At 45.1% G+C, this 127,349-nt stretch overlaps 4 protein-coding genes and 1 pseudogene across 7 annotated transcripts; 2 read left to right on the forward strand and 3 right to left on the reverse strand.

The window, feature by feature from the left end:
* Positions 1-5,658: 5,658 nt before the first annotated feature.
* On the reverse strand, positions 5,659-51,173 carry Itgam (integrin subunit alpha M). 2 transcript variants are annotated; one of them, XM_027404501.2, is made up of 30 exons: positions 51,146-51,173; positions 48,788-48,893; positions 42,738-42,841; positions 40,272-40,342; positions 40,008-40,125; positions 31,477-31,607; positions 31,021-31,166; positions 29,724-29,877; positions 28,273-28,423; positions 27,500-27,573; positions 27,185-27,314; positions 26,767-26,909; positions 17,500-17,640; positions 17,209-17,418; positions 12,918-13,048; positions 12,664-12,824; positions 11,275-11,429; positions 11,050-11,181; positions 10,827-10,900; positions 10,480-10,621; positions 10,267-10,389; positions 9,678-9,757; positions 8,432-8,515; positions 8,104-8,179; positions 7,259-7,366; positions 7,026-7,109; positions 6,818-6,931; positions 6,631-6,732; positions 6,287-6,397; positions 5,659-5,848 (listed from the first exon to the last, which is right to left on the reverse strand). In XM_027404501.2, exons 1-30 carry the CDS (start codon positions 51,171-51,173, stop codon positions 5,777-5,779), a joined length of 3,456 nt encoding a protein of 1,151 aa, XP_027260302.1. In that variant the 3' UTR covers positions 5,659-5,776. The 2 variants fall into 2 exon arrangements, with proteins under 2 accessions (XP_027260302.1, XP_027260301.1); XM_027404500.2 differs by having other exon boundaries at positions 17,209-17,421.
* A 602-nt stretch (positions 51,174-51,775) lies between these two features.
* Positions 51,776-51,925, forward strand: LOC113834566 (annotated as a pseudogene).
* A 29,356-nt stretch (positions 51,926-81,281) lies between these two features.
* Positions 81,282-87,917, reverse strand: Trim72 (tripartite motif containing 72). Its single transcript, XM_035441294.1, has 6 exons — positions 87,206-87,917; positions 84,632-84,727; positions 84,316-84,546; positions 83,891-83,913; positions 83,088-83,206; positions 81,282-81,923 (listed from the first exon to the last, which is right to left on the reverse strand). Exons 1-6 carry the CDS (start codon positions 87,593-87,595, stop codon positions 81,349-81,351), a joined length of 1,434 nt encoding a protein of 477 aa, XP_035297185.1. The 5' UTR covers positions 87,596-87,917; the 3' UTR covers positions 81,282-81,348.
* A 12,946-nt stretch (positions 87,918-100,863) lies between these two features.
* On the forward strand, positions 100,864-102,252 carry LOC100757158 (apoptosis-associated speck-like protein containing a CARD). 2 transcript variants are annotated; one of them, XM_027404540.1, is made up of 3 exons: positions 100,984-101,251; positions 101,627-101,683; positions 101,906-102,252. In XM_027404540.1, the coding sequence occupies exons 1-3, from the start codon at positions 100,984-100,986 to the stop codon at positions 102,157-102,159; spliced, it is 579 nt and encodes a 192-aa protein (XP_027260341.1). In that variant the 3' UTR covers positions 102,160-102,252. The 2 variants fall into 2 exon arrangements, with proteins under 2 accessions (XP_027260342.1, XP_027260341.1); XM_027404541.2 differs by lacking the exon at positions 101,627-101,683 and having other exon boundaries at positions 100,864-101,251.
* A 9,269-nt stretch (positions 102,253-111,521) lies between these two features.
* On the reverse strand, positions 111,522-124,394 carry Fus (FUS RNA binding protein). 2 transcript variants are annotated; one of them, XM_035442180.1, is made up of 15 exons: positions 124,269-124,394; positions 122,326-122,350; positions 122,041-122,195; positions 119,782-119,923; positions 119,448-119,635; positions 119,022-119,235; positions 117,395-117,429; positions 115,887-115,919; positions 114,906-115,009; positions 113,971-114,100; positions 113,120-113,221; positions 112,868-112,991; positions 112,252-112,352; positions 111,991-112,135; positions 111,522-111,734 (listed from the first exon to the last, which is right to left on the reverse strand). In XM_035442180.1, the coding sequence occupies exons 1-15, from the start codon at positions 124,279-124,281 to the stop codon at positions 111,695-111,697; spliced, it is 1,551 nt and encodes a 516-aa protein (XP_035298071.1). In that variant the 5' UTR covers positions 124,282-124,394; the 3' UTR covers positions 111,522-111,694. The 2 variants fall into 2 exon arrangements, with proteins under 2 accessions (XP_035298071.1, XP_027260321.1); XM_027404520.2 differs by having other exon boundaries at positions 119,782-119,926; positions 124,269-124,393.
* Between the last annotated feature and the right edge of the window lie 2,955 nt (positions 124,395-127,349).

Genomic DNA, 127,349 nt, shown 5'->3' on the forward strand with positions numbered 1-127,349 from the left:
ATTTCCTAGTTTCAGTATCTTCTTTCAGCTTATATGTAGTGGCTAAAACCCTTATTAATTAATCAATAAGTGGCAAATTTTCTTATTTCTTAAATAATTTAATTCTCTTTTTTACTGAAAAAATTTATATATTTAGATCATGTTTTTCCCCTCCCTCAACCCCTCCCAGATTCTCCCCACCTCCCCACCCACCCAGCTCAATGCTGGGGATATTATTTTAAGGTGTGTTGCTTTTGTTTATGCTGTGTTTGTTTAACTCTATGAAGCTGTGATTCTTTGCCTGTCTAAAACTCCTGGTGGTCTAATAAAGAGCTGAATGGCCAATAGCGAGGCAGGAGCAAGGATAGGCAGGACTGGCAGGCAGAGAGAATAAATAGAAGGAGAAATGAGGAAGAGGAGGAGTAAATGGGACAAGGAGAGGAGAACGTGGGGCTAGCCACCCAGCTAAACTGAAAGCCACGGAGTAAGAGTGTAAATAAGGTACACAGAAGTGAAAAAGGAAAAAGCCCAGAGGCAAAAGGTAGTTGGGATAATATAAATTAAGAAAAGCTGGCCAGAAACAAGCCAATCTGAGGTTGGGCATTTATAACTAAGAATAAGCCTCCATGGGCTGGAGAGATGGCTCAGAGGTTAAGAGCTCCAACTGCTCTTCCAGAGGTCGTGAGTTCAATTCCCGGCAACCACATGGTGGCTCACAACCATCCGTTAAGAGATCTGGTGCCCTCTTCTGGTGTGCAGATATACATGGAAGCAGAATGTTGTATACATAATAAATAAATAAAATCTTAAAAAAAAAAAAAAAAGAATAAGCCTCCATGTATGGTTTATATGGGAACTGAGTGGTGAGCCCCCCAAAAAGCCAAAAGAGTAAAACATCACACAAGACTCCAAGCTCTTTCGTTCTCTTTAAAACAACACAACAACAAGAACAAATATCTAGAAACACACACACACAAACAAACCACAGCAGAAACCAAAATAGACAAACAAAAAACCAAAAAGACCAAAAAAAAAAAAAAAAAAAGCCCAACAAACCAACTTGAGACAAAGTGTCTACCAAAATATCACTGAGTTCATTCTGTGTTGCTTCCTGGGCTCGGCTTACCCTGAAGGTAGTTAGTATCTTTGGCAAGCAGGTATCTGCTGCAGACAGCTTGTTGGTGAGGGGTGGGAAGTCTACTTCCCTCTCTCAGCACTTGGGTCCCTTTTGACTTGAACTCTGTGCTGCCACAGTCTCTGTGAGTTCATGTGTATGTCAGTCCTTCTGTGTCTGAAGAACACAGTTTCCTTGAAGCCATCCATCCTCTCTGGCTCTTACACTCTTTCCACCTCCTCTTCTGCATGGTCCCCTCAATCCTGAAGGGACAGTTTGATGAAGACAGACATCCCATTTAGAGATGAGTGTAGGGGGAAATGCTGACTGTGTCCACTTGGGGGCTGGCACAGGTGACGCCCACACTCTGCATATTGTCTGTGTTACAGCCCTGAGGGGAAATCCCCAATGTACATGTCCGAGCTCTGAAGGGAAAGGCTTCCCCACAGAAGGGTTACAGCTCTGAGGGGAGAGGTTTCCTCTATATAAGTGTTACACCTCTGAAGGGAAGGGTATCCTGGCAGTCAGAAGCCAACAAATACCACAAGTCATATGCTGCGGAACATTTAACTATGCAAAGATATGTTGCATTTGTTTGTGTGGCAGAATGTTTAACTATGTAAAGATGTGTTGCTATTTTACTTTTGCCTGACTAAGGCACCTGATTGGTTTAATAAAAAGTTGAAAGACCAATGACTAGGCAGTAGAGGGGTAGGTGGGACTTTCAAGCAAGGAAGTAAGGAGGAGGAATCCAGGCTCAGAAGAAGAAAGAAAAGAGATGGCAGGGAGACACCAAGGGCCAGCCAGACTGACACAGATCGAGGAGGAAAGTAGGACTTACAAAATGAAAGGAATATAAAAAGCCCTGAGGCAAAACATAGATGAATAGAAACAGGTTAAATTAAAGAGCTAGTGGGACAAGCATAAGCTAAGACAGAGCATTCATAATTAGTAATGAGTCTCTGTGTCTTTATTTGGGAGCTGGTTGGTGGTTCAAAGAAAATTCCAACTACAGTCATACTGCACTACAAACCTCACACAAGAGATTTATTGGGAAAGACACAAGAGATCTAGGCATCTGGAGTTAGGATGTTTGAAGTTTTTCTTGGTGTAGATATTTGGTCTCATCTTTGTTGTTTGTGTCTTCTGTCCTTTGGTTGCTGTTGTCCAGTCTAAATCCTATGTAAGTGTGGTGGTGATGGGTTGGTGGATGACACAAAGGAGTGGGAATGAGCTGGGAGAAAAGGCTGAAAGTGACAGTGGTAGAGTCAGGGAGACCCTGGGTCCACTCCAAGAGGCAGCATCTCCAAAGGACGAAGGTGTGGTGGGAGGAAGGGCTTGTGTAAGCAGGCTGTAGCAGGACTAAGAGTGATGTGGAATAATTTTTTTTGTACAGTGTGAAGATGTGTCTCTGTCAAGGCACCTTCTGATTGGTTTAATAAAGAGCTGAATGGCCAATAGCTAGGCAAGAGAGGATAGGAGGGACTTCCAGGGGGAGAGGAACTCTGAGAAGAATCTGAGACACATGGGATTCACCAGATTGACACAGAGCAAGTCAGAAGTACAGTATGGAAGATAGGTAATGAGCCATGTGGCAGAATGTAGATTAATATAAATGGGTTAATTTAAGTTATAAGAATAAGTTAGGATCAAGCCTAAGCTGGGGCCAAGGTTTCATAATTAATAAGAAGTCTCTGTGTCATTATTTGGGAGCTAGCAGTCCAAAGGAAAGTCTAGTTACATAAGAATAAGTCTGGAGAGACAGTAATAAATGAGCTAGAAGACCTCAGTGTGTACCAAGAGAACTCTCCCTCTTTTTATAAAGCCATCAGGATTCCATTGTGACAACTCTACCCCGATGACATTATCTAACCCTAATCACCTCCCAAAGGCCCCATTTCAGGATGCCATAGCAAGATTGCTTCCATCTCTTAGAACCTGGGAAGTCAACTAAGGAAGACACACCCAAACTATACACCAACCACAACTTCCTTCATCTCCCCAGGAAGATGTAAGCCCCACCCTTCCTACCACATCTGGAACAGGTGGAACAGTGTACCCAGTCCATGACTTTCTTCTTGTATCTCAAGGAACATTATGAAAAGCTGGATTCGACAGTTTGAATCTACAGTTGCAACTCCTTGGGAGGATGAGGCAGGAGCTCAATTTCCCCATAAATGAAATTTAAATATTAATGAATAGGAAGTGGCAGCCACTTACTTAGCCAGACTAGTGGAAAATCAGAGAGGATGTTTTCAAGAGTAAGGATGAGGTCACCACATTCACAGATGGGAACTGGGGTTCCCCTGGAGGATGGAGAGTCATCTAGAAATAGCCATCCAACTGTCTTGTGTGTGTTCTTGCTAGCCAGGGCTGGCAATGTCTCAGCTGTATCCCCACAAGTCTTCCCAGGAGCTATGCTCTTCCATCAGGCTTCCAACTGGCAGCACCTCTGGCTCTGGCCACCAGACTCTACTCCACTCAGCCAGAAGAGTCAAGGGATTAACACTCTCCCCACAACAAAGAGTGTGTGTGTGTGTGTGTGTGTGTGTGTGTGTGTGTGTGTGTGTGTGTTATAAATCCTCAATTGATAACCATGTGGAAAATGGTACATGTGCAGCTCCTTCTGCCCCAGATGATACTCAGGTGTGTGTTATTCACTGTCTTCCAGGAGAATCAAGGTCCAGAGCTTCACCAGGCATTCTCCTTGGTTGACATTGCCTTACATTCCCCCAGATAACCCCCCTACCTGTAAATATTTTGTGGGCGCCTTTCTCACTTGACTACACTGGGGAGTGGTACCGAAGATCAAGTGTAGCACCTCCTGCATGCTAAGCAAGTGGTAGCCCTAGCCTTTGTTTATCCATTTATTTTGTTGGGAAAGGTATTGATAAGTTACTTGGGCTGGCCTTGAACTCATTCTGTAGCCCAGGCTGGCCTTGAGCTCACAATCTTGTTGCTTCTACCTCCTGAGTAGAAAGGATGCTAGTGCACCGCCAAGCTCATCTCCCTCTCTAATTGTTTTGTTTTGAGACAGGGTTTCTCTGTGTAACAGCCCTGACTGTCCTGTAACTTGCTCTGTAGACCAGGCTGGCCTCAAACTCACAGAGATTCGCCTGCCTCTGCCTCCTAAGTGCTGGGATTAAAGGCATGTGCCACCACCACCCAGATCCTCTAAAATTTTTATCTTGGGATCATTTTAAGTAAAAGGCAAATATCTAGAATTATATCAAAAAATTATTCTGGGGCTGGAGAGATGGCTCAGAGCACTCTTAAGAGCACTGACTGCTCTTCCAGAGGTCCTGAGTTCAATTCCCAGCAACCACATGGCGGCTCACAACCATCCGTTATGAGATCTGGTGCCCTCTTCTGGTGTGTAGATATACATGGAAGCAGAATGTTGTATACATATTAAATAAATAAAATCTTAAAAAAAAGATCTTGTGACAATGTTGTTATAAATAAACATGTATTGTTTAAAAAATTATTCTGATAGACATATAAAATTAGATATGTACAATTTATTAATTCAGTATTGTTTGTAATAGCAAAAGATTGGAAGTAATACATCCGAAGGAGACAGGTTAAATACATTATGATATAGTCACATAGGGGAGTGCTCTACAGCTACAGTATTTTATATCTTATTTGAGCATAATAAAAAGACAAGATGCATAATAGTAAAACATTATGTTACTATTTGTTTAAAACTGTGTGTGTGTGTGTGTGTGTGTGTGTGTGTGTGTGTGTACACAGATACCTATAATATTTCTGAAGTAGGTTCTAACCATATGGCCTTGAATACCCCTAAGGAGGGAGTCTTTTCATTATACACTATTTAAGTTGGTTTGTTTTACTTTGCCTTGGTTTTCAGTATTGCCAGCTGAGCCCGAGGCCTTATACCAGGTAAGTACTCTGCCACAAGCTACATCCCCATCACCATATAGTCTTGAGTGTCTTTTGATTTTTGTATTGTAAACAGGTTAATCAATTCAAATATTTAAATTAATATTAAAATAATAAATGACTAAGTAGTGGAAGATTTCTCAGATTTCCTGGAAATGGAGTTACAGATGGTTGTGAGCTGCTATATGGGTGTTGGGAATTGAGCCCAGGTCCTCTGCAAGAGCAAGTGCTCTCAACCACTGAGCTGTCTCTCCAATCCCTGGGAGATTTCTCATCTTCATTGGACATTTGTGTTGGGTCACCCATTCTCTATTCCGTGTCCAGCTTCTCTTGTAGTTTCTCAGTACCTTGACTCTTGAAAGTCTGCAGCTCATCCATGCAAGTAAATATTACTTCCTTCAAAGAGGGCAGCCACAGAATTTCACTATGCTTACTCACAAGGCTCCAGTCATCTTGCCCGGAGGAGGGTCCATTAGCTTCTGCCTTCACACAGTAGGAAACCCAAGAGATTCCTTTCCCTCCAAGAGTATTTATTCAAGGCATTACCCACATCCAAGAAATCTCTCTCTCTCCATCCCTCCCTCTCTCCCTCTCTCCCTCTCTCTCTCTCTCTCTCTCTCTCACACACACACACACACACACACACACACACACACACACACAAATCCCAAGCCATTCCTGTACAGGACACCACTGCAACAGTCTCCTAGAGGACATGTCAGCCCATCAGCCTCGGGACCTAGGTGTTGCAGAGGTCACTTCATGGAGAAAGGGCCATTACTGAGGTGGGGCTTCTTGGGGAGCAGCTTCACTCATCATGTCCTTGTATTGCCGCTTGAAGAAGCCAAGCTGTCAGGGTAAAGACAGAGGATAAGGCCACAGACTCCACGACTGCAGGTCAAGATCATACAGAACAGGAGTGAGACAGACGGCATGACTGAGCATGGCAAAGGGTGACAGGACAGAGGATAGAAAGGTCCTGGGGAAAGTCAGACAGGGAGAGAAGCAGCATCAGTTCTGGGGCAAGGAAAGAAATATAAACTATGAGAAGAAAACCTCATTTTGTCGTGGTCATTGTGGCCCAGGGGCCATCCGAGTTGTTCTACATGTATTAAGTTCATTTTCTGTGTAAAATGGGAGTTAATAATATTGTTTTACAACTGAAGAAATTGAGGTCTTGAGAGCCTTCGACTTGGCCAAAGTCAAATAGTTGGCAGCAGTACAGTAATGGAGCTGCTGCGGGGGCGGGGGGTGGCAGAGACATAAAGAAGATGAATTAAGGCACACCTTGTACAGGACAGCAATGATGACAGCCAGCAGCACCAGCCCCCCGATGGAGCTGCCCACAATGAGTGGTACAGGGTTGTGAGCTTTATATGGCTCCACTTTGGTCTCTGTCTAGGAGAGGAAGAAAAGAAAGGGGATACAGCAGGTAGGTACACCCCAAACTTCTGAAGAGCTCCATAAGCTCAAGGGTAAACTCCTCCCTATAATCCGCAATAGCGACCACAGGCCTCGGTTCTCTTCCCGCCCACTTCTCTCGACAACCTGGAGATGAGATCTGACATCCAGCATCCTCCTCCCTGCAACCGCCCACAGCCATTGCACCTCACCATGCCTGGGATGGATACCTGAGACTTCACAAACATGCCCTGCCCTGGAAGCAGGGCAAACACGGAGTCATTAAACACAATCTCAGCAGTGCTCACAAGCAGGAGGTGGTTATGAGAAGTCTGTGGGGAGAGCAGAATGGGAACCAGGCCTGGGCTCTGGACTGTTACGGCTATACCCATTGAGTCTCAAAACACAACAACGTACCTTGATATACCAGTCAAATGACAGTTTACCCTTGAGGGTGACATTGAACATTTCCTGACTGTTGAAGGACGGGAGATCACACTGGATTCTCTTACAGACTGCTATAGAACAGTTCTAGAAGAGAAGGCCAAAGAGACAGATGACTAAGACTGGGGCAGACCATGATGACTGTATGTGGCCTGGAAGCTGGAGGCCACCATGTCCTTACCAGTACTGGGGTCTTCTCAAGCTCATCCCGGAACTGAGAGTGAGAGGGGGGTTTCTGCTCAGTGTGGCAGGCATTTGACAGGTTCTGGGGAAAGACAGACACCAAGAAGAGAGAGAAATGAGGATTCTGGTCCCACCCAGCAGAGCCACAGCCTGGGCCCAAGGGAAGAGTCAGAAAAGGCAAGAAACACATCTTTGGAAAGACCTGAGCTTTGGGGACCCAGCTGGACTCACCTGAGAGAAGATGACTTGGAGATGATCCCATATGGTCACCTTGTTAAGCTGGACGGGGACCCAGAAGACCACACTGATGGGGGCGCTCCTCTGGCCCAGGTTGTTGAACTACATCAGAAAGGAGGGGTGTGGGCTCTAGCCTTGTAGCTCTCAGAATTGGCTCCTCACTACCTACAGCCCAGACCACTGAATAAGGTCTAAGAGTCCTGCTCTTCAGGGAGACAGAAACATGTAAACAAACCCCAAACATACACTTGAGCCAGACTGGCTCATCTTAAGTTCTAGCTCTGCCACTGGCTGGTTTGAGAATTTAGACATAGTTCATGTCTCTCTGAATTAGTTTCTCCATCTGTAAACAAGGGACAGCAAGGGTGTTCAGGGTCCTGATAGAGGGTGTGTGTGTGTCTGTGTGTCTGTGTGTCTGTATGTCTGTGTGTCTGTGTGTCTGTGTATGCCTCTCTGTGTGTGTGTGCATGCATGTGCATCTGTGTGTGCATGTATGCATGTATGTGAGTACATATGTGTTCACATGGATCTATATGTGAGTGCCTGTATGTGAGTGCAAATGTGTGCATGTATGTGTATGAATACATGAATGTGTGTGCGCGCGTGCTCATGCACATGCGTGCGTGCGTGCGTGTGCGCGTGTGTGTGAGTGTGTGTGTGTGTGTGTGTGTGTGTGTGTGTGTGTGTGTGTATGTTAGGGGAATGTATAGCAAACTTAGAACTGTGCCTGACATACAAGAAGCATGGAATTCACGCTTCCTACAACTGCTTTCTGCCTTCCCTTCACACTAGTTTCCCTCCCAGCATCCCTCAGGACCCAGGTTTCCCCTGCTCCTCACCTGGTACTGATGTTGGATGACCTGACTAGTCATCTCTGAAGCTGTGAAGTTGAAATATTTGGTAGAACTCTCATCACTAAAAGAAAAAAAGAATAGCCAACAGGTGACAAAACATGAAGGTGTCCTGCTTGGACTTAATGCACAGAAGTAGGGAGGTGACAAATCAGCCCTGGGGCAGACACACACACACACACACACACACACACACACACACACACACGGTTCCTCCATGAAGGCACATATCATACTCATAGCACAATGCAGCTCATGAACACAATCACGCAGCTGGCTGTGCAGCCTGACTGGGGAGAGTGGAACGGAGCAGCACCTGGTGACAACCATGTAGACAGCATACTTCACAGGCAGCTCCAACCGAAACTCCGTTTTGTGGGTCCTGGACATGTTGTTCTCACTGGAAGGAAAGCAGGTCCTCAGCCAGCTCTCGGAAGTGACAAGGCTCACCGCCCCTTCCCTCACTCTCAGCTGTCCCCACATCCCTGACCCCACAGTTCTCTCCACCTCTGCTTTGCCAGGCCCCACCTGCTCCAACAGCTACAGCAGCTTTCGGGATGCTCCCTCCCTAGCCCCCTCCTTAAGAGTGATCTGTCTAATATGCAAGTAAATATAACCATATTTCTCCTACAGTCTAAACCGAAAACTTCCTAACAGCTCCCCTTAGTCATCCAGTGCCACAGCCATATCTAACTCCCACCAGCTCTGAATCCTGCATCATGTGCTTAAGCTATTCTTTTATTAATTTCTTTTACGTCTATTAGTGTGTGTGTGTGTGTGTGTGTGTGTGTGTGTGTGTGTGTGTGTATTTGGGTATACACATGCCACAGCACACAATTGGAGGTCAGAAAACAGCTTATGAGAGTTGGCTTGCCCTTCCACCATGTGGGTTCCAGGGACTGGACCTGGGTTATGAGGCTTCGGCAGCCTTACCTGTTGAGCTAACTCAGCAGTCTCTATTATTTATTTTTATTAGTTGTGGCTGGTGGGAGGGTTCATGCACGCCCCAGCACATATGGTACAGGGTAAAGGACAACTTTGTGGAGTCAGTTCTCTCCTTCGGCTTTATATGGGTTGCAGGGACAGAACACAGGTCATTAGGCTTCACCCACAGAGCCGTCTCACAGGCCCTGCCTAAGCTGTTCCGATGCACGGAATACCTCAGATACCTCCAAGCTCCAGGTTTTGCCTGGTGCATGCTTCCTCCTGCCTTTATGCCTTTGCTTGGCTTATTCGAAACCCAAATACGTTTTATTCAGGAATCTTCTCAGAACACTGGGCAACCCTGCCACTAACATCACCTGATCATTTATTTTATACTATATTGTAATCACCTGGCCTATCTGTGCCACTGAACGTCTGCGAGGGCAGCAACCACAGCTGTGTCTTATCCACCAACACGCCCCCAACTTGACCCAATGCCTGGCATATGGGTGGGTACCCAAGCAGTGTTTGCTGAATGAATAATGCCATCAAAACAGAGAACCAGTAGAGAGAAGAAAATGATTCATCCTGACTGGGCCTCAAAGGAGAGGATGACCATAGAATATGGGAACAGGTACCTGGTCACATTGACCTTGAGGAGCAGTTTGTTCCCAAGGGAAGCATCAGAGTCCACATCAAATGTGACCGTAAGAGTGATCTAGAGTTGGAGAATGGAGACCGTGATTTAAAATAGTGAAGAAAAAATAGCACAATTGTCCACCAATCACTGAATGGGATACATTAAACATGATCTGCCCACCTGATAGAATATTTTTCAGAAATAAAAAGAGAAGAACTAACAGGAAGTGGCCCTTGAAAATACAATGCTTGTGGAAAGAAGACAATCACAGAGGACCATGTGGTTTGTGTCTATGGATGGGAGATATCCAGGAGAGGAGACATACAGGAAGGCCAATCAGGAGCCCCCAGGAGCAACTAGCAAGGGCTCAGATTGATCAGAATGATGGATGAAGAACTCTGAAAATACTTAAAAGCCACTGAATTGTACACAATGGGTGAGTTCATGGGATGTTTTTATGCCGAAATAAAGCCAGTTTGTAGAAAGGGGCCGCTTCTTTCTTAGGACAGGGAGGAGAAGTGAGGAGAAGAGGAGAATTCCATTAAGACGACAGCAGACAGAAGGACAGCAGGGGCTGGAGCTCTGACCTCAGAGTTAGCAGGAAAGATGGGGTGGTTTATGTTCCAGGTGGTACTCTTCAGAGCCCCAGGCTCTTCAGTGGAAGAGCTGGACTCAGACTGCACTCGCCAAGGCTTCTGGGTAAGCGGGTTCTGGAACCAAGGCAGGAAAATGTAGTGCTGTCAACTGCCAGCCATGGGGTAAGGAAAGCAGCGCCCAGAGACTGAAGAGGACTGAGCTACCTGGCTCACTGACACCTTCCGGTAAGACAAGCCAGATGGGTAGTATAAGGTAGCCTGGGTGTTGTAGGAGTCTTCACCATCATTTCTCACAGTCACCCTCACGTTGAAGTCCCGGGGGTCTCCCACCACCAAAGTGTCCAGGCTGTGAGGAAAAACAAGAGCGTGAGGGATCCAGAGCTTCCCTGCAGCATGTCTGGTTTGATGAAGAAAGGCAGGAACCTGAGCAGAGCAGGTACTAGGAACCCTGTGGCACACAAATATCTGTGAAGAACCCTGGGCTCCCTCAGCGACCAGGAACACATTGATTCAGGTTTGGGGGAAGGAAGCAATAACAGAAAGAAACTCACTCTGTAGAACTCATAGTGATGCTGAGGTCATCCTGGCAAACACTGTCATTACCACAATTCTTCTCAAAGGGAAACTGGAAAGGGAATATGATCAAAAGGAAAGGAATGAAAATGATTAAGTGGAGCAATTTTTTTAAAACATTTAAATGGAATTACATAAAATAAAGCAAGCTCTTTCTGTTCTGTTCTCCACTCCTGCAAGGCCCCCAACCGCAGGACTCACCATCGCTATGAAGGACCTCTGGGCATCTAATGCCAGAACCGGCCGGAGGTCCCTAGAGGCGCGCAGGGGCTCTCCCACCAGTGTATAGTTGAGGCGCAGGATGATGGGGCTCAGTGAATCTTCCTCACAGTCCTAAAAGAGAGTGGGGATTTGGGGAATCTGCCTTCTTCAGCTTCGCTCGGCCACTCCATCCTCAGCCAGGAGCTCTGCCATTTGCCTGCTCACCGGTAACAGTAGCTTCAGGGTTTCACATTTCTGTGCCAATCCAAAGACCTGGCTTTTCCTGCGTGTTCTGTTCTTTGTCTCATCAAAGATGGCACGGGCATGTATGCGGCCAGGGTCTAAAGCCAGGTCATAAGTGACAGTGCTCTGGATCTCTCCTGAAAGGAAAGGGAATAATGATGAGGAACCAGGCAGACAGAGGTCTGTGAGCACAAGTCCGCTCTCGGCTGTGTGATTATCCACATATTATCTGGCCTCTCTGTGTCTTAATTCATTACTTTCAAAGTAAGAATAGTAATAACGCCTCTCAAGTGGTTAAAAAGAAGAAGAAATGAGGTAGTGCCCACTAAGGAAATCCTCAAAAAGTGATGGCTAAGCTTGGGAATTGAGCTTAGTGGTAGAGCACACTTGCCTGGCAAATGCAAGGTCCTGGGTTTGGTCCTCAGCTCAAGGAGGAGGAGGAGAAGGAGGAGGAGGAGAAGGGAAAGGAGGAGGAGGAGAAGAGGAAGAGGAAGAGGAAGAGGAAGAAGAAGAAGAAGAAGAAGAAGAAGAAGAAGAAGAAGAAGAAGAAGAAGAAGAAGAAGAAGAAGAAAGAAGAAGAAGAAGAAGAAGAAGAAGAAGAAGAAGAAGAAGAAGAAGAAGAAGAAGAAGAAGAGAGGTAATACACTCCTATAGTCCCAGCATTTGGGAGGTAGAGGTCATCTCCCTGGGCACATAACTAAGGTCAGCTATGGCTGACTTTGCCTTGAAAAAAAAATAATGTATTACTTTATTACTGTGTTAAGTAAAAAAATAAATAAAGGAAGGAAGTTTCAGGTGAATGCATAGAGTATAAGAAACTATGTAGGGGGATGGAGAGATGGCTCAGAGGTTAAGAGCACTACTTGTTCTTCCAAAGGTCCTGAGTTCAATTCCCAGAAACCACATGGTGGCTCACAATCATCTGTAATGAGATCTGGTGCCCTCTTCTGGTGTGGAGATAAACATGGAAGCAGAATGTTATATACATAATAAATAAATAAAATCTTTTAAAAAAAAGAAACTATGTAAATTTTAAGCATACATAATAGATGGAGTGAAGATACAAAAGAATGACAGATATTCTCACATTTTTAAAAGAGAAAGAAAGAATAAAAGAAAGAGGGAGAGAAAGACATAAACAAAGAAAAGGAGCCTAGTTTGCTCACAGACATGGGGTCTTGGTTTTCTGGAAGTGCCAACTGGTCACTTCTCTGGTAAGGTTTGCTGGGCTTCCCCACTCATTCTAGCCAGGCATTCTAGACCGTCTAGAAGACGGTCAGCACCAGCCAGAACTTTCTTCTACTAGAAGACTGGGCAGACAGAGATAACACACTGTCATGGAAACCCAGAGGTTTACCCAGCACCTCTCACCTTGCAGCCGATCCTTGGTGTTCTTGCGGACATGGAGGCAGACTCTGACATTTCCAGCATCCTTGTTTCTTGATGCTTGATTTTGACACTCAAACACACTCCTTGCTAGACTCTTTGGAATGAATTCCATGGTTGCCTCAAGTCTTAGCACGGGCTGGGCTCTAGAAGGACATCAGAGAGACATCAGGATCCACCAGACGACAGAGGCGAGACATTGCAAAGGGAAAGAGCTGGTGCCATCAGCGGATTCTCACCTGAGCAGCAAGAGGTGCCCCTGGGCCCCCACAGCCAGGTCTGTCAGGCCATCCATTGTGAGGTCCTTGCCCCCACTCAGAGACTGACCGAAGTACTGGAGCTTGGGGGAGAAACTGGCACCTGTGATCCGCTGAGGGCAGGAAAGAAAAGGCAGGAAAGTGTGATTTGGTAGCCCAAGGCAGAGGCTCTCATCTTTACCACCCATGCTTTTCAAGACATTCAGGTGACTCAAAACGTATCCAAACAATATCCAAAGATTTCCTGGATTATGAAATTCCTGAAGAAAGCTAAAGGTTTTATGGGAAAGAAATAAAAAATATATACTGTTTCACCCATCCGGATCTTATTTATATGGTCAGAAAAATGCAAACATTGAATACTGATCTAAACAAAATTATCTATTTTATTACATTTATCTTCCTTGAGGGAGTACGCAGGTTAAAAGTCAGAGGACAGCTTTCAGGAATCAGTTCTCTCCTTCCATCGTGTGCCCCCCACCCTCGGCACCCCACCCTGGGAGCAAACTCAGGTCCCCGGGTTTGGCAGCAAGTGCCTTTACCAGCTGAGCCCCCTCACCAGTCCCAAAATTCTCATATGGATACAAGAAGTAGGGCAGTAGAGGAGAAAGAAGGAACCGGCAGTTAGCACAATCACACCCTCAACAGTGGGAAGCCAGTGCTAAGTAAAACTGAGCAGTGTGAGGCCAGCAAGGGTCTCAGCAGAGAGTGGGCACAATGGAAGGAGATAATCAGAACTGTGGTTAGGGTAGGAGGTAGGATAGGAATTGCCTGGGAAGGGAAGTTCTATATTGTTTGAGGGTCTTCTTTGAGGGGGCTGAGGTTTGGAGGGGCTGTAGCAAGATCTGGATATATGGCTCAAGCTGGCCTTGAACTTGCTAGATAGCCCAAGAGGGGCTTAAATGTGACCTTTCCCTAACTCTGCCTTCTGGGCTCCAGCATTGCTGGTGTGTTCCACCACAGCCAGCCACGTGTCTATATATCGAAAAGGCTATGAGTTACATTTGTCAAGACTCACTGAATAAATACTTATGTATTTCCTACTGTAAGTCCTAAAATATTTCTAGTTAAAAACCTACATGTCAACTATTGTGGAGGAAGGGAACCGATAATGCAACTTAATTTAAAATGCATCGAAAAGAGAGAAAGGGCTGGGTGTGGAAGGAAACACAGAACTGCAATTTTAGCATTCTGGGGATCAGGCAGGAGGACCATGAACTCCAGGCCAATCTGGAGTGAGACCCTGTCTCTGAATAAATAAGTAAATAATAAATGGAAAGGCATGAGAACAAAGCCAGGCTAGCCGAAATGCTGAGATCTAGGTCATCTGTGGTGATAAATGGAAGCAAAAACGATCCTGCTAAGCAAAGTAAGTCCAGCACAGAGAGACAAACTGCCTGTTTTCTCTCACATACAGAATCCAGGCTTTTAGGGCTGTCACGTGACCCAGAAATCCCACGTCTCTGTTTCATTCAAAAGAATCAGCATGAGAATATTGAGAGACTATTGGCACGCCCACACCATTCACAAAAGTCAAGTTCGGGAATAACCTGCATGCACTGTGGCTGACAACCAGTCATCCAGCAATGACATTCATCTGTAGTGGAATACACTTTATCCCTTATATGAAAGGAAAATCTGTCATTTGTGCCAATAGGAATGAACATAGAAGACAGTATTCTATGTAAAATAAAACAGACACAAAAGGCCAAATCATTCCATTACATGAGTTGTCTAAAAGAACCAAATCATACAAGCAACATGGAGGACTGCCAACCACTGCCTAGAAGCAGGTGGGAGCCAGACAAGTGCAGGAGGGTACATTTCAAGTCTGTTAAGAGGCAAGGCCAAGTATTTGAGCATTTTTACCACAATACACTTTTTTAAAGAAATAAAGGAAAATGTAAGACTGGAAAAGACTAGAGACCAGAGACCAAGAGACCACACTGCCTGAGCTCACTGGGAGAGAACACAGCATGGGTGAGGCAGGCCAAACTGCAAGGGAGTTCCCCACAAGCAGGGAATTCATGCAGCAGTGACAGTCACTGAGGAGGGAACCAGCTCTTCATCCAGGATTCAGGGTGACCCATCACCAATGTGAGATACTTAACTTTAAGACACAGAACAAGAGAAAGATGCTGGATTCAGTTATTCAAAGACTATCATTGGTCAAGCCTGGTGGCTCTCAACTGTCATCCCCACACCCACAGGCTTTGAGGCAGGAGAGTCCCCAGCCCAGGCTACATAGTGAGACACTTAATTTCTACTAAGAATTGCAGTACAGGACTTGGGAGACAGACAGCCCAGGGGCTAAAGTGCTTGCTGCACAAGTGTGAGGACCTGATTTCAGATCCAAGCACTCACACCAAGGCTCAACATGGTGCTACACATCTGTAAAGACAGTGCTGGGGATGGAGACAGATGGATTCTGGGACTGGACCAGCATCTCCAGGTTCAGTGAGAGTCCCTGAAGATGAGATGGGGGACCAGTGAGAAAGACAGAGGTCCTTGCTGACAAGCTGATGACCTGAGTTCAATCTCCAGGATCCACTCACTGTTCCTCAGCTTCCACATGCAATTTAAAAACGTAATTTATACCACCACAACCCACACACACACACACACACTAAGGCTCCAGAAATATTAGGGAATAGGGGTTGGAAAGAATATAAGCACAAGATAATAAAAAGAAAAACTATGAAATGCCATCTCTGGGTACAATTCAGCCATTCCAATAATGAACTCAATGCAAACGCACTGGCCCACACTGAGCCCAAACACAAATGGGCCTGTCAACAGCCAATCACCAATGGAGAAGGGGCTTGAGAGGGCCTGCCATGCCCCCTACTGAACAAGTAGGCACTGATGGAGTCTGGGAAATAAGGAGTTACAACCATCAGTTGAGCCTGGTGAGCCCAACCAGGCTCCATTGGAGGGCTCCAAACTGGTTAACCTTAGTGAGTCTCAAATAAAAAAAAAAAGTCAGTATGACTATGTAGGGAGGAAAGAGAGCTAGGGGGAGACAAGGAAAGATGGAGGTGGGAGTTCAGATGTATGTGTGCATGAAAAGGTCAAAGAATTTAATTTGGAGGCTCAGTACTTAATTGCACTTACTGCTCTTGCAGAGGACCTGGGGTTGATTCCTGGCACCCACATCAGGCAGCTCACAGCTGCTTGTGACTCCAGCTCCAGGGATCCACTGCCCTCTGACCCCTAGAGGCACCTGCAGGCATGTGGTGCCCATAAACTCAGGCAGCCATACACACACATAAGTAAAAATAATAAATCTTGAAAACAAAATTTAATTTTAAAAACATCAAAAATATAAAGAAAGGGGCTGGGCATGGATGGTAGTGCATGCTTTCAATCTCAGAACTTTGGAGGCAGAAGCAGGTGCACCTCTATGAGTTCAAGGCTAGCTTGCTTTGCATAATGCGTTCAGACCAGTCAAGCGAGACCCTGTCTCAAAAAAAAAAGGGGGAGGAGGGGCGTGAATAAGGTGGAGAAGTGGTTGAAAAGTGTTGTGGAATTTTCCTTTACACTGCTAGGCAGGGTTTGGGGGGCAGAGGAACACTGGGAAGAAGGGCAGAGTCAGGAGGAGACACACATGCTTGCAACACACACAAACTTACTATAGCAACAGCAGAATTTTAAGCCAAACTCGGGAGTCTTTTTTTTTTTTTTTTTTTTTTTTTTGGTTTTTTGAAAAAGGTTTTTTTTGTGTAGCTTTGGAGCCTTTCCTGGCACTCGCTCTAGAGACCAGGCTGGCCTTGAACTCACAGAGATCCATCTGCCTCTGCCTCCCGAGTGCTGGGATTAAAGTGTCCAACTGTATGGGTTTCCTATGACATAGGAACATATGGGGTAAAGATAACATAAAACTGGGACAGAATGGGAAAGAACAGAACTCTTGTTCCCTCAGCCAGAATGGGGATCCCAGAGGAAGGGACTAAACAAGGTACAGCATTGTCATACATCTCTCCATCTGGCCTAACTGCAGGTCCACAGCCAGTGCCAAACACTTGACATCCTCACGCATGTAGCTTGCCATCTACAGTCCCAGGCCTCAGCCATAAAGTCCAGTGTGGATACCCAAAGCACCACCTACCATTACAGAGAGTTCGTCTACACTGGAGATTCCCTGAGGCAGCTATGAAGAGTGTTATTGTCTTAAAGGTACTGGAAGGAGTGCAGGAAAACTGATCCATCAGTTAAATCGGAGGGTCCACATCACACAAGTCGGTGCTGTACACAGTCAGTGGTAGGGACTTACCTGGCTGTGAAGGGCGCTGATGCTGACTGCCGATGCCCCATGAAAAATGTAGACAGCACCCTGATTCTCCTGCTCGCCTGGGGCCCCGATGGCCACATCTGTCAGCTTGTCCCCATTCACATCTCCCAGCACTGTCAGAGCTGCCCCAAAGCGACCCCAGGGATGGCCCTGCTCACCGTGGAGAATGGCCTCACACCGCCACTGTGCCCTCTGCTAAACAGAAACAGTGACAGACCCAAAACCCTGGCAACCCTCCACCTCACACCCAGACCCACCCGGCCCAACACTCACCCCCCTAGGCAAGGGACACACTGACACCTGGCCTCCTCGAGTCTGGGCATAGTAATGAGGGGCTCCAATGAGGATCAAGTTGGTGTTGCCATCACCATTCATGTCCACGGAACAGAGGGAGGCCCCAAAGTAGGAGCCAATCTGAAAGAGATTGGGTAAAGATAACTTACCTCTTCCCACCTAAGAAGAATCCAGGAGTTTCCTGTCTGTGAAGAAGCCAGACATAGTGGTGCATACCAGAACCTAGAAGGCAGAAGCAGGAGGATCAGGAGTTCAAGGCTGCATAGGGAGAGGGCATAAAATTTGTCTGAAAGAAGAGAGAAGAAAATGAGACCACGATTACTGGGGAAAATTGTTTGTAGAACATACAATTTCCTATATGTTTGTGGTGATTTGAATAAGAATGATCCCCATAGGCTAGAATATTTGAATACATAGTCACCAGGGAATGGAACTCTCTGATAGGATTAGAAGGATTAGGAGAAATGGCCTTGTTTAGAGGAAGTGTGCCACTGGGGGTGGATTTTCCGGTTTTCTTTTCTTATTTTCTTTTTGGTTTTCTGTGTTGTTATTATTTTCAAGGAAGGGTTTCTCTATGTTAATAGCCCTGGCTGTCCTGGAACTTGCTTTGTAGACCAGGTTGGTCTTAAACTTACAGGGATTCGCCTACCTCCGCCTCCCCAGTGCTGGGATTAAAGGTGTGCACCACCACCTGGAGGGTTTTGAGGTTTTCTTTTTTTCTTTTTTTTTTTCTTTTCTTTTTTTTTTCTTTTGGTTTTTCGAGACAGGGTTTCTCTGGGTAGCTTTGGAGCTTATCCTGGCACTCGCTCTAAAGACCAGGCTGGCCTCCAACCTACAGAGATCTGCCTGCCTCTGCCCCCCCCCCCCAGTGCTGGGATTAAAGGCGTGCGCCACCAACTCCCGGCTTCTTTTTTTTCTTTTTTTTTTTTTCCTTTTCTTTTTAGATTTATTTATTATGAATGCAGTGTTCTGCCTGCAAGTATGCCTAAACACCAGAAGAGGGCACCAGTCTCATTATAGATGGTTGTGAGTCACCATGTTATTGCTGAGAATTGAACTCAGGACCTCTGGAAGAATAGCCAGTGCTCTGAAACTCTGGATCATCTCTCCAGTCCTGAGGTTTTCAAAAGCCCAGTGTTTCTTTCTTTCCCCCTTTCTCTCAGTCAATAGATCAGGATGAGGCTTTCAGCTACTGCTCCAGAGATGTGAGTGCCACCATGCCCACCATGATGATATGAACTAAACCTCTAAAATTGTAAGCAAGCTCCCAACTAAAGAGCTTGCCTTGGTCGTGGTGTCTCTTCACAGCAACAGAACAGTGACTAAAACATGATTCATGATACATTTTAAGAAAATGCAGGTGCGTGCAAGAGCATGCGAGAGAGATGAGGGGGGGATAGTAAGGATGAAATCCAGGAATTCAGACAAGCTATGCAACTGGTCTACCATTGAACTATACCCCCAGCCCGGTCAATTGAATATGCTGCTAGCTAGAGGAATTTATCATAAAGTCGGTGGACAGTAGATTCAGATTTATCCCAAATGGCATTTCAGGTAAATTACTAAGGCAGCAAAGGAGATGTTACATAGGAGAACACAATTATAGTATCTAGAAGAGCAGACACCACACCTTTTAGATTAGAATTCTTTGTAAGGGCAAAGGATAAAGTCTGATTTGGCCGTAATCGATCTGACTGTACTAAAATCGCGATTATTAGGCTGGAGGTATAGCCCAGTGGTAAACTACGTGGCCTGTATTCTTAAAGCACTGAGTAGTTCAGTCCCTAGAACTGAAAAACTTGCTACCCAGAAGGTTTTGTGTTAAGTAAAATGTCTTTTTAATATGCTCAAGGTAAACATGCACCATTTATCTGTAGAACTCAGCCACTTATTATCCACTTATTCATTCAACAAACACTTGTTCTCTGAGCACTAGACTGGGTAGCAGACACAGTGCCTTCAAGGACTCTCAGCATAGCAGTGTGGAGAGAAGAAGAGCAAAGGAACAGTTAAACGGGATATATTACAGGTTTCAAGCTAGAAGTCCCAGGCAGGAAAAGCACAGAGGACTCTCGACAACACGATTTCTGCCCCCCCCCACACACACACACACACACCATTGCAGGAGACTCACCGACCACCAAATAAAGTAACTGGAGCTTGGCCTGAAGTCAATGGCATTTTTTAGGTCAGGTTTACTGAGGCAAATTTTGTATAAAATAAAATTCAACTGTTTTAGTATATAGCTTTAGAGTTTTGACAAACATCCAGTCACATAATCATGGCCACCATCAGGATATGGAACTCACAGTTGGCTTCTTCCCTGTTAGCAATCCCCAGAAACCACTGAGGTGTTTTCTGTCCCTGTATGACAGTTGTTCTTTTCTAGATTGCCTTAAGAATGGCTTACATGGTGTATAGACTTTTTTAGACTTTGTCTTTCACCTGGAATAATTCACCTGAAATCTATCCATATCATTTGCATACATTAGTAACACACCGTTCTATTGCTGATGAGCACTCCGCTGCATGGGTGTGCCACAGTTTGCTATTCCATCCTCCGGCTCAGGGTGTCCAGATTGCCTCCAATTTGTCATTATTAGTAACAGAGCAATGGCAGGCATTTGCACATAGAATTCTATGTGAATATCTGTCTCCTTTTCTCCTCAGTGATGCTGAGTTGCACTGCTAGTGTGGTGAGTGGGTGTTAAATCTCACAAGAAGTTGCCTTTTCTTTGGATCTGGCTCACATGACATGAGATGAGACGGTTTGTTTTAGATTGTCAGCTCCACTGTCCCTGTTGGAAACCCTCTCCATTACATCTTTTGCACTTTTGTTGAATATTACTTCATCAATTACGACAATAACAACATAAAAAGTGGCGGAAGAAGCTGTTAATGAGCAGTTTATTTTAATGTGCATGAAACTGTTATTTGTTAAAAATAGGCAATTATAACTGTCAGATGCTTTATGTAAGCCTCCTATGCACAGAGAAAAATCTGAAGCAGAAACACAAAGAAGAAAGAAATCAAAATATATAACTATAAAAAAATTCATCAAGGCCAAACAAGACAATAAGAGACAGAATGGAGCAAAGAAACTACAAAGCAGAAAACTGAACAAACCCAGGAGTGTCCACCAACAATCGTGCTAAATACAAGTAAATTACCCTTTTCAACCAAAACATGGAATTCCCAATGGGCTTGGAGTTTTTTCGTTTTGTTTTGCTTTTTCAATTATTTGATTTTATGTATATGGGTGTTTTGTCTTCATGTGTCTGTGTACTATATGTGTGTCTGGTGCTTATGGAGGCCAGAAGAGAACATTAGGCCCCCCAGGAACTGGAGTCACAGATGGTTATGAGCCCGGTGTGGATGATGGGAGTCAAACCTAGGTCCTCTGCCAGAGCAATGAATATCCTCAACTGATAAATCAACTCAACAAGACTGATTGAATGGGTTTTTAAAATCCAATTACTGGCTACCTAAATTAGACCTTTAGGTGCAGATTTATGGACATAGCTTGAAAGTAAAGGAAGAAGAAAAAGAAAAGTTACTCCAAGCAAATGATGACCACGAAAGAGAAGGATGCCAAGACTCCTGTCAGACTAGATGGGCCTCACTCATGTCAGCCTGCCTTGGGACAGAAGCATGGTGACAGAGAAGACAGTTCATCAAGAGACTTCTGTGCAGCAGAACTGGAACAGTCTAAAACTCCGGAATAAGAGTGAATCAGTTAAAAAAAAAAAAAGAAAGAAAGAAAGAAAGAAAAAGAAAAAGACTTCCAACAAAGAGAAACCTGTGGCTCATTGCTCCACCCCACAAAGCTAAAGAGCATCAGTTGTTGGAGATGAAGGTAACAGGCTCCTAAAGCCCAGGCTGGCCTTGAACTCCTAAGCCTCTACCTCTAAATGACTGGGATTGCAAGTGTCTCAAGCTTGAAAGAGAGGGAAAAGTTCCAAAGTCATTTCATAAAGTCAGAATTACACTAATACTAAAGCCAGACAAGCACACAACAAAAAGAAAATACAGACAGACACCTCTTGTGAATATAGCTACAAAAAAAAAATTCTGAATAAAGTGTTAACAGAATGAACCCAACAGCACATTTTCAAATGATACCCTTAGTCTGGTGGCATAGATGAGAGGTAGTGTGTATTTGCCTAGCACTCATGAAGCTACCCAATACTGCAAAGGGGGGGGGGGATGAAGAATAAGGAGAAGAGGAGGGAAGGAAGAAGGCAAGGAGGTGGGAGAAACTATTACCAACAAAGCTGATATATCACATCAATAAACTAAACAGGAAAAGTTGTGTGATCATTTCAGGGCATGCAAGAAAACCATCTTATAAGATTCAACATTTCTTCATAATAAAAATCCTAAATAAATTCTAATAAATTAGTAAAAGAATGTACGTTGGCGGGCACCTTTAATCCTAGCACTTAGAAGACAGAGGCAGGTGGATCTTTGAGTTCAAGGCCAGCCTGGTCAACAGAGCTAGCACACACACACACACACACACACACACACACACACACACACACACACCCCAGAATCTATGACAAACCAAAAACAAGCACCATCCCAAATGATAAGAAATTGAAACTATTTCCTGTTAAGATCTGAACAACACTGTTGCTCAACACAGTATAAAAAGCCCTAGCCGGGTGTTGGTGGCGCATGCCTTTAATCCCAGCACTCGGGAGGTAGAGGCAGGCAGATATCTGTGAGTTTGAGACCAGCCTAGTCTACAAGAGCTAGTTCCAGGACAGCCTCCAAAGCCACAGAGAAATCCTGTCTCAAAAAACCAAAAAAAAAAAAAAAAGAAAGAAAGAAAAGAAGAAGAAGCCCTAGGCAAGGAAATTAAGCAAGAGACAGAAACGAGGGCAGCTAGACAGGACAGGAGGAAGCAAAACTCACAGACATCATTCTAGACTCTACCATAAATACTGTCAGAGCACATAATTTGTAAAGTTAAAGGACACAGAATCAACATACAAAAGCAGTAGCATTCTAGGTACCAATAGCGAACCATCTGAAAATGATTGTGAAGAAATTAATACCATTTACAACAGCTATCAAAAAGTGACAAAGGTCTGTTGCTCTTCTAGAGGACCTGAGTTCAGTTCCCATCACCCTTGCAGGACAGTTCACAACCACCTGTAACGCTAGCTCCAGAGTCTCTCCTAGAGTCCATGGTCTCCAAATGGCAACCTGAACACATTTATACAAACACACACATTTAATAAAAAATTAACAAAAGACCTGCAGATACAACTCAAAAGATAAAGTACTAGCTTAGCATGGAGAAAACCCAGTGTGACATAAGTGGGGTGTTGGTACATGCCTATAATCTCAGCACTTGAGAGACACAGAGGATGAGAAGTTTCAGGTCATTCTCAGCTACATAGAAAGCACAAAGCCAACCTGGGACTCTTGACGTTATCTCAAAAAGAAAAAAATTAAAAAAAAAAAAACTAAGAATGATTTTAACCACAAAATGGAGGCTCTTTAGAACGAAAAATGTAAAATATTGAGAAGAGAATGAAAGGAACATAAAAGTGAAAAAAAATTCCATGTTTATGAATTAGAAGAATTAGTCTATATTGAAATAAAATAGCAGTTTTAATAAAAACATTTTTTAAATCCTAAAATTCATAGGAAAGCAAAAGAAGGCCCAAATATCCAAACAATCTTGAGCTAAAAGAAGAAAGATGAAGGCACTACAATAGTATAGGTCTACCATACCTGGGAATGGGGGCACACACCTGTAATCACAGAGCTTGGGGGCTGAGACAAGAGGACCGTCGTCAAGGACAACTCAGGCTGAATAGCAAGATCCTGACGTGTGTGTGTGTGTGTGTGTGTGTGTGTGTGTGTGTGTGTGTGTGTGTGTGTGTGTGTGTGTGTGTGTTGTGTGTGTGTGTGTGTGTGATGTGTGTGTGTGTGTGTGTGTGTGTGTGTGTGTGTGTGTGTGTGTGTGTGTGTGTGTGTGTGTGTATGGTGTGGTGTGTGTGTGTGTGTGTGTGTGTGTACATACATGCATACATGCATGCTGCAAAATAATCCTTCTGTACACTGTGTGAATATATATGTCACTATGATTGCTTTAATAAGCAACCTGACTGGCCAATAGCTGAACAGGATAAAGTTAGGTGGAAAAGCCAAACTGAGAATGATGAGATGAAGAAGGAGTGAAAGAGTCACCAGCCAGATGGAGAACAAATTGAACACACAAAATAGGATAGAGGTAAGCACACAGATTAATAGAAATGAGCTAAGTTGTAAGAGCTAGCTAGTAACAAGCCTGAGCTATTGACCGAGCATTTATTTATAAGTAATATTAAGTTTCAGTGTGTTTATTTGGGAGTTGCTGGTGGGACAGAAACTTCTGCTTACATATATGAAAAAAAAAAAAAAAAAACTGCTGTAGTCAAAGCAGCAAGTCTTCAGAATATAAATAACAATAAGTCGGGGGGATGAATGCAGAACCAACCCCGAAATCTACATTCTCACAGGTAGCAGACTTTCAACAAAAACCCCAAGGAAATATATATATATATATATATATATATATATATATATATATATGTTCCATTTGTTAAATGTTATTGCTTGGGAAACTATCTATGTGCAGAAGAATGAAATAGACCTCTATCCGGTTGGCTCTAAGTGTACTGAAGACCTAAATGTAAAGCCTAAACTATGAAATCACTAGAAGAAAACATGAAGGAACATGTCAGGACCTTGACAGAAGCAGGGCTGCTTTTTATACTAGACCCTAAAATGCAGACAACAAAAACAAAAATAGATGTGATGGCTAACCTCAGGTGTCAACTTGACAGGATCGAAATTAAGTTGCAAGCCTCTGGGCACTGCTGTAAGGAATATGATTTTTTTTTTCTTTTTTGGTTTTTCGAGACAGGGTTTCTCTGTGGTTTCGGAGGCTGTCCTGGAACTAGCTCTTGTAGACCAGGCTGGCCTGGAACTCACAGAGATCCACCTGCTTCTGCCTCCCAAGTGCTGGGATTAAAGGCGTGCGCCACCAACGCTCGGCAAGGAATATGATTTTAATTCAATAAATAGCTCAACAACACACTTGTGTACTGAAAAAAAAGAGAAATAGTAAGAGTAGTAGACACCTTGTTTACAATTTTAAAATGAAAACATTCTCCTCCAACTTTTAAGCACAAGGCCAGCTGGAGACATTGTAAATGACCCTTTTCAAGTTGAGGACATGCCCTCTAGCCCCCAACTCACTGGGAGTTTTCAATTGTGAAAAGATGTCCAAGTCGGCCAGGTTCTATTTCTGTTTCTACTAAGGCGACTACATAGTTCTTATACCATCGTTACGATGAATTACATTGAATCTTTTCAAAATAGCCTTTTTAATGAGAATATTTATATAACAAATTCTTTTTTAAAGTACAAAAAACTCAGTAGTGTTTAGTATATTCATGTTTTGTAACCATTGGCTCTATATACCTGTAACACTGTCCCCAGAAAGAAACCTTGTATTGGTTGGTCATTCCCAGAACTACCCCACTTCATTCACTGGTGACTACTAACCAGCTTTTTATCTCTATCTACTTGTAAACTGGGGGCATGTAGCTAGTTTTGCTGTTGTTTTATTTTGCTTTTGAAACTGAGTCTCAAACAATATATTCCAGCTCAGTCTAGAATTCACTGTGTAGCCTGACCTGACCTCAAACTTGTAATCCTCCTGCCTCATCCTCTTGCATACTAAGATTTTCTGCATACACTACCATGCCCAGTCTTATAAATTTGGGATTGGGAAGTGGTCTCCTTCTTCAAGACTGTTTTGGTTATTCTGGGTCTCTTATATTTCCCATGAACTTTTGACATCAGTTTATCAATCTGAGGCATCATAGAGAAACAGCTATTTATCAACAGATATGGAATTTCTTCAGTATTTTAGTGTATATGTGTGTATGGGTGCCTGTGCATGTGTATGTGTGTATGAGTCCATTTCTGCATGCGTGCCTATGTGGGTATGCATTTGTGCAGGTGTGTGTGTGTGTGTGTGTGTGTGTGTGTGTGTGTGTGTGTGTAAGCCAGTGGTCAACCTCAGGGGTCAATTGCTGTGGAATGTTATTTTAACTAGGCAAAGATGTGTCATATTTGTTTATGCTGCAGAATATTACTTTAACTGTATAAAGGTGTGCTGTATTTATTTATGTTGCATTTGTTCAATGATATAAGAATTTGTTAAACATGTTTGTGCTGCATTTGTTTAATTATGAAAGAGATGAATGGCCAATAGCTAGGCAGAGAAAGGATAGGCAGGGCTGGCCGGAGGGGATTGGGGGGAATAAAGAGGAGGAGAAATCTAGGCTACAGAGGAGAAACGAGAAAAGGAAAAGATCAAGGGAGATACTTGGGGCCAGAAGTCAGGCAGCCACCAGACAGACAGACAGACAGGAGAAGCAGTGAAAGTAAGATACACAGAAAGAAGGAAAAGTAAAAAGCCCCAAGGCAAAAGGTTTCTTTTTATCTAAAAAGAAACAGGTTAATTTAAGTTAAAAGAGCTAGCCAGAAACGAGCTAAGCATTCAAAACTAATAAGAAGCCCTGTGTCAGGATTTGTAAGCTGGTTGGTAGCCCAAAAGAAAAAGCCTGGTACACTCATTCTTCAGCAACTGTCTACCTTGTTTAATGAGACAGAGTCTCTCATTGGCCTGGAGCTCACCAAGTAGGGTATGCTGGCTGGCCAGGGAACCCAGGAGATGCCCTGTTTCTACATCCCCAGCACTGGGATCACAAGCATGTCACCATGCCTAGCTGTTTATGTGGGCTCTGGGCATCAAATTCACATTTCAGTTATCTCCCTAACCCATCAACAGACATGCAATTATTTCAGTATTTTAATACCTAATGTAACTGTATTGGTTATGACCTGACTGGATGACAGCTAGAAAAACAGGTAGTCACAGAAAACTATGCAGGTCAAATATTACTAGTCATTGCTGGAAATGCTCAGGCTAGGACTGAAAATATAGCTCGGTAAAGCATTTGTCTGCCAAGCATGAGGCCCTGGGTTCAAATTCCAGCATCCCAACATAAGAAAGAAAAACCAAAGGTACGATATTCTCAAATGCAAAGCTGACCTGGAACTCTCTAACATAAAGGCTTCCAAAGACTGCCTCACGCACGTGGCATTGGTTGGCCCTAGACTCCTACTTCCAGGGTGCCTCTGCCTGCTTATGCTTCAACGCTCTACACTTACCTGGCTGCCTTTGATATCAGTGTGGGGCTCCCAAGCATCGAAATTCTGTCTGAACATCACCACCAGCCCGGTATGCTGGTATCGAGGTGCCCCTAGAACCAAGCTTTGGACCCGGCTCCTCAAGATGACTGCAGAAGCATAGCCTAAAAAGAATGCTTTTGATAGGCAAAGTGTTTTCCATTGCAGACCTGGCTCCCCTTCCCCCAATCCAGGCCCATTCTTAAGTGGGGCAATCAAGGCACCCCTGCTGCTATTATGGGATAGCTATTATGAACATAACCAAAATTAAATTTAGATTTTTTTTAAAATCTTTACAATTATCCCAAGGGCAAACAAAAGATCCAACAGCATCCACATCAGCAGAGTGACATCACATCCTGACCCCTTCCCAGAAACTACTCCTGCCCTCCTCACTCACCCAAGTAAGCATCGTTCATGTCTGAATCCACTCTTGTTGTGTTGATGAAGGTGATTTTATCCTTTGATGTGTACAGAAAGGCTCCCCCTGCCCAGTCAAAGCTCCCCACAGAACCCAGCAAGGGACCATTCTGGGGAAAGGAGCATAACAGGATTGAGAGAGGAAACAAAGGACCAGTGATGCCTGTCAAAACAAAATAAAACAAAACAAAGCCTCCCCAGGGGAACCTGCTATGGGGAAAAGCCCCCAAACCCTGGCACCTCTTCTTTCTTTTTGTGCCCTATCTTCACCCCCATTTAATACAGGACCACTCACAGACGTGATTGTGGCACTGAAGCCTTCTTGAGACATCTCATGCTCAAAAGAGCTGGTACTTCCTGTCTGAGTACCTACAAGGAAGAAAACATTCCACATTAAAGCAAGCAGAAAGATGTGGACCAACTAACCAAAACCTTAGAGGCTATCATTGCCAGACAAAGGGAATCTTCCCATGTTGAACATGTGCACCTCACATGGATGGCAGGCCTTCAGTGACTTTCCTTTTCTCAAGGAAGAATGAGGTTCTCGAGGTATTTAACCTCCCAACTTTCCACACTCAGATTAAATATGAGATGCCCTAATTTGGTCAGGTGATGGAGCAAATACATGTAATCCCAGCACTCAAGAGGCTGAGGTAAGAGGATTACCAAGAGATCAAGGCCATCATTGGCTACAAGGTGAGACTCTATCTCGAAAGCATATCCCTCAAAAAGAAAAAGAAAGAAAAGAATTCTCCAATTTGTAAATGTTTTGATAAATATTTACTAGAGACTTTCTACATACTGCACACTGTTCTAGGCAGAGGGGACAAGACAGTAAATCAGTGCTCGTGGCACATACAAATTTTTGGGAAACTATTGTATAGGATGTATATCCACCATGCTACAGATTAATCATTCTATAGCCTAGATTTGATAATTAGAGACGGAAATCTAGCTTTGCTTCTTTCAAGGAATGGAGCAAGTCAGCCCCACGGTGGGAAGAGGGGATGGCTGAGGATGAGTGGGGAAGCTAAGTGGGAGGGGCTGGTCTGAGCCAGAGTGGCTCACCCTCAATGGCAAAGATCTTTTCCTGAAGCTGGTCCTGAATGGTCTTCAGAGCTTCAAAGTTGTCCACTTGGAACACGTGATCATCAGCTGGCTTAGACGCAATGGTATCAAGCTCTTGGCGGGATTTTCTGTTGGCGAAGGCATTTCCCACCTGTCACCAAGGAACAGACATTGAATCTTCTCCAATGATAGCAGTATCATGTAGCAAAGAAAATCCTAGACGAAAGAATCTAAAACTTCTGTCAGATAAAAGCTTCACGGGAAGGCACTCAGAACAGGGCTGCCGGGGACAGTTAGGCAGGTTTGCACAACACAGGAAGCAATTTGGTATGTAGTTGTCACCCATTTTGTTCTGCCATTCCCCCTAGTAGGGACTGACCTCTCTCTCTCTCTCTCTCTCTCTCTCTCTCTCTCTCTCTCTCTCTCTCTCTCTGTGTGTGTGTGTGTGTGTGTGTGTGTGTGTGTGTGTGTCTGTGGTTCTGTGTGTCTGTGTGTCTGTGTGTCTGTGTCTGTGTGTCTGTGTGTCTGTGTGAGTCCATGTATACGAGTGCTAGAGGCCAGAGGTGTCAGACCCCTTGGAGCTGGAGGCACAAGCTGTTAGAAGCCCATGACCTGGGCGCTGGTACTCTAGAAATGCTCTTACAGAGCCATCCTTCCAGCCCCAAGAGAATCTCTTTACATATGAAGGTCCTTCTTACATGCCATACTATGAATTTTTGCCTTTTTCTATGTAATACAGGTAGCGTGCAAGTGTGACAACACTGGCAATCCTAACACTTCACCTCTTTCTGTACCCAAGTCTTTTTCCCAAATTTTGCCACACCCACCCACTCTTGGAGTATCCAGCCCTGCTCACTGTCTCTACTTCAGCCCATGATCACTACCACATGTGATGCTAACATAAGCTAGCAAAAAGTGCCTACAACATCTACTTCCTTTCTCCTCTGCCTTTATCCTAAGGGCATCTCCAGGTGAGGCCACTGGAGAATGAGACCCAGGGAACAGTAGAGCTAAATTGCCCATCTTGTTCCCAGCAAGGCCATCTGCCCAGCAGATAAGCACACCTGTCACCCGGAAGTGGAAAAAGCAAAGGCAAGGTCAGCAGACCTGCCCACCAGCCCACAGCTAATGGCAGACATAAGTGAGCCTTGCTGAGACCAGAAGAACAACCTGGCCAGATTACAAAATGACTTATATTAAGCCACTGAGGGCTGGAGAGATGGCCCGGCCATTAAAGGCTAAGCTCACAACCAAAAATATTAAGCCACTGAATTTGGGATCATTTGTTATATATACAGCATTATTGTGGCACAGATAAGTGGTAGCAGTGTGTATGGCCTGGCAATGACCTTTGGCTCCCTTTAATTTTACCAATATTTGCAAACTGAAGACAGGACACATTGGTAGGAAATCTTCCCAGAAGTACCAGGCCCAATATCTATATTTCCTACCCCAATGACATAGCGGATGACCCCTGCTCTGTCTGCCTCAGGGATGACATCCTCATAATTCAAGGGATCTCCATATTTTTCTCCATCTGTGATGACAACTAGGATCTTCACAGCATTCTCCCGGGCCCCATTAGCTTTCTGAAACAGTACTCTTCTGTGTAGAGAAGAGATGGCAAACAGAGACAGAGATGTTGTTAGCACCCGGCATGAAACAGCTGAAGAGTCACCATCACACACACAGCTGAGCTGTCTATCTAGGTGGGGCTGTCTCCCCCCAAGTTTGACCAGTTTTGTTTTTATGTTTTGAACACAGAGTCTGGCTGGGCCTCAAATTGGTGATGCCCCTGCCTCTGTCTCCTGAATTACAGTTATACACTACCACAAGCAGGCTCCTTGTTACTGACTGCTAAATATAGAAAAGACGTAAAGAAATAAGACCTCCTTAGTCTATCATTAAATCTTACCCAGAACACTATACAAGCTTTCTAGCTCATTTTCCTACACGTGTGTGTGTGTGTGTGTGTGTGTGTGTGTGTGTGTGTGTGTGTGTTGGGGAGAATGTGGAATGGAGACAGGATGTCACACCTCACACCTCAGCAGTCAGGATGTCTCACTGTCCTGGAGCTTATTTATTAGGGTGGGCTAGCCAGAAATTTCCAAGGATCCTCAGGTCTATGCCTCTCTCACTGGCATTAGGGTTACAAGTGAATTACCACCAAGTCCAGCTTTTATCCATGGATTCTAGAGATGGAACTGGGGTCTTCATGTTTGTATTGCAAGCCCTTCATGAACTGTCTATGTCTCCTGCCCCTCATCTTCTCACACTCTGCCAGCCCCACACCCCCTCTGTATACATACCAGAGGCAGAGCAATCTTAGAAACAAGAAAGATGCCTCCCTCCTGCTAAAAACTTTCAGTGGTTCCACACTGACTATATAAAAGTTGCATTTGGTGACAACTTGCATTCAACCTACTTTTGTTTTGTCTTTTTGTTGTTTGGGTTTGGTTTTCCTTTTTCTTATGGTGTTGAGGATCAATCCCAGGGCCTTCCATTGATTAGGCAAGCACTCTGCCCTGGGCCACACACCCAAAATAGATTCAACCCATCTTTCCAGCCATGATCTTGCTGCCTAATTTCAAGTGTTCATTTCAACTGCACTCTGTGTTTACATGAACAGTTTTGCCCTCTGGAAAAGACTTCACCCAGTCCCTGTCTGAGCAGCTTGTCTAATCCTCCAGAGGCCTGCTTAAAGTGTCATTGTCTCCTTCTACCAAAAACAAAGATGGAGAGACTCACACTACTTCCCGGATCCCTGAGGCGGTTTTTGTCTTTCCATTCAGCTGCCTTACGGTGTTCACATGTAACCTTGGGTTAGGGTTTTTCTTGAAAACATTGAAGGTGAAGTGAGTCCGGAACTCATCAGAGTACTGCATCAAAGAGAACTAGGAAAAGGGCACCTGGCATTACACCAGAGAAAAAGCCCATACCCATGTCCCCAACAAGGGATGTACACATCTTCTTGACAATTCTAGGGCTCAGCAAGAATGACATGTGGGTTTCCCCCTGTCGATTAATCAGGGCCACCTACTTGACAGGGGCCAAAAGAGTGCTAAAATTGCAACAAGCACAGGAGAGAAGAGCATGGTGAAGTAACTCAATCATCGATTTGCCAAATCCCACTTTTGTATCAATCGATCAGCCTAGTTGTCATGAATTTGTCAGCCTTATGTAGGGCTGCCCACCACCCCTCACCAAGGTTTTAGACTTTGTGAACTGCTCCATCACAGTTGAGACAAACTCCTTCATCTTCTGAAAGTCTCTGGGGTGGATGCTACCAGAGCCATCAATCAAGAAGACAATGTCACTCTCCTGCTGAGGACATTCTAGGCAAGAGAGAAAAAAGAAGACAAATTAGTTAATAATTGGAAATGTTATCTTTGAATATCAGCTCTCAGCTGGACAATGAGGGGGGCAAAGATAAAAAACAAAAATTCTGAATTTGCACCAAGGAAAATAAAATATGGACAGATTTCTTACACATCAGCAAGATGGCTGCCCAAAAGCCCTCTTGGCCACCACAACAAAAACCAACTGAATTTGTATGAAAGTACCTAGGGAGTATGCCAAAGTGCATCAAGGGAGTAGTGGTGACCCTAGAGAGCACAGAAACTGAGGCTGGCCACAAGGAGATAGATATACCTGGCCTCCAAAGCCAAGATCAGTACAGAACCAACAGAGACTTCTCCCTGTGAGAAAAGGAAGCTATGCAAGAGAATACCAACAGCTCTCATCACTCTAAGGGGATCTCTACAGTCCTCACCAGTGGGGATCTCTACAGTCCTCACAGGCACTAAGCCCAGCTGAGGGAGCTGCCTGGAATCACATGGCTAGGCTTCCCCCAAAAACCCAACACTGCATCTGCTCTCACAGCACCACGACGTCTTAGAACCACGGACAGTGCTAATGCATGTCCTATTCCAGGGATGGTGGCTATGGTACCTTCCTACCACTGGAGTTTAGTTGCTTCTCATCTAGCTACAAATGTGGGCTTTGGGGTCAAGCTACTGTGGAGTTGCCTTGGTTACTCTACCATTGCTGTGAGAGAACACCACAGCCAAGTCAGTTTTTAAAAGAAAGCACTTAAATCGAGTCCTTGCTTACAGTTTCAAAGGGTTAATCCATTACTATCATGGCGGGTGGGCAGGCAGGTTGGGCGCCACGTGTATTGATTAAAGTCTCTTTATATAAGAAGACACCAAGGCAAAACACAGGCCAGAGCTAGGTTATAGAACCCAGCAAGCACAGCCAGAACAAAAAGGGGCCAAGGTCCCCACGTGCAGCCCCTTAAGAAGCTCCCTTACGTCACCCCGGCTTTCCTTCACCATGCCCTTATGGGCGAGTCCCGGGTCCACCTGGTACCTGTCCCAGGACTATTGGGCGGGGCTAGGGTGTCTTCCCTACAGGCATGGGCTTTTGAAACCTCAAAGCCCACCCCCCAATGGCATACCCACTCTAGAAAGGCCACACCTAATCTTAAACAGTCCTCCAACTGGGAACCACACATTCAAACATTTGCGCCTACAGGCCCATTTTCACTCAAACCACCATAGGAGCCATATCATTGACCCTTCCCAGAATAAGCAAAGGCAACAGCCCCAGGAGACACTGGAATTCTTGTCTGCTGATGCTCAAGATCTAAAGACAGCCACACAGTCAGAAGCAAAAGTCATGCCAATAGCACCATCAAAATGTCTCTTAATGAGTGTTTTCCAACAAGCGAAAGAAAAACAACCAGTACCACTGCGTATTCCGGCTGTGATGCAGCAACAGTAGCAACCATCCAGTGCCAGAAATAGAAGACTGGCCTGGTAGGTAGAAAGCGGACCCTCTGCAGCGCACACATTCAACCAAAAGAGTTCAAGTAGTGCTTGGGCAGAGTAACTAAGGCACGGCTAAGCTGGATCATCAGAGCCCTGGTGAGGAGAGAGTGGAGATGAGACCTTATTGCGGAATATTATTTTAAGATGTGTTACATTTGTTTGTGCTATGGAACATTTGTTTAATGGTGCAGGGATGTGCTGCATTCTTTTATGTTGCGTTTGTTTAACTCTGCAAAGCTGTGTTACTTTGCCTGTCTAAAACACCTGATTGGTCTAAGGAAGAGCTGAACAGTTAGTAGCTAGGCAGGAGAAAGGCTGGGCGGGGCTGCCAGGAAGAGAGAAGAAATAGGAGAAGAATCGAGAGAAGAGCCAGGCGTTGGTGGCGCACTCCTTTAATCCCAGCACTTGGGAGCCAGAGGCAGGCGGATCTCTGTGAGTTCGAGACCAGCCTGGTCTACAAGAGCTAGTTCCAGGACAGACTCCAAAGCCACAGAGAAACCCTGTCTCGAAAAACCAAAAAAAAAAAAAAAAGAAAAAGAAAAAAAAAAAGAATCAAGAGAAGAGTGAGAAAAGGAGAAGGAAAGGAGGACACCAAGGTCCAGCCACCCAGCTACACAGCCAGATGCAGAGCAAAAAGCAAAGGAAGGTGCATAGAATAAAGAAAGATAAAAGCCTGGAAGCAAAAAGTAGACAGAATAAACTAAGCTAAGAAGAAAAGCTGGCTAGAAACAAGCCAAGCTAAGGCTGGGCATTTATAAGTAAGACTACTTATATACTTATAAGTATATAAGTATACTCCATATATTTATTTGGACCTGGGTGGTAAGCCCCCAAAGAGGGAAAAACCTGCTCGAGGAACTGTCCAACAAACTGAGTTCTGGGATGGAACAAAGTAGAAGCCCAGGGAAGAGGTGCTCAAAATACGATGCCCAGAGGCTGTGAATCCCCGGTTATGTGAAAAAAAAAAAAAAAAAAAAAAAAAAAAAAAAAACCTGCTCATAATCCCAAAAGGCTTTCCCAGAGTAGAAACCCAGGCTTAAGGATACAATGTTGCTATTGTTCGAAAATGGGCTTAAAAGAAGATATTTGAACTGAGGGCCTTGAATCCCAGCATTTGGGAATCAGAAGAAGTGCTTCGTTAGTTCCAAGCCAGCCAGGGGTACGCATAAGACCTTGTCTGAAAGAGGAGGATGAAAAGAAGTAAGAGGAAGAGAAAAAAAGAGAATGTAGTGATTGAGGAAAAAGGGGAGGGAGGGAAGGAAGGAGGGAGGGAAGAAAGGAGGGAAGGAGGGAAGGAGGGAGGAAGGGAGGGAGGGAGGGAGGGAGGGAGGGAGATATAAGGAAAGAGAGGGAAAGAAAGAGAAAGAGAAAGAAAGAAAGAAAGAAAGAAAGAAAGAAAGAAAGAAAGAAAGAAAGAAAGAGAGGGAGAGAAAGAAAGGAAGAAAGGAAGGAAGAGAGAGGGAGGAAGGAAGGAAGGAAGAGAGAGAGAAGAGAGAGAGAGAGAAAGAAAGAAAGAAAGAAAGAAAGAAAGAAAGAAAGAAAGAAAGAAAGAAAGAAAGGGAAAAGATAGAAAGGTGCTTGGGGTCTTGGTGGTTCTGGGAGAGGGGCCTACTTGGCGTTAGAGGTGTGAAGGATGCAAGAGTAAAGAGGTCGTGGATTCTGCGTCAGATGTTTAAGAGAGCTAGCTGCCAAGGCCAGCAGCAAGTGGGAGAGGAGTCCTTGCAGACAAGCCCTGAGAAGCCGTTTATAACATTAGTAGAGTAAAGCCAAGACTGCAGTGGAGTCCCCCAGGATGTTGAAATGCCCAAGCCTTAAGACATCTGCCAAGAAAAGCTGCATACAGGGAGTGGAACCAGGCTAAGACAGAAATTTATTCAGCAAGCAACAAAGCCTGAGGGGCAGATCTTCTAAACTCTTTGACATGGACATGAAGCTGCAGGATTTGGTGTTTGCCCTTGTGGAGTCCAGTCTTGCTTTGATCCAGTATTTGCTTACTATACCCTCATTCCTTCATTTTGGAAAGGTAATGTGTATTCAGAGACACTGAATGTTGGAAGTATGTAATTTTCTTTTTTTATCTTACAGGAATTCACAGTTAGGAGACCACACTGGGTCTCCGGAGACTTTTACCAGTGTTGAGCCTATGAAGACTATGGAGACTAAGTTGGACTAAGTGCATTTTCATGGTGATACAGCCGTGAGCCTGTGGTGTTCAGGGAGTGGGGAGAAGCAGAAGTACATTAAAATGGCTGAAAGGAGATGCTGAGAAAGCAACTATAATTGTTAGAGAGAAAACCACAATGAACCAGTGAGATAGCTCAGCAGGGGAAGTCGCTTTCTGCCAAGCACAATGACATGATTGATTTAGGTACCCGGAACTCACATGATAGGAGAGAACCAAATCCCATAAGTTGTCGTCCAATTTCCACATGTGTAACACACACACACTACACACATATATCACACACCAAAGACAGACAGACAGACAGACAGACACAGGTGGGTGCATAGTTCTTTAAAGAGATAAACACCAATAAAGCAAACCCTCTTGGTCTGCACTGGGACAATAGGAAGAGTGTCCAGAAGGCAAGACCCAACCCATCAAAGACGCCAACTTGTAAAATGAAAATTCAGTTGAAAGGCTGAACAGAGACTGCCACTGAAGGGATCCCCTGCTCATAAGCAACTGCCAGGACACCTCATGCATACTGGGTTCTGAAATCAGAAGCCACAAACACCCACCCCAGGTACCCAGCACCTCACTCTCCATATACACTGCAAACCCTGGGTCCTGAGGTCCAAAGCCCTGTGAATCCCCACCCTAAGGACTGGATCCATAGAGGGGATCTGTGCATCTGCTTTCTGAGGCCACAGACTGTGCAAAACCCTACACTCAGCATCCAGTGCCCACACACCATGGGAACTCCAACTCCTGAGGTCAGAGGTCATAGCAACTCTGCCTCCCCACTCCCTTGCACCTGCACACCCTGCAGGTTCTGACTGCTACCATCAATAACCCACACTCGGCACCCCGTGTCCATGTACCACATGGACCCGGGTCCCTCAGGTCAAAGGCCACATGAATCTCCAGTATAGCTGGCCTGCTGGCTAAAAAACACTGTATTCCACTCTTTGGCTGTCAAGCTTTTGAAAGGATAGGATCCCAAGAAATTAGAATCTCACTAGAAGAAATGGCTGAAGTCCTGGGGCAGCCAGAGGATTGTCTGCTTGAGGAGGAACTTAGCTCTGAACAGAAAAGATAAGGAGACAGTGGTGGGTAGGGACCACACCTTGGCCAGACTGCTTAGGTATACCCAGCTCAAGCTTTCTATTTAACCCTATCCTTATGTCATCAGCCCCCAAGACAGAGACTGGGGTGGGTGGGGTACTGAATCTCTTTGTCCCTCTTTCACAATGTGGCCACATTGAATAAATTTTCTTTCTCTACTTTACACTATTAATTTAACTGTTTTATTGGCTTATTGAGAACAGGTGGAGGAACCTGGCTTGTTGGGGCACAAGCTAAGTCTGGTAACACCAGTACTCTGAGGCCTGCAAACTCCTAAGGTCAGAGGGCACTGTTGCAGACTATTACTTTAACTATGTAAAGGTTTGTTACATTTGTTTATGCTGCATTTGTTTAAATACTAAAGACGTGTTGCTATTTCACCTTGCCTGCCTAAGGCACCTGATTGATCTACTAAAAAGCTGAACAGCCAATAACTAGGCAGTAGAGGGATAGGTGGGACTGGCAGGCAGAGAGAATAAGAGGAAAATCTAGGTTTGAGGAACGAGAGAGAAGGGAGAATGAGAGAGAAATGAGATGCCCGGGGCCAGCCAGTCAGACACGGAGGACACAGGAAAGTAAGACATACAGAAGGAAAGAAAGGTAAAAAGCCCAGAGACAAAAAATAAATGAAGAGAAATAGATTAAACAAGAGCTAAAGTAAGCCAAGTATTCATAACTAATAAGTCTCAGTGTCATGATTTTTGGGAGCTGGCTGGTGGCTCAAAAGAAAGCGTGCTATAGGGCACATGAAATCTTGCTCCTACCCATAATACCCTGTATGGTGATTTGAATAGGAATGGTCCCCATAGACTCATGTGTTGAATGCTTGGTCCATAGGGAGTGGCACTATTAGGAAGAGTGGCTTTGTTGGAGTAGGTGTGGCCTTGCTGGAGAAAGCATGTCACTGTGGGGGTGGGCTTTGAGGTCCCCTATGCTCAATCTACTGTCAGTGTGGCACACAGTTGCTTCTGCTGCCTGCAGATCCAGATGTAGAACTCTCAGCTGCTTCTCCAGCACCATGTCTGCCTGCACACTGCCATGTTTCTCACCAGGATGATAATGGACTAACCCTCTGAAACTGTAAACCAGCCCCAATTAAATGCTTTCCTTTATAAAAGTTTCTGTGGCCATGGTGTCTCTTCACTGTAAAAGAAACCCTAATTAAAACACCCTGACTGGCAGAAATATTGAGTTGGGGGAAGAATAGAAGAGAGAGAGCAGGATGAGAGATGCCATATCAGAGGGAGCCACTATAGGTCCGAGAAGAGATCTGGAACCAGGGAGATCTCCAGAGACCTACAAGGATGACACGATCTGACAATCCAAGCAATGGTGGAGAGGATAACCTAAAAGCCCTTCCCCTAAAATGAGATTGATGACTTCTCTTTATGCCATCCTAGACCTCATCCAGTGGCTGATGGAAGAGGAGACAGACATCCACAGATATACACTGAGCTGAAATCGGGAATTTAGTTGAAGAGAGGGAGGAATGAAGAGCGAAGGGGTCTGTACCAGGTTGGAGAAACCCACAGGAACAGTTGGCCTGAAACAAGGGAGCATCGACATGCCGGGGAGGAGTACAAGAGCACCCTGAACATGATGTCAATAAGGAGGCCTCACTCCAGGGAGCCTCTGGTGGTGGATTTGTATTTTTCCCTTGGCAAGAAGGGACTTGAGAGCCCATCCCTCAGTTACACACTGGGTGGACACATGGGGGAAGGGCCCAGGACCAGCCAGGAAGATTTGGTGGACTTTGAGAGCCCGTTTTGAGGGCTCCCTGCCTCTGGAGTAGGGGGTGGATGGGGGGGGGGGCTGGAGGGGGGGAAGGAGAGATGGGGGTGAGGGAGGGAGAGGGAGAAGGGACTTACATGTGAATAACAAATAAAACACCCTGACTGCACAAATCATGGCTCCCAAGGTCAAAAGCTGAAAGAAACCCTGCTCCTGCCATCTGTGATAACCTGGCACCTTCACACTGTGCAGACCCAGACTCCTGATCAGGGCCATGTGAAGCCATGGCACCCAGGACCCAGCTCACTAGCACACATGTATCCTAGGGTCAGAAACTGCATGAAATTTTGCCTCCTAAGCCAGCACCCATGCACTGTGTAGATCCTAGATCCTGGGGTCAGAAGCCAACCACACACACACACACACACACACACACACACACACACACACACACACCCCAAATAATAAAATCAAATCAAACAATAACTGGACACTTGTTTACTACTGAGTATTAGATATTTTTCATTTGGTCAATTTAAATCTCTTGCAAAGTAGGAAGTCATTCTCCCTATAGCCAAGAAAGAGTCACCTCAGCTAAACCACCCACAAATTAGTACTAAGTCTCACCATGACTAAACTTCAAGCTGTACCTAACTGAGCCAAGACCTGCTTGCTAACCAGAAGGAATGCTATAGTGTCTGCACCAGTCCAAATACTCAATCCATGTGTGCCAGCTTCAGTCAACGAAATGACTACTGAAGTGGAAGTCCAACACAAAGACACAATCAAGACATGAAAAACCAAGACAGCATGTCCGCACCAAAATTACCAACTAAATTATTGTGGAATATTAACTAGTAAAGATGTGTTGCGATGGGAATTGGTGGCACATGCCTTTAATCCCAGCACTTGGGAGGCAGAGGCAGGCAGATCTCTGTGAGTTCGAGGCCAGCCTGGTCTCCAGAGCGAGTGCCAGGATAGGCTCCAAAGCTACACAGAGAAACCCTGTCTCAAAAAAACAAAAAAGAAAAAGGATGTGTTGCATTTGTTTGTGCTGCATTTGTTTAATTATGAAAAGATGTATTGCTGTTCACCTTGCCTGCCTAAGGCACCTGATTGGTCTAATAAAAAGCTGAATGGCCAATAGGTAGGCAGTATGGGGATAGGTGGGGCTGGAGGGCAGAGGAAATTAAGTAGGAGGAGAAATCTAGGCTCAAGAGAGAAGGAGGAGGAGAGAACAAGAGAGAACCTGGGGCCAGAAGGCAGAGAGCTATCAGCTAGCCAAACATGAGAAGCAGTGAAAGTAAGATGTACAGAAGAAAAGAAAGATAAAAAGCCCTGAGGCAAAGCATAGATGAAGAGAAACAGGTTAAGAGCAAATGGAACAAGCATAAACAAGATAAGACTGAGCATTCGTAACTAATAAGAAGTCTTCATGTCAGTATTTGGGAATTGGTTGGTGGCACAAAAGAAAAGGCTTGCTACACTAAATGGTCTCCAGAGAGAGTGCCAGGATAGGCTCCAAAGCTACACAGAGAAACCCTGTCTTGGAAAAACAAAAAACAAAACAAGACAAAAAATAATAATAATTGCCTTGGTCACAATGTCTCTTCGCAGCAATAGAACACTGACTATTACAGCGCCCCTCCTCTTAAGTATGAGACCCACTGTTAGTTTTTGTTTTGTCATTTAAGACAGTCTCCCAAGTGTTAGGATTGCTTGCATAGGCCACTACACCCGGCTGAGCTGCAGTTTTCTTTTAAACTTACTTCCAAGGAATAGAAAACGGCAGAGGGATTGAGATGTTAATTCTGAAACACCCTGAAAACAATTCTCAGCCCTGCCTCCCTCCCCTCTTCAAGTATCTGCCCAAAATGACCTACCTCTGAGAGCCTCTGGGAACTGCTGGGGTGGCCTCATCAGGTTGGAGTCAAACAGGAAGCACAGTCCTTTCGCATACGTGTTCTCCTTGCAGTTTTGGTGCACAGTGGGGCCGCAGGCCTGAGGGGCAAAGTGCCAGTAAAGGGGCTGCCCCTGCCTCCTGTCCTACAATAGTGGGACCTCCACCCTCCACAATACCTCCACCCAGCATCCCCAGGTCTCCCACCTCTCCCCTCAAAACCTTCTTCTGATCCTGAGCAACTCACCAGCAGCTGGGTTGGGTTTGTAGTAGCAGCCAGGGAGAGACCCAAGGACATGTTCACAGCCTCTGGGGGTACTGAGAAGACAAGACTCATGCACAGTCATCCTCAGGGTTAAGAGGAGTTGTGAAATGTTGTGAGATATTTGTACACTGTGTAAAGATGGATTGTAATAGAAAACTGAATGGCCAATAGCTAGGCAGGAGGTATAGGCGGGACTTCTGGGCAGAGAGCACTCTGGGAAGAAGAAAGGTGGAGTTGCCAGAGAGACACTGAGAGGAAACAGGAAGTACAAGGTGGAAGAGAGTAAGGCCATGTGGCAGAACGTAGATTAATATACATGAGTTAATTTAAGTTATAAGAGCTAGTTAGGAACAAGCCTAAGCTATTGGCCAAGCTTTCACAAGTAATAATAAGTTTCCATGTCATTACTTGTGAGCTGGTGGCAGATGAAAACACTCTCTACAGTGAAACAGTGGGCAAGGACATGATGGATGCACATACCTGTGCTCACTGTCTTACTCGCAGTAGACAAGCCGAGAAGCCAGTCAATAGATGACTGGATAAAGAAAATGCAGTCTACACAATGGTGTCTTACCCAGTCACAAAGAAGAACACAATTACTTCATTTGCATAGAGGCCTATAGAATTAAGTAAAATAAGATTTAAACTGTGGGAAACTATTTGCAGCATATGCAGCAGGAAGAAGCAGGAAGATTAAAGAGGGCGAAAGGATGGAAATATATTATACACATGTATAAAAATGTCAGCCAGGCATGCTGAGGAACACCTTTAATCCCAGGAGCTGGGAAGCAGAGGCAGAACATTTGAGGCCAACCTGTCTACATAGCAAATTCCAGGCCAGCCATGGCTACACAGTGAGACTTGGTCTCAAAAATAAAAAATAAAGGATAGAAAAGAAACTGTCATAATGAAACCCAGTTTCGGGAACGGGATGTGACCCTGTTGGTAGAGTATGGCCTAGCATTCACAAATCATAAGGCCATGTGTGGTGATGCCAGCACTTGAAGGTGAAGCTGGAGGATCAGAAGTTTAAGGCCAATGACAACTACATAGCAAGTTTGAGGCCAACTTGGGTACAAGAGACCTTGCAGAGAGGTTGCTGGGGGAGGGGGGTAGAGGGAGAGAGGAACAGGGAAAGGGAGATAAAATCCTCTCATGTGATAGAACATATACCAATTATGTCTATCTGGTAACAGGAGAGATGGCTCAGTCAGTGAAGTCACTGTGACCTTTGAAAGATTTTAGTTTGCTGAGAGAAAAAGTTTTGAAAGATTTTAGTTCACAGAGAGAAAAAGTTTCCCACAGGCCTTGGCCCATTACAAGGGGGTTGGCCCCAACCCCGGGCACATCCTATGGTTTAGACGAGGGCAGCCACCAAGACAACCCTCTTTGGGTCACACCTGGCTGGCCAACAGACAATCAAGGACTTTTCAGGGTACGTTCTGTGGTTTTTCCTTTGTAGAAAAGCAGGTCACACCTGGGTGACCATTCTAACGTGAGATCATACTTTGTAATCAATCACTTTGTGCCCCTTGCCTGTATGCTGATCTGCGGTTTTTTTCCTATATAAGGAGCTTGCACCCCATGCTGGGGTGTGCAGCTTTCCCGATATTGCTGACACCCGAATGCGCATTCGTTCAATAAACCCTCTTGCTTTTGCAGCTCTTGGTCTGGTTTCTGAGTCTTGGGGGCTCCTCAAGATCCTGAGGCCCTTAGGGGTCTGGGGTTCTGTCACCTTGAAAGCTTGAGGCCCTGAGTTTGGCTCCCCAAAGGCCACATAATAACCCCAGTGCTAGAGGGGCAGAGGCAGAAGCAGCCTCAAAATTCATTGGCCAGATGGCTCAGCAGTTAAAGGCACTGTCTGCTCTTCTAGAAGCTGGGTTTGGTTCCCAGCACCTACATAGCAGCTCATATTGTCTGTAACTCTGTCTGACACTCCTTCGACCTCCCTGGGCACTAGACATACATATGGTACATATACATACATGGAGGCAAATACTCATGCACATAACATAAAATTGAGAGAGAGAGAGAGAGAGATTCATTGCCCAGACAACTTAGGCAAACCAATGAGTTCATGGCTCAAAATGAACAAGGTGGAGTGCAACCAAGAATGACACCTGGTGTTGATTATGGCCTCCGCAGGTGCCACACAGAGCACATGCTCCTGCAGGCACGTGTCCATGCAGCACACACACATACATAACATTTAAATATTAATTATTCTAGCAAAAGAGCTGCAAAGAGTCACTTCAGCCTGGAGACACGGGATAGACTATGAAAAAGGACCATAGTGGGGTCGCCTGAGGGATCCATGGACAAGGGGGAGGCTGGGAAGCCAAGTGCTCTCTGCCCCACCAGAAATGCACAGGATACAAGAAGGCCTGACGAAGCAGCTGTGTCCACAGGAAAACTCCCATCAGAGCCAGAGGGAGAGCTGAAACTCACCTTTCAGGGAAATGGGCTCACACCTGCTTGTGCTGTAGTCACACTGGTAGAGGCCACCTGTCTGGTTAACACCCTTTGCCTCCTGGGGGGCTGCAACAACCACTCTGTAGAAAGGGGGTGATAAAAAAAAAACACCCTGAATATATAGAAGCAGTCCTACCCTTCAGAGGTAAGTAAGCTTCCTGAACTCCCATAAACAGGAAGAAAAATTAGCAATGAAAAAAATTTAAACCCTAGAGCAGGAAGGCCCCTCCTAAGAATGACACAAAATGCTGTGAGAATTTTTTTAAATGGATTTAAAAAGAAAGAGCAAATGAAATTAGAATGGGAAGGGGTAGGGTGATAGGGGAGAATGAGAGGCAGGGGTGGAGAGGGAGGTTGGCTCAAAGCACATTACATACACATAAGAAATTCTCAAACAATAAAAAAGTGGATTTCAACCACATAACCATTTAAGTAAATGTACAAGTATGACAAGCAATTACAAGCAAATCAAAAGACAAATGAAACCTGGGAAAGGGAGACTGGTAGCTTACACCCCAGGTTGCCTTCCTGTGGTCTGTCAGTTTCTACAAACCAGGAAGGGGAAGAGTAGAAAAGGGGGAAGATAAAGAAAAAAAGCATCAACAGAAGAGGAAATTGCTGTGGAACAGGTGCTCTGGGCCCAGAACGGCCACGGCCATCTTGAGCTCCCAGCAGCTGTTATGATCCACAAGAGACCCAAAGGAGACTGACCCATCAGCGGTCCATCTTGAGGGGACGAGGCTGTCGATGGTTGGCTGGGAGAGAGATTCTTTTGTAAGTTGCTCCTGCTTCTGTGGGTAACCCTTATTTATCCATGCTATGGAAGCAACCCCAGGTAGAGTCATTGGCTCACAGAGCTAGACCTGGATGGAATCATTCTTTAGTCTGTTGTCGATGCCCCATCTGCTGTGAACGTGTATTTGCTCACATCTCTCCAGAAAAAGTCACACAGCAGAAATCCCTCTCTTCAAGGAGAAAACCAGGTGGTGAAACGGTTCCGGTGGGTAAAGGAGCTTGCCGCACAAGCATGATGACCTGAGTTCTATCCCTGGGATCCATGAAGGAGAGAACTGACTCTCAAAGGTTGTCCTCTGACTACCACGTATGTGTCATCACACACACACACACACACACACACACACACACACACACACACACACTGTACATGTATAGACTATTAGATCACAGGCATGTGTCTGATCAATCTAGGAGGCCAGATCTCACAGCCTCACAGCCTAAATAATTCAGGCCGCATTCCTGGTACAGAAGGAGAATGCCTGTGGTCTTACAACTAATTTACATCCTACCCAGTGCCTGGCACCCCATTCTGCTCATCACATATACAGCCCTCACTAAATCATGTAGTGCAGAACTTCCGAAAGTCTCCTGAAAAGATAGAAAAGTCAAGCATTTTTCTTTGGGTCCTGGGATTTCTCACAGCTCTCCTATGGGCCTCTGCCATCATCCCATCATCCTGTCATGACAGATATCTATCACTCTTTTACTTTAAGCTCTCTCTCTCTCTCTCTCTCTCTCTCTCTCTCTCTCTGTCTGTCTGTCTGTCTCTGGTAATTTTTTTTTTGAGACAGGGTCTCACTGTGTCACTCTGGCTGTCCTGGAACTCACGTAGACCAGACTGGCTTCAAACTCACACAGATCTCCCTGCCTCCGCATCCTAAGTACTGGGATTAAAGGTGTGCACCACCACACCAAGATTCAATTGTTTTTTTAATTATATGTGTGTTTGTATCTCTATGTGGGTTTGTATGCATATGAGTTTAGTGTTCTTGGAGGTTGGAGGCACCTGATCTCCCTGGCCATGGTAATAGTCATCTTTAAAAAAAAATAAGGGAGTAGAGAGATGGCTCAGGGGTTAAGAGCACTGCTGCTCTTCCATAGGACCTGGGTTCAATTCCCAGCACCCACATGGCAGAGGATAATGGATCAGGAAGGGCTAAGAAAGGAGTAAGTATGAGGAGGAATAACTAACAATAAAAAGCTTTAGAAAAAAAAAAACAAACAAAAAACACTGGTGGCGCATGCCTTTAACCCAGCTCTCAGGAGGCCAGCCTAGTCTACAGAGAGAGTTCTGGGACATTCCAGGCAATGCAGAGAAACCCTGTCTTGTAAAACAAAACAAAACAAGCATGGAAGTATGGAAACCAACTACTCTAGACACTTCCTAAAATATATATATTGTATGTATGTGTACACATAAACACACACATATATATTATATTTTTGTGTGTATGCAACTCACATGCATATACCCATACACAGAGATACACACACATTTAATTTTTTAAATTTAATTTGTAAATGAAATTTATAAGCAATTATCCTATAATGAGAGAGGCAATTCCTCTCCCAGACACCGAGTGCTATCAAAAAGCCCAGTTAGCATCTGTGACTCCAATTCCAGGTGATCTGCTGCCCTCTTCTGGCCTCGCAGAAACTCTTACAGTTAAATTTTCTTTTTTTAAAATCTTTTTTTGAGGAAAAATATTTTTTTTTAATGTTTATCATCCCTATCCATCAGGGAAATGCAAATTAAAACTACTTTGAGATTTCATCTTACCCTAGTCAGAATGACTAAGATTTTTTTAAAAATTACAACAACAAAGGCTGACATAAGGAAATCACCTTTGGTGGGGGTGTGAACTGGTACAGTCACTGTGGAAATTATTGTGGAGGCTCCTCAAAAACATGGAAATTGGCCTACCACAAGATCCAGCTATACCATGTCCGGGCATAGACTCACTCACACGGCTCGTCCATGCTCACTGCTGCTGTATTCACAACAGACAGGAAACACAAACAGCCAAGGTGTTCCTCACTAATGGATAATGAAAATGTGGCACACAGACATAACGTGCTGTGAAGAAAAATGACATTTTCAGGGATTGGATGGAGCTAGAAATAATCATTCTGAGTGATGTCACCCTGACCCAAAAAGACAAACGCCACATATCCTCGCTTATATGTGAGCACTGCCTTTGAATCTTTGTATATGTGTGTTAAACTGGAGTACCCATAGAAGTCAGGGAAATAATAGTGGATCACGGCGGTGGGGGGGCGGGATTTAAGGGAGAGGGCATAGAACAAAGCTGGTTTGAAGGGGAAAAGGAGGATAACAGAGCAGGAGGGCTAAGAGAGGAATCAACCAATAATAAAGCCCTTAAAAAAAAAAAACAGTATGGATTCATACAACAAGGACATCTGTTCAACCATGTTCATAGCAGCACTATCTGTAATAGCCAGAAACTGGAAGCAGCCTAGATGCCCCTCAACTGAAGAATGGATAGAGAAAATGTGATACATTTACACAATGGAGAACTACTCAGCAGAAAAAAAACAATGGAATCTTGAAATTTGCAGGAAAATGGATGGAACTCGAAGAAACCATTCTGAGCGAGGTAACCCAGTCACAAAAAGACAAACATGAAATGTACTCACTCATATGTGGATTTTAGACATAGAGTAAAGGATTACCAGCCTACATTCCACACTGCCAGAGAAGCCAGTAAACAAGGAGGACTCTAAGAGAGACATACATGGTCCCCTGGAGAAGGGGAAAGGGACAAGATCTCCTGAGCAAATTGAGAGCACGGAAAGAGGGGGGAGGGAGCTAGGAGAATGAGAAGGGGAGAAGAGGAGGGATGCAGAGAACATGAGGGAGCAGAAAGTTTGAGTCAGGGGAAGAATAGAAGAAAGGACATGTGATAGGTAGGGTTTTAGTTGGGGGGGTAGTAGGGGAGGACGGGAGGGAGAAGGGAACTGGGATTGTCATGTAAATCAATCTTGTTTCTAATTCAAATTAAAAAAATGATAAAAAAAAAAAAGAAGAACGTGGAGCAACAACAAAGGAAAAAAACAGTATGGAAAGCAACTACTATAGAAACTTCCTAAAATATGTACATCGCATATATGTGTGTATACACAAATGCACACACACACACACACAATTTATATGGCGTTAACTGTAATGAGGGGGGAACTTCCTCACCCAGAAACCATGAACTATCAAATAAAAGCCCAGATACAAAGTGCCTCTTCTCTGGTTGTTGGTCAGTGGGATCCCATAGACTTCCTCCCTAAACATTACAGGCTATTGCCACTGCTCCTGGTTACCCTCCAGAATTTGATGGCAATAACTTATTGCTTAAGACAACGCATACTTGAGTCATAGAATATGAAGAAATCAAGTGGTATCAAGCTGGAAACTTCATCCCTACTGGCTAGCCTCCATGGAGCTCTATGCATATTACCAGGGAAGAAAAGCAGTCAAAAGCTTTCCATGGCTGTGAACCTTTGGGACTGGCCTGGCAAGACAGCCAAGTGCAGCTAGCATGATGGTGGCATGAATATTATGGGAGTGTGCTTGTTACTTTTTGTCAACTTTTTCTCAACCCAGACCTATGTGGGAAAGGGTAATCTCAATTAAGGAGTCTCCCCCATAAAATTGTCCTATAAGGGCATTTTCTTGGCTAGAGGTTGGTGTGAGTCCTGTGAGAAGACACCCTTGGCAGGTGGCTCTGGGGTGCATAAGAAAGCAGGCTAAGCAAGCCAATAGCAGTGCTCCTCCAGGGCTTCAGTTCCCACCTCAAGTTCCTGTCTGCAGACTCCTGCCTCGGCATCCCTCAGTGGACTGTGACCTCGGGTTCGTAGCCAAATAAACCCTTTTGTCCCCAAGTTGCTTTCAGCCATGGTGTTTTATCAGAGCAATAGAAACCTAAGACAGAGAGCAACCACCGCTTTCTACTTGCATTAAAGGTCTGGTCCACAAGATGAAATTCATGTCTAGTCCTGTTAACTGGGTCAAGATTCCTGTAGCTAAGTAGGTCATGGGCCCAGGGGGAGAGCCTACTACCACTAGTCTACTAGAATTAAACTTCTTCCTATGTTCTGAACATTATACCCACAGACTAGTGCACCTCTGAATCCTCAGCTTCCTTTTAAGGAGATGGTGATTAAAACCAAGACTCACAACTGGTCCATACAGACAGCAAAAGAGACTGGGTGCTCAGCTTCAGAACATGAGACATCTACACTACGTACTTCCTCTCAAGGCTCAGGAATCATACAAAGCAGGAAATGGAAAGGTGTCAAGAGACAGAGGAAATGCAAAACTGTTTTCTGGACATGACAGCGCTGTTGCTCATATGAACTCACAGCCTCTGTAACAGCAAGCGCCAACACTTCTCACTTTCTGAAAATGTGAATCCCATAATGAATCCCAGTAAAAATTTCTTTTAAGGTAAATGTTTTAGGCTTTGTGGACTATATCTCCTTATCACTTCTCTTTATTCTGTGAGTAACAAGTGAACTGGATTGTGTTTGATAAGATTTATAGCCAAGAGATGGTTCAGTGTATAAAGTCACTTGCTGGGAATCCTATGAGCTACGGTTATCCCTAGGATCCACATGGAGAAACCAACCCCCACAAGCAATTCTAACTTTGGCACAAGCATGCTGTGTCATGTACACACACACACACACACACACACACACACACACACACACACATCTTAGATGCATTATTACCATATATGTTCAAGTAGGCCATAGCTTGAGCATAACTCATGCTACAGATTGAGGGTAGGAAAGTGGGCAGCAGTTAGGAGGTAGCTAGAGAGACAGACAAAAATCTCTCCTGAAGAACCACAAGGAGCCAATTGTCAGGATCCCTCCTAGGAAGGGAAGTACAGGGAGTAAAAGACTTTTTGCTCTCAACTTTCTTGGATCTTGTGAATTTGGAACCCTGAAACCTTACTATAGATCCAAAAAAGAAAAATCAGTCAAGAGAGCAAAGGGGTGTTGTAGCTCAGTGGTAGGGCATCAGCAAGCCTTGGATTCCATTCCTAGCAAAGGAGAGAGAGGGAGGGAGGGAGAGAGGGAGAGAGGAGGGAGGAGGGAGGGAGGAGGAGGGAGGGAGGAAGGGGAGGGAGGGAATCTCAATAAGGAAATTTGTTTTTCCTAGCTTTTAAAGAGGCACTAAGACAGGGGGCTTCCCCTGAGGCCTTTACCGGGATTCACCAAGCTGGACCACACTCTGCCCGAAGCCTCTTGCATTCTCTTGGAAGGTGATGGGATTTTCAGTGTCCAGATTGAATCCGTGACACAAGGCAAGAACTAGAAGGATAACAAGGAAGAGTCAAAACACAGGAATTAACATGGGTAGGAGAACGGCGCTCCTTCCCACAGTCGCCTTTCCTGACAACATCACTGAAACTCCGACAGTCGGGCAGGGGTCCAAGCATTGTAGAGCTTGTCTTTTCGGGTTTTGAGACAGTGTTGGACAGCACTACAGTGTCAGTTTAACTCTGGATGACAGACACCTCCCCATCCTCTTGCCTCTACTCTGCCTCCCAAATGCTGGGGTGCAGGGCTGGGCCACCACACCACAGTCCATTCTCCTTTCCTACAAAGAACCAGAGAGTTAAGCAGAACCCAGCACTAGGAAGGCAAATGCAAAAGTAGTTTGAGCCAGCCTAGTCTCGTAGTGAGTTCCAGACCAGTCAGGGCTACATGGTAAGACCATGGAGGGAAAGCGTTTCTGGACAGGGTCTCACACAGCCTAGGCTGGCCCAGAACTCCTTATATAGCTGAAGATGATCTTGAACCCCTGATCCTCCTGCCTCGGCTTCCCAATGCTAGAACTACAGGTGTGCACCACCTCGCCCAGGTGATTGAGTGTTAGGGATCAAATCTAAGGCTTTATACGTGCTAGGCAAGCCCCAGGCCTCATTTCCACCAACTTTTCAGCAAGGAAATTCAAACTATAATCAGTTATCACTTCTTTTTTTTTTTTTTTTTTTTTTTTGGTTTTTCAAGACAGGGTTTCTCTGTATTGTTTTGGAGCTTGTCCTGGAACTCACTCTGTAGACCAGGCTGGTCTCGAACTCACAGTGATCCACCTGCCTCTGCCTCTGGAGTGCTGGGATTAAAGGCATTCACCACCAACACCCGGCCAATTATCACTATTTTTGTGATACAAGTTTACTCATGAGATAGATGACATTCTTGAGGAGTGGCATTTCGCTTGACTGGGAGTAAAGTTAGTGTCCTCTGTCACCAATGGATGATAAATAGTCATCTTCAAAACGGGTAACAGCTGCATTAACCCACAGGCCAAGTGTGCTGACTCACAGCCCAAGGGTCTATAACAACTTATCAAGGGGAAACCAGTCCCTCACTAAGCCCACAGTGGCCTCTTCTCCCCCTGTCACAACCACAGTGATTTACACAACATTCAAAGGCCTGGGTAAGAAATTTTCCTTCCTCTGCAATTCTCAAGCAGTTCCTTCCCTTCTCGACTCACTCCCTACAAAGCAGACAAGAAAGGAAATGAACTCAAACCACTTTTTGATTCCGCCGCCATTCAGCAAACATTCGCACTAAGTCCTTGTTACCTAGAACTTAAGGCTAAGTGGAGAAGGTAAGTGAGACACAGGAGAAAACACTCTGGGCGTGGAGACCACACCTGCTGTACTCCCTGGCGCTGGGACTTCATCTCTCTGGGCCTCAGTAGCTTGTCTATGACAAACATCCTTGCAAAGACAATGATTTAGTCCCTCGCCCACGACCCCCTGGCCATCCTGTTGTCTACCTCCACTCTATTCTCCTCGAGTTATTCAGTCTTCCCTAAAGCCCTTTGCCTCTCCCCACCTAGCTCCTTCCTATTCTCTGCCCTCCACCCCTTCTGATGCCCCTCTGCCTTCCACTGGCACTGCACACACATGGTGCAGAGACATGCATGCAGATAAAACACCCACACACATAAAATAAAATAAATCTCTTTTTAAAAGAAATAGCCAGGCTGGAGAGATGGCTCAGAGGTTAAGAGCACCGACTGCTCTTCCAGAGGACCTGAGTTCAATTCCCAGCAACCACATGGTGGCTCACAACCATCTGTAATGAGATCTGGTGCCCTCTTCTGATGTGCAGATATACATGGAAGCAGAATGTTGTATACATAATAAATAAATAAAATCTTTAAAAAAAAAAGGAAAGAAAAAGAAAGAAATAGCCAAGTTGGTCCAGCAAGGTGGCTCAGTGGATAAAGGGGCTTGCCATTAAGCACTGAATACCTGAGTTCAATCCCCAGAATCCACATTCCCTAAAGCCCTTTGCCTCTCCCCACCTATTCCTTCCTATCCTCTGCCCTTTCTCTCCACTCATGTACCCAAAAAAATCCCCTCCTCCCACCCTGGAGACCCCTAACCCCTCCTCCCCACCCTGGAGACCCCTAACCCCTTCTCCCCACCCTGGAGACCCCTAACCCCTCCTCCCCACCCTGAAGACTCCCTAGCTCCTCTTCTTCACCCTGAAGACCCCCTAACACCTCTTCCCCACCCTGAGGATCCCCCAAGACCTTGACATACCTGTTACCAGAAGAACTTTGAAAGTCATGACTGAAAGAACAAGTCCCTAGAAGATGTGTGTACTGCAGAGTTGCAGGCACCACAGGGAGATATTGAGGAAGCCACCAAGGCCAGGAGGGGTAAAAATAGAGAAGTGAGAGGCAAAGGCTATGAGCTAGCGGCTCAAAGAAAGAGGGTGGAGGTTCTGCAAGCATCCAGCCCTGTTTAGCCTTCCTCTGGGACAGTGGAGCCTGCTCTTCTTTGCAACCCTGTTTCCTGGCCCTACTATTAAAGTCACCACCCAAAGGGCACCAATTGACACTCATTTCCCTCTGGGATAGCTCAAAATTGTCTATAACTCCAGTCCTAGGAGATCCAACACCCTCTTCTGACCTCCATTGGCACTGAACACACATGGAGCACGGACAGGCCATGCATATAAAACAGCCACACACATGAAATAAAATAAATAAATCGCTTTTTTAAATAGCCAAGAGTTGGTCCAGCAAGGTAGCTCAGTGGATAAAGAGGCTTGCCATTAAGCACTGAATGAATGCCTGAGTATTATTATAAGTGAGGTATTTGCTCATTCCTGTCTTGTTGGGTATGCATTTTATTCTATCTTTTTGTTCTTTAAAACAGTGGTCTCTCATACTTCCCTGGTAGAGGAGACATCATGAACAGGAAGGTAGTTTTCCCAGGGCGAGGCTCACCCATCTGCTGAGCCCTGTGATTTCCCCAAATGCAAGAAACTCAACTGCATCATTTGTGTTAGTGGGAAACTCTGTTCACATTTTCTCTTGGCCAAAAAAAAAAAAGAAGAAGAAGAACAAAATAAAACAGTGATTTCTTTGCTCTTTGGGGTTTTCTTATTTTTGTTTTTGTTTTGTCTACGGCCATTGATTTATTTGTAGTGTGTGTGTGTGTGTGTGTGTGTGTGTGTGTGTGTGTGAGAGAGAGAGAGAGAGAGAGAGAGAGAGAGAGAGAGAGAGACTGATTCAAGTGATCTACCTACCTCAGCCCCCCAAGTGCTAGAACTGTGCCCACATACTGCTGTGCCCAGCTTTCTTCGATTTTTTGACACATTTTCTTTTGTTCCTAGTTATATTTCCAATAGCCAGATGGAATAGATGTTTGCCTGCTGGATAAAAATAAATAAAAATTCTATATACTTTGTTTCAAAGCTATTCACACACAAAGAGAGAGAGAGAGAGAGAGAGAGAGAGAGAGAGAGAGACTGTGAAGATAGCTCAGTGAGTTAAGTGTCTGCTGTACAAGTATGAGGACCTGAGCTGGGATCCCCAAAACTCATGTAAAAGCTGGGCGTGGTAACACCTGCCTGTAACCCCAGCACTGAGGCACAGGCAAACCCTAGGGCTCATTGGCCCACCAGTCTAGCTAGTCAATGAGCTTCCACATTCAGTGAAAGACCCTGTCTCAAGAAATAAGGTGGAGAGTGGAGGAGACAGCTAGCAACTCCAACCCCTGGCCTAAGCACGAATACACCTGCGTGTATGGGTGCACACACATACATGCACACACCCACACAAATAGGTGCATACACCATATATGCTTACATGCACAAAAAAATTAAAATGCAAGGTAGCACACACCTGAAATCCCAATATTCAGAGGCCTCAAATTCATGATCCTCGCCCTCCCGCCTCCCAACTGCTAGAATTATATAGCTGTGGTCATCACACCTGTCTTGCACTTAAAACTTTCGTACAAAAAGAAAAGAGATGATTTGATAATCAGAAAAAAAAAACTGTAGCTAATTTAAAGTGACAAAAATGACTCTTATTAACAGGTAAATGCTGAGGAAAAGAGGAACAAGTGTGAGGAGAAGTTACCCACAGAATGTGGGGACATATGTTTGTCAGACTCTTTGTTCATTGTGAACAAATACCTGATAGAGACAGCCCGGGGAGGAAATATCTATTGACTCAATGTTTCAGAGGTTCCAACGTCCGCTGTTACTTGGCTCTGTTTCTGGATCCTGCTAAGGTTAAACATGGCAGGAGTGTGTGGCAGAGAACATTCAGCTCACAGCATATAGCAGAGTGAGGAAGGGACTGGGGACCAGATGCAAACTTCCAATACCCACCCACTGTAATGGGAAATCTTCAGAAGTGTCCATTTAATGGGATCTGGAATCTGGAATCTACTAAGAGCCTGCTCACTGGCTTTCTTCACACTTACACAGTAGTCCAGGGGACACACACACACACACACTATTACCCATCAGTTGGCAATCAAGGTAATCACCCACAGGCACATCCACAGGTCAACTCAACTGAAGCTCTCTGGTCATGTGATTCTAGGTTGCAGCATTTAAAACCAACCACCACAGAGGCTGGAGAGATGGCTCAGCAGTTAAGAGCATTTGTTGCTTTTGCAGAGGACCTGGGTTCAATTGCCAGCACCCACATGGCAGCTCACAACCATCTATAAGCCAGTTTCAGGGAATCCATCAACCTCTTCTGGCTTCTAGGGGCACTAGGTACCAGGTATGCAGATATATACGTAGACAAAATGCCATACACAGTAAAAAGAAAATCACACCCACCAACAGGTGTGCCCCAACCAGATGACTGTGGGTAGGTTGCTGGCTCAACCCTCCCACACCCACTCTTTCTCTTCTTCTTTCCCGTGGCTGAGCATCTAACAGGAACAAATAACATGCTTGGAAGGTGACCTGGAAAAGTGGGGGTGTGGGCAGGAGAACAGGCTCTGAGAAAGTTACTTCTGGAGAAAACCAGAGCTCAGAACACTAGGACACTCTGGCAACCTCAGTTGCCTGATTGAGGCACAAGGAATATCTATCTATACTCTACTGCATAACTCACATTAGCTATTGATTGAAGGGTTTTCTGTGAGAAATCCTCCACTCAGAACCAGCCTGTCCCTCACCCAAATGGAGCAGGCTCCAGTTGTTGCAGAATCTGCTCAGGTAAGTAGTTGATGGTCTCTTGCAAGGCCAGCTTGCATGATAAAATCGCATGCTGAAGGGACATGGATGGAGCAAACACAGCATCTGCTACAGATAAGCATTTTTTTCATAGTGCTTACTACATGAAGTTTCGGGATATTTCCATTGTCTGTCTTATCTGACTCCCCTAGTGGACTATAAAAACTCCATGACAGGAGACATTTGTAACTGGAGACTTTTCTGTGTCCCACCCAGTCCCACAGCTGCTTATAAATAATCACTCAGAGGCTTAATATCACTCAGGCTTATTAGTAGCTAGCTCTTACATATAAATTAACCCATTTCTATTAATCCGTGTATTACCACGTGGCCCAGGGCTTACAAATAATGCTGTGGCTGGTGGTGTCTCCCTCAACACTGCCTTCTTTCTCCCTGTATTCAATTTGGCTTTCCTGCTTAGCCATATTCTGCCCTGCCATGGGCCAAAGCAGCTTTATTCATCAACCAATAAAAGCAACACATATTCTCAGTGTGCAGAAAGACATCCTGTTAGGTTTTTGCTTAAATTGGAAAGTCAAGAGATGGACACGAACTATAGAGAGCACATTAATCAGTGTGTTATAGGATGGGAGATCGAGAAAGAGAGAGAGGGAGATGGAAGAACAGAGCAGGGCAGAGAGTAAGAGAGAAGAAAGAGAGAAAGAGAGGAGCTTAAGAGAAGAGGGCATAAGCGGGCAGGGGTCTGTCTTTTAAAGGGGTCCTTTACACCTGCATGCAGACTTAGTTCCCATGGAACACTGGGCTGACCAGGGTACTGCCTGAGTGGATTCTGCCAGGTAACGGGCAGGCCAGCATAATGCCTGAAACTTTCACATCCCACATCAGACAGTCTTCAGTTTCTTCACTCTTTCCAGTGTACAGATCATGCCTGGTTTATAATAGACATCTGGGGTGGTTTGAATGAGATCGACCCAATAGGCTCACATGTTTGCATGCTTAGTCTCCAGTTGCTGAGCTGTCATGGAAGGGTAAGGAGGTGTGTGGCCTTGTGGGAAGAGGTATGTTGCTGGGGGCTGGCTTTAAAGTTTCACAAGCCCAGTGTCTGTGTCTGTGTCTGTGTGTGTGTGTGTGTGTGTGTGTGTGTGTGTGTGTGTGTGTGTGTTTCTCTGTGTGTGTGTGTGTGTCTGTGTCTGTGTGTTTCTGTCTGTCTCTGTTTGTGTCTGTCTCTGTGTGTGTGTGTCTCTGTCTCTGTCTGTGTATGTGTGTATGTGTGTGTGTGTTTCTCTGTCTGTGTGTGTGTGTATGTGTGTATGTGTGTCTGTGTCTGTGTGTTTCTGTCTGTCTCTGTTTGTGTCTGTCTCTCTGTGTGTGTGTGTGTGTCTGTGTGTGTGTGTGTGTGTGTGTCTCTGTGTGTGTGTGTGTCTCTGTCTCTGTCTGTGTATGTGTGTATGTGTGTGTGTGTTTCTCTGTCTGTGTGTGTGTGTATGTGTGTCTGTCTCTCTCTGTCTCTGTCTCTGTCTCTGTCTCTGCCTGCTGCCTGCTACCTGCAGATCAGATTACAGTTCTTATCTACTTCTCTGTCACCATGCCTACCTGCCTGCCACCATGCTCCCCACCGTGATGATAATGGACTGACCCTCTGAAACTGTAAGCAAGTCTTCAATTAAATGCTTTCTTTTATAAGAGTTGCCTTGGTCATGGTGCCTCTTCACAGAAAGGAGGAGTGACTGATGGGGAATGTACTGTGTATGTTTATCTTATTGATTGTTAAATAAAATACTGTTTGGCCAATGAGACAGCAAGTAGATGGGACCAGGAGTCAAAGAGGATTCTGGGAAATGTAGTAGAGAAGTGCTGATCCAGGCAGAAGTGACATAGCAAAGAGACTCATATTTAAGCGAAGATGAAACAGGAAGGGCCCCTTTTTTCCCTGTTCGCCTACTCCAGCGGCAGGATGTGAGCCACCAACAAGGGACGCCAATAAGGCGTCCGATAAGATAAGTCTTATAACATATATAGATTTATGATAATTAAGACGGAGCTAACAGATGAGGAATCCTAGTCATTGGCCAAACAGCTTTAAACCTAATACAAGTTTCTGTGTATTTATTTGGGCCTAACTCAGGCAGGCGGCTAGCGTAAAGCACACACACATGGTGGTGGGGCTCAGGCAGCTTTTGGTGGAAAGATTTATCGTAACAAGTGACCAAGACAACATCCAATAAAAATTAACTGGATAAGAGAGAAATGTCTAGGTCATCCTTTGAGCTGACCTCAGAACTCCAAATTAATTGCATTGGATAGGTTATGACCCACAATTCCTGAGTAGATGGTGATTTCCAATCCGTCTGTGTCCTACCTGTTCCACCACTGGCAGGTGTGGTGGGTGCTGGGTGCTGGGAAGAGGCTGCTCAGATGCTAATAAAGGCCAAAGAAGAGGAGGGTCCAGGCTGGCTTACTCAAATCAAGATTTGCCAGGACGCTTGGGGGCCACAAAAGGATGAGTTGAAGTCCTTCATTATTCAGAAGTCTATGATGGTGGGTAGTGCAAAGGGTCAAAGGTACCGCTGGCCCACGCTCCCAGGGAGGCTCCCTAGAGGCTGATCTGATTCCCTGAGCAACAAAGGGGAGATTCAAGGATGTGCAGAGCCCTGAGGGCAGGCACATGGAGGTCATGGCACCGGTGTGGGTTCACTTGGGTCTGTTGAAAGAAGACTCAGAGACACTTTAAGAATGAACTTGGCTTTTTGCAGCTGCAGGGGTCCCCAGCCTTGCCGGGCTCAAGCCTTTCTCTACACCCAGGGCATTTTTATTTTTCTCAATATTTACACTTTAGCCAGCTGATTGCCATATGCTCAGAACAACTTGAATGAAGTTTCCAAAATTACAATGCCAAGTGCAAAGTCGCCAGTCACCAGGTATCACAGTTTTCCAGGTTTCCTGAACCAAGTTTTGCATAGGCCTTTGTGTCCTGGGGAAACTCCCAAACAAAGTTCACATGGGGGACAAAAGTTATCTGGTCAACAAAGGATGGATTAGGCTAGGTGCTAGCTCTCGGGGAGGGAGGGAGGCCCTAGGCCAGATGTGGCCCAGAAGGGGTTAGGGCTAGTTGCTATCCTTCTGTCGCCAGACCAGCAGGATACTGCTACAGAATACTGAATCCAGCTCCCAACCACTTGTAACTCCAGCTTCAGGGACTCCAATCCCATCTTCTGCTCCTGCCAGCACCTGCCCTCATGTGCACACTACACAGAGGCACATGATTTAAAATGTCTAGAACAATAAATTAAGATTTATTGAAACAGCCTGTTGGTGGTGGCGCACACCTTTAATCCCAGCACTCGGGAGGCAGAGGTAGACAGATCACTGAGTTCAAGGCCAGCCTGGTCTACAGAGAGAGTTCCAGGACAGCCAGAGCTACACAGAGAAACCCAGTCTTGGAAAACAAACAGACAAACAAAAAAAGATTTATTGAAACATAGGCTGGAGAGATGGCTCAATGGCTTAGAGCACATACTGCTCTACCTGAGAACATAAAGTTGATTCCCAACACCCATGTCAGGCAGTTGTAAACTGTAAACAGTTGTAATCCTAGCTCTGGGGGAATCTGACATGCCTGACTTCTGTGGGCTTTGACTATTAATATTCCCCATAGTCCAATAGAGAGTGGCACTAATAAGGAAGGAAGGAAGTGTGGCCTTGTTGGAGGCAGTGTGTCACTGGGGTGGGCTTTGAGGTCTCAGATGCTCAAGCCACACCCAGTGGGGCAGTTTACTGTGGAATAATCCTTCTTCACACTGTGAATATGTGTTACTCTCATTGACTAATAAAAAGCTGACAGGCTGGTAGCCGGGCAGGGAGTATAGGCAGAACAGTCAGAAACAGAGGACTCTGGTAAGAAGGGCAGAGTCAGAGGAGACACCAGTCAGCCACTAAGGACGCAGGATGTGTAGAAAATGAGGTAACAAGCCACGAGTATAAATAAGAAATATGTGTTAATTTAAATGTAGGAGCTAGCTAGTAACCAGTCTAAGCTATGGTCCGAAAATTTACAATTAATATAAGCCTCTGTGTAGTAATTTAGAAGCAGCTGCTGGGATGGGCAAACTCTGCCTACAGCAATTCTCTTCCTGCTGCCTGAGGATCAAGACGTAGTGTTAGACCCCCCCAGAAAACTCAGGTATCCGGGGTCCCAGGCCACGACCTCGGTCACCCCAATCACCAGGCAGATTCGAGAGCTTGCTGCAAACTGCATGAGGCTCTATTATAATTTAACGAGCTAACCCCATGTTAGCTTAGGTCTTTTGTCCACCCACCATGGCGGTTGGCTACAAAAGACAGCTAGCTCCTAGGAGCTCCCGAGAGATCTTGTAGGGCAGCATAAGGGGAGTGTCTAGGGGTACGCACAGGCTCGGGATTGGTGTGCCTCCAGGCTTGGAGGGCTTGCCCTGTGTCGATCGGTCAACTGGTTGTTATGGCCCATAGGCCCTCCCAGGGTGGTTGCTATGCTCTGTGCTGTGCGCTTGTCCATAAAGTACACCCAGGGTCATAAAGCATAGCGCCACCAGCTAACTTCTGATTGGTTCCTTGTCACGAGGCAGGCATCTGACTTTCTAGTGTCTAGGACAAGGTCAGACAAGCACGTGTTTGGCTGTTATGGCTGCCGAAAGGGGAGCTGGTCCCTTCAGTAGAACTCTCAGCTCCTTCTCCAGCACCATGTCTGCCTGCATGCCGCCATGCTTATTGCCATGACTATAATAGAGGAAAACTCAGAACTATAAGCTAAGCCAATTACATGTTTTCCTTTATAAAAGTTCTCGTGGTCATAGTGTCTCTTGATTTGAGTAAGCCAGCCTGGACCCTCCTCTTCTTTGTGTGTATGGGGTGTGTGTTAGTTAGGGTTTTATTGTAAAACAGTGACCCAGGGAACCTTTCTGGTGGTATATGGAAAAGGAAGGCCAACTGGAGGGAGGAGAGGAAAGGAAAGTGAAGAAATGGCTCAGAGGTTAAAAGCTCTCACTGTTTTTGCAGAGAATTATTTTTGCGGTTTTGTCTTGTTTCCACAGATACCTGCACTCACAAGCACAAACCAACATGAAGACGCACACATAACACAATTTAAAATAAGAAAAATAGGATGGACATGGTGTCGCACACCTTTAATCCCAGCACACAGGAGGCAGAGGCAGGCGGATCCTTGTGAGTTCAAGACCAACCTAGTCTATAGAGTGAGTTCTAAGATAGCCAGGGCTATGGAAAGGGACCCTGTCTCATAAAACCTAAATAATAATAAATAAAATAGTAAAATAAACTTAAAAGGAAGAAAGAGGATACTTCAAGGGATAACAGCTAGGTTTGGTAGCATGTGACAATAGTCCTGACACTCTAGAGATGGAAGCAGAAGGATCAGAAGTTCTACATCACTGACTTAAAGGCCAACCTGGGACACAGGAGACCCTGTTGAAGAGCCAACAAGATGGCTTAGTGGGTAAAGGCATGTGCTACAAAGCCTGATATCCCAAGTGGAATCCACATAGTTGAAAAAGAGAACAGATTGTTAGATTTTTGTTTAAATGAGAAATAAAGAAAAAGAGGCAGCGTAAGACGAGACACAGGATGAGGCATATTAGACATATTAACCAGTTTATTATAGGCCTGGCAGAGTATGGAGACTAAGAGAGAAGAGAAACATGGTAAATGGCTGACCACCATGGCCGGTCGCCATAGGGAGAGAGAGAAAAGAAGCAGAAGCAGACAGAGAAGAGGGGTAGAGAATGTAGAGAGAGAGAGAGAGAGAGAGAGAGAGAGAGAGAGAGAGAGAGAGAGAGTGTAAATGGGCAGGGGTCTGTCTTTTAAAGGGGTCCTCTGCACCTGTGTGCAAACTTAGTTCCCATGGAACCCTGGGCTGACCAGGATACTGCCTGTTCCACCAGGTAACAGGGGCAGGCCAGCATAATGCCTGAACCTTTCAGACTCCCCAGAGTTGTCCTCTACCTTCATACATACATCCTGGCTGGAGTACAGATAGAGGATGGTAGAGAGCCTACCACACATAGATAGATGATTGATTGATAGATAGATAGATAGATAGATAGATAGATAGATAGATAGATAGAATGCAAATAAATATAACAAAACTACATGAAGAAAAAGAGGGGGGACCTAATCCTACCATCAAAAATAATGCATTTCTCCCAAAGAGAAGCAAAAAACCTTTCTTTGGTTCTATCTCCCACATCTACCAATGCCCTGGTTTCACTTCCATTTTGCAAAACTTCTCCAAAGCAGTTGTCTATACCTGTTGTGTGTTTTTCTTCTGTAAACCCCTTCCAAGCATTCCCCTTCCTGTACCAAAATAGCTTCAGAGGTCACCAAGCCAAATTGGCTTGTTCAGCCTTCGGCTCCCAGGCCTTATCTTTAGTGGTTCAGTGCTTTTGACATTTCACTGCTACTTCCTGGAATTAATCTGTTTAGTTGACCTCTGAAACCCCACAACCCTGTCTCTGCTGCCTTGGTCCCCACTTCGAGGTTTCCTTGGCCAATTCTCTTCGCCCCCGTGGAGGAGTTCAGAGCTCAGTTCTCCCTTGTTAGCTGTTGTTTTAAGACAAGGTCTCACTATGTAGAACCAGGCTGGCCTCAAACTCACAGAGATCCCCGCCCCCACCGCCTCCCAAGTGCTGGGAGTTCATATGTATATGTGCAGGTGTGTGCTCATATGTGCCTCATTACTGGTCAAACAATTCAGCCCCTTGCTGGTGTGGCCTTATTTCATTGCCACATGAAACATTCCCACATGAAACAAGGCCACACCTTTGAGGGCCTGAATTAGCCACCCAGGAAAGATGCCCTGAACCATTCTTAGGTTCTAGTGACTTGTTATTCACACAAACAACCAAAGCTCCTCGTGATCTTTGTCTTGTAAATCATAAAGAGTGTGTGTGTGTGTGTGTGTGTGTGTGTGTGTGTGTGTGTGTGTGTGTTGTGTGTGTGTGTGTGTGTGTGTGTGTGTGTTTAGTGAGAATACAAAGTTGGACAGACAGGGAACATCGGGTAAATCTTGAAAGAGTTGGATAATGAATACGATCAAAATATGTGATATGAAACTCTCAAAAATGTATTTTTAAAATTAAAAAATGGAAAGACATGACAATGTGTACTTACAATCATAGCTTTGGGAGCCTAAGACAGGAGTTCCCGGCCATCTTGGGCTACAGAGTGAGTCAAGGGTAGTCCAGGCTACATAGCAAGACTATGTCTAAACAAAAAGGATGACTGAATCCTGAGAAGAGAGGCAAAAGCACAACACAGGTCTTTGGCAGCAAGCCTCTAGCCCCTCCCAACAGTACAGAACCCTAGCACTTAGCCTGCAGCTCCCACTCCTCACCTCCTCCACCCAGTCCTCCACTCTGATTCCTATCCACTGCTTTCTAGACCCTGTCTACGGCCTCCGTCTTGTTTCGGCAATTCAGACATCCTGGTCTAGCATCTAACCTTTCTTAGGAAATCTATCCTGTCCCCAAGGACCCAATGCAATACCAGATGGACTATGAAGCTACTACCTACACATCCCTCCTCCAAGCTCACACTGTTTCTTCCAGACACCCTATTGCAGGCAGGACCAGACCCCAGCAATCAAGCCCAGAGAGAGTAGAGCATGGTCCTCACAGCAGGAATGACTCAACCACCTTGAAGGACACAACAGTGGAGCCTTGAACTCCAGACTGTACTGCAACACTAAGACTAAGTTCACTGGGATCTTTCTCTTAGGAACAGAGAAACAAGTGTCTGGAGAGGGAGGATGACCTGGCCTTCCCAAAACACGCATCACCATGGATGATGGCCCAAATGGCATCCTCCACTTAGAAGGAATTTGTCGAGAATACTTCAATTCGGTACTGGCTAGTTTATTGTGTTAACTTGACACAAGCTAGAGTCATTTTGAAATAGGGAACTTCAATTGAGTAAATATTTCCACCCAATTGGCCTGTGAGCAACCCTCTGATGCATTTTCTTTAAGGATGCTTGATATGGGCGAGTCCAGCAGACAGTACTATCCCTGAGCAGGTGGTCCTGGATGCTATAAGAAAGCAAGCTGAGCAAGCCATGAGGAGCAAGCCAGTAAAGCAGCTCCCTTCCATGGCCCCTGCATCGGCTCCTGTCTCCATGTTCCCTCCTTGAGTTCCTGCCCTGGCTTCTCTCAATGACATGCTGTAAGCTTTTAGGTGAAATAAACTCTTTCCTCCCCAAGTTGCTTTTGGTCATGGTGTTTCATCACAACAATAGAAACCCTGACTAAGACAAAAACCCTTCCAGCAAGCAGAGTGTGGTGATATTGCGGTACATAGAAGTTGAGGATCAAGAGAGAGAAAGGGGGAACTGAAATTGATCAATCTGCTTTTCAAAAGCTCCATTCTAGAGATTCACTGTTTCTGTCATAAAGGTGCCGTGTAAGTGCTGAATTCTGCTTGTTTTAGCTAGGTTTGGGTCACTTAAAAGTTGCTATATAGACCAGGCTGCTGACCTCAAAATGACAGAGATTCGCCTGCCTCTGCCTCCCAGGTGCTGGAATTAAATGTGTGCCATGTTTAAATCCCTAACAAAGACTTTCCCCTAGACTAAATCAACAGGATAACGAGAATCCTGCAACACAAACAATGTGCTCATAGATGAGTCACTAAATGGCAGTGCCCCCACAAATCCTCCTGCTTATCCCATAGCCTCAAGCTGTAACTAGTTATACAGAATTGGTGTGGCCACTCCATGTTTGTGTGGAAGATTGACACTATCACTGATTGGAAAAGAAAATAGCATTGGTGATCTGTTGTGGAATATTACTTTAACTATGTGAAGGTGTGTTACATTTGTTTATGCTACATTTGTTTAGTTGTGTAAAGACAGGTTACATTTGTTTCACCTTGCCTGCTTAAGACACCTGATTGGTCTAATAAAGAGCTGAATGACTAATAGCTAGGCAGAAGTGGGATAGGCAGGGCTGGTGGGCAGAGAGAAAAGAGGAGAAATCTAGGCTGGAGAAGAAGAACCAGGAGAATGAGAAAGAAAGAGAGGGACACATCTGGGGCCAGAAGCCAGGCAGCCACCAGACAGACAGACACAAGAAGCAGTGAAAGTAAGATTGACAGAAGTAAGAAAGGTAAAGAGCCCCAAGGCAAAATGTAGATGAAGAAAAACAAGTTAAGTTATAAGCGCTAGCAAGAAATAAGCCTAAGCTAAGGCTGAGCATTCATAGCGAATAATGTCTCCGTGTCATGATCTGGGAGCTGGTTGGTGTCCCAAAAGAACAAGCCTGGTACAGGAGTCACTTCTCAGAGTTCTCCTAAGTGTGTAGTCCCATGAAATATTCCTCTCTGAGTTCTACTCCTCCACCCTATGGATACTCAGACAGCACCTGCTCCCCATCAAAAGTGGGAAACTTCAGAAAACAAAAGATGAGAAGTTAAATTGTAACACAAGATACCTCAATAATATGGCTGCTTAAATGAGCTGTGAAGAAGCAGAACACCAATAGACATGCCGACATGAAAGGGGGAAATCTCACAGGGCCACCCATAGACAAAAGAGCTACAGGCCACTAAGGGATGCTGAGAGTAAGAGAAATAGTCTTCCCCCAGGGATGAGCCTGCGCCTGCCCCCTAAGTGGTTATTCAACCCCAAGTAGTCAGCCCCGAATCATATGCATACAAGTTTTTATATATTTGTGTGTGAGAGTGTGTGTGTGTGTGTGTGTGTGTGTGTGTGTGTGTGTGTGTGTGTGTGTAAAAAATAACAGCCAAAATGGAGAAGCAGGTATAATTTCAATGGGGAGCAAGGAGAGGGTACATAGAAGGAATTGGAGGAAGGAGAGGGAACGGGGAAAGTGATGTAACTATATTTTAACTCTGAAATTTTTAAAATTAATTTAAGAAACAAAACTTAAATTTTAGGAATCCCACTAGTGATTTATGTTAATATGTTAATAATATTTTATTAATTACTTGCCACTTTTATACATTGTATTTTCATCATATCCACCCAGTATTTTTTCAGAGATTTTTTTTTCCTGAAACTAGAGTGAATTTATAGTTTAACATAATTGTTTTTTTTTTCCGCTAGAAAAACTAGATTTAATTCTGACCCTCCCCAAAAGTACTCAATGAGATTATGAATTTGAAAATGCTCTGTATATTATGAGTTGAATATGACATCTCCCCCATACACTTGTGTTTAAAATACTTAATCCCAGCTGCTGGCACTATTTGAGAGTTTCTAGAAACTTAAGGAGGTGGGGCCAGATTGGGAGAAGTCAGTCACTTGGGGTAATGTTTCTTTAAAAGCTCTTGACATGGCATATTCCTGTAATATCAGCACTTGAGAAGTAGAAGCAGAAAGAATTTAAGGCCATCTTCAGCTACTTAGTGAGTGGTTAGTCAGGGTTAGGCAGAGTTCCTCTAGAGTAAGGAAACTTATAGAACATAAATATATATTCCTATATGTCTATGAATATATAATATATGTGGGATTTATTAGGATGACAGGCTGTGTTCCAGCTAATCCAACAATGACTAACAGTAAAACTTTTTAGGTATTTTATCAAGATCCTTCCTCAGGGGAACCTGGGGGTTCCTTCTTTTTAGGGGTTCTGGATCTGCAGACTGGATCAGTCTGGAAATTGGTTCACAGGCCAAAATTCCCTTTTGCCACATCCAAGGCAGCCTTTCTTCCATTTATTTGAGAATTTTTCCACTTATACAGATCAGACAAAAATCCAGTAGGCTTCTTTTCTATTCCATGCCTGGAAACACCATGATTAGCCAGTATCAAAGGCCCATAGGAGCTATGCCACCATAGATAGAGTTCACTTTGCTGGTGCTGACCATTACAGGTCAGGCCACTGTGGACGCTGCTCTGTCTGTGCTGCCCGTTATGACAACTACAGTCACCTTGCCTTTCTGTGCTGCCACCTGGGCCTAATTAAACCCACTGCATTTAGTTCATACAACTGAGCAGCAGCATCTCCAACCCTAAAGTCTGGCACAAGAAAAAAGGAGACAACAAAGCTCTTCAGATGTGCTGGTGCCCCTCCCACCATTTTTTGTCTTTTTTTAATTATTTATTTATTTTTATTTTATGTGCATTAGTGTTCTGCCTGCATGTATGTCTGTGTGAGGCTGTCGGATCCCCTGGCTGTAGTTACAGATGGTTGTGAGCTGCCCTGTGGGTGCTAGGAATTGAATCTGGATCCTCTGAAAGAGCATCCAGTGTTCTTAATGCTAAGCCATCTCTCCACACACCCCCTTTTTTTTTCTTATAGAATTAGTAAAGGGCTAGCATTGCAATTTCCCTGAGCCTTAAAAACTTCCTTCATCAACACTTAGCTGGGGACATCTCCCTTTTCAGTAGGCCATCTTTTGACAAATTCTTCACCCAAGCATTCAAACAAACTTTTGACACCTTTTTTTGACACCTTTTTTTTTTTTAACTGTGCAAGCTTCCATATTAAACCTAGAATCTCCACTCAGTGGGCCCATATCAATAAGTTTGTCCTGACCTGGTCTTATGTTCCTTTCTCCATTATCCCACACCCTTCAAATCCATTCCCACACATATTCCCCAGACTTCTGCTTGAATGCATTAGCAAATTCATTAAATTCTTTGCTAGTGTGACACACCTCCTCGTGAACTACACTTTCTACCTCCCTCTAGGAGCCTGCTAGCCTTAAATCTGGTTATGGATCTACAGGAAACTATTGCTGGGCCTGAGGGACATCAGTATTGTTTTGCCTGGCATCTCCTTCAGAGGGTTTAGTAGACAATGAAGGATTAATTTTTTTCAGTGAAAGGTGAAAAGGCAGTATTTCAGAGGGGGGAGCGTGAGTACATCTTCTGCTGAGGGTAGAGAAACTACTTCCTTAAGTGAGACTTAAAAAAAAAAAAAAAAAAAAAAAAAAAAACTTGAGAATCTGAAGGTTCAAAGTTTTTACTTCAAATTAAGCCCCTCTATTTTGGGGTTTTAGTTAATTCCAGATGTAATCAAGTTGACAACAAGCAGAATAGCCATCACAGTTAGTTTGAGGATAGTCTAAGCTATATTAATCCTATCTCAAAAAAGAAAGGAAGGAAGGAAGGAAGGGAGAGAGAGAGAAAAGAAAGAAAGAAAGAAAGAAAGAAAGAAAGAAAGAAAGAAAGAAAGAAAGAAAGAAAGAATAAACCTCTTTTGCAGTATATCTCCTACTGTCTGCCTTACAGTTTAAAGGAAAAACTGGAGTACTGACACAATGAGAGCCGTCACTATCCCCATTCACCAAACTTGTGTGTAGCTCAGTGGTAGAGAATGTGCCTGTCAGGAAACTGAGCATGTGGTATCTTCCTGACTCACAAGTTCCTCTTAAGAAACTCACCTCCACCCTATCCTTGTGAAAGTTTGTGTTCCAGTGCAAGCATGCCACCCACACCTTTAATCACAGCATTTGGGAGGCAGAGGCAGGTGGATCTCTGTGAGATCCAAGCCAGCCTGGTCCATGTAGTGAGACCCTGTCTTTTTAAAAAAACAAAAAACAAAAAAAAAACTGATAATGATGAAAAAGAATTATTTTTAAAGCTAGGCATGATGGCATATGCCTTTAGTCCCAGTACTTAACAGGTAGAAAGCCACCAGGCGTTGGTGGCACATGCCTTTAATCCCAGCACTCGGGAGGCAGAAGCAGGCAGATCTCTGTGAGTTCGAGACCAGCCTGGTCTACAAGAGCTAGTTCCAGGACAGCCTCCAAAGCCACAGAGAAACCCTGTCTCAAAAAACAAAAAAAAAAAAAAAAAAAAAAGGTAGAAGCCAAAAGGATTCAGAGTTCTCAGCCATTTTCAGCTACATAGCAAGTTTGAGACCTGCCTAGGCTGTTTAAGACCGTGTCTCAAAAGAAAAAGTGGGTGGGAGGGGCTTGACTGGAGAGATGACTCAGTGTTTAAGAGTGCTGGCTGCTCTTGCAGAGGACCTGGGTTTAGTTCCCCAAACCCACATGGTGACTCAGAACTCCAGTCCCAGAGGATCACGATGCCTTCTTCTGATGTCAGTTACACTGACAGTGACAATAGAAAAGCAGTGACAGCAGAAAGCAGGGATGTAAAAGGGTACCATTGCCAGGATAGTGGGGTTAGGGAGCAATAGAGAGGGGAATGGCAAGGTACATGTGATCTAATCTGGAAAATGAGAAAGGGGGGCTCTTCAAGGAGGGGAGATGAGGGTAAATACAAAAGGAGGAAGTAAGAGAGTAAAATAGCAAGGAGTCTGAAAAAGGTATTAAGTATGAAGATGTCATAAGTATGAAAAACGTAATAGTGTGATTCATACTATTAACTATTTATTTAAAAAGTCTAATATATATGTAATTCTGTCTATAAGTATACATATATTTTAAATAAGATTTTCCCAATTGAGCTTACAATGTTCCCTTCAAGAACCAAAGACTACCTAACAAAAATCCCAATACCAGAAATGAGAAGCTCTCTTTTGAGTTGTTGGTCAGGGTTGTCCAAGAGTCACAAAACATACAGCCTGTTGCTATTGCCCTTGGTTGCCCCGCAGAGGCGGAAGGTAAATCCCTATTGCTGAAGACACCAGGCACTTCAGAAAGAGGGCTCAGAGGTCCCTGAGCTGGAACTGATCGGAACACTCCCTCCCTGAGGCTAGCTTTCATGGTACCAGAAGGCACAAGGCAAGCTTCCAAAGGAGGGATGCAGCCAACAGTTCTGCCCAGTTACACTGCCTATGAGCTACAACAATGAATGACCAGTATGGCAAGATAACACTCAAGGTGCCATATAGTAGTGGCATACACACCTTGGTGGTAACCAACAGCTCTCTAATCTGACAAAAGGGAGACCATGCCTGGCACCGAAAACCTAGCCAATACTCAGTGCTAGTGAAGTGACAGATCTTGGAGGAGAACCTGCAACCACCACTTTGCTACACCAGTATAATCTGTAACAACAATCTAAACATTTGTCCTTATACTCACACATAAGTGTAGTCCTCACCCCTCATCAAGTAAACTTCTCTTTGCAATATATGGAGACCACTACAAAAAACCACAACCAACCAAAACGCATGGTTGTAGATCACAGTCCCAATGAACACAGCTACAAAACAACTCCCATACCTAAGGTTCAGGGAACATTGAGGAAGAGGAGGCAGAAAGATTGTAAGAGCCAGAGGGTCAGCTTGCTGTGAGACTGTGTTTCCTATAATGCCAGAAGCTACACCCGTAGTCTCGCCAACATGGCCGCCCAAACAAGAACTGAACAAGGATGACAGCAATAGATAAGCACAAATGGAAAGATCATGAGGCCTCAGTCTACAAAAGAACTAAGGAGTGCTGAGAGTGGGAGAAATAGCCTTCTTATGGCAGGAGCAAAACAACTGGTTATTGTAGGGAGAGACCCTGGATACCTGAACCGCTGACCATACCCAAAGGTCTTAGAAGCATCTGGGACTGGACTTCTCAGAGTGCCAAATCTGGTTATTGGCTCCTGGTGTGAGTATCCCTTCCTAATAAATTACCAGTTAATAACCTATCCCGTGTTCAATCTTGTTCCTTTTCAGGTTATCCAATACCAAGTGGTCATTCCTGAAAATACAAGGAACTAAGCAGGTAATATATAGGAATACACACACACACACACACACACACACACACACACACACACGTAACAATTAGTGAAAAAAATGTCATGAATTTGAAAGAGAGCTAGGAAGGGTATATAGAAGGATGTAGAGGAAGGAAAGGGGAGGGAGAAATGATGTAATTACATTATAATCTCAAAAATAAAAGAAGACAGGCATATTGGTGCTTTAATCCCAGCACTCAGAAGGCAAAGAAGCAGGCAGTGAGTTTGAGACAAACCTGGTCTACAAAGTAAGATCCAGGACAGTCTTGGCTCTGTTATACAGAGAAACTCTTGTCTCAAAAGCCAAAAGGATAAAAAATAAGAAGAAAAGAAAAATTGTTTTTAGTTGAAATAGCTTTTTTAAAGGGGTCGTCAAGCTGGAGGTGGAGCCATGCTGAAGGAAGTCTGTCCCTGGAAAGAGTGGCAAGACTTGAGGTTGTATAGCCCCACCTCCCTACTTTTTCTCTGTTACCTGTGTAGATGCAAATGATCATCCCACTTCCTGTTCCTGCTACCATGCTTGCCCCGCCCTTCCGTGTCTTCTCCACCCTGATGGGCTCTGTCCCGCTGGAATCATAAGCTAACATAAGCCTTCTCTAAGTTTTGTTTTGTTGTTGTTGGAGGTTTGTTTTGTTTTGTTTTTGGGGGTTTTGGTTTGGTTTGGTTTGGATTTTGGTTTTTCCAGACAGGGTTTCCCTGAGCAACGTCTGCCTCCTCCCAAATTCTGAGATTAAAGATGCGTGCCACCACCACCTGTCCTGTAAAAATTTTTTGACCTTGATATTTTACTATAGCAACAGAAAAGTAACCAACACACCATGTAAAAGTGCAAGGACAGCCTGGCAGTGGCGACACATGACAGCCAAGACTATACAGTAAAACCCTGTCTCATTAAAAAAAAAAAAATCAAAAACAAAAAGGACTGAACTGACTCCAAGAAGTTGTTCTCTGACCTCTGCCTAGGCCACAGCATGCATATGCCCGCCCACATACTCACTCATCATATATATACTTGCAGTAATAATAATAAACAGAAAAGTGAGCCCAGCGTTGGTGACACATGCCTTTAATCCCAGCACCCAGGAGGCAGAGGCAGGCAGATCTCTGTGAGTTCGAGGCCAGCCTGGTCTACAGAGCAAGTTCCAGGACAACTTCCAAAGCAATACAGAGAAACACTGTCTTGAAAAAAAAAACATAAATAAATAAAAGTAAATAAACAGAAAAGTGTGTGCCACCACTCAAGCATTTTGAGAGAACAAATATCCATCCATAAAGATGGCACTTAGGCCAGAGCTTTTCAAAGTTTCTAAATCCACAAGGCAGAGAATTCATAAACTAAGGCAAGCTGTTAAATTCGAAGAAAATATTATAAGACACGCATGTAACAGACAATAAGTATAACGATAACTCTTTCGGCCTGGGTTCTGCCACCACTTTGGGGGCCCCAAATAACACACAGAGTCTTATATTAGTTACAATGCTGCTGGCCAATGACTAGGATTTCCTATTTGCTAGCTCAGTCTTAATTATCAACCATAACCACATATATATTTTTATAAGGACTTATCTTACCGAGGACGCCGGCCTTATGCGTCCTCTCTTCCTGGGACTCTCTCCCTTTCCTACATTTCCCAGAATCCTCCTTCTCTCCTAGTCCTACTTAACTTGCTTCCCTATTGGCCAACAATGCTTTATTTATCAACCAAAAAGACAAACATATACACAGAAGGACCTCCCCCATCAAGTAAGTATATGTAATATGTAATAAAAAAAACCTGTAACTCATTAAGAAAATGAGCAAGGGGCTGGAGAGATGGCTCAATGGTTAGGAGCACTGGCTCCTTTTGCAGAGAATCCAGGTTCAGTTACCAACACCCACAAGGAGATGGCTAACTGTCTGTAACTCTAGTTCCAGGAGATCCAGTGCCTCCTTCTGGCCTCCTGAGGACTAAGTGTGCATGGTGCACACACATACATACACACAGGCAAAACACCCATACACATAAAATGAAATGAATTTTTTAAAAGAAAATAAGTAATATGAATGAGCAATCATTAGAAAGAGAAATATAGTTAAACAAGATATTTGAAGTGATAGAAATGTCAGTTATTCTGATATGATCATTATACATTGTAAATATGAATTGAGATATGTGGCAGGCAACGCATTATGATAAAAGCAATTACATTCTAAGAGACTGGAACTCTTCCTGAACCTCTCAGCCAGAGCTAATAATACACCTCGAGGTCACTCAAGACTGTGAACCTGCCAAGCACGGTAGCACACACCTTTAATCCCAGCACTTGGGAAACAGAGATAGGTGGATCTCTGTGAATTCAAGCCCAGCGTGGCCCATAAAGTAAGTACCAGGCCCACCAGGCTAGACAGTGAAACCCTGTTTCAAAAATAAATAAAGACTGCTACCCTACTGTCCTCAGCCAACCTGCCTTTAAGAGACAACCGTCTCACCTGCCTTGGGTTCCCTATGTAATCAACTTTTACAACCTAAGCTATCACATCACTGTAATCTTAAAGTATGTACTCTTCCATGCCACTGACCCAAAACAATGAAGTGTGTCATTTGCTAAGAACACAAAAATAGAGGTTGAAAGCAATCTTATAAAATGAAACCCCACAATGTGTTGAACACAATATTTACAAATATTATCAAACATAATATTTATGAATATTGCTTGCTAAACAATGATGTGTGCAATACTGTGTGTTATCTGGGCCATTTGGAATCAGTCGAACTCTGACTTATTGCCTTGTAAAACTGTTAAAGATTTCTGTAAAGTATCCTCATTCCCTCCCCATGAGATGCTTCCTGTATTGCTCAATAAGACAGGCAAAAGCCCTTTGCGAGGGTCTGACACACAGACCAGACACAGGCAGGGGGACAGATTCACAAGGCCGCTTTCAGGAAGGCACAGCTTCAGCCTCAAACAACAGACAGAGGACAAGAGACACAGGGAGCATGAAGCAGAGAATTCAAATCTGGGATGGCTCTTGATTACTTGACACCAAAGTGAAATGCTTTATTTCTTTCCTTAATGGGACACTGACACACTATTGGTGTCTCGGAGTTTATTATTAACACATTCAAACCTGCTGCAGCCAGGCATTGGTGGCACATGCCTTTAATCCCAGCAGAGACAGGCAGATCTCTGTGAGTTGGAGGCCAGCCTGGTCTACAGAGTGAGTGCCAGGACAGCCTCCAAAGCTACACAGAGAAACTCTGTCTCAAAAAAAAAAAAAAAACCCAAAAACCCAAACCAAAAACCTACTGCATTCCTGAGCCCCATGTGAGGAATCTTTACTGTGTTTAATCCACAAAGAAATATTATGCTGTACCCCATTGATATGTACAACAATCATATATTAATTAAAAATGAAAAATAGCCAGGTGATGGTAGTGGCGCACGCCTTTATTCCCAGCACTTGGGAGGCAGAGGCAGGCAGATCTCTGTGAGTTCAAGGCCAGCCTGGTCTCCAGAGCAAGTGCCAGGATAGGCTCCAAAGCTACACAGAGAAACCCTGTCTCGAAAAACCAAAAAAAAAAAAAAAAAAAAGTAGAGTGAGCAGGTGGTGTGTATGTACTTAGGATATATATATATATATATATGCATATTCAAAATGTAACAATTATGAAAAAAAGTCATGAATTTGAAAGATAACAAGGAGGGGTGGATAAAAAGGTTGAGGAGGGAAAAGAAGGGGTGAGGTTGCGATTATATTATAATCTAAAAAAATAAAATAGAAAATTTAATTTTAAATTGAACAAAAACATTGAAACAATATACCTGTTATTTCTTTTTTATCATATTAACAGAAAGAAATATTTGGGCCCACAGTGGTGGTGCATTCCTTGAATCCCAGCACTTGGGAGGCAGAAGCAGGCAGTTGTCTGTGAGTTCAGCCTGGTGTACAAAAGCAAGTTCCAGGACAACCAGGACTGTTACACAGAGAAACCCTATCTAGAAAAACAAACGTGATATTTGATAGTTGAAGAAGATTTGGGAAACCTCACTCACACGGTGCTGTTTAGACTCTATCCCAAGCACCAAGAAGAAAAAAATAAGCCCAAAGCTAAGGACAAAACATGATTTATCAAAGTCCTGTTGTGTGGCCTTTTCCTGAGAAAATAGAGACACTTTCTCCTCAGCAACAATCCAAAGAAATGATGAGTGGATGAGTGTAATTTAGGGTGAGAGGTGATTTACACAAGTGTGAGCAACCTATACACAACTGCTGAAGAAATGTCTCTTACTCCCCAGACAACATTAATGTCTTTATGCCCTTGAGGGGTGAGTACTTCCTTCCAGCAACCCATAAACTGTCTATAAAAACTTGGGGAGAGGCCAGCCTCCTGAGCCCCTCCCCCACTCCGTGATGGAGACAGTTAATAGGCCCAATCTCATACAGGTCTGCTTCCAGGAAACACAGTTCAAAAGGGCAATGGTTTAGTCATGCCCAGAGAACAGTGTTTCACAATAGCTTAGCAGCCTATAGCGGTCTGCCCATACAGCCTTCAGGGTTTCCTAGTGACAGGGCCAGGGCCAATACTATACTTTCCAGTGTCCTTACTCACGTCATTTGACCTCCTGCCAACACAACAGGCTCCCCAAACTAAAAATAAGTAAATTCCTGTAACAAGGCCCCAGACCTTGGTAGACCTCCAGAGCTTAGCACAGCTGACTCCATGGCGAAAGTACCATTCAGGGAGTAAACTCAGCATATAGACAGCACCACCTGAGAAAATGGAAACAAAGGTCTAATCCATCAAGTCCATAGTTCTGTGAAAGTCTCTAACTATGCTAACCTTGCTTTTTGGCTTCCGAAGTTCCACTTCTGGCTAACTATTCATGTTAACCAAAGTATGTCAGCCCAGGACATTGTTTTTGTACTTAAAAGCTCACCCTTTGAAAGGCTCAGGACTACACTAGAATCCTGAACACCCAATGTAGTCACCAGCCGGCTAATAAAGACTTTCTCTGGGCTTAAACCCAGTCTTCTCCGGTGGATACCCTACAACACCCCATATGACGACCAGAAGTCTCTTTTTCTGGATCGCAGAAGTTAGAGAGACTAGGTGAGGCTTGAGAAGAGCCTGTTACTCATTGCCAGGATTCAGAGATCTTCATGACCTGGACAACTTGTGTCAGCTTCCAAAGTGGAGGATTCTGAAAGGTGGGATAGAGATGGCTAGGAGCAGCTGAGATGTCCAGACAAGCAAAGAGATAGGAATGTGTCCTTTAGATAGGTAAGAATACATGAGAGCCCCTAGACCAAGTGAACATTGGAGAAAGCAGAATTGAGGAGGAGGAGGAGGAGGATCTGTTTCTGCCCAGGACAGCTGGCAACTGTCCAGACTGCAGAAGTACAATGTGGGATGGGGACAGTGCACAAGTGTCACAGTAAGTCAGGGCTGGAGAGACCGTTCAGTGATTCAGAGCATGCATCGATCATGAGTTCAGTCCCACAGCACCCACTCAAAAACACCTGTAATTTTAGCTCTACAGGGATCCAAAGCCTCTGGCTGCACACATGCACAAACCCTCACACAGACACACATGCATGGACATAGTTAAAAAACAATAAAGAGGGGCTGGAGAGATGGCTCAGAGGTTAAGATCATTGGCAGTTCTTCCAGAGGTCCTGAGTTCAGTTCCCAGAACCACATGGTGGCTCACAGCCATCTGTAATGAGATCTGGTGCCCTCTTCTGGCCTGCCAGTGTATATGCAGATAAAGCACCATATACACAAAATAAATCTTAAAAACAAATTTAAGCTGAGTGGTGGCTGCACATGCCTTTAATTCCAGCACTTGGGAGGCAGAGGCAGGCGGATCTCTGTGAGTTCGAGGCCAGCCTGGTCTACAGAGTGAGTTCCAGGACAGCCAAAGCTGTTACACAGAGAAACCTTATCTCGGAAATAATAATAATAATAAGTGGGAGGGGGAGTTGGGCAGAGAATGTGTGTCTGGATCAGCTTTGATAAACCCAACACCTCTTTCCTGTGTGGTAATCAGTATCCTAGTTAGGTTTCTATTTCTGTGGTAAACTCCATGATCAAAAGCAACTTGGGGAAGAAAAGCTTTATTTGACTTACACATTTCTACCACAGTCCTTCATGATGGGAAGTCGTGGTAAGAACCCAAGGCAGGTACCTGAAGGCAGGAACTGAAGCAGAGGTGGTGAGGAACACTGCTCACTGGCTTGCTCCCCATGGCTTGCTTGCTCCTTAGTTTCTTATACCACCCAACACCACCTGCCCAAGGTGGCACCACCTTCAGAGGGCTGAGCCCTCCCACATCAGTCAGTAAATCCAAAGATGCCCCCACAGTCTTGCCTACAGATCAATATGATGGAGGCACTTTCTCTTCCAACTTAGGTCAAGTTGAGAGAAAAATAAAATAATAAGAAACTAACCAGCACAGCTGGATTTAGTGTGAGTCAGGAGGAAGGGCTCACTTGGCTCGTGGTTTCAGAGGGCTTGGCGTATGGTGACTTGGCCTCCTGTGCTTGGACAGAAGGAGTGTGTGGCAGACAAGTTCTTCAATTCTCAAAGTTTTCAGAACACCCCAAAATAATGCTCCCAACTGGGGACCAAGTATTCAACACACACGTTCAAACCATAAAACATGAGAGCACATGGCCCTCTAAGTTAACTTAAAGAAGCCAGCACAGCAAGCCAGGAGAGGGCTCTGGGAAAGGGAATAGTGCAGTTGGAGACAACTTGTCTAGCATTCACGAGACCCTGGGTTTGCTCTCCAGCACAAACACAGAGAGAGAGAGAGAGAAGATAGACTGCCTCCCTTCTCCAATGAGGTCTCTACAAATTAGATGTGACACTGAATTCTGCTAGATTTTCTCTTTTTATTTATTTAGTATTTGTTTATTTATTTTTTGTGGGAACATGTATGTACCACAGCAGTGCTATGTATGTAGGTCAAAGGACAACCTGTGGAAGTTGGCTCTTTCCATCCACCATGTGAGTGCCAGGAATCAAACTCATGGGGAAAGGAGGAGGAAGATACCAAGACTATGGCTGTAGTTTGGTTTTGAAAAGTCCCCTACAAGTTCATAATGATTGTGACAGGCTTTCTAGCCCAAGCTGGCCTCAAGCTCAGTATGTATGTAGCTCAGGGTCCTTCTGTACCTCCCAAATGCTAATGACAGGCAGGTAGATGCCACCCAAGTCATCTTGTCACCCATTCTTCCTGCTTGAGACAAGGTCTCTTGTAGCTCAGGCTCACCTCAAACTCTACTGGAAAACAACCTCTAACTTCTGGTCTCCAGTCTCCATCCACACCTTCCAAGCACTGGGATTACAGGTATGCACCAGCATACATGTGTGGTGTTGAGGATCAAGCCCCAGCCTTTGTGCAAACCCAACTGAGCGAAATTGCCAGCCCCAGGCTTGTGTTTCAAATGCTTGTCCCATTAGTGACGTGATTTTTAGCAGAAAATTAAAATAACACAAACAGAAAAATATTTTACGTTCTCAAGCAAGTGGTAGTGGTGCACGCCTTTAGTCCCTTTAGTAGAGGCAGGTGGATCTCTGTGAGTTCGAGACTAGCCTGGTCTATAAGAGCTAGTTCCGGGACAGTCTCAAAAGCCACAGAGAAACCCTGTCTTGAAAAAAAAATTTTACATTCTCTCTTATATGTGGATCCTAATTTTTAATTTATATATATATATATATATGCATACACACATATATATGCACTCTCGTGTGTGTGTGTGTGTGTGTGTGTGTGTGTGTGTGTGTGTGTGTGTAAAGGTCATAAAACTAGAAAGCCAAACACAGAAGAGGAAAGCCTTTAAGGAAGTCCCAGAATAACAGGACATATGTTACATGAGAGTAGAAAGGTGACAAAAGGGACAGGAGGGTAAGAGGCAGGGCAGGAAGGAGGGGGAAGTCAGGAGGAGAGGAGATGAAACAAATTTTCCCCCTGAAGCTGTTTCTGTCAGATATTCTAGTCACACCAACCCAGAATTAACTAACATAAGCACACACCCCCGTGAACCCAGGTCCTTCCAGCTCTCTTCAGGGGCTGGAGAGCTGGCTCAACACATACTCATCTTGCCAAGGACTGAGGTTTGGACCCCCATGGAGCAGCTCCCATAATCACCTATAACTCCTGTTCCAGGGGATTCAACATCCTCCTCTGACGTCCAAAGACACTGCACCCATGTGTACACACACACACACACACACACACACGGTTAAAAGAATTTTTAATGTTTTTTTGAGACAGGGTTTCTCTACGTAGACCAAGCTGTCCTGGCACTCGCTCTGTAGACCAGGCTGGTCTCGAACTCACAGAGATTCACCTGCCTCTGCCTCCCGAGTGCTGGGACTAAAGGCATATACCACCACCACAAAGTAAAATATTTTTAAGTTAACAATATTTCATTTACAACCAGAGGGTTCTAGAACCCCAGCATAAGATGCCACAGAGCCGCCAGGCGGTGGTGGCCCATGCCTTTAATCCCAGCACTCGGGAGGCCGAGGCAGGCGGATCTCTGTGAGTTCAAGGCCAGCCTGGTCTCCAGAACCAGTGCCAGGATAGGCTCCAAAGCTACACAGAGAAACCCTGTCTGGAAAAAAAAAAAAAGATGCCACAGAGCCTAGTAGAGCTTTAGTTGTTGTGAGGCCTCGTGCTGTGACATAAATTCGACATTAAATACAAAAGTACTGGACTGGAGAGAGGGCTCAGTGGTTAAGAGCACTGGCTGCTCTTCCAGAGGTCCTGAGTTCAATTCCCACCATCCACATGGTGGCTCACAACTGTCTACAAACTGTAGTCACATGGGATTCAATGCCCTCTTTTGGTATGCAGATATACATGCAGACAAAACACCCATGTACATAAAATACATTAAATAAATAATAGTAAAAGCAAACGTATTGACACATAAGCTCTCAGCTTTTGTTTTCCAGTTTAAACATGGCACATGTGGATTATTGTTGTGCTATGAAAAGACATCCAAAGGCCTAGGAAATGTCTCAGCAGCCAGTCCCTCTGGGCTCCTAGCTTTCCCATAAAGAAGGCCACTCCCTGCTGCCATAACAAATTACCTGAATCTTGGCAGTGTATAAAGAAACGGGTTCCCATAGCTCACAGTTCTGGAGGTTCAAGAGCATGGTGCCAGCCTCACTCAGCTTCTGGCAAAGGCCACATGCTGTTCCATGCAAGGAAGGAAAGTGGGACGTGAGGCTGTGGCAATTCAATCCACAGCTCTTTTGCCCAGTTTGAGGTAGAAATCAAGAAAAGGTGAACAATGTCTATGCAGGTCTCTGGGACATTATGCTGGAGCCCAGGACAGACAGCTCCTAGTCTGGTTTGCTCCTCCAGGGTGAGGAGAACTTATAGTCTGAGGTGCTCAGTTTCACCACCCAAGATGGAGTTGCAGCCTGGCATTCTGCACAGAAAGTCTTTATGAAAGCAGGTGGTGTATGGAGTCATCCAGGGGTAACATCCTGCAAAGCCTTGCTACTTGTTAAAGAATGTAGACAGGGCTGGAGAGATAGCTCAGAGGTTAAGAACACTGGCTGCTCTTCCAGAGGTCCTGAGGTCAATTCCTAGCAACCACATGGTGGCTCACAATCATCCGTTATCAGATCTGGTGCCGTCTTCTGGTGCACAGATATACATGAAAGCAGAATGTTGTATACATAATAATTAAAATTTTAAAAAATCCCTTCCTTAAAAAAAAATGTAGCACAGTTGGTTAAAGAAGTATCCTACTGGGCTGGAGAGATGGCTCAGAGGTTAAGAGCACTGACTGTTCTACCAGAGGTCCTGAGTTCAATTCCCAGCAACCACATGGTGGCTCGCAAACATCCGTTATGAGATCTGGTTCCCTCTTCTGGTGTGCAGATATACATGGAAGCAGAATGTTGTATACATAATCAATAAAATCTTTAAAAAAAAAAAAAAGAAGTATCCTACTAGTCTGGCACCAGAGTGTTAGCAAGTAGCCTTAATCCCCACTGGGCTATACCTGGCCTAGCTCCGAAGAGCTAGCACCTAGCCTAACCCATCCTTTGTTGACCAGATACTTTTTGTCCCCCATGTGAACTTTGTTTGGGAGTTTCCCCAGGATACAAAGACCTGTGCAAAACTTGGTTCAGAAACCTGGAAAACTGTGGTACCTGATGAATGGAGACTTTGCACTTGGCATTGTATTTTTGAAAGCTTCATTCAAGTTGTTCTGAGCATATGGCAATCAACTGGCTAAAGTGTAAATACTGAGAAAAATAAAAATGCCCTGGGTGTAGGCTAGGGACCCCTGCAGCTGCAAAAAGCCAAGTTCATTCTTAAAGTGTCTCTGAGTCTTCTTTCAACAGACCAGAGTGAACCCACACCTGTGCTTCGACGTCTGTGACAGTTGTTAAATAGGCCTTTCTTTATTCCATCTCAAAGCAGATGTGTGCAAAAGGAAGGCTGTGTGGTAAGGGCAGTGAGAAGGCTGAGAGGCTAGGAGGTTGAAGTGTTTGCTGGGCAAGCATGAGGACCACATTCAGATCTACAGAAATGCCCAGTGGGCAGGGCAGTCTGCTGTATTTCAGCAGTCTGGAGGAGAGATGGGGATCCCTAAGTAAACTGTCCAGCTAGCCTAGGCAAATTGACAAGAGACCCTGCCTGGATACATAAAGTGGAGAAGAATCAAAGAAGACAGTCAACATCAACTTCTATCTCCCACGAATGCTTGCTTGCTTGCTTTCCAGTGCTCATGTACTTGAAGGCACATATGCTCATGCATGCACATACACACACACACACACACACACACACACACACACACATTTTTTTTAATCTGAGAAAATAGTCAGGTGTGGTAGCTCATGCCCTTAATCCCAACAGCTGCAGGTGGATCTCTTAATTTGAGGCCAAACAAGCCAGGACTACAAAGAGAAACCCTGCCTTGAGGAAAAAAAAAAAAAAATCCAAGAAAGTATGAGCCATCAGGAAGGAGGCCATTCTGAGAGTCCCAGAGAAAGCCTCTATTTACTACCAGTAGCAGGGCCCCCAGGGAGACAATGTCAAGTTCTTTCTCTTGGTGAGAAACATGGGGGATTTCCTCAATGTCCAAACAGTAACATATTCTAGAGGTAAAGGAGAAGAGCTAAGGATTGTTCTCTTTCTTCCTTCTTCCCACTAAGTCAGGCAGATTTTAAATGTTAGTTGAACCAGGAAATGTATAAACTTATGCCTCTGTCTACACTGACAGCTGATTAGTCACGGTGTGATCTCAGGTGACTAGCAGCTACAGAACTATTTAGAAACTTGTTAGAAGCGACGATCATTGCCAGCAGGCATGGTGATGTGCACCTGAAACCCCAACACTCCAGAGGCTGAGAGAGAATCAAGAATCAGAAGCTTAACTGGGCCACACAGTGAATTCTAGTCTGGCCTGGGCTACACAGTAAAACCTTGACTCCAAAGAGAAACAGAAATAAATATCGAGATATAGAGGCAATCTTTTTATTTTATTTTATTAACATGTATGAGCGTTTTGCCTGCACATGTCTGAGTACAAGTACCCACAGAGGCCAGAAGAGGCCATCAGATTCATTGCGATTGGAGTGTTGTGAGCCAGAGTGTGGGTGCTGGGAACTGAACCTCAATGTTCTGCAAGAGCAGCAAGTGTTCTTAACCACTGAGCCATCCCTCCAGCTTCAAGAAACATTCTTTGACCTCCCCCAGATCTACTACATCAGAAACACAGCAACGTTCTATCGAGTCACTGTTTTGTACACATTTGTTTGTCTGAGACAGAGTCCTGCTGGTTTCTGTCCTTCTGTATGCTGTGAATATATGTTTCTCTTATTGGTTGATGAATAAATGCTGATTGGCCAGTAGCCAGACAGGAAGTATAGGCAGGGTTACCTGAGGAGAGAATTCTGGAAAGAGGAATGCAGAGTGAGTTGCCAGATGCCCTGTAGCTGCTGAGGGAGCAGGAGACCTGGGCACCTGGGGTAAGCCAAGACCATGTGGAGACACACAGACTAATCCAAAGGAGCCTGAGCCATAGGCCAAATAGCTTATAATTAATACAAGCCTCTGTGTGCTTATTTGGGACTGAAGGGAGGTGGGACCAGGCTGGACAGAAACTTCCACCTACAACTTTTCATCCTCCTGCCTCAGCCTTCTGAGTGCTGGGATTGCAGTAATGCTCCAGCACTCTGTCAGGATTGTTGGGGGCTTTGAAAGGCAGTTAGACTTCAGCACTAACTGAAAACCTGTCAGGTAAGAGGGGACTGCAGCCTTGAGGAGGAGGGGCCTTCAGGAGTGGGTTGCAGAGCTGAAGGGACCATTGTTCCACAGACTTCCCAAGATCCTCCACTAAATCCCACCTTCTCCCTAACCTCCCTCAACCTCAGCTTCCTCCCGGAACTCTTGGCCTAAACTCAGATTTCCTCACTGATCTGACTAATCGCCGTATCCCTCTATCCCTCCTCATCAAGTCCCCTGACCATCCCAACCTGTGTACTTCTCTGAACTCTATGAGACGAACACCCCCTCCCTCACCACCCCTCACCCCTCAGTCTTCAGCCCTAGAAACCCGCCCAGCCCACTCCAGGCCTGACAAAGGACCAGGTCTCCTCCCCATTGTCAGAGCTCAGGCCTGCTCACTGTCAGGCCCCACGAGCAGCAGCGGCTGAGAGTTCTTGCCCTTGTCGTGCCAGCACACGTCAAAGAAAGGGTACACGGGCCCTGGCAGGCGCTCGTGGAAGGAAAAGAGGGGTGCAAGCGCGTCGGCGTCGCTCGCATCATAGAAAGCCAGCACACCATCGGCGAAGCTCAGGTAGAGGCCGATGCGCGCCGGGCGCCTCTCGGGGGTGCGCAGTGCCCGCGGCTCCTTGGCCTCCACGTGCGCCTCCAGGACCTTGCCGTCGCGCAGGCCGAGCAGCCACAGGCCCTGCGAGGGCACCGCGTGCAGCCGGCCACGCCGGGGAGCGTCAGCCGCCATCACGCCCAGAGCCCAGCGCGGCTTGTCGCCCACCTCAACCTCCCAATAGTGCTCGCCGTGGGACAGCAGCTGCTGAGCCACCACCGCCACCGCCTTGTCGAACTGGCACGCGTCTTCTCCCGCTGGCGGTGCCTTCTGCTCGGAGCACTCTACGCGGCGACCGGAAGAGGACACCACCAGGCTCGGGTGCGCAGAGCTGGGGTCAAAAGTCAGTTCCTCCAGCGCTGCCAAACAGACACACAATGGTCAGGCTGGCTCCGCGGAGCCTTCCTTCTCCCAACCAACTTAGGGACCTTAGACTCCTCTCACCCTCCCCAAGACCACTTGCGTTTGCTCAGCTGCACAGTGAGACACGTGGTAGGCAGGACTGGGGAATACCAAATGAGTGGTGGTTTCTGAGGCCCACAAAAACGCCCAAGGCACAGAACAGGAGCCAGGAAACCCGATTCTGTCTGTCTTGATGTAGTCTCTGAGCCTTAAAAGTTTTTAATAAACCAGGGCTGGTGAGATGGCTCAACGGTTAAGATCACTCAGGATCCAGAGGTCCTGAGTTCAATTTCCAGCAGCCAAATGGTGGCTCAGTACCCTCTATAATGGATCTGATGCCCTCTTCTGGCAAACAGGTAAACATGAAGACAGCATTCACATGTATAAAATATACATATTTTTAAGAGTTTTGAATAAGCTGGACGTTGGTGGCGCACGCCTTTAATCCCAGCACTCGGGAGGCAGAGGCAGGAGGATATCTGTGAGTTCGAGGCCAGCCTGGTCTACAAGAGCTAGTTCCAGGACAGCCTCCAAAGCCACAGAGAAACCCTGTCTCGGGGGAGGGGGGGGGAGTTTTGAGTAAACCAGAGTTCTTTTCATTCCCACACCACCCGGACCAGAGGCAGTAAAGGCTGGACAGCTGTGTGTGTGTGTGTGTGTGTGTGTGTGTGTGTGTGCGCGCGCGCGCACGCGCGCATCTTATGGGCACTTAGAAATGTTAGCTTCTAAGAGAGGAAGCTGAGTTCTTGGATCCCAGTCACAGGTTCCCAAAGGCAGTGTCGGATGCAGTATTGTGCCCAGGGTCCCAGGAACTCTGCCAAAACCTCAGTCCCCAGCCAGAAGGCACCTTCATCTCAATGGTCAGAGAAGGACAAGAACTGGCCAAGCATCACGGAGTCAGTGGCTGAGACCCAGCCACAGCAGCACTTCTGGGGTCAGCTGGGTGCTCTCCTTTGTCATTTACCCACTGCAAACTCCAGGCTCTCACAAGGAAGCATCCAAAAAGCAAAGAGTATCTTCTTCCATGGCTTTCCAAGGTGGGGTTGAGAGGCCACTCTCTGTATCTTGGGCATCCCTCCAACCCCACAGTTATACAAACCCAGAGCCACCCCTCTCAGTACCTGGCATCAGAGCCCGGAACATCTTCTTCCACACCTGGAATTTGAAGTCATCTGAAATGACAGGCAGCTGGATATCCAGTCTTGCAGGTGGTGGTGACTCTGACAGGATTTTCTGCAGCCTAAGTACAGAAGGGTGGAGAGGTGATGTTGGGAGCGGGGGGTGGGTGGAGCAGAAGGAATTGCTCCAGGGACAGGAGGACACAAATTATTGGAGAGGGGCTTTCATGATCTCCCCACATCACACCCCTGCCTCAAACTCTTGCACTGAAATTTCTGTTTGGGAATATGGAAAAAACTCTGGAAAAGCATGAGGATGACAATTGTACAATATGAATGTATATGATACAATTGAATATAAAATGTACTCTCTAAAATGCCTAAGCCTGGCACGGTGATCCATACCAATAATCCTAGCATTTGAGAGGCCAAGATCATTAGTTCCAGGTCTGCCTACATTGTGAGTTCAAGGCCAGCCTGCATGTGCAATGTTATTTCCCCAACTTCTGTCCATTCCTCTAGGATCCAACTCCAATGTCCGTTCTTCTGGGAAGTCTCCTTTGGCTCCCCCTTTCCCTCCCAGCAGTCTTGAAATGATACCTGTGGCCTGTCCACATCTGTGGCACCATGGCACCAGTATATGAGGTCCCCAGGGGTAAGGACAGAGGCTGTTTCATTTCTGTGTTCAATACAAAGTGCACAGAAATGGCCATTAGCTGAGTGAGGAGAAAAGCACATTGGAAGAGAGGGTGTCCCTGGAAGACTGGTGCAAGCAAGTTCAGCAAGAGAAAGAGACAGCTTCTCACCTGCTGGTCACCAGGCAGTATTTCTGGAGAAAGAGAGAACAAGAATAGAGATAAAACAGGGGGGAAGGGGCTCTGGGAGCTCTGACAATGAAGCAGACAACCGAGGATGAGTGTGAGGTCAGAAAGGTCAGAAAAGCCAAAAGGAACCCGGGACTCAAAGCCACTCTTGGATATTAACTTTTATGTGAGCATAAAAAGGTGCCCTTCCTTATCCCAGAGACATACATCCACCTGTTACAAGACCGTCCTAGTAGACATACAAGCCTATACCATTTATGACATGAATGGTTCCACTTAAACCTTTATGCACTGTGTAATCTGAACAACAGTTCGGAGACCCAACTCTTGCCACGAAGCCCTAGCTTATCCTTTCACTGCTGTGGGCTTCAGGGTCCCCATATGACAAGAAGTCCTGTGGTGCTTACCATAAGGAACTCTGTCTGTGGTTTGTCAGCCACCTCCTCCAGCACCTTCTCCATCTGCTGCAGTTGCTCCAGGTAAGAATTCAGGCTCGACAGCTCCCGCCGCAAGGCAACCCCAGCCTCACCCTGAACTCGTTCTGCTTCACGGTCCAAAGAACTTTCTAGGGCAGCCAGGAACACCCGCATCTTCCCCAGCTGCTCCCCGACAGCTCCCCGGAAATGACGCACTGTCTCCTGAGAGAGGGATGAGAAGATTCTCATCTAGGGTTCCTCAGCCTGAGCCTACAGTCTCAAGGCTCTGCCACCCTTGACCCCTCACCTCCACCTCCACCAACTGATGCTCCAGCACGGCCACACTTTTCTCCTTTCTCATGCACACCTCCTGCAGCTGTAGTTTCTGCTGTGGAAGCTGGGCCTAGGGGATAGGATAAAAGAGATGCTAGAAGTGCCACCCCAGAACAACAGCCCCCTTATCTGGATGTCTGTACTTCTCCCCTCAATGCCAGCTCCTTCTCCAGCCCTCTGCTTAGGCCCCAATCCATTTGCATGCCTCTGGGCCTGGCCATACTTCATCCTAGTATCTTTGCCCACCATGGTCTGTCTTCTTAACTCCCCATTGACCTTACTTTCCCCAACCCCACCCCCAAGCAGTTAACCCCAGGAGAGGGCCTTGCAAAGATCCAAACACAAGATCACCACCACACAGGAAAGTATAGCACATGGCACACAGCAGGCTTCCAGAAATGAATGAAGAATTATGAAAAAGAAAGGAAGCTGGGCGTGATAGTGCATTCTGTTACCCTGGCACTCAGGAGGCTGAGGCAGGAGGACCACACATTTGAGGTCAGCCTGGGGCACATAATAATACCCTGTCTCAGAGAAGAAGTAAAAAAGGAAGAGAAGAGGAGGGAAATGGGGAGGAAGAAGAAAGGGAAGGGGAAGAAAGTGGAAGAGAAAGGAGGAGGAGTGCAATCATTTCATCCCTTACTTAAAAATCCAGTCCCAGGCAGCCTGGTGCCCTATGGGCTTTTTTTACATCCTATGGGCTCTAAGAACAGGAAATGTAATGTATATACCCTCTGTGAATCAGTTGAACCCCCTGTGGTCTGGTTAGGGATCTCTGAAGTGCAAACACGGAAGAGCTTTTAAAGGTTTCTGCCACAGTCATCTCTGCCTTCTTACTACTCTTACTGGCATCCGTTTCCCCAGTTTCCTCCTATGCAGAATGGGAACAGTCACACCCTCACTTCAACCAAGTGACCCTTCTCCTGGGGACACTGAAAACCAGTGTTGTTTGTTGAGGAATACTCCCCCAGAAGAAGCCACGGGGCTGAACCAAGCGCTCCTGGCCAGCTGCCAGATCAGTCTCCACCTCAGATGTCCTCTCTTGAGGCCAGCCTGATTGCTCTGGGTGCCTGCAGTCAGAGGGGCGAAGGGCTGGGCCATGGCAAACAAGCACCGTCTGGAAGGTGCCGGAGAGCCTGACTGCTGGCTGGCTCTAGAAGTTCAAACTTGAAGGTGGTGGTACTCTCAAGGACTTTCAACACATTCTGGGAGGTGAGAGGAACTTGGGATGCTGGATGCCACCAACCCCACCAACAGGCCGGTTGCCTTCTACTTCAAGGACTACAGTGCCAAACTCATAGCAACCATGCTGCAGGAGGACATGGGTATGCAGGAATGGTCGGCACAGCTTGGAAAAGCAGTGTGAGCCCCCAGTACTGAGGAATTTGATCAACCACTCTGAGTCTGCTAAGTGGATTCCTGACGCAAACCCTTTAACTTGCCTAAACTCCAGACATCAGGTCCCAGAGCCTTCCCGTTCCCTTCCTCTTTTGGTCTGTTTTCTAGGATCTCCTTCTTCAGACCTCCTAAAGCTTAGGGCTAAAGGGCTGGAGAGATGACTCAGCAGTTAAGAGCACTGATTGCTCTTTCAGAGGTCCTGAGTTTAATTCCCAGCACCCACGTGGTGGCTCACAACCATTTATAAAGCAATTTGATGCCTTCTCCTTGAGGCATGGGAAGACAATAGCAGCAGCTTCACCGAACTGAAGAAGAACCGCTCCAGACCCTACTTCCTCCCCCAACCTCTGCATCTGTTCGCTTTTCCACAGCCTAATAAATGCTTAATAGCAGACCCCTCTGAACCAGCTGGGCACATATCTGCTAGTATCTGCATGCATGTAATTTGTGATATGCATGACTTATAGGAGCATGTATACCCGGCATGACTGTTAGACTATAACTGGATATTTTTCCTGGTGCAACTTCAGAAGAGCAAGAATGTGTAAGGGATATATTCTAACCTACCCACCGTGAGCCTTGACCAGATGTGCCTTGCCCTTCCCACATCACTCTGGAATGTCAGGCTCACACAAGTTTAGCAGCTTCAGGGATGAGTGGACCTCTGCCATGCACAGTACACAAATGGACAGCCGGGTTCGGGGACTCCTGGTCTCGCCTTTAACGTGCTGTCAGCTAGTCATACCAGGTACTCCACCCTGCAAACAGGCCAATCCTAGCAGGTTCACGAATTCACCCAAGAGCGCGTGGGCAGCAGGCGGTAACACAATCTCAATCTGCCAGGCACACCCACGGTTTGGTCAGATCCCCCTCAGGCATTTCTAGGCTTGCTGGAGTACTTCAGCCAGGTAAGCGCTATTCTGCACGCTGCTCTCAGCAGGTTCCTGTGGGCTTTGCTCAGCAAGAAGGCTCCTGTGTGGCCTTTTGGCCACCTCTCCTGGCCATCGAGCCCGCCCACCCTCGTTTAGCAACCGGGGCATCTATCCTCTGAAGCTCTTAATACAAATCAACAATACAAATACAATCCCAGGGTCAGACCCCGCTCTATTCAGCCGTCCAGTGCCACCCCGACCCCTGCTGGGTCCCGCACCTTGAGGCGTGCGTGGGCCTCAGCGGCAGGCAGAAGACGATGACCCCGGTGAGAACCGAGTGAGGCACACACACCACACACAAGTGTGCGGTCCTGCTCGCAGTAGATGCTCAGTGGATCCAGGTGTTCCTCGCAGTGGCCTTGTGGCACTTGGGCCAGACTCTCCACCAGGCGTGCCAACTGCAAATTAGTGCTGAGAGCTTGCGGTCTCGTGGGTGCCTGACAGCAGGGACAGGGCACTGTACCATCGGCGGCAGGCTCGCCTGCTACGCGGCCCAGGCAGGCACGGCAGAAACTATGGCCACACTCAGCGGTCACTGGCGCATCGAACAGCATCAGACACAGTGGGCAGGACAGTTCCTGGCGCAGGAGGCCTGGTGCAGCAGACATGGTGAGCCTTGGAAGAGGAGTCTGTCGGATATATCCAAAGACCGAATTCCAGCTCAATCGCACACTGAGCCTGTGGCCCCGCAGCCTATAACTACTTTATATCCCATACTGGAAGAGACTCTGGTTATGGCCAAGGGGCAAAGGGGACTTTAGTATCATCCCAAAGTGAGTGTATATTGCCATTCCCAACCCAGATAAAAACAAACGCGACCCAGTTGGGCCTTTGTCAAACCCAGTTTCTAAACACGACCCGGTTCCACTCTCCACGCTCCTGATTTAGCCCAGGCTTCAGCCTCTGATCTAGGACTGAGCCCCAGCTCCTCTGGAATTATCCAGGACCCCCTCCCCAACTGTCCTCCCCACTGACCTCTCTGGCATGCCCAGTCCTCCCCTCTCCCATGTCTCCAGGCCCACAGGACTCACAGATCTGGTGGGAGAACTTAGGGCAAAAAAGATTCCCAGGAGGACCAGTCAGGGACAGGCCTAACAGCAGGGTGATGAGAGCTGTGTCCAGAGACAAGCAAGCAGCAGGCTCAGTGCAAGGACAGGGACTCAGAGCCAGATGGCAGCGAGTGGACTAAACAGGTGACAAGCACATACTGAACAGAGGGCAGACCCTCCCAGATAGTTCAGCGGCCCAAGAACTATATTTAGCTGCCCTGCCCATTCCCGCCCACCACTTCTGGAAACTGTTCTAAAAGTGAAGCGTGAGTCGTCAACAGGCAGACATCTCATGTCCAGGCCACCTGTCCTGACTCATCCACGTCTTCTCCTCAGGTTGGGGTAGCACTTAAAATCAGGGGGGAAACAGGGCTTCCACAAACACAGAAGACAACTGCCAAGGGCTGTCCCTTCTTCCTGCCTTCACTTCCACACTCTCTGGCTTCCTTCCTTCTTTTTTTTTTTTTTTTTTTTTTGTTTTTTTTTTTTTTTTTGGTTTTTTTGTTATTGTTTTGTTTTGTTTTGTTTTTTGTTTTTTGGTTTGGTTTGGGTTGGGTTTTGTTTTTTGAGACAGGCTTTTCTCTGTGTAGCTTTGGAGCCTGTCCTGGAACTCACTCTGTAGACCAGGCTGGCCTCTATCTCACAGAGATCCATCTGCCTCTGCCTCCCGAGTGCTGGGAATAAAGGCCTGCGCCTGGCCACCACCACCGCAGCAGCTTCCTTCCTTTTTGTCTGCAGTTATTAACCTATTCATTTCCCAAGCTGGCCATTTATCAAGGCACACTGACAATAGCACTCCTGTCGGTGGGAAAGCAGGATACCCCCAAACCCTGAAAAGTTTTCTTCTTCCATAGCTAAGGTGAGGGTGTCCCTCCCTATTTTCTAGCATAGGCCCTGGAATGAAGCACTCCCTCCCCGAATGCTTGGATGAACTGAGCCCAGAGTCTGCAGCTCAGAGCTGGAGCTTGCCCCAGGAGCACCAGGCTTTCTCACTCACATACTTGTTTCAAATGTCAGTATAAACTTCAATAAGACTAAAAAATCAAGGTCTTCCTTATGGCTGCAATTTATATCCTACCTGGCCCCATTCATTGCTCTCACCTGGGTGTCTCTCCCCTTCCCCCTTGTTCCTCAAGGACTTTGCTCTTGTTACCCTCCTGCCTAGAATGTTGTTCCAACCCCAGACATTGCTTGGCTCTTGTCCTTCTTTCCTCGGATCTCCTCTCAATGTCAACAAACTCCTAGGCTTTTTAATTCCTGAGTGTCATTGTGCTGCCCTATAGTAACAAGACAATATTCTCTTGCTGTCTTTAAATTTAAACTGCTGGGCTAGAGAGATGGTTCAATGGTTAGGAGCACTGTCTGCTCTTCCAGAGGACCTGGGTTCTGTTCCCAGTACTTACCTGGTAGCTCACCACCATCTACAACGCCAGTTCCTGGCAACCTGACACCCTCTTCTGACCTCTGTGGGCACCAGGCACACAAGTAGTACATAAACATACATGCAGGCAAAACACCCATACACATAAAATAAAATAAATTTTAAACCATTTTTTAAAAAATAATTAGAGCAAAAGGCTGGGGGTGGGGGTTGGAAAGATGGCTCAGAGGTTAAGAGGCCTGGCTGCTCTTCCAGAGGTCTTGATTTCAATTCCCAGAAACCACATGGCAGCTCACAACCATCTATAATGAGATCTGGCGCCCTCTTCTGTCATGCAAGCATATACGCAGGCAGAACACTGTACACATAATAAATCTAAAACAAAAAAAGAGGCTGGTGTGGGTGACTTATGCCCGAGAAGCTGAGGAAAGAGGACCAAGATGTTGTGAAACATTAGCTTAAGATATGTTACGTTTGTTTATGCTGTGGAATATTTGTTTAATAATGCAAAGATATGTTGCATTCTTTTATGTTGCATTTGTTTGACTCTATAAAGCTGTGTTACTTTGCCTATCTAAAACACCTGATTGGAAGCGGGGCAGTGATGGTGCACACCTTTAAGCCCAGCACTCAGGAGGCAGAGGGAGGTGGATCTCAATGAGTTCAAAGCCAGCCTAGTCTATGTATGAGTTCCAGGACAGGCTCCAAAGCTACAACGAAGCCCTGTAAAAATAAATAAATAAATAAATAAATAAATAAATAAATAAATAAATACACCTGATTGGTCTAATAGATGAACAACCAATAGCTAGGCAGGAGAGAGAAATGGGCAGGGCTTTCAGGCCGAGAGAATAAATAGGAGAAATCTAGGCTCAAGAGAAATTCGAGGAGCTAGAAAAGGAGGAGAGAAGGATGCCAGCCAGAGTAAAAAGGCAAGAAAGATATATAGAATAAATGTTAAAAATACCAGAGATATAAATGTAGTTAAAGAGAAATAGGATAATTTAAGAAAAGTTGGCAAGAATCAAGCCAAGCTAAGGCTGGGCATTTATAAGAATAAGCCTCTAGATGGTAGGTTCCTAAAGAGTAATAATAAAAAAAAAACTAACTACATTATGGCATCCCACATTGGGCACCTATATGATTTTGCATTCAATACAGTGGCTACACCTTAACCAACTACTGTCCCAACTGGCAATTGCAACTCTGCAGTGGCTCTGTCACAGCTGCTAAAGGAAACTTTGTCTAGATCTCTATCTTTCTATAGAACTCAGCATTCAAAGTTTGAGGAGAAATTCTGCTTGCTCAGAGAGGCTGAATAGCAAGTAGCTAACTTTCTCTCCTTGCTTGAGTCTCCAGAAAAAAAAAAAAAAAAAAAAAAAAAAAAAAAAGGCTGTCCTTCTGCTCAGCCCCCACTAAAGAACCCTCCCTATGCTTAGTTCCTCCCTACCACTTCCTGTCAGCTAGTTGCTAACTCAGCCTCCAGACCCCCAGGTTAATTTTATTTAATCAAACAACATAATGCATCTTTGCATCATTAGCAAAAGCAAAGGCAGCAGAAAAAATGCAACACACCTTTACACAGTTAAAATAATATTCCACAACATCAAGATATATTAAAGATTATATATATTAAAGAGATATATATAATATATATATATTAAATATATATTTAATATATATATTAAAGAGAGCAAAGCAGCTGTAGCACACCTTTAATCCCAGCACTCAGGAGGCAGAGGCAGGTAAATCTCTGAGTTACAAGACAGCCAGGGTTACACAGAGAAACACTTGTCTCAAGAAACAAAAAAAAATTACAGCAAAGGTGCTGGAAAGATGGCTCAGAGGTTAAGAGCACTGACTGCTCTTCCAGAGGACCTGGGTTCAATTCCCAGCACCCACAGGGCAGCTCACAACTGTCTGTAACTCCAGTTCCAGGGGATCTGACACCTTCACACCAATGCACATAAAATAAAGTTAAATAAATTATATTTTTAAAGAATTACAGCAAAAAAGCTGGCTCTGGTGGTCATCTGTAATCCGGCACTCAGGACATCCGGACTGCAGCGAGACCATGTATATAATAAGCAAGTAAATGAAGTATAGCAGAATTATTTGAGGTTTTTTATTTTGTTTTTAATTTTCAGGTTTTGTTTTTTGTTGTTGTTGTGTTTTGTTTAGCTGTTTGAGCCAATGTGTCATGCAGCCCAAGCTAGCCTCAAACTCCCTACACACCAGAGACTGGCCTTGAACTCCTGATCCTCCTGCCTCCACTACCTAGGATCACATGTATGCACGACCATGCCCAAGCAAGTATGTTCCTCGTATAGATAGATACACAGGAAATCTCTCATTCATGTGATATACAATAGCCCTCTGCTAGAGAGATGGCTCAGAGGCTAAGAGCACTTGTTGCTCTCACAGTAGAGCCAAGTTTGGTTCCCAACACACACATGGTAGTTCCCAATCATCCTTTTCTTCAGTTTCATGGTATCCAGCACACTTTTCTGACCTCTGAAGGCAGGCGTACACATGGAACACATACATACATACAGGTAAGGCTTCCATATACATAAACTAGAATGAATAAATAAACCTAAAAATGTGTGTCCTCAATTCCAGCATGACACACAAAAAGAGAAAGAACAACAGTCTTGCCAAAAAAAAAAAAAAAGACCACAACATGAGGCTATAGAGATGGCTCAATGGCTAGAGCACTTGCTCCTCAAGAGGGCCCAAATTCAACTCCTAGCACCAAATCCAATGGCTCACAATGGCCATAACTCCAGCTCCAGGGGAATCTGATGGTCTCTTCTAGCCTCAACGGGCACCTGCATGCATATACACAAACACAAAGAAACAGAGAAATAAAAAGATAAAGCCTATAAAAAAAGTGAGGTAGTACACCCAAAATGCCCCCTCTCTGCTGGATAAACTGTGCCCTGTATGAACTGTGTCATACAGAGCACACTAGGGACTACAGGCATCATGAACACTTCCAAAGTGAGGGTCTCCGATGCATATGTGCTTCCCAAGCTCCAGGTGCATCTGAGTTACGTCGTCCACTGCAAGGTATTCGGGAATGATCTTGTAAGGTCCCATGGCCTCTGCCACAGCCTATGAAAAGAACTGTGTCTCTACATGGCATGTATTGGCATTACAACCATGACTGACTTGTCTGTTTTGAGGCTGACTTTGAACTCATCATCCTGCCTTAGCCCCCTGCCAATAGCTGTGACTACAGATGAGCCACAGCTGATAGTCCCAGGGCTCCCCAAACCTTCTTTCTCTGCTTCCTTTTTCTGCATGACAGCTATCAGCATTTAACACATAATACACCTGACTTGTTGGTTTATTGTCTTCTGCTAGAATATAAATTTTGTTCCATGCTTGTCTCTGGCTTAGAATAAAGTATATGGCACACTATTGTGGTGACATATTGTTTATGATCTAATAAAGCCAATGAAGATCAGAATGCAAAGCTAGCCATAGCCATAGAAGCTGAGCACACACCTTTAATCCCAGGACTCAGGAGACAGGCAGATGGATCTCTGTGAGTTCAAGGCCACCCAGGGCTATATGAGAGTGAACCAGTCTAAAAGAGAAACAGAGCTCATGCCTTTAATCCCAGCATTTGGGAGTATATAAGGAGCTCAGTACAGTCTCAGGCAGCAGTCTGAAGCTTGGAGGAGGGCAGTGCAGTGTGGAGATGCAATCTGAGGTTCAGTGGATCGCCCCTTCAGTCTGAGCATTGGTAGCATGATCTATTACTATTCCAAAAATGAATAAAGACAGAAACTCTTTCTCATTTGGCCCCTCAGATTCAACCAGTTTTGCTTGGTGTTGAGCTAGCTTTCCTCATCCATTGCTCAATGGCTCTCTCATTCAGTCAAGAGTTTCTATTTTAAATTCTGTTTCCTCTTTGGAGGCTCTTTGCCTTCTCCTGCCTCAGTCTCCTGGTATGTCAGGCATGCTGTAATCTTACCCCTGTTTGAAGCTAGTGTTCTTTACCAGGGAACTGAAAAGTCCAGGAAGGGTTATTTCTTCTTTTCTCATCATTTCTATGTCTCCAACTACCTCGCTGATGCTTTGAATTGATCAGATTTGACCTGATGTCTGTAACAGGAAGGGTGTGGGACCAATGTCTATTTGGAGCTGGTCATCAAAACCACAAGCAGTTTCATTTAGGTTCAAACACTAACATCCAAAATTTTTATGTCATCTAGAATTCCCATCACTGTCAAGTTGAGGCCAAAGAGTCTAGATTTGATTCATCCATAGGAGTGTGCATCCAGGGCCAAAAAATGACAGAGATGAATTAGGTCTGTCCTTTGACCCATGAAAGAGACATTGATTGTTTTAAGCAGGTTACAGTACCAGACAGAGCAAGAAGCCATGTCTAGGGGAGGAGGAGGGAACCAGTGTTGCTACTCCTTAAACTAAACTTTTACAAAGGCCCTGGAGCTCAAAGAAGAGGTCTCAGTTTGTATCAAGGGAAAGTCTGCCAACAGCTAGAGTAGTAAATCCAATAAATGAGTCATGTGCATTGACTCACACCTGTAACTCCAGCACTCAGGAAAAGAGCCACAAGTTTGAGGCTATTCTGGTCTAGAAAGTGAGATACTATCTGGGGGTGGTGGCACACACCTTTGGCGTGTTTTTGTTGGTTGGTTAGTTGGGCTTTTTTTAAGAAAGGGTTTTTTTTTTTTTTGGTTGTTGTTGTTTTGCTTTGTTTTGTTTTGTTTTGTTTGGGGGGGTTGGTTTATGAGACAGAGTTTCTTTGTGTAGTCTTGACTGTCCTGGAACTCACTCTGTAGACCAGGCTGGCCTCAAACTCAGAGCTCTGCCTGCCTCTGCCTCCTGAGTGCTGGGGCAGTAGCACACACCTTTAATCCCATCACTTGGGCAGATCTCTGAATTTGAAGCCAGTTTAGTCTACATAATGAGTTCCAGCACATCCAGAGCTACATAGGGAGACACTGTCTTAGAGAGAGAGAGAGAGAGAGAGAGAGAGAGAGAGAGAGAGAGAATAAAAGAAAGAAATGCAAGATGCTATCTTAAAATCGGGGGGGGGGGGGGGCAGTTTAGTCTACATAATGAATTCCAGGACAGTCAGAGCTATATAGTAAGACACTGTCTCCAACAGACAAACAAAAAGTGAACGTACAGTGAGCACACCTTACGACTATGTGCAAAGAGAAGCAGAACCTCCCAGCAGGCTGCTCCTGATACACACTCATCCTAACACTGACATCACTAACTCACACTGAGTGCCCTGAGAAAATGGGCTTCAGCATCTTCAGCCACTACAGCAGAATATGGCCAAGGTCCAGGGGATATCATGAGGATTAACAAGGCCAAATAACCAGGGACAGCATTCAAGAACTTAGGAAATGCTATCAGTCACTATTAAATTCAAATCCTGACCCCATCATCTCATTATGACCTTGTACACGTCAGTTAACCCAGCTTTCTCATCAATTTAAAATGGGGATTACATGTTATAATAAATATTATTATTATGAAGATTCAACAAGTTAGTTCTTTGGTCTTAGAGACAGGCTCTCATATTTGTTGGTTTCTCTGGGATAGATCTACAAAGATCCAGGCTGGTTTCTATGTATAGTCCTAGCTAACCTCAAACTCAGTATTCTCTATCTGCCAATTGAGGATTCCAGGTATGAGCCACCATACCTGGCAAGCACACAGAAAATGTTCAACAAATGTTAGATATTGATACTATTACATGTTGTGGAATAGAATAATTTTTTGACTATGTAAAGATGTGTTGCATGGGCTGGAGAGATGGCTCAGAGGTTAAGAACACCGACTGCTCTTCCAGAGGTCCTGAGTTCAATTCCCAGCAACCACATGGTGGCTCACAGCCATCCGTTATGACACCTGGTGCCTTCTTCTGGTGTGCAGATATATATGGGAGTAGAATGCTGTATACACAATAAATAAATAAATTCAAAAAAGATGTGTTGCATTTATTTGTGTAACAGAATAATTATTCAACTATGTAAAGATGTGTTGCTTTTGTTTATGCTTCATTTGTTTGACTATGTAGAGATGTGTTGTTGTTTCACTTTGCCTGCCTAAGGCACCTGAAGGGTCTAATAAAAAGCTGAACGGCCAATAGCTAGGCAGAGGAGGGATGGCAGGCCTAGCGAGAAGAGAGAAAAGGTGTGCTAGCCAGGGCCCAGACAGACAGACACAGCAAGTAAGCAGGATGGACAGCATCTAGATGAGGTAACTGAGTCTCAGGGCAGCACATAGATTAATAGAAATGGGTTAATTTAAGTTTAAGAAAAAAAAAAAAAAACAACTAGCTAGAAACAAGCCTAAACTAAGGCCAAGCGTTCATAATAATGTCTCCATGTCATGATTTGGGGGCTGGCAGTCCAAGAAAACCTGCTACAATCACAATTATTACCACTAATTTTTTCCTGTGAACCCTCCCTGCAACCTTATGAGATCACTAGCATGCCCAACCCACAGTGTGGAAAATAAAGGCTCAGAGAGACTCTACACACAGCACTGTTCCAAGTACTGCACAGTTCTTAACTTTAGGTCTTTCTTGTACTGCACTGTCCCTGCCTGTGTCTTGGGGAACCAAGGTGACACAGAGGAGTTGAATAACTTCCCCACTGTTCTGGAAATATGTGTTCTTGCCAGGTATGGTGGTGCGTTCCTTTAATCCCAACACTTGGGAGGCAGAGGCAAGATCTATGTGAGTTTGAAGCCAGCCTGGTCTACAGAGCTAATTCCAGTACAACCGGGGCTACACAGAAAAACCCAATCTCAAAAAATAAACAAAAAAGCCAGGCAATGGTGGTGCATGCCTTTAGTCCCAGCACTCGGAAGGCAGAGGCAGGTGGATCTCAGTGAGTTCAAGGCCAGCTTGATCTACAAAGGGAGTTCCAGGACAGCCAGGGCTATGCAGAGAAACCTTGTCTCAAAAAGAAAAAAAAAAAAAAAAGTAGTCTTCTGACCCCCAAGGAAATAATATGGTTCCAGCAACCAGCAATCAGTTATTTTAGGGGCTAGGGGATCATACACCCCAGAGGCATCTTACCTTACCCCCCCCCACTCTGGCTTTGGTGGGGGGGGGGGCAGCAAGGGAAAGCCTAAGCTGAAACCTAGAAGTCCTTTTCTGTCAGGATCAAAGCTCTCTGAACAGCTCATCTAGAAAGATGTGGGGAGAGCTTCAAAAGATGAAGGAGCATTCGACTTCCCCAGAAATCTAAAACCTACATATTTACCTCTTGAGTAGAAGCTACCCTAGCTGTCTCCAGGAACCAACAGGTCTTGTCTCTGCTCCCTGGGGGACAACGGCCAACACACTGCCTTTCTCAGAGCACTGATTGACAGGCTCCAGACCAAGAGGGGATGTGACCTGCTTGATTCTGAGAGACAGAAGGTCTGGGAGTTAAAGCAGTCTGGGACTAACACCCCTCTGATCCTGCCTTCTGCTGTTCCGTATCTTCTGAGTCTGTTTTGTAAGTTGTAGAGCATTGAGACCACTCCGAAAACGTGGGGAGGTTATTTTCACCATTTAGTTTATTTCACTGCAGCATTCAACTTCCGTGGCATTTCCGGGGGAGCTTTGGAAGTATTTTCTTCCTTTATCACATAATCACTCCAAGAAATAGGCCAAGCTTTAGGGCAGACAAGTGGCACCTGGGGATGTTGAGTGGCCTCTAGGGAGCCATAGGAGACACAGATAGGGTTCTCATCTGTGTTTCAACATTTACTAGTAGTGTTGCTCCCAGCATGACTTCTGAAACTATGTTTACCACTGTAAGCTGGGGAAAATTACGTAATGCCTTTTGAGGTTACCAGGGAAATTAAGTGAGACTATGTGTGCTAAATGCTTACCAAAATGCTTAGAAAAAAGCACTCGGGAGGCAGAGGCGGGTGAATCTCTGGAGTTCGAGGCCAGCCTGGTCTACAGAGCGAGTGCCAGGGTAGGCTCCAAAATTATACAGAGAAACCCTGCTCAAAAAAAACCAAAAAAGAAAAGAATAGTGAGATTCGAAAATGGAAGCTAATAATAAAACTAATCCAAAGAGACTGCAACTACAGTAGAACCTTAATGCATCTTTTTCAAATAAAATAGGCTCCCCGAAAATTGTTCTGAAGTTACGAATATGCAGAGAGCTAATAGAGCCCATCCACTAAAGCATCACTTATGCCTTTTAGGGCTCCACTTAAAACTGCCATCAGGGTGATACTTCCAGTTCTGTGACAGCAAGAATGACATTTCTCCAGTCCGTGTCTCTTGCCTCACTATGGCATCGTATCAAAGGGCTAACACTTCCTGAGACCTGTATCAGGTGAACATCCCAGTCAGGCATCTCTATGTCTGAGCTCCCCTTTCACCACCAGGAAAGTGAGTGTGAGGGTCCCATTGTTCCTCAGAGGCATCATACACATACAATTACTCCCTCAGGCATTTTCTGCAGCCCCCAAGTTTCAGTTAAAAGCAAAGACCACCCTATCCAACAAAGGCTTAATATATGTAGCCAGAAGACATACAGCAAAGTGTGATGGTACACAGCTGGAATCCCAGCACTTGAGGTCAGGGCAGAAGGATCAGGAGTTCAAGGTCATCTTCAACTACAAAGCAAATTTGAGACCCTATCTTACAAAACCTAATTAATTAAATAAATAAATAATGTGTTTTACTACTACACAAGCCTGAAACTTGAGTTCAATCTCTGGAATCCATGGTGGCAGAAGAGCATCAACTCCCAAATGCTATCCAGTGGCCTCTATACACACAAAATCACAAGCACAAACACACACATCCATGCACAATAATAAATAAAATTTCATCCAGGTGTTGGTGGCTCACGCCTTTAATCCCGGCACTCCAGTGGCAGAGGCAGGTGAATCTCTGTGAGTATAAGGCCAGCCTGGTCTATAGAGAGAGTTCCAGAACAGCCAGGGCTACACAGAGAAACCCTGTCTTGAAAAACCAAATTAAAAAAATGAACAAAATCAAATATACATATGTATACTTCTATAATTCTGGGACAAGTACTCTTTGTCATTTTCTATAAAGGCTTCTCAAGGCTATGTCTGTGTCAAGCCCTATGCTTTGTATTGACCAGAGAAGGTCTAGATCTGGTTTCTGCTCTCAAGAAGTTCTCAGACTTTAGAAAAAGTAAACAGAAGCCAGGCAGTTGTGGCACACACCTTTAATCCCAGCACTTAGAAGACAAAGGCAGGTGGATCTCTGTGAGTTCCAGGCCAGCCTGGTCTACAGAGCGAGTACCAGGAGAGGCTCCAAAACCACACAGAGAAACCCTGTCTCGGGGAAAAGAAAAAAAAACATAAAAAGAAAAAGTAAACAGACACATCACATTATAAGAAACCATGGTAGCTACATGGAGGGACATCTTGGGGGGAAACTAAGGAAAATCCACTTTGCCCAGAAAAGAAAAGCAGCAGGGAAGGGCAGGATGAGAACAGAAATCAAACAAACAAATGCATGATGCCCTAGGTTCAACCATGGCTTTAAAAGAAGACAGGAGCTGGACTGGTGAGCTATTGACCCTAAACCAAGTGCTCTTGACTGTCCCACCTCTGAACACATCTTCCCTTGTGTAAGTGGGGCTACTCTCCCCTCAAGGAAACTGTTGAAAAGCATAGAAGTGACACTTATAGAGGACCACAGCCCAAGAAAGCTGAAATTACTTAGAAAAGGTGACTTTCTGAAAATGATTTATTTATCCATGTGCATTGGTATGTTGCCTGCATGGATGTCTGTGTGAGGGTGTCAGATCCCCTGGAACAGGAGTTATAGGTAGTTTTGAACTGCCATGTGGGTGCTGGGAACTGAACCTGGGTCCTCTGGAAGAGCTGCCAGTGATCTTAACCTCTGAGCCATCTCTCCAGGATGAAAAGATGACTTCATGTGTTAAAAGACAGGCTCGGCAAATGGAACAGAACAGAAGAGAACCCAAGCAGAGTAAGTGTTGAATTATAATCCAAAAGCCAGCAAGACTGAAGAGCAGCTGAAGAAGTTAACACAAGCTTTTGAAGGTCAAGCCAAGGAGCTTGGACTTGATTCTGAGGAGTCTTAGGGGATCACAGGAGTGGCAGAGGGCACCCTGTAAACTTAATCCTCACTTTAAGTGTTAAGAACTTTGCCAGCCCTGGTGGCACACACCTTGATCAGAGTAGTTGGGATGCAGAGGCAGGCAGATCTCTGAGTTTGAGGCCAGCCTGGTCTCCAGAGTTCTAAAACAGCCAGGGCAACCTACCTAATAGTATGGGGGGCGGGCACTTAAACCAGATGTGGTAGAATACACCTGCAATTCAATTCCAGCAGTCAGGAGACTGAGTAAGGGGACCAGAAGTTCAAGACTGGCCTGGGTTACATGGCAAGACCTTATGTAAAATGGACAAATCATTAATTGTGATTAGGCAGTGCCCTTGGTACAATCCCCAGCACTAAACAACTCCCTGCCGCCCCCTCCCCCGAAAAAAATCACAAGAGCTACAAATAAGTAGCTCTGCTAACTAGCAGTAATTAGTAGTATGGTCTACATTGGTAAATGGGGAAGGACTCTTAAACATGGTCTCAAAGATTTCAAGTCTTAGAGAAGAGTATTTGCAAAGACTTGAAAAGACAACTGAGAGAAACTGTGAGGCCAGTGTGGCTGGAGCTTGAAGAAAAGGGTAAGCAGGTATCGTGGTATAAAACAAGACTGGACAGATACAAGATGGACCAGTAGAACCTCCCAGGCATGTTGAAAGCAGATCAGGAATTTGAGTATGGAGCAGGCTCCAATGTCATCCCAATAAGAGCCAGGAGTATGAGGTGATTAGCTGTCCACTCAAGTCTCCCTACAGTTTAGTTTCCTCCCCTAACAGCTGCTGTCATCACACCACAAGATATTTAACTCCTGGGCTTTTGGTAAGGTTTCAAGAGGCCCTAGCCCTTCCAGCCCAACCTATCATACCCCAGGTCCCCCAGATGTAAGGTTGAGAAATAATGAAGGAAATATTTAATAAATGGGCCTGAAACTAAGGCCAAGACAGTCTCTTTTACATCTCGTTTCTTCTATGAAATTTAGGGGGCTTAGTGTTCTAGCTGTTACAATTCTAATATTCTGTGGCATGTGAGAGGGTCTTAAGATCGGAAAAAATGAGATCTTGGGTTTCTAGATTTCCAAGATTCTAAGCCTCTATACTTCAGTAAACTCAGAATAAACAAAAACAGGCTGCTGTTCAGCACCTGCTGGTTTATACAAGCGATAACTCCTGGGCCTCTCAACATCTCCCAAACAGCTAGAGAATAGCAATTTAGCTCCACCCTCCATCCCCCTACCCCCTATCCATCTCCACCAATCTCGGCCCGCTGCCTTGCCAAAAGCCAAGACTGAAAGTCTTTGGGGCGGGAACCAAAACTTGCAAGCTGGGGAAAGAGCAGAGCTGTAACTGAAAGAGGGTGGGGTGTCTCGGCCCGCCCATCCGCCTAAACTGCTGACTTCCTGGTCTCAGCGGGCCTCCGCTAGGGTAGCAGGCCTCCGAGGCTGCGAACCCCAGAACCATGGGGCGGGATGCCATCCTGGACGCTCTTGAAAACTTGACAGCAGACGAACTCAAAAAGTTCAAGATGAAGCTGCTGTCAGTGCCACTGCGCGAGGGCTATGGACGCATCCCACGGGGGACCCTGTTGCCGATGGACGCCATGGACCTCACTGACAAGCTTGTCAGCTTCTACCTGGAGGCTTATGGCATGGAGCTCACAATGACGGTCCTTAGAGAGATGGGCATGCAGGAGCTGGCTGAGCAGCTGCAAACGGTCATTCAGAAAGGTGAGTGTGGCTACACCCTGTTTGTCTACCCTCAACTTCCTGCACCCCACCAGAGGCCTGTGTCTTTGGCTCTTAATTTTCTGTTCCTACCTTACAAAAAAAAAGGAAAGAAAGAAAGAAAGAAAGAAAGAAAGAAAGAAAGAAAGAAAGAAAGGAAAGAAAGGAAAGAAAGGGAAGGAAGGAGAGAGAGAGAGAGAGAGAGAGAGAGAGAGAGAGAGAAAGAAAGAAAGAAAGAAAGAAAGAAAGAAAGAAAGAAAGAAAGAAGAAAAGAAACCCTCCCTTTGTAACCTTGAACTTAGCACCCTGGGTGGAGGGGGAGTCAGCTCCAGACAAACTGTTGATAATGGAAAAGAACCACCTGACATTTCTTCACAGAGTCAAAAGCTGTGGCAACTGCAACCAGTGTCCCTTCTCAAAGGGCAGCAGAAACAGGTGAGGCCTCCCCACCCCACCACACCCTTGCACAGCCTTCCTATTGTCCCACGGCCAGAGCCAAGACTAACCCTACTACCTACTACCCACACATTTTGGGGAGGGAGTGTAGCTCACGTGTGTAGTCATGGTGGGTGGCCTTCTTTGATTCCCCCCATCCCTAAAACTATATTTAATAACATTTGAATCCACGCTCAGCATTGTTCTCACTTCTGCCCTCAGCACATTTCATTGACCGGCATCGGCAAGCACTCATTGCCAGGGTCACAGACATCGAAGGCCTGCTGGATGCCCTGTATGGCTGTGTGCTGACTGATGACCAGTACCAGGCAGTTCGAGCAGAGACCACCAATCCAAACAAGATGAGGAAGCTCTTCGGCTTCTCTCCAGCTTGGGACCTGACCTGCAAGGACTTGTTCCTCAAGGCCCTGAAGGAAAAGCTGCCCTACTTGGTGGCTGACCTGGAGCGGAGCTAAGGTATTTTCTCCAGCCACAACCCCTACCCATCTAGCTCCTAACTTTGTATACACAATTTAAAAAAAAAAAAAGTTTGTACTTTGTTTTCTCTACTTCCTTGGATGTTTGTGCCTAGCTAAGCTACATTTCTAAAAGCCAAATGGGCTAAGGGAAGATCACCCGTACCTACCATGCACAAACCCCTGGACTCAATCTCCAACACCAAAACTCGACAAAGTTCTGATTTCACTGTTCTAGTGTGTAAGACTTATCAGATGATTCCTGGCTCCCCATTTGGGGGCTTTTTCTGTATTATCCCAAGGGACTACTCAGGAGAACACACTAAACAAATCTATCCAGATCAAGTTAAAACGGGAATGTGTGGGGATATGTACAATGGGGCTTAGAATCTGGAGGGGCAGCTCTGCCAGAGACATCTAAAAACAAACCAGCCCATATAAGATTCTCTATGTGCTCTACCTTTTCCATAATTATACTATTTTCACAGGAGAGGCAGAGGTACCAGCAGGTTACCAAGGAGGCCCAGAATGTCAACCACCTACCAACTTTACTCTACCAGACTTAGTCTAAACTCTTAGCTGCAACAGGCCTCTAATTGGTCCTCCCTGCTTCTAGTCTACCTCCAAAGGCCTGAGTAACCAAAAAAAAAAAGTCATAGGAACAGACAGATGATCTTATCATGCCTGAACTTGCAGCCAAGACCCTGTCTTCACACTTTTGCACACATGCCCCATAGCCACTATTTCTCACACCAGACACTACGTGCACACTTGGTGTACAGCTCAGGAAACCCTTGAAACCTACCTGTCCCAGCCTGCTCAAAGGATCACCTGCTAGCTCAGAAAACACTTCCCAGTGTCTCTGTGGCAAAGCAAGTCATCGCCACGGTGTATTTTCACAAATGACCCTAATAGACTGGCCTGTCATTAAAAGACAAACTTTTTTTCCAATCCCTGTTTTTTTGTTTTTTAATTTTCAGTTAAACTTGCTAGGCATGGTGGCACATGCCTTTGATCCCAGCACTACCCAAGCCAGCCTGGTCTACAATGTTCCAGGCCAGCCAGGGATACAGGGATATTAAGAGCCTGACTGGGAAAATAAAACCCCACAGGAGACCAGGCGTTGGTTGCATATGCCTTTAATCCCAGCACTCCAGAGACAGAGGCAGGCGAATCTCTGTGAGTTCAAGGCCAGCCTGGGCTACAACAGTTAGTTCAAGGGACAAACTCCAAAGCCACAGAGAAACCCTGTCTCGAAAAAAAATAAAAGAAAAAAGAAACTCCAAAAGAATCTAATGGTTTCCATCAGAAAGGACGATAAACAACACTTTTATAAAGAGTAGCTACAGAGCTGGGGATGGAACTCTACTGTGGAAGACTTACCTACCATGCCTGAACTCTAGGTTTGTCTCGTCTCCCCCCAAGCCCCAGTAATGGGAACACCTGTTAATCCCAGCGCTGTGGAAACAGAGACATGAGATTACGAGATGGGAGGCAGCGATGGCATGGCCCGGAAGCTCACAGACCAGCTAGCTAGTATGCAGCACGGCAGCAGAAACGGAGACTCCCAACCTCAGCAAGGCAAAAACTGAGAACCAATTCCCAAGTTTGTCCTCAGATCCGTGTTCACATACACATTTTTTTTTCCAATTTCTTTAAAAAGAATAAGCTCTTGGGGCTGGAGAGATGTCTCAGCAGTCAGTAGTGACTGTTCTTCAGAAGACCAAGGTTCAATTTAGGCTGAGTCTGTTAAGGCCTGTTCCAGGGAATTTGATGCCCTCTTCTGGCCTTGGTAGGTACTGCATGCACATGGTACACAGACATACAGTAGGTACAAAGCATCCATAATAATAATGAAAAAACCGGGCGGTGGTGGCACATGCCTTTAATCCCAGTACTCGGGAGGCAGAGGCAGGCGGATCTCTGTGAGTTCGTGACCAGCCTAGTCTACAAGAGCTAGTTCCAGGACAGCCTCCAAAGCCACAGAGAAACCCTGTCTCGAAATACCAAATAAATAAATAAATAAATAAATAAATAATAATGAAAAAAATTAAAGCTTGGTCATGGCTCCTGATACTACCAAAGGTCAAACAGATGCCCAGGGTGTAGGCCCACAATCTGTGGCCGCACCCAAGGCCATGCCACTACTGGGGCCACACTGATCTGAGTGGCCCACACTGTTACCTGGGGCCATGGTGTCATACAGGCCAGAGCTGCTGCCCACCACAGCCAGGGTCTGTGTTGATGTCTGTGGTTCCCGGTAACAGTGAAGACCATGCTGATGCCAGGGGTCGGCCATCACCTGGGGGCCATGTGGTCTGAAGGTCACTCTGCTGTAGGGGCCATGCCAATGTGAGTGGCCTATGCTGCTACCTGGGGTCATGCTGACATCCAAGCCCAGGCTACTTACTGCTGGGGACCATGTCTGGGTTCATGGTCCTATCACAGCTGGGGTCTGTGATGCCACCAAAAGTCACATCCTGGGGCCATGCTGGTGTCCAAGAGCTGTTCCACTTGCTTGGACCATTCCAATCTAAGTTGCCTGCACTGTCACCTGGGGCCATAAATGCTCCATGACCCCACCGCAGCTAGAGTCTGTATTGATGTACATGACTCCAGATACCATGAATGCCACAGCAATGCCAGGGGTCTGGGCCACCACCTAGGACCATGTTGGTGTCCAAGGGCCACACCAATCTCAGTGGCATACACTGCTACCTGGTGCCATGGTGGCATCTGAGCCCAGACTGCTGTTGGGACCATATCTGGGTTCATGGTCCTCCCATAGCCAGGTTCTGTGATGTCCATGGCTCATGGTACCACCAAAGGCCACACGGATGTCCATGGATGTCTATGCCCACACTGCCACACGGGGTCATGTTTTTTTCTGGGCCCAGGCTGCCCATGGCCCACTAGCAGCCAGGGTCTGTGCAGATGGCGGGTCTGGACAGCCACCTGAGACCATGTTAGTGTCCAAGGACCTTGCTGCCACTGGAGCCATACTGATCTGGGTGGCCTGTGTTGCCACCAGGGCCATAGTGACATCTTGTCTGAACTGCTACTGCAGCTGGGGTTTGTGACAATGTCCATGGCCATTGTCAGCACAGGGGGTCATAGGAACCATGCATGTTGAAATCCAAGGGCTATGCTGAGCCTGGACACTGCAGCAGGAGCTACCTTCCCCACAAGCCCCACCCTTCACCACAAGCATGGGAGAGAGCTGACCCTGCCCCTTGACTGAGGGGACAAGGGATATAGTTCCAGTGGTCCAAACCAACCAGCTCAGCTCACCCAGAACCACATGCCAGGCCTTGGGTGGGTCCACCCTAACATCTATCCTATCTACGACCTGCTGATACTACCCTATCAGTGAAAGGATTGATCCTGCAGGACAATCACGGGATCTCCATGACTCAGGCAAGAGCAGGATGTCCAAGAAGAGTTTCAGTGAGGTTCCAATGATGATGGTGTGCCAGAGGCCTTGACTCATTGCAATAGACATTTTCAAGAAAAGCTGATTGAACAAAAGGGTATATATACAGTGACACACTGCAGCTTCCAATGCCACTAGGATGATTGAAAAGGTGCTAGAATAGCGAGATGATTTGTCTTATTTTGTTTTTAATTTGGGGGGGTGTCTCCTGGGGAAGCATGCTGCATGGGTAGGGGCAGATATGGAGAGACTGGGAAGTGAGCGGGATTAGGGTACATGATGTAAAATTCCCGAAGAACAATAAAGAATTATGTTTTAAAAAGAAAGTAAGCTTGGGAGACTTAAGCAGGCAGACCCTGAGTTCAAGGACAGCCACTCCAGTCAGAATTACATGGTGAGTCCTTGTCTCAAAAAATTTTTTAAATAAATCCTTAAAAATAGTTCCAAGGAGCTGGGCGGTGGTAGTGCACGCCTCTAATCCCAGCACTCAGGAGGCAGGGGCAGACGATCTGAGTTTGAGGCCAGCCAGGTCTACAAAGCTACACAGGGAAACCCTGCCTGGTGGAGAGGAGGGGAAAAAGATCCAATAGCTAGAGAGATGTCTCAGAGGTTAGGCATAGTCTTTTCTTCCAGAGGTCCTGAGTTCCAATTCCCAGCAACCACAGGGTGGCTACCATCTATGAGATCCGGCGCCCTCTTACAGCAAGCATGCAGAACACTGTATACATAAATATATATATATATATAATCTCCAAAGCAAGTTTCTGTTTAATATTTGATTTTGGGGGTTGGTGGGGTGTTTGTTCTGGAACTCAATATATAGATCAGACTGGCCTTGAACTCAGAGATGCACCTGTCCCTTCCTCAAGTGCTCATTAAAGGCTTGTGCCACCATGCCCAGCCTGAAGCAGTATAGTTTCAATAGCTTCCTCCATGGCTGAGGAGATGGCTGGGGAATTGAGGGTGACAGTAAAGCACTTGCTGCACAAAGACATGAACCTACATAAAAGCTGGAGGCAAACCAAACTCTTTGGTAAAATGCCGGGAAGTTCCCAGACCAAGTCACTGATCAAGAGACCCTAATTCAAGCATGGTAGAAAGCAAGGACCAACACCCAAAGTTGTCCTTTGACCTCCATACAAGTCCTGGTGCTCAGACCACGCCCCCCCCACACACACACACACACTCACACACCAGATCTTGGGGGCTCCCCTTCATATTTTTTTCCCAGGAGTAGGGAGGAATTCAGTTCAAAAAGTCTTGGATTTCTTGGATTGTGGTTTAAGGGTAAAAATTCTAAAGGAAGAAAATTCAGCCCAGCCCTCTGTATCCCTCTGCAAAGTGGGATACAGACCTAGCTCATCACTTAACAGCACCAGGAAATGCACATCAGTGTCAATAACTCTTTCCAGTAGGGCATGTAATTGCATCTGGGTACCTGTGCTGCCCACTACATGAAAGGCCATAGAAAGTAACTTCCAGTCTTGGTGGTATCTAAAGCTAACCCACAAAACAGCCCCACACATCTCCAATGGCTTGGAGCACATCCCAAAACTAGATGTTTGGAAAACTACAAGAACTAGACAACCACTGATCAGAGCCAACAGTCCTGCCAGAACAAAGCAGCTTTTGGAGACACTGGACAAAGTGACAGAACTCAAAGTAACATTCACTAGTATTCCCAACCAGCAGTCACAGAAATTTCCAACATCACAGTTTATGCCCTTACAGGGTTTCTGTGTAGTCCTGGAACTCACTCTAGACTAAGCTGGCCTCGCCTCTGCCTCTTGAGTGTTGGGATTAAAGGTGTCTACTACTGCCTGGCTATGTAAAACTCAACCTAACAAAAATTAAGGCTACAAAAGAAAAACTTGTTTTATATCTCCAGTCTAGATCAAAAGTTTTTAAGAGGACTCACTGCATCACACTTGTGATTTTCCCATGTCTCCCACCCAAGTGCTGGGACTATAGGTGGGCACCATAGGCAACTTCAAAATGATAGACTAGACGTTCCTTCTCAAATCTATTCAAGCTTCAGTCTTTCAACAATAAAAACCAACCCAAGGTAGACTTGTGCTACTTACAAAAACCTGCATAAAGGCTGGGCATGATAGCATACACCTACCTTAGTCCCAGCAATTAAGAGACAGAGGCCTAGTCTAGTGTTCCAGGGCAGCCAGGACTCAAGTGATACCAAGTAACATATGGAAGATAACCCAGTAACACCTTCTCTGCCTGACTTAACAGATTTATCTTTAACTATGTATGTGTCTGGGTGTGTGTACATGTATGAGCCAAGTGGCTTTAAATCACCCATGAATGCAAAACACCTATTCATATAAAATATATAAATCTCTAAAAATAAAAAGGGGGGGAGTTGGTGGCACACGCATTTAATCCCAGCACTCAGGAGGCAGAGGCAGGCGAATCTCTGAGTTGGAGGCCAGCCTGGTATACAGAGCAAGTGCCAGGATAGGCTCCAAAGCTACAGAGAAACCCTGTGTGGGGGGAGGGACGGACGGGGGGGGGGGGGGGTGTCATATTTATTGGCAGAAACATAACACAGTGAGAGGCTCCAGGAAGCCCAACCTGAGGCAAGGATGGGGACAGTGCAGGGATTGTGGGAGTTTTCCTAAGAAGTCAGGGCTGGCGCTGGTGGCGCACACCTTTAATCCCAGCACTCAGGAGGCAGAGGCAGGCGGATCTCTATGAGTTCGAGGCCAGCCTGGTCTCCAGAGTGAGTGCCAGGATAGGCTCCAAAAAAGAAGTCAGGGCTAGAGACAGCTCAGTGATTCACAGCACACACACCCAGACTCACATGTTAACACATAGTTAAAAATAATAAAGATAAATCTTAGGAAGTCAGCCAGAAAATGTGTACCTGGGTCATCTCTTCTATATGCTAATTAATATACTAGTTAGATTTCTATTATCTGTATAAACACCATGATCAAAAGCAACTTGTGGAAGAAAGGCTTTATTTGGCTTACATGTGCTGCTCGGTCCATCATGAGAAAGGGGTCAGGGTAGGAACAAGGTAGAAAAACTCCCAATCTCATTTAAAAAGTAAAGCAACTTCTAGTCAGGTAGTAGGTAGTCCCATGTCTATAATCTTAGTACTCAACAGACAGCATATCAAGTTCAAGACCATCCTGTACTACAGTAAGAGTGCATTTCAAAAATAGTGAGTCAATACCTGACCTCACATTGGCAGGTCACCATCAAAACACAAGAATGAATGCAAAAATTACCTTTCATGAAATTACATATAACTAAGGGATATGTGGAACAAGAGTACTTCATATTTCCAACCCCAAAATACACCCAATACAAACAAAACCTAAATACCAGAAACCTCATAACAACTCTTGACCCTAATCATTATGGATTCTGGTTATTAATAGACAATCTGTACATTAAATTTAGGAAGCATTATTCAGACCATCTAGACTGATGTGTTTACGTTTTCTCACCAGGGTGAGAATTTGCTTCATTTTAAACTGGAGGAAGACTAGTAGTTTTTATGAGATTGTCTCTTGTTGGCAATCTTATGAACTCTCAGCTATTTCACCATACCTTGGCTCTACCATCATGAACCGTAACACTCTGAAAACCCAATGAAATGCTTTAGGTTGCCTTGATAACTAAGCCACTAAGACAAAGTCACAGTAAACAAAACTACCTCAAACTCTGGAAAATCAAAACAAAAGCCTATCAGCCTAAATGACAGCAAGGTTCCTCCTACACTGCACTGGTTTTTGTAAAACCCCAGGCATTCCAGAGCACTAAAGACTGACACCTCTTGATGTGGTGGTGTTTAGACAAGATGCCACCTGCGAAGAACTATTTCTTCAAAGCTTACTTACTCTCAAGGCCCTACCCATCCCAGCCCATCAATCCACTTTTTCAAAGATGTTTAAGGGCTAGAGAAATAGCTCATCTGTTAAACATACTTGCCTCTCGTTCCCAGAACTAGAGAGCCTACCACCAGCAGTCACAATACCTGCAAACAAGTGGTATCTACTCACATAATTAAAAATAATTACCTGCAGCCAGGCAGTGGTGGCACACACTTTTAATCCCAGCACTGCCGGAGTTATTTCTGTGCCAAACTAAGATTAAATACACTTCAGCTGGGGGCTGGAGAGATGGCTCAGTGGTTAAGAGCACTGGTTATTCTTCCAGAGATCCTGAATTCAATTCCCAAGAAGTGCATGTTGGCTCAGCTGTCTATAATAAAGCACTTCCAACAACAGGTCCCAACACATCTGTAAGGTATGTTTCAGATAACACCTTATATACAAACTATTCATCAAGCATCATAAATCAAACCCTACTTTGTGCTGAAGGACATAGGCTACCAGGCCTGCAAGGCCTAAATTCCAAGAGGTACAAATTAATGAGCAGCTCTTGTGTTTTAATAAAGACTGTGAGATGGAAAATAGTACAACCAAAATACAAAATCCATTTCTTGCTCTAGGCAAATTTACCATTTGTGACTTGACTGTCTTCTACAAAGTTCCTGCTCAAAAACCATGCAGTTGGTTCAGCATGAAGACACCCACACCTCATCTTTAATCCCAGAAACAGTAAGACATCTTTAAAAAGCATGTTACTACAAAAACAAAGGAGCATGTTTGTTCACTGATGTGTGTTGGGCTACAGTCCGATATGTTTGCCTGTGGACACTGTAATTTTGTACTGACATGTTTGAATTTTATTATTTTGGGGGGTTACCTTTTCTTTTTTGGCATGGCAACAACAGTCCATGCTGGCCTTGAACTTCTGATCTTCCTACATCCACACACCTAAAGTACCAGGATTACAGCAATCCATAACCATCCCCAACTGGTTTTGTTTTGTTGGCTTTCGGACTATGCAGCCCAGAAGGTAACAAGTTGGAGAAACCCTATCACCCAATGTCATGCCTAGTTTTCAGTTCTGTGTACCAATATGAATATTCAATAGTTGCCAAATATGGACAAGTTGCTAAACGTATCAAATGAAAAGGCTGGAGGTTACAATGTTTTAACTCTTCACTGACTCCACCCTTTTAGCATTCAACTTTAATTTTTTTTTAAATATTTATTATGTATACAACATTCTGCTTCCGTTGTGTATCTGTACACCAGAAGAGGGCACCAGATCTCATAACAGATGGTTATGAGTCACCATGTGGTTGCTGTGAATTGAACTCAGGACCCCTGTAAGAGCAGTCGGTGCTCTTAACCTCTGAGTCATCTCTCCAGCCCTCAACTTTTCTTAAAAAGAGGAATTGTAAAGCTGGGAGAAGATGGGGCATGCCCAGCACTCAGGAGGCAGAGGCAGGAGGATCTCTGTGAATTAAGACCAGTCTGGTCTACAGAGCTAGTTCCAGGACAGCCTCCAAAGCCACAGAGAAACCCTGTCTTAAAAAACCAAAAGAAAAAAAAAAAAAAGAGAGCGAGTTTTAGGGCAGGCTCCAAAGCTACAGAGAAACCCTGTCTTGAAAAACAAAAAAAAACCAACTAGATATTGTAACCAGAAATAGCACATGCCTTTAATCCTAGTAACCAGGAGGCAGTTTTAGATAAGCCAGGGCTATACAATTACCAGAGTCCTATAATCCTAGCTGAAATATGACTAAGTTCAAAGAATCAAATATCAAAATACCAATGACCCACAGATGTTAAGATTTAGGAAGATGTTAAAGTGACCCACTGTATGCACCGTCCTTTTTCTGAAAACTAAGTACCCATCATTTACCGCTTTCCTAGAAACCACTTAAGCATTCTTTTATCTTTTCAAGACCGAATCAAGATGATGCTAGGCAAAAACAAATGATTCAAATTCCTGCTATGCAAGATGATCTGAGGGGACTAGGGATTAGTTCCCCACATTCCTAACACAGACCAATCCTCCAGAAAGTAAACTGGGGTCAGCAACAGAATTTAACTAAAATGATGGTTTTTAATGGGAACCAGAGATACGGTTACAATTACGGTAGTCTGACACACACACAAAAAAAATCCATGGGCAATCCTGAATTGAAAGTTTACAAAATAACAAGGGTAACACTGGGTACAGGAAGAAGAGCTGTTCTTCAGAACTTCAGAAGCTGGGCTAATATGGCCTCTCCCTGCGATCCTGTCTGTGCTCACCCCTGAAAGAATTGTTAGATATGAATTACCAGACCATCCAAGCATACAACCTTCAAATATCCTACTTGTCCCTGCTACCCAAATGACGTTTCTTAAGCAAAATAACCTTAAGACTGGGTTCCTAATTCTTCTACTCCCCCTTCCCAATAATGTAAACCAGCTGAGAGCTGTCCTTTCCTAGGAAATCACTCAGCAAAATCTTATTTCCTCCCAACTCCAACCAATTGCTGTTTTTTGTTTTGATATAGACTTACTCACCTTGAGTCCATCTTGCCAGGGCCAAAACCGCCTCTGTCCCCACCACCCCGGCCCCCTCTGAAGCCCCCTCGGTCCCCGCCTCGGCCCCGGTAGCCGCCCCGATCATAGCCTCCTCTGCCACGGCGATCATCTCCATAGTTACCCCCTAGGACAGAAGAAATGACATATCAGCCTCATGCTTCTACCTTCCTTCCCACTACCTTTCCAAATCAAAAACAAAGTCTTCTTGGACTTCTATAACCAGCTCTGCTCCCTTCTTACCCATATGAGAACCTCCTGGTCCCCCTCCTGGGCCATCTGGCTTAGGGGCCTTACACTGGTTGCATTCATTTCTCCAAGAGAAGTTCATATTCTCACATGTACTAAAGAAATGAAAGGGAATTAATTTGGAAGAGTGCAGTCCAGAACATGAATTCACAAGACTCCAAGGCAAAACAAAAGTATTATTAAACCTAGACTAAAAGTATTACTAAACCCTTTTCCCACTATGGCCTCCTTTTCCATGGTTAAAATGTTTGCCACAGTTCAGTTCAAAACACATTTTAGTAATTAATGTTTGAACTCTTACCCTCACTCCAATATGTCTGCACAGGAGTCACCCATCACCGCCACGATGAGTATCCACTTTGACCCTCTCAACTGTGAGCCTCAAATTAAACACTTCCTTTATAAATTGCCCTGGTCATGGCATTTTATCTATACTCTCCAAAGTTCTAGGTATTTACTTTGAAGACTCTTAACCTTCCCTAAATAAACTATTAACTCAATCTTCCATCTACAAAATCTCATTTAAAAAAAAAAAAATCTTCCTAACTCTTAACCTAGTATCAAGATAATAATCTTAAGAACTTTGGAGGAAAAAGTCAAATTCACTCACGGATTAGGACACTTCCAGTCCCCAGCTCGTTGCTGTCCACCACCTCCACCACCTCCACTGGGGAATCCTCCCCGGCCACCGCCACCACTGCCACCTCCTCCGTAGCCTCCACGGCCCATGGGTCCTATACAAACAGAATTATGATTTCTTAGTTTGGTTAGCCTACCTTTTCCAAATTTCTTTTCCTCACCTTCCACATTGTGTTCCATCACCTCTTCAAAACAGAAAAAGTAAATGAAGTAAATGGCTCACCTCCTCGACCTCGGCCTCCACGACCATTTCCACCACCCCTATTAAAATCGGCTCGGCGGGTAGCAAATGAAACCTTAATAGGATTCCCAGAGAATTCTTTACCTAAAGAAATAAAGGTGGATGAATTATAGAAGGGCCTGCTTTAGATCCCCAGGGCAAGATGGCTTGGTGGGTGAATGCTTTGCCTAAATTCAATCTCATGAGCACACACTGTGGAGAGAGAATTAACTTCACATGGTTTGTGCACGGACCTCAATGCCTATACCACGGCATGAACATGCCTACACAGATATATAGTAAATGGTGAGAGAATTGAAAGACCTAAAGATCTGAAACACTTTTTAAAACCTAAGAGAAATGGGCCGGAGAGATGGCTCAGTGGTTAAGAGCACTAGCTACTCTCTGAATTTAATCCCCAGCATCCACATGGCAACACACCACTACCTTTAACTACAGTTCCAAGGGATCCCACACCCTCACAGACATATATGCAGGCAAAATACCAATGCACACAAAATAAATATGGGAAAAATTTTTTTAAAATCTTAAGAGTAAACTGCTTCTTAAAAAGATTTATAAACTAATGGGAACAAAGGAGACTACAGGGAAATTACAAAGTGCCTGTAAGACGGCTCAGCAGGTAAAGCTGATTGTTGCCAAGCTCTGATCACCCAAGTTCCACCCTCATGACCCATATGTTACAAGAACCAAACAGATCACTCCAAATTGCTCTCTGAATGCCACAGGTCTCTCCATATACAATATTAAAGACGAGGTGCCATCAGATCCAAACTACTCAAACAGACCCTGTTTCAAAGCCCCACCATCCACCTCCATCATCTTCTACATACCATCAAACCAGTCAATAGCTGCTTTAGCAGAAGGTGGGTCATCAAATGAGACTGTTGCCTCACCCTTCAGCTTGCCAGTTTCCCTGTCTGTATACAAGTTAATCATAGGCTGTCCAGTTTTCTTATTTGTCTAAACAAAACAAAAGAAATCATCAATTTATATAACCTACACACAGCTCATTGTTCTAAAGCATCCCTACATGCTGAGTGCACTCAGTGGTTACAGTACTTTCTTAAGCAACCATGATGGCACAGGCCCAATCTCCAGCATGGCAGCAAAACTTCACTTAACTTTCAGTACCCAAATAGTAGCATGCTATAGTTATGTTGTTTTAGAATATGGTTCTATAGTTACAAAGTACTGGTATACCAAGTTCAAAACTAACAAAGTTGTTTCAATTTGCCAATGTAGAACCTATTGAAACAGACCTCCATCTTCTCCAAGACATACTTCCAAACTCTGGGTTCCCTCTTCTCAATTACTCTCCCTACCTGCCATAACTGAAAAGTTTAAGACCTGGTTTAAACTGTGCCGTTGAGCCCCCTTTTATCAGGCCTATCTTTTTATGGTTTCTCTTAGGAAAGTACCAACAAAATGGTTTTTTGCTCAATAAATTAAGGTGGCAACAACCATTTAGGCTTTGGCTTTGCCAGACATAAGAGGTGCACACACTTGCAATCCCAACATTTCACTAAAAAAAAAAAAAAAAGTCAACAAAATTGTTACTACTAACAATTAACAAGACCTTTACTTTTTTTTTCTACCTCCATCTTTCTGTATAGCATTTTCTTGGAACTCAAGAGATCCACTGGCCTCTGCCTCCATTGTGCTGGGATTAAAGGCATATGAAGTTGCCACCACACACCAAGACTGCTTTTTAATAACAAGTAAAACCTGAAAGCCTGTAAATAGGAAGCACCTGCTTTATAAGTACCTTAATAATTCCAATCTGCTTGAAGTAATCAGCCACAGATTCAATTGTAACATTCTCTCCCAGGCCTTGCACAAAGATGGTGTTGTTGTCTGAATTATCCTGTTCTGCTTGTTCACCATGGGATCAAAGGAAAATTGGAGAGCATAGGAAAGACAAAGGTTAGGTATATCAACAGCACTTAAGTATTTGCTATTAAAGATTTCAAGAGAAATGCTCAGAATTCTGACCAACTATGCAACTATTATGTAAGCCAATGGTTCTCAATCTATGAGTCACAAACCCTTTAGGGATCAAGCAACCCTTTCACAGGAGTCGCCTAAGACCATAGGAAAACCGTTATTTACAATTTACAACTTTAGAAAAATTTTAGTTATGAAGTAGCAGTGAAAATAACTATGACTGGGATCACATTATTAGGGAAGTTGAGAATCACTGATGCAGACAATATAATCCAAAACAATCCATCCTTATTCTAATATTCAAATATTCATGTACCTTCTTTTAAAATGTTAAGTTTAATCTCGTAACTATCCTTGACACCTCATACAGAAACCAGTTTCCCAACGTTTACTTCAAGACTCCTTAGTTTAAAACAAAAAAATTTCACACTGGGGGACACAGTGAAACACTCCTCTAACCCCAGCACTTGGAAGATTTTTTGAATTCCAGGACAGCCTGGTCTACATAGTGAGTTACAGGACAGTCAGGGTTGTTAAAGAAAAACCCTGCCTCAAAAAAAAAACACCACTACTAACTTTGAATGAACACCTTTTAAGCAAGGCCTGTAGCAGCCAAAGCATCACCTGGGACTCACTAGAAATAACAATTACCAGACTCATCCTAGACCGCTGGATCCAGTATTTCTGGTATTCATATAAACCACCACTGACCAGGTACAGCTAAACTCCTTCCCTTCTCTCCAGTTTTTCAGTTGTTTCAAAGAATATCCAGGTGAACACTGCATGAAAACCATCAACTCACCAGAATCATGACGTGATCCTTGATCCCGAGGGCCTTAGTTACATGAAAAAAAAGAAAACAAAAACAAGGAAAGGAAGTCATTAGCCAACAGAAAAGGACAGATAGGCAACAAATTAACATCTAATCCAAATTCTTGCAATGTATCAGGTAATTGCTTCCAGCCTCTCCAAACCCTACCCTGGGGCCTGCCCAGTGGAGAAAACTCTAGGCGGGTCTCAGGGAGACAACACAGGCCCCTTTCTTAAGATTTGTTACTTTTGAGTTCCCACAGGGATAATGCCACACTTCAAATGCTCTCTCCCCCAGCTAGGGCTGGGAAATGCCCTCAGCACAGATGGGAGTAGGGGCAGTACAAACTCAGTAACTCATTTAAATTATCAACCAACTCATACATAACTTGGCCCTGTTCTCTCACCAGAGAGACATAAGCTCAACACCAGCAATGTGATGTGCATCCATCCAGTTTCTCCAAACTTTTACCACCAAAGACAACCCTTGTAGAACAATCTTTAATTTCATCTTGAAAACCATTCTTAACCATGTTGTTTCCCCAAAGCAACAGGAAAATAACATACATAGTAGCTATATTGTAGTTTAAAAGCATGTCCTAGGGAATAGACCAGAAATCTTATTTTCATAATACAGCCTATATTTTTTTCCCAGACACCATCTTTGACCAATGTTTATCTAAATTCGTCATATATAAATATTGTACCTGTACACAATAACACCTAAGTCATGAACCCAAGCCTTTGGCTTTAAGTGTTTAGACAAATCGAAGAAAAACCATTTTGTTTAACAACCAGAAAAGTTCCAGCTTACTGGGAGACTTCTCAAATTTGCCATTTTTCCATGAATTCAAGTTTGTGCTGTTTTAAACCTGGTTATTTCCCATGAGCAACACATGCTCTCAAGATATTTCTTGAAGCAGTCCACACCTTCCTTCCCAGATCTAGTTTCTATGTGCTTGTATGAGTACATATGTAGAATTGCATTGACATCACTTAGTATTTAATATAAACATATATACCAACTTTACCATCCTCAGGGCAGGGCAACAGTTCATGTCCCTCTCCCTGAGTAAAGTATTTGGGAGGTTGTGTACACACACACACACACACACACACACACACACACACACACACACACACTCGTCCTCTCCTTGGACACACTGATCAAAAGGATCCTAAAGCCAAGTTGGCACCACATGTTCCAGAACACTCTCCAGTTGCTCGTGATGGTGTGGTCACTAAGTGCTAGCCGTGGCAACACCCATCAAGAGGCCTACTAAAAATTCTATGAACTTGAGTAAAACCAATTTAGTAGTAAGCCTGCCTCCAGGTCAGCACACATCTGGCAGCAGGTGGCATTCTACCCCACCCCCTTTCTGGAGGTGGTTACAAATACTTTAGAAACCTTTGACACTTAACAAGCTAAGACATCTGCAAATGAACAATCAGACAAAGCATTGCTGGGAGTTGGGAATTTTGGAAACTCTGTTCACTTACCACCAAATTTATTGAAGCCACCACGGTCACTTCCGCTGGAGAAGACAAGTTAGAAGAAAGGACATGAAGCTTCCAACAGCTACAAAAGGGTTTTGTTTTGCTTTTGTTTTTGTTTTTTTTATTTTAACATTCCCAAACATGGGCAGGTGTTTTGGGAAAAAGATTCAAGTGGCTACTAAAATATACCCCTTCCTGACCACCCTTGTCTGACCTTTGAGCTTATCACACACACACGTGTGCAATTTCTCAGACACAGTTAAGGATTTTGCTTTAAAAAGATGTATCTATATCCCCTGGAAAAAAAAGCTCATTTTTCCTTGGTTGTTCTTCTGACGTAGATTTTTTTTTCCTCTTGTTGCAAGTGGTGGACAACCCAGCAGTTGGTTTAAAAGATCTACCCCAAATTACCCAGAAGACATTTCACACCAGGCCCCTGGGATAGCCCTGAACACATTTTGTTTGTGTGGTTTTTGCTTTGAAAGCAGCAAGCAGACCCAACCCCATTCCATAAAAAGTCATAACCAAAGGCAATTTTCCCTTAGAGCAAGACAAACTCAGCTAAGCCCTAACTACTGAGCTGTTTTTGATCACCCTTTACCCCCGGGGTCACCCCTTCTACACTGTGAGAAGAGCGGAGTATTTTGCAATGTCACCTTTCATACCTGTGGCACATAAAATGCAGAGCAAGTTAACAGTCACATAACAGTTGCTTTTCTTTTTAAAGTTTTGCATTAAACACACGCACACAACTAGTTTTTTCCACTTTTCCATGTTTCTTGAGACTTCCCCCACCCACCTCTGAATACTTACCACGTACAAACTCAAAAAAAAACCTACTATTTTCCAAAAAAAGGAACATATGACTGACATTTTTTTCCCCATTCAAGGGAAGTAACAGGGTCCTTCAAAGTCACCAAGAGATTTGACAAACTGTTTTAACATCAAATCTAAGGTTTTACTTTAACAAGGAGAGATCCAGTTGGACAAGCTCATTTTAACTGACCGAGAAAAGATGGACAGTGGAATAAGAAAGCAGAGTACCACTGTCAAGTCTATTTTGCCCCAAAAGTTTGCACACTTCAGTCAGAAGACCCCATAAATGAACCAAGTCACACACAAAATCAGTCAAATTAGTGCAAATCAGGCTCACGGATTCAAGTAACTACAGAATATGGATGAGTAAATAGCCAATTCCTAGAAGCTGAGGTCAAGTTTACCATTATTACCAACTCCCCTGGAGGACACATGGGAATACACAGGACAAGTTTCCCCTAATATTTCCCAGGAATGGGATTAATAGGTTTCCCTTGCAGAGAAGTCTTTACTCCCAAGTTTTTTTTTGCCTGAGATAACAATGACAATCCACATGTATCTATGTATATTCTTTTTCTTTAGAAATAAATGAACCAATACTCAAATCTCTACTCAAGAGCTGTAAATGGGATTTTGGCTCCCAAATTCTCACAAAAACATAATAGGAATATACAAAGAAACACTACTGCCCACAAATTGAAGCCCTTACATATCCCCAGAAAACAATACTAACCATGCACTAGGGACTGACTTCAAGGGAGATCCATGCATCACTCCCCCACAGAAGGTACTCCCTGACTCACGAAACACCTACCCCATGCCGCCTCTGCCTCCTCTGCCACCTCCACGGCCTCTGGGTTCATAGCCACCACTGCTTCGGTTGTAACCACCTCCACCGCCCCTGCCACGGCCCCCACGGTCCTGCTGGCCTCCCCCGTAGCCACCACCGCCGCCACCACTCTGGTCCTGATTGCCATAGCCACCGCCGCCGCCACCACTCATGGAGGACTGATCTTGGCCATAGTTGCCTTTTAAAAAAAAAAAAAAAAGTTAGTAATAATGCTTTAAAAAAAGCTTAGCACTACTTAGCATATACAAACTTCTGTTTCAATTGTCAGCAACAAGTGAGAGGATAGGAAGTATGGAAATAAATGGTCAATGATAAAAATTAGAAACTTAGTAAACAAGAAAAGGGGCAAATTCATAGAGTAAGGAGGCAAAACTGAAGACACTTTCTCACCTCCACCACCCCCTCCACCACCTCCACTGCTGCTGTTGTATTGGTTCTGTTGTCCATAACCCTGAGGTGGGTTGTAGGAGCTTTGTTGTTGTCCATAGCTTTGCTGCTGTCCACCATAGCCAGACTGTTGGCCATAGCCTCCACTCTGGGGCTGTCCATAGCTGCTGCTCTGAGAACTGCCACCATAACTAAGTGGAAAACAAAGAAAACCAGAATTATGCTGCAAAACAGCCAAACACTTGCTTCACTTTTAGTCCATTCCCTTTCTTTACTCCTCAGAGATCAAACAATTCACCACCATTTTCTGGCCTTATTCACACCCATACTACCTTACCTTCCTGAGGTGCTGCTAGGAGCTGGCTGTTGGCCATAGCCAGGGTAGGAGGACTGTTGCCCATAAGAAGATTGGGAACTTTGGCTGCTGCCATAGCCTCCAGTGGAACCATATCCCTGGGGAGCTGACTGAGTGCCATAGCCTGCTACAAAGAAAACAGGGTTACAAATGCTATAAAGGAAAAAAAAAGCTGGGCATTGGTGGCACACACCTTTAATCCCAGCACTTGGGAGGCAAAAGCAGGCGGATCTCTGTTGGTCAGCCTGGTCTACAGAGAGAGTGCCAGGACAGGTTTCACAGCTACAGAGAAACCCTGTCTCGAAAAAACCAAAAAGATTAAAAAAAAAAAAAAAAAAGCCAGGTATAGTTGTACTCTTTAATCCCAGCATTTGGGAGACAGAGGCAGATTATCTCCCCTGATTGATGCCAAACTGGTCTACATATCCAGTTCCAGGTCAACATAAGGCGGCATGCGGCAAGGAATAACTTAAAACATTATATACCTCCCAGCACTCACCCATTACTTAAAAAGTAGGTCAGCTAGTAAGCAATTTACTGACAAAGGCCAGCTACCAGGAGACTGGGGCAGCAAGGTTAGTTTATGGCCAATCTTGGCATCTTAATGAAACTATCATTTTTTTTTAAACCGACAGGGTTTCTCTGTATTGTTTTAGAGCCTGTCTTGGAACTCGCTTGGTAGACCAGGCTGGCCTCGAACTCACAGAAATCCACCTGCCTCTGCCTCCCAAGTTTTGGGATTAAAGGCGTGTGCCACCACCGCCCTGCGCTGTGAAAGTCTTATCAACCTGGGTTCAATCACCAGAACCAGAACTATCATAAAAGTTAACCCTAGAAAGCTGTCCTTTGACCTATACATATGCAACACGTAAACAAGCATGCCTGAACTCACACAAAATAAATAAAAAATACAGAAATCATAATGACTGCCTAGTTTAAAAAAAAAAAAAACTTCTGTAGAGCCAGGCAGTAATGGCACTCGCCTTTAATCCCAGAACTCAGGATACAGAGGCAGGGAGATCGAGTTCAAGGACAGTCAAGACTACACAGAGAAATCCTGTTTTGAAAACAAAAACAAAAACTCCTCTGTAAATTTTGAAACTCACCAAATCCAGTGTTTCATGCCTACAATGTAGAACTGTTTCAAGCAGAGGAGGAGTGAGCTGGGGATGTAGCTTAGCTGACAGAGTGCTTGCTTAGTATACACAAGCTCTGGGTTTCATCTTCAGTACCATATAAACCAACTATACCTTTGATTCTAACAGTTCAAGGCCATCCCCAAATACACATGTATCTGGCCAGCCTGCCCAACATAAGACTTTGTCTCAAAACAAAAATGTCTTTAATTGGTGCTTTGATGTTGACTACCATTTTTGCTGTTTTTTTTTTTTTTTGTTTTCTGTTTTCTTTTAAACAAGGTCTATGTAGCTCAGGTTGGCCTCCACCTCAGATTAGCCTGTTTCTGCTCCCCAAATGCTGGGATGTTTTGCCTGCCTGGTGCCCTCAGAGTCCAGATGAGGGCATCAGATCCCTTGATTGGAGTTACAGTTATAAGCCATGTAGGTGCTGGAAAATGAACACAGATCCTCTGGAAGTGGAGCCAGTGTTCTTAACTGCTGCTGGGCCATCTCTCCACACACCCACACAACCCCTCCCCGGCTTTTCATTTTGGTTTCTCAAGACAAGGTTTCTCTGTGTAGCCTGGCTACCCTGGAAATCACTCTGTAGACTAGGATGGCCTCAAACTCAGATTCATCTGCCCCTGCCTGGAGTGCTGGGATTAAAGGTGTGTGCTACCAACCACCTGGCATGTTACTCTATCTATCCCAAATCCAGGTTCCCCATGCCAGTAATCATGGCACAAAAGGTCACTACTAGCTGAATTTTAATGTGCTGATATGGACAGTATTTTTGCCCTTGTGAATCTAAGGGCAAATACCATCTCTTTGTGAATCACATGTATCGGCCCAACTTCAAAAATTTTCAAGCAAATCATTTTCTTCCACCCTAAAACTGGTTCTCTTTAGGAAACTTGCTTTTCCACAAAAATGAATATATGGGGGAAATCATCTAACAAAGAGACAATTACAAGCCATTTTGTTTTAAAAAGACTAATCACGAAATTAACAATTACAGACTGACAAGGGGAAATAGGAGATTTTCAATACTGTTCAGGTTTAAGAACAATTACTAACATTCAGAAGAAAAATGAATGAAGATTTGTTCCACTAAGAGACTCACTGTTTTGGGTCTGTCCATAAGAAGAACCATAGCTGCTCTGGCCATATCCTGAAGTGTCAGCTGACTGGCCATAGCCACTGTAACTCTGCTGGCCATAGGGCTGATTGCTCTGTTGGGAGTAGCCCTGCCCAGGCTGGGTAGGATAGGCCCCATAGCTAGGAGGGGGGAGGGGGAGAGGATCAGAAAAGTTATCTTCAATTGAAAGAAAAAAAGCATACAAAAACAACACAAGTTACACTGACCACCCTTACCACCTACAAACTCCAGCCCAGAAACAACACTCACCTTTGAGTTGCTTGTTGGGTATAGTCTGTAAAAGATGAGAAGGGGAAAAAGTCATGTTAATTTTAGTTAAGACTGGAATAGAATTAAATTCAACTTAAGTACTAGGCACTCTAAGAAGAGTGGTGATGAGACAAACTCTTAATCCCAGCAGAGGTAGGTGGATTTCTGAGTTCCAGGCCAGCCTGATCTACATACAGGAGAGCTAGTTCCAGGACAGCCAAGGCTACACAAAGAAACCCTGTCTTTAAAAAAAGAGGTACGAGGCACTCCAGATCACATTAAATCTACAAAATGCCATTGCAAAAACATGCAGGCATTAAGTCCTTCATGAAACACCAGTTGTGAGGAAAGCAAACTGAATACAAGTTTTAATACAATAAGCAAAGACACAAATTCCTAGACACCAATAAGTCTTAGATTTCTGTTTTGTTCTGGGTAGAAGCCAGGGCCTGGGCCATGCTAAGCTAGCTACCAGTGACACCAGTCCAAGGCACCATACAAATATTTCTGTGGATAACTATTATCTAAAAACATTGCCATGGGACTGTTTCTGTATTTATAGTCAAAATTTTTGTTTTTGGATTTTTTTGAGACAGGAGTTTCTATTACATACCTCTGACTGCCCCCGAACTCACTATGTGGACCAAGCTATGTGGAACTCACCATGCAGACTCAAAAAATCCCCGTCTCTGCCTCCCTATTCCTGGGATCAAAGCAGTATGTGCCCCCACACCCGGTTCAATTTTTTTCTTCAAAAAGTCTCAAAATACAACACAGACGGTCCCTGAACTTTAAAAATTTTCGTCTCGGCCTTTCCAAGGCCTGCAACACACACCACATGGAGTCCATTAGATTAACTTGTACAGTCACAGAGCTATCACACCGTTCGAGTCCAAGCAGTCTGAAGAATTGTGACCCTCCAACACCAAACAAATGCCTTTAAAAAAAAAATCCATTCACCTTGTGACTAACCTCGGAGACCTTAAGGCAAAGGGGAGTTTTAGTACAAAGCCAAACAAGGCAGCAAAGCTCTTTGACCCTAAGTAGCCTCAAGGCTCCAAGACCTGTGGCTCCCAGCGAGTGTGCTCCCGCCTATCGTGCGCATGGAGAAGCAAAGACGGTAAGCAGTAGCTCGGCTTCGAGCAGGAAACCCAGGGTCTGCCCCCGCAGGAGGCAAAAAAAAAAAAAAAAAATGACAGCCAAGAGGGTGTGGCCTCGGAAGGCGACTCCTTTGGTTTCCTTCCTGCCTCAGGAAAACTAAATTCAGAAACGGGAAAGCCCTCAGGCCGGATCCCTGAGTCCGTTCGTCATTTTCCCCAACCTCACGGACACGCGGGCCAGTTGGGAGCGTTTTCGCTCCGGCCCGGAGGCGCGAACAGGACAGCCCCGCCCCCTCCCGAGGGACCCGGGGAGCAGGGCGAGGCCAACACCGGACCAGCAGTCTTCCGCCGAGGGTCTCGCGACAAAAAAAAAAAAAAAAAAAAAAAAAAAAAAATCCAAACCAACTCGAGGCGGGCGAGGGGGAAAAACCGCGCCGAGAAAGGGGGAGGGGCCAGAGGAGCGCGTGCGCGCGCCAAGTGCCCGGATGCAGCACTGCGACAAAGCGGGGCCCGGCAGGCCGGGAGGGAGGGGGTGGGGCGCCGCTAGAGAGACCTGGCGCTTCCTCTCCCCTCACTCCACGTCGCCAGGCAGCGTCCCTCTCCACACCCTCCCCGAGTCGAAGGGCCCAGAGAGCCCTCAGACTCCGCGCCAAAGGCCGCCACAGGAGCCAAACAAAATGGCGACACCACCCTCCCCTGCCCTCCTCCCGCCGCTTCCCGCCACAGAGGTGCGGGAGCCCACACTCGCACGCCACCACAGGCCCACCGAAAACTCAAAAGTCTGGCTGGGAGGGAACGAAGGCTCCCCGGGACGCGCCATTGCCGCCTCGCGCCCTCACATACCGTTTGAAGCCATGTCCGCGCACGCGCGCACAGGCCGCCAAGCAACAGGGTTCCAGACGACTGCGAAGGGACGCCGCGAGGACTGAGCAGCCCCGCCTCCCGCGCCGACTTTAAGTACGCCTCCCGCCTACGCGCCCCGCGGACGTACCAAGTGGGACGGCGCGAGGGGGGAGCGCGGCCGGGTTCCTGCCCCTTCCCGAGGAAGTAGAGGACCCAGAGAGACAAAAGAAAAGGGAACTCACTTGAAAATGATGTCCTCGCATGCACTGTCATCTTGAGGATAATTAGCTCTCATCCGCCCTCCCCCCGGGGCCCGGCTTCGCCGCACTCCTACCCCTCCAAAGGTATAATGGTACGATCCAGCCTCCCGCTATGGGCGGTGCCAGGGCCCTGAGCTTGAACGCAGAACTGTAGTCGAGGCCTGGAGTCCCCGGGTGTGGGAACCGAAATTCCTCTGACGGGGCCCCTCGGCTGGGCCCCACTTTCACTGGCTAGAGCGTGCTTCCGCCTGCCCTGGCCGGTCAACTAAGCCAAACGCAGTGTGGTCGCTCTGGCTCTCCACATTCTCTCCTGAAAGCATGATCAGTCTCTGTCCCTTTTCTCGGTTTTCACTTAGCGGTGCCCCAGCTTGCTGTTCCTTAGACCTTACCAAGGTTTGTAGATTGTGACGTTTGACCTGAAGGAATATGGGCTTTAGCCTGGATCCCATAGCCTAGTCTGGTTCAACACTAACATGTCTACCGCTTAAGTGGTTTCGAAACCCACAATTTCCCACCTTTTTTATTTTTTATTTTTTGCCTCTCAGCACAGCCCAGCTGACCTCGAATTCATGATCCTCTTTGCCTTAAAGCAACGCATTCTAGTATTAACAGTCGACCTGGTTTTCCCCATCATCATCTTGTAAAGAAAATAAATGTATCTGTCTGCTGCAAATGAAGTCTGGGGATGTAGCTTAATGATAGAGTGATTGCTTAGCCGGTGCGTGACCCTGAGTACATCTCCAGGCCCGATCCAGGCAGAGGTGCCTGTGAGTAGGGTTGGGATTTTAATGAGTGCATTCAAAACCCAAGACTAAGAACTTGCCCTGAGTGTAAGGCAGTTCAGGGTCAGACCTTCTGATGTTTAAAATCTAAATCTATGAAACTACAAAATGCTTCTTGACTACATGAAATGATTTAGAGCATTTAAAAGCCTGTGTACTTTTTGTAAGGGAAAGGACAAATATGTAATTCAAGGGGGCTGGAGAGATGGCTCAGAGGTTAAGAGCACTGGCTGCTCTTCCAGAGGTCCTGAGTTCAATTCCCAGCAACCACATGGTGGCTCACAACCATCCGTTGTAAGATCTGGTGTCCTCTTCTGGTGTGTAGATATACATGGAAGCAGAATGTTGTATATGTAATAAATAAAATCTTAATAAAAAAAAAGAGCACTGACTGCCTTCCCAGAGGACCCAAGTTCAGTTCCCAGCACCCATATGGCGACTAGCCACTGAGAAACCTTGCCTGGGGAGGGGGGGGGAATACTGCTATCACAATACCACTTTTTGTTTGTTTCTTGTTTTTTGTTTTTCAAGACAGGGTTTCTTTGTGGCTTTGGAGGCTGTCCTGGAACTAGCTCTTGTAGACCAGGCTGGTCTCGAACTCACAGAGATACACCTGCCTCTGCCCCTAGGAGTGAGCCACCACCGCCCGGCCACAATACTACTATTTATATATCAAAATTGTATTTTGTTTTGAGCAAAGATCTCATTATGTATCCTGGCTAGACTGGAACTCACCATGTGTACCAGGCCGGCCTTGAACTTACAAAGATCCCCCTGCCCCTGCCTCCAAAGTGCTGTCATTAAAGGCATGTGACTCTAAAATTTCAAAATTTTAGAAAGAACCTAAATGTTTATTAAAAGATCTGAAAACCAGCCAGGCATGGTGGCATACACCTTTAATCCCAGACTATGAATTCAAGACCAGCCTTGTAGTGAGATATTCACCATCACCACCCACACACACATAGACCTGTGTGCTGACTATGCCCAAGAGCAGGATTAGGTCTGAAGTCTGCAGAGAGCAGCCTGGGTGAATCCTTGGAGCGGGAACTTGCTGCAATCCTCTGTTTCTTCTGTAAGTGCCTTCTCCCCAAATAAAATTTGACAAATACATTTTTTTTCTGAGACAAAATTTCTCTGTGTAGCTTTGGAGCCTATCTTGGCACTCCCTCTGGAGACCAGGCTGGCCTTGAACTCACAGAGATCCACCTGCCTCTGCCTCCTGAGTACTGGGATTAAAGGTGTGTGCCACCAACGCCTGGCTCCCCAAATAAAATTATATTAGCCTATATTGAGCCTAATCCAATGAATCTTAATCCACATCCACACCTGTGGTCTATAGAGTGAGCTACAGGACAACCAGGCCTACACAGAGAAATGCTGTTTCAAAAAACAAAAGAAGCTGGGCGTTGGTGGCACACACCCTTAATCCCAGCACTCAGGAGGCAGAGGCAGGTGGATCTCTGAGTTCCAGACCAGCCTGGTCTACAGAGGGAGTGCCAGGATAGGCTCCAAAGCTACACAGAGAAACCCTGTCTCTGGGGGGAAAAAAGAAAAAAGAAAAAGAAAGAGAAGAAAAGAAAGAAAGAAGAAAGAAAGAAAAAGATCCTGAAATCCCAGCTACTCAAGAGTCTAAAGACAGAAAAACAGTAAACTGGACAACAACCCATGTTAACTAGTGAGAGAGACCCTGTCAAAAAAACAAAACAAAACAAAACAAAAAAAACACGCAGAGGTAGGAGCTGGACTTGCTGGTATGTCTTTCATCTCAGCAGAGACAAGTGTACTTCCATGAGTTCAAGACCAGCCTGGTCTACATATTGAGTTCAAGGATAGTTAGATTACAATAGTGAGACTCTATCTTTAAAAAAAAAAAAAAAGTGGGGTGTGGTAGTTAGAATGAGAATGGCCCCATACATTCTAATACTTGGTGAGGACTCAGTGGAACTGTTTGGGAGGATTAGGAGGTGTGGCCTTTTTGGAGGAAGTGTGTCATTGGGCTGGCTTTGAGGATTCAAAAGCCCATGCCATTCCCAGTC

Source organism: Cricetulus griseus, chromosome 3 (genome assembly GCF_003668045.3).
Source record: "Cricetulus griseus strain 17A/GY chromosome 3, alternate assembly CriGri-PICRH-1.0, whole genome shotgun sequence".
NCBI classification, from domain to species: domain Eukaryota; kingdom Metazoa; phylum Chordata; class Mammalia; order Rodentia; family Cricetidae; genus Cricetulus; species Cricetulus griseus.

What these genes read in the sequence shown, in the direction of transcription:
- Itgam (XM_027404500.2), bottom strand. Translation starts at nt 51,173, where the DNA reads ATGACTTTCAAAGTTCTTCTGGTAACAG. An exon ending in CAAACCCAACCCAGCTGCTG is followed by an intron (nt 40,126 to 40,271) that starts GTGAGTTGCTCA and finishes TTTGCCCCTCAG; the next exon opens with GCCTGCGGCCCCACTGTGCA. An exon ending in TCCAAGTCATCTTCTCTCAG is followed by an intron (nt 7,110 to 7,258) that starts GTGAGTCCAGCT and finishes GTCTTTCCCCAG; the next exon opens with AACCTGTCAAATGCCTGCCA.
- Trim72 (XM_035441294.1), bottom strand. Translation starts at nt 87,595, where the DNA reads ATGTCTGCTGCACCAGGCCTCCTGCGCCAGGAACTGTCCTGCCCACTG. An exon ending in AGGCCCACGCACGCCTCAAG is followed by an intron (nt 84,728 to 87,205) that starts GTGCGGGACCCA and finishes CCTATCCCCTAG; the next exon opens with GCCCAGCTTCCACAGCAGAA. An exon ending in GTTCCGGGCTCTGATGCCAG is followed by an intron (nt 81,924 to 83,087) that starts GTACTGAGAGGG and finishes TCTGTTTGGCAG; the next exon opens with CGCTGGAGGAACTGACTTTT.
- LOC100757158 (XM_027404540.1), top strand. Translation starts at nt 100,984, where the DNA reads ATGGGGCGGGATGCCATCCTGGACGCTCTTGAAAACTTGACAGCAGAC. An exon ending in GCAAACGGTCATTCAGAAAG is followed by an intron (nt 101,252 to 101,626) that starts GTGAGTGTGGCT and finishes ATTTCTTCACAG; the next exon opens with AGTCAAAAGCTGTGGCAACT. An exon ending in TCAAAGGGCAGCAGAAACAG is followed by an intron (nt 101,684 to 101,905) that starts GTGAGGCCTCCC and finishes TTCTGCCCTCAG; the next exon opens with CACATTTCATTGACCGGCAT.
- Fus (XM_027404520.2), bottom strand. An exon ending in CCTAGCAGCACCTCAGGAAG is followed by an intron (nt 119,636 to 119,781) that starts GTAAGGTAGTAT and finishes TTTTCCACTTAG; the next exon opens with TTATGGTGGCAGTTCTCAGA. An exon ending in CCTGGCAAGATGGACTCAAG is followed by an intron (nt 111,735 to 111,990) that starts GTGAGTAAGTCT and finishes CAATTCTTTCAG; the next exon opens with GGGTGAGCACAGACAGGATC.